The sequence below is a fragment of the Bubalus bubalis genome, chromosome 5 (assembly GCF_019923935.1).
Source record: "Bubalus bubalis isolate 160015118507 breed Murrah chromosome 5, NDDB_SH_1, whole genome shotgun sequence".
Taxonomy (NCBI): Eukaryota; Metazoa; Chordata; class Mammalia; order Artiodactyla; family Bovidae; genus Bubalus; species Bubalus bubalis.
The window spans coordinates 94,238,657-94,382,835 of NC_059161.1; the positions used below are offsets into that span (position 1 = coordinate 94,238,657).

The 144,179-nt window shown below is 37.8% G+C and overlaps 1 long non-coding RNA gene across 3 annotated transcripts; it reads right to left on the minus strand.

The window, feature by feature from the left end:
• Window positions 1–5,565: 5,565 nt before the first annotated feature.
• LOC123333768 lies at window positions 5,566–119,500 on the minus strand. 3 transcript variants are annotated; one of them, XR_006551312.2, is made up of 3 exons: window positions 119,302–119,500; window positions 116,676–116,774; window positions 5,566–5,680 (listed from the first exon to the last, which is right to left on the minus strand). It is a non-coding gene; the product is annotated as an uncharacterized LOC123333768 (long non-coding RNA). The 3 variants fall into 3 exon arrangements; XR_006551313.2 differs by lacking the exon at window positions 5,566–5,680 and adding an exon at window positions 97,417–97,465; XR_006551311.2 differs by lacking the exon at window positions 5,566–5,680 and adding an exon at window positions 97,483–98,826.
• Between the last annotated feature and the right edge of the window lie 24,679 nt (window positions 119,501–144,179).

A 144,179-nucleotide genomic window follows, 5' to 3' on the forward strand; every position in this document is an offset into this window, starting at 1 on the left:
GTGTGATCACTCACCTAGAGCCAGACATCCTGGAATGTGAAGTCAAGTGGGCCTTAGGGAGCATCACTACGAACAAAGCTAGTAGAGGTGAAGGAATTCCAGTTGAGCTATTTCAAATCCTGAAAGATGATGCTGTGAAAGTGCTGCACTCAATATACCAGCAAATCTGGAACACTCAGCAGTGGCCACAGGACTGGAAAAGGTCAGTTTTCATTCCAATCCCAAAGAAAGGCAATGCCAAAGAATGCTCAAACTACCACACAATTGCACTCATCTCACACGCTAATAAAGTAATGCTCAAAATTCTCCAACCAGGCTTCAGCAATATGTGAACTGTGAATTTCCAGATGTTCAAGCTGGTTTTAGAAAAGGCAGAGGAACCAGAGATCAAATTGCCAACATCTGCTGGATCATTGAAAAAGCAAGAGAGTTCCAGAAAAACATCTATTTCTGCTTTATTGACTATGCCAAAGCCTTTGACTGTGTGGATCACAATCAACTGTGGAAAATTCTGAAAGAGATGGGAATACCAGACCACCTGATCTGCCTCTTTAGAAATCTGTATGCAGGTCAGGAAGCAACAGTTAGAACTGGACATGGAACAACAGACTGGTTCCAAATAGGAAAAGGAGTACATCAAGGCTGTATATTGTCACCCTGCTTATTTAACTTCTATGCAGAGTACATCATGAGAAATCCTGGGCTGGATGAAGCACAAACTGGAATCAAGATTGCCGGGAGAAATATCAATAACCTCAGATATGCAGATAACACCACCCTTATGGCAGAAAGTGAAGAAGAACTAAAGAGCCTCTTGATGAAAGTGAAAGAGGAGAGTGAAAAAGTTGGCTTAAAGCTCAACATTCAGAAAACTAAGATCATGGCATTCAGTCCCATCACTTCATGGCAAATAAATGTAGAAACATTGGAAACAGGCTGACTTTATTTTGGGGGGCTCCAAAATCACTGCAGATGGTGATTGCAGCCATGAAATTAAAAGACACTTACTCCTTGGAAGGAAAGTTATGACAGACCTAGACAGCATATTGAAAAGCAGAGACATTACTTTGTCAACAAAGGTCCATCTAGTCAAGGCTATGGTTTTTCCAGTAGTCATATATGGATTTGAGAGTTGGACTATAAAGAAAGGTGAGCACTGAGTAATTGATGCTTTTGAACTGTGGTGTTGGAGAAGACCCTTGAGAGTCTGCAAGGAGATCCAACCAGAGCATTCTAAAGGAAATCAGTCCTGGGTGTTCATTGGAAGGACTGATGCTTAAGCTGAAACTCCAGTACTTTGGCCACCTGATGAGAAGAGCTGACTCTTGAAAATACCCTGATGTTGGGAAAGATTGAGGGTGGGAGGAGTAATGGACGACAGAGGATTAGATGGTTGGATGGCAGCACCAACTCATTGGACATGAGTTTGGGTTAACTCCCAGAGTTGGTGATGGACACGGAGGCCTGGCATGCTGCAGTTCAGGTGGTCGCAAAAAGTTGGATATGACTGAGTGACTAAACTGAAATGAACTGATCCCATCCAACCATCTTATCCTCAGTCATCCCCTTCTCCTCCTGCCTTCAATCTTTCCCAGCATCAGGGTCTTTTCAAATGAGTCAGTTCTTCACATCAGGTGGCCAAAGTATTGGAGTTTCAGCTTCAACATCAGTCCTTCCAATGAACACTCCTTCCAATGAATCTTAAGCATATGTAATAAAAGGTTGTCTTAAGCAGCTAAATGCTCTATAATTCCAGGTATATGACAAAATGGAACAGATAAAAGTCCAGAGATGGTAAATAGATGAATGAATCCTAGGAGATTGAGGTTGGGTGGGGGAGTGGAGGAGGAAGTACTGAAGCACAGGGGATTTTTTGGGGGGTTGCAAATTTTGATCCTGTAATGATGGATGTGAGACTTTATAAATTTCTCAAAACACACAGAACTTACTGTACAAAAGTGTAGATCTTAATATTTGCAAAGCAAAAAAAAAAAAAATTAGAAGACTGAGAGATCACAAAATGTGCTACAGAGGGTGACAGAACAATCTAAATGGATTATAAATGCATGAAGAACTTAAGTGGATGGAGGAAAGATGTTGTCCAATTACATTTGGCAATGAAAGGAATCTGTAAAACTAAAAGCAAAAGGAACTGTACATCAGGACTGTACTCTAGTTACTAAAATTTACCCCAGAGGGGTACATGTTAACAATTTGGGACTATTATACTGAAAATAAAAAATTAAGTAAGAATATGGTGGATTCTGGCAGTGAAAGTTCTCATTTTGAGAGTAACAATGTTTATAGATAAGGAAGGGGAGAAGGCTAGAGTGAACTCCGCCATAATGGATTAGAGATGGAAGTGTCAGTGTGATCTTATATTTTAGCTCAATACAGATGCAGTTAGTCACACAAATATTTATAGATGTGTGAATCTAAGGATACACATGTATGCTGCTGCTAAGTCGCTTCAGTCATGTCCAACTCTGTGCAACCCCATAGATGGCAGCCCACCAGGCTCCCCCATCCCTGGGATTCTCCAGGCAAGAACACTGGAGTGGGTTGCCATTTCCTTCTCCAATGCATGAAAGTGAAAAGTGAAAGTGAAGTCGCTCAGTCGTGTCCAACTCTTCACGACCCCATGGACTGCAGCCTACCAGGCTCCTCCGTCCATGGGATTTTCCAGGCGAGAGTACTGGAGTGGGGTGCCATCGCCTTCTCCTAATACACATGTATAAATATACACAAATATTTACTTATCCTTTCAAATTGCGGTGCCTAGAGGTAATGGTGCTCCAGGCTCAGTTAAAGACATATAATGGTACGATCTTAGTTCCTGACATCATTCTCCAGTAAAAACAGACAGGGATCCTTGGAGAAGTGGCTGACTCTAAGGCTGGGGAAAGGAATATATGGGATGAATCTAAAGCAAAATAAGGAACTGTTCAACACACAAACACACACACAACGATGAAATATTCCAAAGGAACTCAGAAACTAGTTAAGAGTAAAATGTCCTAATATAACAGTTCCTAATGACCAGATGGTGACTGCAGCCATGAAATTAAAAGACACTTACTACTTGGAAGGAAAGTTATGACCAACCTAGATAGCATATTCAAAAGCAGAGGCATTACTTTGCCAACAAAGGTCCGTCTAGTCAAGGCTATGGTTTTTCCAGTGGTCATGTATGTATGTGAGACCTGGACTGTGAAGAAGGCTGAGCACTGAAGAATTGATGCTTTTGAACTGTGGTGTTGGAGAAGACTCTTGAGAGTCCCTTGGACTGCAAGGAGATCCAACCAGTCCATTCTGAAGGAGATCAGCCCTGGGATTTCTTTGGAAGGAATGATGCTAAAGCTGAAACTCCAGTACTTTGGCCACCTCATGCGAAGAGTTGACTCATTGGAAAAGAGTCTGATGCTGGGAGGGATTGGGGGCAGGAGGAGAAGGGGATGACAGAGGATGAGATGGCTGGATGGCATCACAGACTCGATGGACGTGAGTCTGAGTGAAGTCTGGGAGTTGGTGATGGACAGGGAGGCCTGGCGTACTGCGATTCATGGGGTCAAAAGAGTCAGACACGACTGAGCGACTGAACATTACTGAATGACCAGAGAGGAGAAACTTTAAGCAGCAATAGAAAGTAGCATAGGATATAACTCAAAGTGTAAGATAAACATCCATTAGTCCATACTAATATAAACAAATGATTGAATAAATAAATAAAAGTGGGAGAATGAGACACAACTTTTCAGAAAAGTCCTATTAATTTAACTCTGTTTTTCAGGAAGTGGACTATAACTCACTACTCCTACCTGTATGCTGTACAAGAGGACTTCTTTTCAGAGTGTACAATACAGAGAGAGGAAAAAAGGTACCATAAATGGGTGAAATCTGAAAAACGCTACCTCAGCCAGGTGATCCAGACTAACATCAATGGTCATAAGTCATGCTGACAGTATATACCCTTGATGTATATGATAAGAATAACACTTATTTCTGTGACCTTTACCCTACACCCATAACTCCACTCTAATCATGACATGACATTGGACAAATCTCAATTGAGAGACAGTTTATAAATTCCTGACTGGTATCTTCAAAACTGTCAAGGTTATCAAAGACAAGGAAGGTCCGTGAAACTGTCACAGCCTACAGAATCTTCCCTGGTGGCTTGGCTGGTAAAGAATCCAGCTGCAGTGCAGGAGACCTGGGTTCGATCCCTAGGTTGGGAAGATCCCCTGGAGAGGGAATGGGTACCTACTCCGGTATTCTGGCCTGGAGAATTCCATGGACCGTATAGTCCATGGGGTTGCAAAGAGTCGGAAATTGCCTCACTAGTTGTGATAAATGCACCACAATAATGACACCTACTAATAATCTGGGAATCTGCATTTGAGTATGTAAAACCTGTACTATCTTCACAATTACTCAGTCATTATAAAACTATTTTAAAATTAAAGCTATATTTTTGTTAAAAACATACATGTAAGTTTGTTTTTATTACTCCATAGCCTTTGTGCAATATGTGTTATTCTTGAAAGTGAAAGTGGAAAGATAAAAGCACCCATTTCACCATTCACCACTTTTAAAATTTTAACAATCTAAGTAGAAAAAATTACATCTTTGTCTAATTTTATTGCATTTGCCTACTTGCCAGAGAGATTGTAAAATATTAAAATCCACTTTTATACCCCTTAATGTCTGATCATGTGTTTTTGCCAGTTTTTCTATTGTATATGTAATATTTCCTTATATACTAGTGTTATTAGATTATAACATGTGATACATATTAGAAATATATCCTAGATGTTAATTGTGTTTTAATTTTGTTTTTAACCACACAAGTTTTTATTTTTAAATTTTTACTGTGTCAAATGTATCAATATTTAATTGTATTGCATCTGAATTTTGAATGTTAGTTTAAAAGCCTTTACCTGCATTTAGGAAAATGGTGTTTTTTTAAATTAATTTCTAATGTGTTCTGAAACATTGATAACATTTGTTATATCAATCTTTGAAAATATTTTAGTATTTATTATGTAGATGGGGGTCACATGGACATCAGAGAAAGCTTTACTTATTTCTTTCCAGTCCTCCTGTACTATATTACTTTTTCTTGCTAGGAGCTCCAGTACAATGCTGAACAAAGGTTTAAGAAGTAGACATCTTGGCTTTATCCCTAATTGTAGGAGGAAGGATTCAGTCTTTGTCCATTAAGTATGATGTAAGCTGTCGGACTTTTGCAGATGTTCTTAAATCGGGTTGAGAAGCTTGTGGACCATGTGAGAGAAGGAACACAGAGACTGGCCGTGTGCTGAGCCTGTGCACCGGAGGGGGACCTTCTCACTCCTCTGGCCCCACTTGCAGACTGCCATTCTGTCTGGGACTCTAGGGATTCTGAACCGGCACACTAAGCCAGCAATGGTACTTCAGGAATTTGTTTAAATTTCAATGTTCTTCTTACTCCTTTTATGACTGCCATCTTTTCAAGTTCCACTGAAGACAACATCAGTTTGTGGGTCTTTTCTGTCATCAAAGAGAACTGTCATATTTTAGAACCCTGGCTGTCTTATAATCTCAGATCTCTGATGACTTAAAACAATGATTTTGTACATTGTATGCTTTTTCATCATTCCTCCTTTGGGAGGAATATTCTTTTCTACTTGCCCATATCCTAAATGGGAAGAGAAGTGGCATCAATTATTTATGCTACAAAGATTTTTGAGCCCCCACCATGTGCCAAGTCTTATGCTAACTGGAATTTTGTGATCTGAATAAAATTATTATATCTCTCCACTTGGAGTAAGGAGCCTGAGGCCTGATTATAACTCTACCTCTCACTTGCTGTAAACTGATTCAGTTATAGAGCCATTCTCTGCTTCCATTTTCTTCTCTACAAAATGATGGTTACTGTGTTGTGAATATCAAATATAAAGTGGTTTAAAACCTCTTAATTTGGAAATATAAAAAAATTATATTTGTAAAGCTATCTTTCAGATTAATTTAAGGCTCCATGACCTTACTATTGTCACAAATTTACCAAGAATAACAATTTTTAAAAGGGTATTAAAATATTAAAGAATTAGAAATTATTTTAAAATGTCCAGTTGGTAACATGCTTCACATTTTGGATTCCTATGAACACTTTCAGAAACAGTGAAATTGGGTTGAAATTGCCCTGTCATTGTATATTATTTATACATAGAAAGAGAACCCCATGTATGAAACAAAGGTAATGGAATTTTCTTCCTGACACAAATCCTCTTGAAAAAAAATCAAAACATGTAGTATAAAGGTTTATTGAACTGAGTTGTTAGATTAGAAACATAATTTAAAAACAAGAGAAAGCTTTTATTACAAAACTCATATTTTTGCAGGTGAGAAATCAAAAGCCCAGAGAGGTTAAGTGATATTCTCAAGGATTCACAGAGAAATTACCACATGACAGGGATAATTCCACAAGTCTCCTCACTTCTAGTCCAGGGATCTTACCACTAAATTACTCTACATTGCATTTCTATAATACAACAGGCTTCATTGCTTTGTTGCTAAATAACCTTTTAGTTTTAGAACTGTTTTAGATTTAAAAATAAATTTAAATAGTATAGAGTATACACTATGTTCAGCTTTCCTTATTATTCACATCTTACATTAGTCTATTTATTAAAATTAATTACCAATATTGAAACATTATTATTAACTGAAATACATAGTTTATTAAGGTTTACTTTTTCTGATCCTGTTTAAGTTATCACATTATATTATATTTAATTGCTATGTCTTAGGATCCTCTTAGCTGTGAAAATTTGTCAGACTTTGCTTTTAATGACCTTGACAGTTTTAGGGAATCCTGGTCAGATATTTTGCAGAATACCCCTCAACTAAGGTTTGTCTGATGTCTTTCCTATGATCAGAGTGGAATTCTGGTTTTCAGGAAGATCAGAAAGGTAATCTGTTTTTGTCACATCCTATCAAGAGTACATACTATCAACCTGACTTATCACTGTTGATGTTGACCAAAATGCCCAGTAGAGTTAGTGCTTGTCAAACTCTAATCATCTGATGCCTTTTCTATGATACCTAAATTACTCCAACTTTGGCCAGAGTTCTTCAATTGCTTTGTACCCCTTTGACATACCCCCATTACTCTGTGTGTGTGTGTGTGTGTGTGTGTGTGCACGTGCACTTCTTAGCTTTTTGCCACTACAAGATGTTTTAGACCCCTTTTGTCTATTTTCTGCTACAGTCCTAGAACCAGTCATGACCCCCAATAATCCCTCCTATTACATATTGTTAATGTGAGCACTGTGTATACTCATTACTACTGGATGTCACTATTTCTAGGCCCCGCTGATGGAACAAGGGAAGCAAGGGGACTGTATGTGTGTATGTTAACTGGTGTACCTTCACATACCTACACATATTTCTATATGTAGCTCTCTGTATCAGTACTGATTCAGTGTATCACACTGAAACCTCCAGGTCATTACTATGTCGTTCATTCTAGCCTCCACTCTTTTCTTATCTATAACCTTGCACTTCAATAATGAAAATCCAGGCTCCTACCATCTGCTATAACATTATTTAAGTCCAATTCCAGTATACTTGTCTAATGATGTAAGAATTATAAATCAGGGACTTCCCTGGTGGTTCAGTGGTTAAGAATCTATTTGCAAATGCAGGGGACATAGGTTCGAATCCTGGTCCAGGAAAATCACACACCATAGGGTAACCTCACCCCTGTGCCACAACTACTGAGCTTGCTTCCTGCAACTACTAAAGCCCACACCACATGCCTAGGGTCCATGCTCTGCAATAAGAGAAGCCACGCCAAGGAGAAGCCTGCACACTGTAACTAAAGAGTAGTCCCCACTTGCCACAACTAGAAAAATCCCACACATAGCAACTAAGACACAACGTATCAAAAAAAATAAATAAATTAAAATTCTTAAAAAGAATTATTAATCAATATTTGCTTGGAAAATAACTTTATCCACTAGAGTACTTTGTTTGTCTTTAGTTGTACAGATTCTTTCCCAAAGGTAGTCGGAACAGCAATTTTTACTTCATCCCCTTCAGTGAGGTTGTTTCACAATTTAAAAAAAACTCACTTAGATATTTTTCACATTGTTAATTTTATCCTGGGATATCTGGACCTCCTAAATGACTTTTTAAAAATTTGCCTAAGTTAAGCCCTTTCCTTTATGCTGTATAGTTCATAGGTATTAAAAAGGAATGGTGGTATGAATTCAACTTCGTGGTAAGCAGCCTTTTCAGACTGGCTTCTTTCACTTAGCAATATAGATTTAAGTTTCCTCCATGTCTTTTTATGGCTTCTTAGTCATTTATTTTAATCACTGAATAGATCCCATTGAATAGATATGCCATTGTTCGTTTACCTGTTCACCTGTGAAGTACATTTTTTTTTTTTTTTTGCCTCCAGTTTCCAGTGTATGAGTAAAGCTATAATAAACATTGTGTGAATATAGTTTTCAATGTGTTTGGGTAAATACCCAGAAACATGATTTCTGAATTGTATGGTAAGACTATATTAAGCTTTGTAAACAACTGCCAAATTATCTTCCAAATGAAAGTGAAAGTCGCTCAGTTGTGTCCGACTCTGCAACCCCATGGACTATACAGTTCATGGAACTCTCCAGACCAGTATACTAGAATGGGTAGCTGTTCCCTTCTCCAGGGGATCTTCCCAACCCAGGGATCTAACCCAGGTCTCGGGCATTGCAGGGTAGTTCAGCTGGTAAAGAATCTGCCTGCAACTCAGAAGAACCCCTGCTAGATTCCTGAGTTTGGATGATCTCCTGGAGAAGGGAATGGCTACCCACTCCAGTGTTCTTGCCTGGAGAATTCCATGTACAGAGGAGTTGGTCAGGCTACAGTCCATGGATTTGCAAAGAGGTGGACATGACCAAGCGACTAATACATGCCAGAGTCCAGCTCCAGCAGCCAGGGATTCAACCTGAAGGGGTGAGCGGTGTCGGCGAGAGAGAAACTGAGGCAGCCTCTCAGTTTTCTTGGACTGCTTGTTTATTTCAAGCTTATGATTCTCTTTTATACTTTTACAAAAGCATTAGGTCAGAGGTTTGATATTTTTAGTTCCCATGGACCCAGATTTATTTTTCTCCAAAAATCATTGTTGCTCCTCAAAAGGAGTTCCTTCCTCAGCGATTCTCTTATCTACTTTTTCTCACGTGTCCTTGTGAATACACTGTAACTCATGCTCATGTCTGGGCTGCATACCACATTCCTCAGTTTAATTCTTATCTTTCTAAGTCCTGTTTGCCCCTAGTATCCTAAGCAGCTCACTATTTCTTAGAGAGCGCTTCTACCTAATAATATCTCTAAAGTCTCTAATTTCTATAAGCTATAGTAGAATATGCTAACATTACAACAATCCTTAAATCTTTAGCTTCTAACTATTTTAATTATTCCTAAACCCTAAATTCAGCAAACTCCTTTGCCATAAACTTTTCTCACAAATGGGCTTCAGATAGCAATCCCTCCCATGGCCTCAAGCTGTGGCCTGTGTGCTCACCCCGGAATACTTTTTTGTAAAAGTCCTTGAACAAATGTCATTGATTAACTTTATGAATTATTCTTTGAGCACAGCTGCAGAAGGCTTTATGCCTTCTCATGCTCCTCTCAAAAACAATAAGCACCTTAATATTCTCTTCGGTCAACTCAGCCCGAGGAAAGGGAAAAACAAGTCAGAATCACAAAGCCTAACTCCATTCCGGATCTGTGCCTGCGGAACAAAGGGAGAGGGTTTAGGGCCGTGCCTCTATTTTGTCAGTAATGCCTAACACGGCTCCCGACAAATACACACACACACACACACACACACACACACATATACACACACACAAATGCATTGGCCTCATAGAATGAAAAAGAAAGTCTTCTCTTGCTGTAATTTTTAGAAGAGCTTGTGTGGAATTGACATCATTTTTTCCCTAAATATTTGGTAGAATTCACCAACAGAACTATCTAGTCCTAGTGCTTTCTTTTTTAGATTATTAATTATTGATTCATTTTATACTTTAGATTTTAAAAGAAACTAAAAATAGAGCTACCAGATGATCCTGCGTTCCCACCCTGGGCATATATCCAGAGAAAACTATAATTAGAAAAGATACAGGCACTCCAATGTACAGAGCAACTCTATTTACAATTGCTAATACATGGAAGCAACCTAAATGTCTATCAACAGAGAAACGGATAAAGGAGATGTGCTATATATACACAATGGAATACTACTCGCCATAAGAAAGAAAGAAATAATGCCATTTGCAGCAACATGGATAGACCTAGAGATTATCATATCTCTGAAGTATCTCTGAAGTAAGTCAGAGAGAGAAAGACAAATATCATATGATATTGGTTATATGTGGAATCTAAAAAAATGAAACAAATTAACTTATTTATAAAACAGAAATAGACCTGTAGACATAGAAAACAAACTTATGGTTGCTAAAGGGAATAGCAAGGAGGGCTGGTAAATTAGGAGTTTTGGATTAACATACACACAGTATATAAAATATACACTGTATATAACATATACACTACTTGATATAAAATAGGTTAGCAACAAGGACCTACTGTATAGCACACAACTATACTATCTCGTTATAACTGATAATGGAAAAGAATCTGAAAAAGGATAAATACATATGTAAAAGAGTATTGATTCTTTTTTTTAATAGATATAGACCTATTTCAATTCAGTTCAGTTGCTCAGTCGTGTCCGACTCTTTGCGACCCCATGAATTGCAGCACACCAGGCCTCCCTGTCCATCACCAACACCCGGAGTTCACTCAAACTCACATCCATCAAGTCGGTGATGCCATCCAGCCATCTCATCTTCTGTCGTCCCCTTCTCCTCCTGTCCCCAATCCCTCCCAGCATCAGAGTCTTTTCCAGTGAGTCAACTCTTCACATCAGGTGGCCAAAGTATTGGAGTTTCAGCTTCAGCATCAGTCCTTCCAATGAATACCCAGGACTGATCTCCTTTAGGATGGACTGGTTGGATCTCCTTGCAGTCCAAGGGACTCTCAAGAGTCTTCTCCAACACCACAGTTCAAAAGCATCAGTTCTTCGGTGCTCAGCCTTCTTCACAGTCCAACTCTCACATTCATACATTACCACTGGAAAAATCATAGCCTTGACCAGGCAGACCTTTGTTGGCAAAGTAATGTCTCTGCTTTTTAATATGTTGTCTAGGTTGGTCATAACTTTCCTGCCAAGGAGTAAGAGTCTTTTAATTTCATGGCTGCAGTCACCATCTGCAGTGATTTTGGAGCACAAAAAAAATAAAGTCTGACACTGTTTCCCCATCTATTTCCCATGAAGTGATGGGACCAGATGCCATGATCTTAGTTTTCTGAATGTTGAGCTTTAAGCCAACTTTTTCACTCTCCTCTTTCACTTTCATCAAGAGGCTTATGTATTTGTGTGACATGTGGTTATTTGTGTCTTTCAATGCTTTGGTACATTTAAGTTATAAATTTATGAGTATAACATTATATATAGTATTTCTTAATTATCCTTTTAAGATCCACATGATCAATAATCATGACCCTGATTCGTGATATTGATAACATTTCTTTTTTCTCTTTTTTCTTTATTAGTTGGGTGAGATATTTACAAAATTGATAGTTTTCCAAAGATGCAGCTACTGATTTGTGAATTTTACTATTTTCTATTTTTTAAATTATTGCTACCTGCTAAAATTTTTACTATTTCTTTTCATCTACTTCAAGCTTAACTTATTTTTCTTTCTGTGGTTTATTATGGTGGAAGTTTATCTCACTGACTTTTGATCTTTACTTTTATTGAAGATGTACATTTCAAACTATAAATTTCCATCCAAATATTGTTTAGGTTGCATTCCTCAAATTTTCATAAGCTGTTTTTAGTGTTCATTTATTTAAAGTTTTTAAGTTCTCTTGTTACATCTTGTCATGTGTTACTTAGAAGTGTGTTGTTTAATCACCAGATTAGCTGGAGATTTTCAGCTAATTTTATTGGTTTCTAGTTTAATTTCATTGTTGTCTGAGAATATAATTTGCCTAATTTCTATTTTTATGAACTTAGGTTTTTAAGACTCAGAATGTGGCCTATCTTGATGAACATTTCATAGGATCTTACAAAGAATATATATTCTGCTCTTGCAGATAGATCTGTAAATTAAAATTAGTCAAACTGATTAAGTTGTTGAACCATCCTCAGTGGTTTTAGCTGATTTGATCTATCAGTTAATGACAAAGGAGTGTTGAGGTTTTGACAATGATAGTGGATTTGTCTATTTCTCCTTCCAGCTCTTTGAGTTCTAGTTGCACATACTTTTATGTTCTATTCTTAGGTCCACAAACATTTAGGCTGATTATTATGCCTTTGTGGAAAACGGAACTGTTTATCATTAAGTAATGCATTTCCCCCCTGATTTTCCTTGGTTTGAAGCTTGCAGTATCTAAATTTAATAGAGCTACTGCAGCTTTCTATCATTGTTAACATGGTATATCTGTCTCCATCATCTTACTTTTAACCTATGAGATTTTATATTTAAGGTGAGTTTCTTATAGTGAACCTATAATGAGGCTTTGTTCTTTCTCATCCACTTTGACAAATTTCTTTTAACTTGTGTTTATATCAGTCACATTAAATTGATTGTGGATGTAGCTGGATTAACACTGTCATATTCTTAAGTATGTTCTATTCATTGCATTTTTTCTTTCTTTATTCCTTCTCTAGTTTTAAGTGAACATTTTATATAATTATATTTTATCTACTCTTTTAGCATATTAGTTATACTTATTTTGAATGATTTTTGTGGTTGTCCTAAAGTTTATAATAAAATTTTTTTATAAACCTGTGTCCACTACCTATAATACAATTTATGTAGGGTAGTGGAGGTAATGGGGGTGCTTCATGACAGACCATCTTCAGCTCCTCCATCTGTCCCTGTGAAATCTGTGATTCATTTATCTATCTGCTATTACCACCAAATATGTTGTGCCAGTTATTACTTTAACATCAATTATCTATAGATCAATTATGAATAAGAGAAGAAATTGTGTCTTCTCGCATGTTAATGCTTTGAATTCCTATAATTTTCTTATGATTCTCTACTGTACTTCCATCTCTCTGATTATGTTACCCATCTGACAAGTATTTTGCTTATAGCTTTTATCAATATATTTCTTAACATTTAAGTCTTAGTTATTTTAAGCTCTCTGTGTTATAGCTGAGTCTGGGATATTTGCTTTGCCTCTTCAGAGAGTGATGTTTTTTCTCCTTTTAGCATGCTTTGCAACTTTTTTGTTGAAAGTCATGCATGGTGTATTGAATAATAAAAACTGAGCTAATAGGTCTCTAGTTGTCAGGTTATACATTAATCTGGCTATGCTTTGAGCTTTATTTTATATTTCCTGTAACTCTATGTGCCAGAGGCTTCAAATTCCTGTAATGTCAGTTTTTATCTTTGCTGTTGTCTTTGGATTTCCCTAAGAACTACTCTTGAAATAGACTGCATCTTGCAGCTCTTTTAGCTGTAATCTACTGCTATTGTATGGTGGTGTCAAAATATGGGAGAGGGAAACTGTTGTATAATCTTATGATTTAATCTCTTTGTGCTGTGGAGCAGGACTGTGATCTTAACAGGCATTTCTCAATTATCCTTATCCTCTCCTTAGGTGACCCAGACTTGCTAGAATGACTGGAATAAAATAAATGCCCTTCTTCTATGGCTTTAGGAAAAGCCTATGATAAATATTTTTCTCTCAAAAATGAACCTATTTTTTTTTTCAATGGAGACTGGTTTGGAGGTAATCTGTTAGGATTCTTTCCTTCTCCCTCACAAGGTGTTTCTTACTATCTGGTGAGTTACCTGCAAATAAAAGCCATGAAAATGTAAGGTCCCTTTAAGACTAAAGCCTCCAAGAGTTTCTCATGTAGTCCATACCCAGATAATATCTATTTGCCATTTAAGAACTCCTCTGTCTCCAGTGACTTCTCCAGATTTTCCTGTGACAGTTTTCCCTGCAATGTCAGTTTTTTGATAGGTTCACAAAAAGTCACTGATCTTCAGTTTCTTCAGCTTTTAACTGTTGCAAGAATGTAATGTTGACTCTCAAGCCCTTTACATGGTAGGGGTGAAACTAGAGATCTCATTGCCTTTTCACTTTAAAAACAAGCATTTTATCAATGTTTTCCATTAATAGTATTTCCACAGTAGCATTTGCACTATTTGTACACTTTTGTCCATTCCATGGCATCAGGTTAATGTGTATTCTCCTTGGTGATTTCCAGCTTCACAATTTAAGGGCCTTGTATTGTGGTAATGCCTTCTGCATGACTCAGATAAATAGATCTATCTGTACTCATTTATAATGCTAATCCTACATTTTGCCCTTTCTTGCATTCTCAGTCAAGTAGATCTTTTTGTTTCCTTTAACCAGGTAAACCTAAAGAATCCTTCTTCCCCACTGTCATAGAGAAAGAAAAATTCTGCTTCCTCTGTACTGACACAAACTTGAGGAAGAGATTGACGAGATGTGGAAAATTTAAAAGACTTATAGTTTAATTAAAAGACTGAGTCATACCAAAGATTTAAGCCAAGACTAAGTAGATGAAATTCAAAGTGACAAAATATTTTAACTAAAAGGGATAGTGATTAAACTGGAAATAAATATTTTAATTTGGCAAGTATAAGTTGTCTATGCTACTGAGTGGGTTGCAAGCCTTTGAAACAAGATGTAGAGAATAAAAAAAAAAAACCTATTCAAGTACAGAATGATAAAATATGTTATTCTGTCTTTTAAGCTAAATGTTACATATATACATTTGTCTCAAATAACATTTTTTTAGGAGATTACTATACTTTTTTATAGATTATATTTTCATATTTCTAAATCTAAGGCAATATTTATTAAAATGAAAAGTGAAATAGCTTTCTAGGGAAATAAATAATAGCATTGATAGCTTTTAAGCTAGTTTAATTATATTTAGTACAAGAAAGATCCATAATATCACTGAGAGATCATGATCATAAACAATTTATTACTAGTTATTTTGGGTTTAAAGCAGCAGTCTTTGAAAAATGCAAATGCATCCTCTATTCATAGAGGAAACATGATTTTCAAAGACAATCCCTTCCTGGTTGCTTGAAGATTTTCCTATATGTACACTGGTTGGCTTAGTGGGAAGGGAGGAGTTAAAACCCAGGTTTATGGTGCTGTAATTTCTCTATAGTTATGAATGCTCAGGAAGGGAAATGGATTTTGCATACAAAGGCGAAAGGCTTGGAGGAAGAACAGAAAACAAAACAAGAACAGGATCTTTAGGTAAGTCAGATTTAAGAAAAAGAATACTGAGTTAGAATTTGAATATCTGGGTATTGAAATAAGCTCTTAGGGACACACCCTGTGACCAGGAGCAGGTTATATACTCTTTGGGCTTCATGTCCTGCAATAAAATAGATCTGAACTATATAAAAGTTTATGATCATCACAAGGTTCCAGTTTAAAATACTAAGTCTCAGGAGTACATAGCTTGATTTTTAACAAGAAAATGGCAAATAGCCTACAAAATGGTATCTTTTAGAGTCCGTCAGAAGCCTGAGGCGGAAAGGCAGTAAGACGCATCCAGAGTTTTGAGGCCCTCCAATGGAGAGTGGTACACACGAACTGACCCCTCTTTTACAGAACAGTGGTAGCTAGCATAAAAGTGGATAAGAAAAAAAGCAGCCCAAACTACAGCAAATTACTAAAGACCATGTATGGCTGGTGTGACAATTTGAAATTCTTTTGATTCCCCAAACACAGTAAAAATCTATTACAACCTGGCATAAGAAAAAGTGTCATATTAGACATGCAAGACCCCATCTTTGAACAAGCATGGCAGTGCTTCCAAACTTTGAGGGTGAAGCAGGAAGATCAATAGAAACTTGTAGGGCACTGCATACATACAAACTATTGACCATCTCCATTTGGGAAAACACAAGAAAAGTATTCCTCGTCTGGACCCTGCACTGACAAGCAGTCAGAGGGAGCTTGCTTTTGGAAAAGGAGCAGAACAACTGCCCACTCCCTGAATGCTCCACCTGAGTATAAGCAGGGATCATCTGCTACTGGAGCACAGGCAGGGACTTTGAAAGATCCTGACCCCTGAGGTAAAGGCACATAGAATCCAACTCAATAAAAGACAAGAACAGGAAATTAAGAAAAAACCCTCTCTAAATCTCTGATACTTAAGACTTCATATCCTTGCATCAAGTACCAGGCAAGAGATGACTCCCAGTGGGAAAAAGGGTGTCAGCATCAAGAGATGCTTTACAGATAGGGAGAGCCTCTTGATTTTTTAAGATAAAGCGGGACCATGAGAAACTCTTCAGTACCGCAGGCCTTATACTAAGTAGTCTATCACAGGAGCAATTTAAAGCACTGTGGCGGATTCATTTTGATATTTGGCAAAACTAATACAATTATGTAAAGTTTAAAAATAAAATAAAATTAAAAAAAAAAAAATAAAGCACTGAATGTAACCAAAACAATAACAAAGATGGAACCTAGGTTAAGCGTAAAATAACTGGACTAAACTCCTATTCCCCATGGGCTCACAAAAGAAAAGGGGTGGAAGCATGCATGTTTGAGGACTTCAATATTAACTGCCACAGTCTCCTACTCATGGCTGGCGTTATTAACCAAACAACAACAACAACGGAAAAAACAAAACAAAACAAAACAAAACTATACACAAAGAGTTAGATCTGTTCTACCATCACGAAATAGAGTAGTCAAGAAAGAGCCAGGAAAGAAAATGAACTGTTGGTGTAACAAGGTTTCAGAAAGATAACTCCAGGCCCAAATGACTTTGCTGATTAATTCCATCAAGCATGTAAGGAGAATACAATGCCAGCTGAGAAAACAATATACCTCAACTCGTTTTATTGAGTCACTTATCCTGATGCCAAAAGCAAATAAAAATATTATAATAGAAGAAAATGATAAAACCTAATATTTTTCATGATGTATAATATTATCAAATCAAATCCAACAGTGAATAAAAAGAATAATCACTGATCTCGTGGGTTTTACTCCAGGAATTCAAGGTTGGCTTATATAAGAAATAATATCCATCTTATTTTCCACATTAAGAGATAAAAGGGGAAAACACACACACACTTTTGAAATTTGCAGAGAAAGCATTTGGCAAGAAACACGGCACATTCTTGGATTAAAACTTCCAGTAAACCTTAATGGAAAGACACTTTTTCAATCTGATAAGTAATGGAAAAACCTAAAGTTGATATCATAGACTATCATAAAAAGTTAAATTTCTTCCTCGATTGTGGGCAAAATCAAAACAAGATCTAAAAATATTGTAAGTTATAGAACATACCACTGATTAGAACACTCAGTGTGATGAAAGGTCAAATTTCCTCAAATTCATCTATATTTGGTACAATCTCAATAAAAATATCAGCAAGTAACGTGGACATTTACAAGCTCACTGGAAAATTCATTTGGAGAGGCAAAGAACTTAGACTAGCTAAAATATCTTTAAAAAGAAAGAAACATCATTTCTTCAAAATCTAGCATAACATTAAGAGTTACAGTAACTAATTACATCAAGATTTATTTTAAAGCTATAGCAATACTTTGTCATATTGGTAAAAGCATGGGGAAAAAATCAGTAAAACATAATAAAAAGTCTATAATTTATCTGCACAAATATGGTTGGTATTTTTGACAAGATTCCCAAAGTAATGCAAAAAACAGAACTTCCAACAACTGGTGGCACCAAAGCTGGATATTTATGTGGACTAAAGGAAAGCTGACCGGTAACTAACTGTTCATGTCATCATTCTAAGACAGATCATAGATGTAAGTGTGAAAAATCAAACAATGTCAGTAGAAGAAATTTTAGTAGGGTCTATCACTATGTTAGGGTAGACAAATATTTCTTAGAGAAAAGAGAAGATACATTATTGAAGATGGAAAATTAATAAATTGGAACTCTTACATCTTCAGTTCAATCGTTCAGTCATGTCCAACTATTTGTGACCGCATGGACCGCAGCACACAAGGCTTCCCTGTCCATCACCAACTCCCAGAACTTGCTCAAATTCATGTCCATTGAGTCAGTGATGCCATCCAACTACCTCATCCTCTGTCATCCCCATCTCCTGCCCTCAATCCTTCCCAGCATCAGGGTCTTTACCAATGAGTCATCTCTTCACATCAGGTGACCAAAGTATTGGAGCACCAGCTTCAGCATCAGTCCTTCCAATGAATATTCAGGACTGATTTCCTTTAGGATTGACTGATTTGATCTCCTTACAGTCCAAGGGACTCTCAAGGATATTCTCCAACACCACAGTTCAAAAGCATCATTTCTTCAGTGCTCAGCTTTCTTTATGGTCCAACTCTCATGTACATAAAAGACTACTGGAAATACCATAGATTTGACTAGATGGACCTTTGCTGGCAAAGTAATGTCTCTGTTTTTTTAATATACTGTCTAGGTTGGTCATGACTTTTCTTCTAAGGAGAAACTATCTTTTAATTTCATGGCTGTAGTCACCATCTGCAGTAATTTTGAAGCCCCCCAAAATAAAGTATGTCACTGTTTCCATTGTTTCCCCAGGTATTTGCCATCAACTTATGGGACTGTATATCATGATCTTCATATTTTGAATGTTGAGTTTTAAGCCAGCTTTTTCACTCTCTTTCACCTTCATCAAGAGGCTCTTTAGTTCCTCTTTCTGCCATCAGGGTGGTGTCATCTGCGTATCTGAGATTATTGATATTTCTCCCAGCAATCTTGATTCCAGCTTGTGCTTCATCCAGTCCAGGATTTCTCATGATGTACTCTGCATATAAGGTAAATAAGCAAGGTGATAATATACAGCTTTGACATACTCCTTTCCTGATTTGGAACCAGTCTGTTGTTCCATGTCCAGTTCTAACTGTTGCTTATTGACTTGCATTCAGATTTCTTAGGAGACAGGTCAGGTAGTCTGGTTATTTCCATCTCTTTCAGAATTTTCCAGAGTTTATTGTGATCCACACAATCAAAGGCTTTGGCATAGCCAATAAAGCAGAAGTAGATGTTTTTCTGGAATTCTCTTGCTTTTTCTATAATCCAATGAATGTTTGCAATTTGATCTCTGGTTTCTCTGCCTTTTTGAAATCCAGCTTGAACATCTGGAAATTCATGGTTTACGTACTGTTGAGGCCTGGCTTGGAGAATTTTGAGCATTACTTTGCTAGTGTGTGAGATGAGTGAAATTGTGTGGTAGTTTGAGCATTCTTTGGCATTGCCCTTCTTTGGGATTGGAATGAAAACTGACTTTTTCCAGTCCTGTGGCCACTGCTGAGTGTTCCAGATTTGCTGGCATATTGAGTGCAGCACTTTCGTAGCATCATCTTTTAGGATTTGTAATAGCTTCACTGGAATTCCATCACCTCCACTAGCTTTGTTCATAGTGACGCTTCCACAGGCCCCTTGACTTCACATTCTAGGATGTCTGGCTCTAGGTGAGTGATCACACCATCATGGTATCTCAGTCACTAAGACCTTTTATGTATAGTTCTTCTGTGTATTCTTGCCACCTCTTCTTAATAGCTTCTGCTTCTGTTAGGTCCTTACGGTTTCTGTCCTTTATTGTGACCATCTTCACATGAAATGTTCCCTCAGTAGCTCTTATTTTTTTGAAGAGATCTCTAGTCTTTCCCATTCTGTTGTTTTCCTCTATTTCTTTGCATTGATCACTGAGGAAGCCTTGCTTATATCTCCTTGCTGATCTTTGGAACTCTGCATTCAAAAGGGTATATCTTTCCTTTTCTCCTTTGCCTTTATATTCTCTTTTTTCCTCAATTATTTGTAATGCCTCCTCAGACAACCATTTTGCCTTTTTGCATTCCTTTTTCTTGGAGATGGTCTTGATCTCTGCCTCCTGTGCAATGTCATGAACCTCCATCCATAGTTCTTTAGGCACTCTATCAGATCTAATCCCTTGAATCTATTTGTCACTCCACTATATAATTGTAAGAGATTTGATTTAGGTCCTACCTGAATGGTCTAGTGGTTTTCCCTACTTTCTTCAATTTAAGTTTGAATTTTACAGTAAGGAGTTCATGATCTGAGCCACACTCAGCTCCTGGTCTTGTTTTTGCTGACTGTATAGAGCTCTCCATCTTTGGCTGCAAAGAATATAATCAGTCTGATTTCGGTGTTGACCATCTGGTGATGTCCATGTGTAAAGTTGTCTCTTGTCTTGGAAGAGGCTGTTTGCTATGACCAGTGTGTTCTCTTGGCAAAATTCTGTTAGCCTTTGCCTTGCTTCATTTTGTACTCTAAGGCCAAATTTGCCTGTTACTCTAGGTAGCTCTTGACTTCCTACTTTTGAATTCTAGTCCCCTAGAATGAAAAGGATATCTTTTATGGATGTTAGTTCTAGAAGATCTTGAAGTTCTTTATAGAACCGTTCAACTTCAGCTTCTTCATCATTACTGGTTGGTGCCTAGACTTGGATACTGTGATATTGTATGGTTTGTCCTGGAAATGAACCGAGATCATTCTGTCTTTTTTGAGATTTCATCCAAGTATTGCATTTTGTACTCTTGTTGACTGTGAGAGCTACTCCATTTCTTCTAAGGGATTCTTGCCCACAGTAGTATATATAATGGTCATCTGAATTAAAATCACCCATTCCTGTCCATTTTAGTTCACTGACTCCTAAAATGTTGATGTTCACTTTTGCCATCTCCTGTTTGACCACTTCCAATTTACCTTGATTCATGGACCTAACATTCCAGGTTCCTATGCAATATTGCTCTTTACAGCATTGGACCTTGCTTCTATCACCAGTCACATCCACATCTGGGTTTTGTTTTTGCTTTGGCTCTGTCTCTTCATTCTTTCTGGAGTTATTTCTCCACTGATCTCCAGTAGCATATTGGGCACCTACCGACCTGGGGAGTTTATCTTTCAGTGTCCTATCTTTTTGCCTTTTCATACTGTTCATGGGGTTCTCAAGGCAAGACTACTGAAGTGGTTTGCCATTCCCTTCTCCAGTGGACCACGTTCTGTCAGAACTCTCCACCATGACCCGCCCATCTTGGATGGCCCTACAAGGCACTGCTCACAGTTTCATTGAGTTAGACAAGGCTGTGTCCATCTGATCAGTTTGCTTAGTTTTCTGTGATTGTGCTTTTCATTCTGTCTGCCCTCTGACCGATAAGGATAAGAGGCTTATGGAAGCTTATCCTGGTTGAGTGTTCACAAAAGGCCATATTTTACCCATTTCTTTTCAAAACCAAACTTCACTTAGACTTTTTTCTTCCTTTTATTTTCCTGAACTCTGATGGTCCCGAGTCTGAGAAAATATTAAAAAGAGAATGTAGCCCCTTATTATTAAGAGCTTATCCCAAGGATTGGCTGATCACAGCAAAGACACATTCCCCATCAGGTACTGCTGATCATTTTCTCTCCTTTGTCTCATTTCCCCTCTCTCACTTCTTATCCTCACTGTATAAAGAAAAAGCCATTTTTCTTCTTGATGTTGAGTTCTTTGCAGATTTCCAGTGTTTTCCCTATTGCAATAGGGAAATAATGCTTGTCTTACTTTAAATCCAGATTTGTTTTAAAGTGCCACTACTCTTCTAAAGATTCTGTTGTAAAAATGAAAGATAACTCACAGACTGGGAAAAACTTTTGGAAAGCATATCTGATAAAGAACGTGAACCACAGTATTTACAAAACTTTGTTGTTGTTTAGTTGCTAAGTAATGTCTAACTCTTTGTGATCTCATGGACTGTAGCCCACCTGGCTCCTTTGTCCATTGGATTTCCCAGGCAATAGTGGAGGGAGTTGCCATTTCCTTCTCCAAAGGATCTTCCTGACCCAGAGATCCAACCTGTGTCTCTTGCATTGGCAGGCAGATTCTTTGCCACTGAGCCACCAGGGAAGCCCTTATAGAACTTTACCTCAATTAAAAAAAAAAAAAAGAATCATGCAGTAAAGACAAGCAACACTTTTGAGCACATCTCACAAAAAAGACAAATGCCACTGAAACATGTATAATGTCATATGTGAAATGAATCAGCAGTCCAGGTTCAATGCATGATACAGGATGCTCGGGGCTGGTGCACTGGGATGACCCAGAGGGATGGTACGGGGAGGGAGGTGGGAGGGTCGTTCAGGATGGGGAACATGTGTACACCCATGGCAGATTCATGTTGATGTATGGCAAAACCAATACAATATTGTAAAGTAATTACCCTCCAATTAAAATAAATAAATTTATATTTAAAAAAAGACAAATGCCAAATAAGCACATGAAAATATTATCAAAATTATTAGACACAAGGAAAATGCAAATTAAAGTCAAATGAGATGCCGGTATAAATTCATTAGAATAGTTAAAAGAAATAGACACTACCAAACGTTGGATCAAATCTGTAGTAACTGGACTTCTTATGTATTACTGGTGGGATTTTGAAAGCTGTCTAATATTTTTCTATTTTTTTCTGTAACAAATTACTTTACATTTGGGGCTTAAAATAACACAAATTTATTATCTCACATTTTTGTAGGTCAGAAGTCTGATATGGTTAGCAGGGCTCTGTTACTTTCAGGGGGATCTAAGTGAGAATCCATTTCACTTCTTATTTAGGTTGTTGGAAAAACTCAGTTTCTTGTGGTTTATGACTGAGGTCACCATTTCCTTGCTGTGAACTGAGAGCTATTCTCAGCTTCTAGAAGCAGCTCGTAGTTTTTGCCTTGTGAACCTCTTCATCTCAAATCCCGCAAAAGTAGATCAAGTTCCTCTCATACTTTTAATCTTTCCTGCCTCTATTTCCAATGCCACATTTCTGACCCACTCTCTGCCTTCCTCTTTCATTTTCAAGGTTTTATATGACTATGTTTGAACCACTAAGATAACACTGAGAAATCTCTCCATCTCAATATATTTAACCTAATCACATTGACAAAGTTGTATTTGCCATATAAGGTTACTTATTCACAAGTTCTCAGGGTTAGGTCCTAGAATTGAACTGGCTCTTTTCTATCCTAACACAAAAGGTACAATCAATTCAGAGATTTTGTTTTCTTAAAAAGTTAAATACATATATGCCTTATTACCTAGAAATCCTATTTCTATGTACATAATCAAAGAAAGAGAAACACACGTTCACCAAAAAAAAAAAAAAAAAAAAAAAAAAAACCTACATACAAAAAAGGTCACAAAATGTTGTTCATACTAGCTCAAAACTTGAAAGATCCTAAATGTCTACAAGAATGAGAATAAAGAAAAGAAGTGATGTATATGAATTTATGAAAGGGAACATACTTCTGATTAATGACAAAATGTGAATGAAACTTCAAAATATTATACTGAGCAAAAGAGAACACAAAAATATGCATGCTATATTTTCCCATTAACATCAAATTGAAGAATAGGCAAAATTGGTTTATGGGGAAAGAAATCATATTACTAGTCTTTCTAGAAGGAGGATTGTCTGGGAAGAGGCATGTGAAATGTTATGTATCTTCATATTATTCATCAAAATGAAATTGATGTGTCTTCCCATCATTCATCGAACCTGATTAAAGAATATATTTAGGATCTGAGCTATCAGTGAATGTAAAAGATACCTAAGAAAAATAAGATCTTTCAAATTCTCAGATTCTCAAATTCTGCAAAGAATCCAGTTTCCCTTTACTTGTTGTTCCTAAAAATGAAGTGGAAATTTATAAATGAAATAAATTTTCTTGGATGTTTAGAAAGCATTATCTTTTTCAAGCACGATGACCAAGTTTTAATGTCCGAACACCATTAGCAATCGGTGAGCATTTCTTTAGTTCCATCCTTTTAGTAGCCAAAATGGAAATTAGTGAATGTTTGGGGGGACCAAAAAATATCCTTTTTCTCAAATGTGAGATTTAGTATTAAAAGCAGTTCAGATCAAGAAATTAGATTTCGGGGGAGGAGTCAATATGGCATAATACAAGGATTACCAAAATGGTCTTTCCTCACAAGTACATCAGGAATACATCTACAGACAGAACGATTCTCACAGATCACCTGCTGAACTCTAGTGGAAGGCTTTGGATAGCTGAAAGGGTAAGAAAGATCCCCTTGCAACCACCTGGATGAAGAAAAGAGGAAAAGAGAAATCAAAAAAAGAAACCAGCAATTCTGGTGAAAAGCTGAAGGGGAGGAGGGATTCCTACCATCAGGGGGAAAAAAAAAAATCCAAAAAAGCTTATAGTGGGGATGTCTGCTGGCACAGTAAGAGACTTTTAGGGGATCAAAGGCGAACACAGTGGACAGCCTATGCAAGGCAGGACAAAGCAAGAAACGTGCACGTGGTCTGTGTCACAGTTCTGTGCTGCCCCAGCCTGAGTCTTGTGTCTTCTGCTGTGGAGGGGGTCTGGGTGCTGGAAGGTGGAGTTTGGAGCATGGACCTAGGGAGGGGACAGCTGTTGGCTGCTGAAAGACAGCCTGAGGGAAAAGAGTAAGGAGCTCCACAACCAGGAAGCTTTGTGGGAAAAGCCCAGGACACCATAGAAGGAAGACATCATCGCTGAGTGGCATGCAAAGGGTGGAGACAACCATTGTAACCCCCTTCCCCACCAACCAGCTTCGGCTTCCTCAGGCCCTGGGAAGGGCACTCATCAGGCTTGCCCACTCCTCAAGCTCAGGCCTCATCTGCCTGCATAAACTCTGAGGTCCTGACTGGCATCCATCCCAAAGCCTCCTCAAGAATCAGCCCTGAGCACCCCTGCCTGAGACAGGAATTCACCAGTGCTGGCAGGGGCTGAGCACTAAGGCATGGGGCTAAGCAGACCCAGGGAAAGGACTGCTGTTGGCTGTGCAGGCTACAGCAGTGGGGACGGGTGAGGGACTCTGTGGCCAGGAATGCCCCAGAGGAAGTGCAGTTTACCTGGCAAATGAGGGGCCAGTGTTGAGTGGTGTGCAAAGGTGGGGCCGCCACCACCCCCACACACCAGCTCCTACCTCTGAGGGCACTGGGAGGGACTCGCACCAGAATGAGCTTGTCCCAGCCTGTGGCAAGTGCCTGCTAGTCTCTGCAGCTATAGCCATTTCCACCACACCCAAGCTGGGTCTGGATACCCCTACCCAGTCTGAGTGTGCCCCAGGCAGCCACAGCTTTCACTCCCTTTCACCTGGCTAGCAACTGACACCTGAGGAGGTGCACATGCAGAAACAGAGCCCAAACCAAAGCCAAGGCCCAGGGGTGGTGGGACAAAGGGAGAGGAACAGAAATCTCTCCCTGCAGCTGCATAAGCCACAGATTAAATACTTGGAACTGGCATAGTAAATCCAGCATCTGTGGAGTTGAGGCTTACTACAACTGAGAGAAGTTTAGTTTTACCAACAGTGGACTTTTGGGGACAAGTCCATGTGGGAGATTGGCCAGACTCTGAGCTGGTCCCACAGTAGGTCATGAGACCTATCTAGAGGTATGGGGGACCCTCCTGGAGAGGCGGGTTTGGCTGTGGCTCACTGTGGGACACTGAGAGAATGTTTTTGTTCAGTCATTGAGTTACGTCTGACTTTTTTTGACCCTATAGACTGCAGCATGCCTCCACAGTCCTTTACTATCTACCCAAGTTTGCTCTAATTCATGTCCATTGACTTGGTGATGCTATCTAACAATCTCATTCTCTGCCACTCCTTTTTTCTTCAATTTTCCCCAGCATCAGGGTCTTCCCCAGGGAGTAAGCAATTCACATGAGGTGGCCAAAGTATCGCAGCTTAAGCATCAGTCTTTACAATGAATATTCAAGGTCAATTTCCTTTAGGATCGAGTTGTTTGATCTCCTTGCCATCCAAGAAACAAGCATCTTCTCCAGCACCACAATATGAAGACATTAATTCTTTGGGGCTCAGGTTTCTTTATGGTCCAACTCTCAAATCCTTAACCTGACTAGTGGAAAAACCATACCCTGACTATATGGACCTTTGTCAGAAAAATGATGTCTCTGCTTTTTATATAGTCTCTAGATTTGAAATAACTTTCCTTCCAAGGAGCAAGCATCTTCTAATTTCATGGCTGTAGTCACTGTCTGCAGTGATTTGGGAGCCCAAGAAAATAAAACCTGTCACTGCTTCTACTTTTCCTCCTTCTGTTTGCCATGCAGTGATGGGAGCATATGCCATGGTCTTAGTTTTCTTTAATGTTGAGTTTCAAGCCAACTTTTGCACTGTCCTCTTTCACCTTCATCAAGAGGCTCTTTAGTTCCTCTTCACTTTCTGCTGTAAGGGTGGTATTATTTGCATATCTGAGGTTATTGATATTTCTCCTGGCAATCTTGATGCCAACTTGTGCTTCATCCAATCCAGCATTTCTCATGATGTATTCTGCATATAATTTAAATAAGCAGGGTAACAATATACAGTCTTGACATACTCCTTGCCCGATTTGGAACCAGTCTATGATCCAGCAAATGTTGGCAATTTGATTGCTGGTTCCCCTGCCTTTTCTAAACCCAGATTGTAAAGCTGGAAGTTCTAGGTTCATGTACTGCTGAAGCCTAGCTTGAAGGATTTTGAGCATATCCTTGCTAGCATGTGAAATGAGCACAATTATATGGTAGTTTGAACATTCTCTGCCACTGCCCTTCTTTGGGATTTGAAGGAAAACTGACCTTTTCCAACCTGTGGTCACTGCTGAATTTTCCAAATTTTCTGAAATATTCAGGGAAGCACTTTAACAGTATCATTTTTAGGATTTTAAATAGCTCAGCTGGAATTCCATCACCTCGACTAGCTTTGCTCATAATAACGCTTCCTAAAGACCACTTGACTATACTTCAGGATGCCTGGCTTTAGGTGAGTGACCACACTATCAAGGTCTGGCTCATAAAGGCCTTTTTTGTATAGTTCTATATACCTCTTGCCACCTCCAGCTTACTACCTCTTCTTAATCTCTTGTTGCTTCTGTTAGGTCCTTACCATTTCTGTCCTTTCTTGTGCCCATCCTTACATGAAAATTTCCCTTGGTAGCTCCAATTTTCCTGAAGAGATCTCTAGATTTTCCCATTCTATTGTTTTCCTCTCCTTATTTTCACTGACCACTGAAGGAGGCCTTCTTATCATTCTGCTATTCTTTGGAACTCTGCATCCAGTTGGATATATCTTTCCCTTTCTCCTTTGCTTTTCACTTCTCTTCTTTCCTCAGCTATTTGTAAAGTCTCGCCAGACAAACACTTCTCCTTTTTGCATTTCTTAATCTTTAGGATGGTTTCGGTCACTGACTCCTGTACAATATTATGAACCTCCATCTATTGTTCTTCAGGCATTTGTTTTACCATATCTAATCCTTTTAATCTATTCATTACCTCCCATGTATAATCAGAGGGATTTGATTTAGGTCATACCTGAATGGCATAGTGACTTCCACTATTTCCTTCAACTTAAAACTGAATTTTACAATAAGGAGCTCATGATTTGAGCCACAGTCAACTTCGGGTCTCATTTTTGCTGACTGCATTGAGCTTCTTCTCCACAATCTGCTGCAAAGAACATCATCAATCTGATTTCGGTATTGACCATTTGGTGTTGTTATCCATGTGTAGAGTCGTCTCTTGGGTTTTGGGAAAGTATATTTGCAAATATACTCCTGGCAAAGCTCTGCCTTTGCCCTGCCTTTTTTTTTTTTTTTTAATACTCCAAAGCCAAACTTGCCTGTTACTCTGGGTATCTCTTGACTTCTTCCTTTTGCATTCTAATCCCCTATGATGAAAACAACTTTTTTTTTTTTTTTTTTTGGTGTGAGTTCTAAAAGGTCTTGTAGGTCTTCATAGAACTGGTCAACTTCAGATTCTTCGGCATCAGTGGTTGGGGCATAGACTAGATTACTGTGATGTTGAATTGTTTGCCTTGGAAATGAACCACAATCTTCCTGTCATTTTTGAGATTGCACCCAAATACTGCATTTCAGACTCTTCTCGACTCTGAGTGCTACTCCATTTCTTCTAAAGGATTCTTGCCCACAGTAGTGTAGTTATAATGGTCATTTGAATTAAATGTACCCATTCCCATCCATTTCAGTTCACTAATCTCTAAGATATAGATGTCCATTCTTTTCATCTCCTGCTCGACCATGTATAATTTACCTTGATTCATGGACCTAACATTCCAGGTGCCTATGCAATATCGTTAATTACAGCATCAGACTTTACTTTCTTCACAAGGCACATACACAATTGAATGTCATTTCTGCCTTGGTCCAGTCTCTTCATTCTTTCTGGATTTATTAGCAATTCTCCTCCACTCTTACTCCAGTAGCATATTAGACACCTTCCGACTTGCTCATCTAGTAGTGTCATATCTTTTTGCCTTTTCATATTGTTCATATGTTCTCCAGGCAAGAATACTGGAGTATGTGGCCATTTCCTCCTCGAGGGAACCACGTTTTGTCAGAACTCTTCACTATGACCTGGCAATCTTTGGTGGTCCTGCATGGTATGGTTCATAGATTCATTGTTGCAAGCCCCTTTGCCATGACAAGACTGTGATCCATGAAGGGGACTGAAAATGGTGGCCCAGTAAATATTCTTATTACTATTGTTCTTTTTGGTTTGTTAAATTTGTTTAGTTGTTGATGGTGCTATTATTATTTTTTGTATTTTTTAATATATGTTTTAAAGTGTGTCTATTTTTACTTTTTCTTGTTTTATGTGTTTGTTTTTGTTACTTTTAAAATCATTTTTTATGTTTATGTTTTCTTTTTTTGTTGAAGCTTGCCTTCTGTTTCTGTTTCATTTCTCATTGTTTTCTGTTAGTGTAGTCCTTATTGTTTTCTATTTTAAGTTCTTTTATTGTTCTCTTTCTTTTGTTTGCTTTTTTTTTTTTATTTATCATCCATCTTGGCTTTGGTTTGTCTATTTATTTACTTTATTCTTATTTTTTGTATGTGTGTATTTGTTGTTGGTGGTGCTGTTTATTTTGTTTTTGCTATTTGTCTTGGGTTTTGTGGTTTCTTTTTTCTTCTTTTCCCTTTCTTTCTTTTTTGTCTGATCACACTGTGTGGCTTACAGGATCTTGTCTCCCAGACCAAATCAGACTTGGGTCTTCGAGGTGGGAGCACTGAGTCCAGGACACTCGACCACCAGAGAATTCCCAGGACCAGAGACTATTAATCAGCATGTGCTTTCCTGGAGGTATCTTTCTCAACACCTAGACCAGGCTCCACCCAACTGCCTGCAGCCCCAGTGCTGGACATCTCATGCCAAACAACCGGCAAGATAGGAACACAGCCCTATTCATCAGCAGACAGGCAACCTAAAGTCTTCCTACCACATAATGCAGTCCAGATCATCACAGGGAAAAGGATTCAGCTCCACCAACTACAGCACAGACATCATTCTTTCTCACCAAGAAGCCTACATAAGCCTCTGGGCCAACCTCATTTGCCAGGAGGCAGACAACAAAAGTAAAAGGAGCTATCATCCTGCAGTCTGTGGAAAGGAGACCATAAACACAGTAAATTAGACAAACTGAGAAAAGAGAGAAATATGTTGCTGAAGAAGGAGGAAGGTAAAATCCCACAATACCAAATAAATGAAGAGGAAATAGGCAATCTACCTGAGAAAGAACTCAGAGTAATGACAGTAAAGATGATCCAAAATCATGAAAATAGAATGGAGGCAAATATTGAGAAACAGATGAAAATGAAAACACAATGGCCTCAAACCTAAGTTATGCAACAAAAGCAGGTCTAAGACACATGTACCCCAATGTTCACTGAAGTACTACTTGTAAGAGCCAAGACATGGAAGCAACCTAGATGTCCACTGACAGATGAATGAATAAAGAAGTCATGGTACATATATACCACAGTAATGGAATATTACTCAGACATAAAAGGAACAAATTTGAGTCAGTTCTAGTGAGGTGGATAAACCTAGAGCCTATTATACAAAGTGAAGAAATCAGAAAGAGAAGCATGGATTGTGTATTAATGCATATATAAGGAATCTAGAAAAATGGGACTGATTAACCTATTTGCAAGGCATGAATAGAGAAGCAGACATAGAGAACATACTTGTGGACACAGCAGGGGAAGGTGAGGGTGGGACGAGTTGAGAGAGTAGCACTGAAGCATATACATTACCAGGTGTAAAACAGACAGCTAGTGGGAAATTTCTGTATAACACAGGGTTTCAACCTAGTGCTCTGTGACAACCTAGATGGTAGGATAGCATGGGGGTTGTGAAGGAGGTTCAAGAGGGAGGGAATATATATACTTATGGCTGATTCATGTTGTTGTATGAAAGAAAGAAACAAAACATTGAAAAGCAATTATCCTCCAATTATAAATAAAGAAAGCTAGACAGGTCTAAGAGGGAAGTACATAACAACAAAATCCTGCCTCAAGAAACAAGAAAAATTTCAAATTAACATCCTAACCTTATACCTAAAGCAAATAGAGAATTAAGAACCACAACAAAAACAACCAAAGTTAGTAGAAGGAAATAAATCATGAAGACCAGTGAAGAAATAAATGAAATAGAAATGAAGAAAATATAGCAAAGATCAATGAAACTAAAAGCTAGTTTTTTGAGAAGATAAACAAAACTGATAAACCTTTAACAAGACTCAATAAGGAAAAAAGGGAGAGGACTCAAATCAATAAAATTAGAAATGAAAGAGAAATTACAACTGATGCCATGAGATACAAAGGATGGTAATTAATTACTATGAGCAATTATATGCCAGTAAAAAAGACAAACTGGAAGAAACAAACTTTTTTAAAAAGCATAACCTTCCAAGACTTAATCAGGAAGAAACAGAATATATGAACAGACCAATCACAAGTAATAAAATTGAAATTTTAATTAAAAATCTTCCAACAAACAGAAGTGCAGATGGCTTCAGAGGTGAATTCTATCATACATTTAGAAAAGAGTTAATACCTATTATTCTCAAACTCTTCAAAAAAAAAAAAAAATGGAGCGAGAGAGACACTCCCAAACTCATTCTACAAGGCTACCATCACCCTGATATGAAAACCAGACAAAAATATTGCCAAAAGGAAAATTGCAGGCCAATATCACTGATGAACATAGATGCAAAAATCCTTAACAGAATACTAGCAAACTGAATCCAGCAACACATTGAAAGGACCACACACCACGATCAAGTGGGATTTATCCCAGGGATGCAAGGATTCTTTAATATATGCAAGTCAATCAATGTGATATACCTTTAAAAAAAATTGAACAATAAAAACTATTATCATCCCAATAGATGCAGAAAAATCTTTTGACAAAATTCAACACCCTTTTATGATAATAATAATAGTAAACAACTCTCCCCAAAAAAAAGGCATAGAAGAAACCTACCTCATCATTAACAAAAGCCATATATGATAAACCCAGAGCAAACATCATTCTCAATGGTGAAAAACTAAAAGCATTTCCTCTAAGATCAGGAACAACACAAGGGTGTTCACCCTTGCCACTATTATTCAATACAGTTTTGGAAGTTCTGGCCATGACAGCGAAGAAAAAGAAATAAAAGTAATCAAAATTGGAAAAGAATAAGTAAAGCTGTCATTGTTTGCAGAAGACATGATGTACATAGAAAATCCTAATGATGTCCAGGAAACTACTAGAGTTAATCAATGAATTTAGTAAAGTCACAGGATACAAACTTAATACACAGAAATCTCTTGAATTCCTATTTACTGTTAATGAAAGATCAGGAAGAAAAATTAAAGAAACAATCCCATTTATCATTGTCACTAAAAGAATAAAATACCAAGGAAAAACCTACCTATAAAAGGAAAGACTTGTTTGCAGAAAACTGTAAGATACTGATAAAAGAAATCAAAGATAAAAACAGAGAGAGATATACCATAATCTTGGATTGGAAAAATAAACACTACCCAAAGCAGTCTGCAGATTCAGTGCAATTCCTATTAAATTACCAATGGCAGCTTTCATGGAATTAGAACAAAAAATTTAGTGTATGGAAACCAAAACCCCAAATAGCCAAAGCAATCTTGAGAAAGAAACACAAGGTGGGAGGAGTCAGGCTCCCAGACTTCAGGCTATACTGCAGACCTCCAGTAATCAAGACAGGTTGGTATTAGCACAAAAACCAAAATACAGATCCATGGAGCGGGACAGAAAGTTCACAGATAAATCCATGCACCTACGGTTGTCTAATCCATGATAAAGGAGGCAAAAATATACAATGGAGAAAAGAAGATCTTGTCAATAAGCAGGTACAGGGAAAGCTGGACAGATATGTGTAAAAAAATGAAATTAGAGCACTCAACACCATATACATAAACAAATACAAAATGGATTACAGACCTAAACATAAGGCTAGACACTATAAAGCTCTTAGAAAAAAACATAGGCAGAAAACTCTTTGACATAAATTATAGCACATTCTTTTTTGACCTATCTCCTTACAGTAATGAAAATAAAAACAAAAATAAACAAATGGGACCTACTTAAACTTAAAAGCTTTTGCACAGCAAAGGAAACCATAGAGAAGACAAAAAGACAACCTTCATAATAGAATAAAATATTTGTAAATGAAAAAACTGACAAAGGATTAATCTCTAAAACATAAAAACGGTTCATGTAGCTCAATTTAAAAAAAAAAAAATCAAAAAATGGGTGGAAGACCTAAATAGACACTTCTCCAAAGAAGACATACAGACAGATAGCCAACAAACATATGAAAGGATGATCAATATAGCTAATTATTAGAGAAATGCAAATCACAACTACAATGAGGTGTCACCTCACGTCAGTCAAAATGCCCAGCATCAATGGATCTACAAACACTAAATGCTGGAGAGGTTATAGAGAAAAGGTCACCCTCTTATCCTACTGGTGGGAGTGTAAATTGATAAACTACTATGGAGAAACATATGGAGTTTCCTTAAAAAATTAAAAATAAGCCTATAGTATTAACCAGCACTCCTACTACTGGGCACGTACGCAGCAAAAACCAAAATTCGAAAAGGTACATGCGCCCCAGGGTTTGCTGCAGTACTATCTACAATAGACATGGAAGCAATCTCAGTGTCCATCAACAAAAGAATGGGTAAAGAAGATGTAGCACATACCTGTGATGGAGTATTAACTCAGCCATAAAAAGGAACAAAATAGTGTCATTTGCAGAGATGTGGATTGATCTAGAGACTGTCATACAGAGTGAAGTAAGTCAGAAAGAGGAAAAATAATACATATATATAAATGCATATATGTGGAATCTATAAAAATGGTAAAGATGGTCATATGTGCAAAGCAGAAACAGAGACACAGACGTAGAGAATAGATACACGGAAACCAAGGGGATAAATTAAGAGACTGAGATTGACATATATATATACACACACACACACACACAATTATGTATAAAATAGATAACTAATGAGAAACTACTGTATACCATAGGGAACTCGACTCAGTGCTCTGTGGTGACCCAAATGGGGAGGATATCCTAAAAAGTACAGATTTATTTATAGGTATGGCTGATTCACTTTGCTATACAGTGAAAACTGACAGAGTAGTGTATAAAGCAACTAAAGTACACACACACACACACACACACACACACACACACATATAAGATAAAAGGAATTCAATTTTATGCTATGGATGACAATTCACCAACAGCTTTCAAGATTGCTAACCCATCTCAATACTATTATGAGTCAGAGCAATGTTTTTGATTTTGAGGTTATTTCTTATACTTTCACTCTAAAATTGTTGAAAACAACACAGTAAACTGTGGTGCCCAGTTGGGGGACATGGGGAAGGGGAGTTAGGAGTAGACACGCGACCTTCCTTTTGCCAACATTTTCCACCATGCCATATGACTTGGAGAAAAACAATTCATAGGTTAGAAATCTTCTTCACATAAAAAATAAATCTGGAGCTAACAAGAAGGGAATAAGTCTTTCCTGAGGCAGAGTGAGTCTGGGCAACCATTTCCTCAAATAAAGATGATTTAATAACATGGAAGACCTTCTATTCACTATAATAAGGCACAGTACTTGGCCCATTAATTGAAGAACTGAATAAATTAGGAATCACATTCTATGATACAGAATACAAAAAATTTTACCTTAAAACATATGAATGTATGGCAAAAACCACCACAATATTGTAATTAGCCTCCAATTAAAAAAATATATATATATATATAAATGCACTTTGATTCACACTTTTTGATTACTATGAGGCTAAGGACTCTTTCCAGTGTTCTTGCCTGGAGAATCCCAGGGACGGGGGAGCCTGGTGGGCTGCCGCCTATGGGGTCACACAGAGTCAGACACGACTGAAGTGACTTAGCAGCTTAGCAGCAAGAACTTTTTATTAAATATGAGTCATATAATTGGAGCTCAGTCTATTTTTTTGCCTGTGCATCTTGTCTAGTTTCATTTCAATTCTTTAAAATGATATTACAGTGTAAGGTGACTAAAGTGAGAGCATGCATGGTGTATAATAAATCTAAATTCAGAATAAAGATTTTTAATAAATATCTCAACATATTCCCCAGCATTTTAGTTGCTTAAATTTCATCAAAATCATCCATTGATATACAGATAATATTTCTATTTCTGCACCTATATTTCAATGTGTTACTTAATAGTGAGTATAAGCGGCAACATGAAGTTGGAAACAAAAATAACTTACTCTCACCTGAAACTGCTTGACTTTCATGTTGGGAGAAATACAGGGGCGAACTGGAGAGTAACCTGCTGTTACACACATTCAGGGGGTTTGGGTATTTGTTAAATTCTTTATGGAGAGAACAATTATTCTGACGGATGTATTAAAAGGACATGTGACTAAGAGAACTTCTTTTGAAGTAATAATTGACATAATTACATGTGGTAATTAGAAAAGCTCTAAGTCTAGACTGTCATTTTCCATAAACCTACTTTCTTTCCTGACTCATTTTACTGTATTTAGTTGTGCATTATGGTTTCAGAAACACATGTGACTTTCATATTTTATTTCTATAATCAGTCACAATGATCTATCAGTTAGAATTGGTAGCCTCTACATTTCTATCTCAACTAGTGCCTAATATTCTTCCTGTAAAATAACACATAAGGACATATATACAACCATGCACAGAGTGTATAGTTCATCAGATCAGATCAGATCAGTCACTCAGTCGTGTCCGACTCTTTGCGACCCCATGAATCACAGCACGCCAGGCCTCCCTGTCCATCACCAACTCCCGGAGTTCACTCAGACTCACATCCATCGAGTCAGTGATGCCATCCAGCCATCTTATCCTCTGTCTTCCCCTTCTCTCTTGCCCCCAATCTCTCCCAGCATCAGAGTCTTTTGCAATGAGTCAACTCTTCGCATGAGGTGGCCAAAGTACTGGAGTTTCAGCTTTAGCATCAGTCCTTCCAAAGAAATCCCAGGGCTGATCTCCTTCAGAATGGACTAGTTGGATCTCCTTGCAGTCCGAGGGACTCTCAAGAGTCTTCTCCAACACCACAGTTCAAAGGCATCAATTCTTCAGCGCTCAGCCTTCACAGTCCAACTCTCACATCCATACATGACCACAGGAAAAACCATAGCCTTGACTAGACGAACCTTTGTTGGCAAAGTAATGTCTCTGCTTTTCAATATGCTATTTAGGTTGGTCATAACTTTCTTTCCAAGGAGTAAGCGTCTTTTAATTTCATGGCTGCAGTCACCATCTGTAGTGATTTTGGAGCCCAGAAAAATAAAGTCTGACACTGTTTCCACTGTTTCCCCATCTATTTCCCATGAAGTAGTGGGACTGGATGCCATGATCTTCGTTTTCTGAATGTTGAGCTTTTAGCCAACTTTTTCACTCTCCACTTTCACTTTCATCAAGAGGCTTTTGAGTTCCTCTTCATGTACAGTTCATAGATCATTGCTATTCAGTATTACTGCTAAAAGAATAATTCACAAGTCAAAACCACACTAGTTGTTATTGTTCAGTCTCTCAGTCGCATCCAACTCTTTGTGACCCCATGGACTGCAGCATGCCAGGCTTCCCTGTCACTTGGAGGAATTTACCTTATACTAGAGGATAAGTATATACTAGTGAAAGTGAAAGTGAAGTCGCTCAGTCGTGTCTGACTCTTTGCAACCCCATGGATTGTAGCCTCAGAGGCTCCTCCAGCCATAGGATTCTCCAGGCAAGAATACTTGAGTGGGTTGCCATTTCCTTTTCCAGGGGATCTTCCCGTCACAGGGATTGAACCTGGGTCTCCCACACTGCAGGCAGACTCTTTACCATCTGAGCCATATACTAGAGGATAAGGTAAATCCCTCCAAGCATCTTGGAATTCATGAGCAATTAAGAAACACACTCACACCATTAGTATCTCCTGTAAGTTAGTATATTATATTTGGCTTTCCTTTGACAGCACTGTTAACAAGTGCTTATGCTCTTGACTCTCTTTATTGTTATTTGACTGCCAGGATTAAAACCTGAATGGTCATTAGGAAAGGATCTTCGACATTTAAATAACAAAGCTCCCTTCATCTCTAGCATTATGCCTTTCCCAATATATCCACTTATTTCTCCTGCTATTCACTCATTGGCTCCTGCTATTCACTCATCTATTCTTTTAGGAAATAATCTATTCCTTACCCCATAAGTTTACTTAAAATAGGAAAGCATTCTAGCATTTGAGATGTTTCATATACTTGGTCCAGGTGGCATAGTGCTAAAGAATCTGCCTGTCAATGCAGGAGACACAGGAGACGTGGGTTCAATCCCTGAGTCAGGAAGATCCCCTGGAGAAGGAAACGACAACCCACTCCAGGATTCTTGCCTGGAGAATCCCATGGACACAGGAGCGTGGCCGGTGATAGCACATAACAGTGTCACAAAGAGTCATACATGACTGAGCACATGTGTAAACCTGGCCCTGATTGATGGTGTATCCTTCTCCACAAAACGTATCTAGTAAAGGAACACTCTTTGGCTATAATATGCCAGGAAGATGCTGCTTTCCATGATCAGCAATTATATTTGAATTAGGGTTACATTTGGGAGTACAGTAGCAGGAAAGGATTATCTAGAGGAAAGTTGCTATAGTGGGAAATGCTTCAAAGAAGAACAGAGACAAGGAATCAGTAGCAGCTAGTAATAGGAGAAAATAATGACACTGTCATTCATGTACAGGAGCTTAAAATAGTGATAACTTTTAATATTCCCTGTTTCCTACTCCTATTAGATACTAGTAAATACCTACAATGGCAGAGATCGAGGAAGGAAAAATGTTAAGAACACTAGAAGCTATTAATCCCTTATTAGATATAGGGATTGCAAATATTTTTCCCATTCTGCGCATTATCTTTTCAATTCATCACATCAACTTAGTTGAATTTTTTGATTGAACTACAGCTCAATAGCAAAAAAATAACCATATTGAAAAATGGGCAAAGAACACGGATTAGCCATCTTTCCAAAGAAAACATATGAGCGGCCAATAGGTATAGGAAAAGCCTCTCAACTAATCATTAGGAAAATGCAAATCCAAACAATGTGATATAACTTCAAACTTGTTAGGATACTATTACCAAAAAAAAAGGGGGGGGGAGGAAACAAAGAGAGTAACTATCAGAGAGGATATGGAAAAAATTGTGCCCATGCACACTGTTGGTAGAAGTGTAAAATAACGCAGCAACTGTGGAGAACATCATGGAGATCTTTCAGAAAAAAAAAAAACAAACTACCATATTTTCGAGCATTTCCATCCCTGAGTATATATCCAAAATAACTGAAATCAGCATCTCAAAGAAATATTTGCATTACTGTGTTCACTGCAGCATCATTCACATTAAGCAAGATAAGGAAGCGATTCAAGTGTCCATCAACAGATGAATGGATAAGGAGATGTTGCATATACATACATTAAAATATTGTCATTTGTGACAACAAAGTAGACTTGAAGGATCCTAATCAAAATGAAATAAGCCAGTAACAGGAGTTATTGCTTGGGTCCACCTATATGAGCTATCTAAAAAGGTCAAATTCATAGCATCAAGAGTGTAGAATTACAGTGCCACAGACTGGTGGCTGAGGAAAAGAATGGATATAAAGTTACAGCCAAATGAATAAATTCTACAGATATGCTATACAACATAGTCCCTTAAACAATGCAGTGTTGTGTACTTAAAATTTTGTTTAAAAGGTAGATATCATTGTATTTTTTTTAATTTTATTTTTAATTGGAGGATAATTACAATGTTGTGTTGGTTTCTGCCATTTAGTGTTCTCATGAAAGAATTTTTTACTGTAGTGTGTGAAAAATGGTAATAGAGCAGTTTCTAGTGACTTCTGGAAAAAAATGTGGTTTCTAAAAAATTCTATCTAAGACTAAAATTCTTTCATATGTAACACTAAAAGCTACTTTCTTTTTTTTTTTTTAAAGCTACTTTCAAATATGTGAAATTTCCAAAAATGTTCTACCAGTGTACACTTCTGAAAAACAAAAACACACTGAATACATAGTTGAGCCAATATATACATAAATAATATAGGCTAATAATATAAATCAAAATTAATAAAAAAAAGCCACAGCCTAGCTATATCTCTGTATGAAAGATCATCATAAATTATAAAGCCTCCTAAGAAACCGTCATGCAGGTCAAGAAGCAACAGTTAGAACTGGACATGGAACAACAGACTGGTTCAAAATTTGAAAGGAGTACATCAAGTCTCTATATTGTCACCCTGCTTCTTTAACTTATATGCAGAGTACATCATGTGAAATGCCAGGCTGAATGAATCGGAAGCTAGAATCAAGATTCCACCTCAGATATGCAGATGACGTCACTCTAATGGCAGAAAGCAAAGAGGAGCTAAAGAGTCTCTTGATGAAGGTGAAAGAGGAGAGTGAAAAAGCTGGCTTAAAGCTCAACATTCAAAAACTAATATGGCATTCAGTCACAGAACTTCACGGTAAATGCAATGGGAAAAAGTGGAAACAGTGACAGACTTTATTTTCTTGGGCTCCAAAATCGTTGAGGATGATGACTGCAGCTATTAACAGATGCTTGCTCCTTGGAAGGAAAGTTATGATGAACCTAGACCTATATTTAAACCTGAATTAAAAAGCAGAGACAAAGCTTCTTATAGTCAAAGCTATGGTTTTTCCAGTGGTCATGTATGTATGTGAGTTGGACCATCAACAAGGCTGAGCGCCCAAGAATTGATGCTTTTGAACTGTGGTGCTGGAGAAGACACGAGGGTCCCCTGGACAGCAAGGCGATCAAACCAGTCAATCCTAAAGGAAATCAACCCTGAATACTCATTGGAAGGACTGATGCTAAAGCTGAAGCTCCAACACTTTGGCCACCTGATGCAGAGACGACTCACTGGAAAAGACCCTGATGCTGGGAAAGAGTGAGGGCAGGAAGAGAAGGGGACGACAGAGAGGATGAGATGGCTAAATAGCATCGGTGACCCAATGGACATGAATTTGAGCAAACTCTGGGAGAGAGTGGAGGACAGAGGAGCCTGGCATGCTGTGGCAGTCCATGGGGTGGCAAAGAGCCAGACACAACTTAGTGACTGAACAACAAAGGGGAAATCATAAAGTTGAATATAAATGTAGCAAACAACATATGATACAATATTGACACTGTAGGGAAGTAATATTTGCCATCCCCAAATGCCTCATGAAGATTAATTTAGGCTGAATATTTTTAATAAACAGAAAATTCAAGAAGTTTTTCTTGTCCTTCTCCTTAAGTGCCTAAAAGAATTTACGTAACGAGACTCTTCTCACAATATAGCTATCAGACATAATCTGTGAAGAATATGAGCTTGGTGTGGTGGGGTCAACTCTAGAGATCATCTAAGTCCCATAGTCTCTGCATGACCCAGTAAACATTTGTATACCAAACATTGGCTCCTCCATCTCCATGTGAATCCTCTTCTTTAAAATCCCAAACCACTGCTTCCAAATATCATCTGTTCCTTTAGTACTGAAGATAGTACTGAAAGTGAGAACTTCAGCCATTCTGGTTACTCAGTTTTCCTGAGTCTTTCCCATATATACCTGTTATCAAACCTTACGTTTCTCCTGTTAATCTGTCTCACATAAATTTAATTCTTAGATGACCAAAAGAATTTAAAACAACATAGGAAAATCTCTTCCTCCCTTCCAATGCTAACAAGAAAGAATATTCTATAAACAGGAATTAATTTTGCAAAAGGTTGGACTTATAGCTTTTTAAGTGTGATGTTAGCCTTGATTTTTATGTTACAAAATAAGTCAAATGTTATTTTGAAAAGTATAAAAACCCATCAATGAAATTAAAAATGATAATTACCTTTCATATCACTATGGAAGGTAAAAAGCAAATATAGATTCTACATGACAAATTACAAGAAGCAAAGACAAAAAAAATATTAAAAAAACAAAACTGAGAACATAAAACAGACTGACAGAATTAAGGCTGCGTTTAACAGTGAAGACAGTAAAGGAAATTGCCTTAAACTATCTTGCTATTAGGAAGGAAATGTTTTCAGGAAGAATAACAAAGCTAAATCAAATTTTAAAACCTACAGAAAATGACATACAAAGATTTCAAGTAAAAGGATGCATAAAGTTTATCATGCATGGACAAAAGAAAGCAATTGAGCATGGAAATGCTGGCAGCAAACAAAGAAATATTTAAGGCAAAGAGCATTAGCTAAGATAAATAGGATCATTTTATAATTCTAAAATTGGCCCTCAATAGTGCAAACTAAATGGCATTAAATCCTTGTACATTAAATATGTAATATCAAAGTATACAAAATAAAAGCTAAGAAATAAAGCAATAAATTCATAGGGGAAAATTATACCAATAAACACATGCTGTGTGCTTATTGCTCAATAGTGTCCTACTCTTTGCTACCACATGGACTGCAGCCTGCCAGGCTCTTCTGTCCATGGGGATTCTCCAGGCAAGAATCCTGCTGTGGGTTACTATGCCCTCCTCCAGGGGGGTCTTCCCAACCCAGGGATTGAACCCAGATCTCCCACATTGCAGGTAGATTCTTTACCATCTGAGTCACCGGGGAAGCCCAAAATAAACATATAGATATTTATAATATTATATAAGTACATTAATATTTAAATTAACATGCATTAATTGGCTTCCTTGAAGATGCAGCCATTAAAGAATCTGCCTGCAATACAGGAGACACATGAGACATGGATTCGATCCCTAGGTCAAGAAGATCCCCTGGAGGTGGAAATGGCAACCCACTCCAATATTCTTGCCTGAAAAACCCCATTGACACAGGAAACTGGCAGGCTACAGTCCATATGATTTCAGAGTCTGATACAACTGAGTGACTAAGCACATTCATGCACACACACAGGAAAAATATGAATGAGTCAAGGTTTTTACAGGGGTTGTCACCTCATTTTAAATAGGCATGCACTATTTGGGGGAAATATTATCCCTAATTGGGCTTTCCTGGTGGTGCAGATGGTAAAGAATCTGACTGCAAAGCAGGAGACCTGAGTTAGATCCTGGGTCAGGAAGATCCCTGGAGAAGGGAATGGCTTCCCACTCTAGTATTCTTACCTGGAGAAATTCACAGATGGAGGAAGCTGGAGGGCTACATTCCATGGAGTCACAAAGAGTCAGGACTAAGCAACTAACACTTTCATTTTTATCCCTAATTAGCCAAAAGGACCCACAAATTCTAAAATGTGAAAACTATATTTGACTATAAAACTAGGAATTATTAGCAGTGTTTATACTAAAATATATCTACATTAAAATTTAAAACAACACACAAAATTACTATAAAGAAACTAGTATTAAAAATTAACAATATATTGTAACAGATTATGCCAATTATTTGATAAGAGGTTTTTATTTTTTATTGAAAAATAAAGAAGTAAACTAATGCTCAAAACAATTTTCTTTAAAACAAAGGTGCCCTAGAGACAATTTAAAGTATTAGGTAATTCAGTAAAAGTTGTGAAAGGCAAAGGAGAAAAGGAAAATATACCCATCCAAATGCAGTTCCAAAGCATACCAAGAAGAGATAAGAAAGCATTGTTAAGTGAACAATGCACAGAAATAGAGGAAAATAACAGAATGGGAAATGCTAGTGATCTCTTGAAGAAAATTAGAGATAATGAGGGAACATTCCATGCAAAGATAGGCACAATAAAGGACAGAAATGGTATGGACCTAACAGAAGCAGATGATGTTAAGAAGAGGTGGCATGAATACACAGAACTGTACAAAAAGTCTTAATGATCTGGAAAAACACAATGTCATGATCACTCCCCTGGAGCAAGACATTCTGGAGTGTGAAGTCAGGTGGCCCTTAGGAAGCATTATGAACAAAGCTAGTGGAGGTGATGGAATTCCTCAAATGCCAAGTTGAATCAGTCATGTCCAACTCATTGAGACCCTATGAATTGTAGCCTACCAGCCTCTTCTGTCCATGGAATTTCCCAGGCAACCATACTAGAGTAGGTTGCCATGCCTTTATTCAGGGGAACTTCCCAACCCAGGGATGAACCCACCTCTCTTGTCTCCTGCATTGGCAGGTGGGTTCTTTACCACTAGCGCCACCTGGGAAGCCCAGGTGGAATTACAGCTGAGCTAGTTCAAATCCTAAAAGATGATGCTGTTCAAGTGCTGTATTTAATATGCCAGGAAATCTGGAAAACTCAGCAGTGGCCACAGGACTGGAAAAGGTTAGTTTTCATCCCAATCCCAAAGAATGGAAATGCCAAAGAATGTTCAAACTACCTTGCCTTTGCACTCATTTCACATGCTAGGAAGGTAATATTCAAAGTCCTTCAACACAGGCTTCAACAGTACGTTAACCAAGAAATTCCAGATGTACAAGCTGGGTTTAGAAAAGGCAAAGGAACCAGAAATCAAATTGCCAACATCTGTTGGATCATACAAAAAGCACAAGAATTCCAGAAAGACACCTGCTTCTTCTTCATTGACTACACTAAAGCCTTTGAGGGTGTGGATCACAACAAACTGTGGAAAATTCTTAAGGAGATGGGATTACCAGACCACTTGACCTGCCTCCTGAGAAACCTGTATGCAGGTCAAGAAGCAATAGTTAGACCTGGACATGGAACAATGGACTGGCTCCAAATTGGGAAAGGAGTATGATTAGGCTATATATTGTTATCCTGCTTATTTAACTCATATGCAGAGTACATCAGACAAAATGCTAGGCTGGATGAAGCTCAAGCTGGAATAAAGATTGCCAGGAGAAATATCAATAATCTGAGATACTAAGATGACATCACTCTAATGGCAGAAAGCAAAAAGGAACTAAAGAGCCTCCTGATGAAGGTGAAAGAGGAGAATGAAAAAGCTGGCTTAAAACTCAACATTCAAAAAATGAAGATCATGGCATTCAGTCCCATCTCTACATGGCAAATATATGAGGAAACAATGAAAACAGTGACAGACTTCATTTTCTTGGGCTCCATAATCACTGCAGGTGGTGACTGCAGCCATGAAATTAAAAGATGTTTGATCCTTGGAAGAAAAGGTATAACAAACCTATACAGCATATTAAAAAGCAGAGACATCATTTTGCCAACAAAGGTCCATATAGTCAAAGCTACAGTTTTTTCAATTGTCATGTGCAAATGTGAGAGTTGGACCATAATGAAGACTGAGTGCTGAAACATTGATGGTTTTGAACTGCAGTGCTGGAGAAGACTCTTGAGAGACCCTTGGACTGCAAAAAAATCAAACCAGTCAATCCTAAAGGAAATCAATGCTGAATATTCATTGGAAGGACTAATGCTGAAGCTGAAGCTCCAATAGTTTGGCCACCTGATGCAAAGAGCCAACCCTGGAAAAGACCCTGATGCTGTGAAAAATTGAGGGCAAGAGGAGAAGAGGGTGACAGAGGATGAAATGTTTGGATGGCATCACCGACTCAATGGACATGAGTTTGAGCAATTTCTGGGAGACAGTGAAGGACAGGGAAGCCTTTCATCCTGCAGTCCATGGGGTCACAAAGAGTTGGACAAGACTGAGTGACTGAGCAACAAGAAGAAAAAGGTAAAAGAAAATTTGTCAAAGGAAAAATAGTATGAACATTATAAAGATCTTAATATTGACTCTAAAAATTATCAATGAAACAGAAACAAAAGAGAAACAGATGCATTTAATGTCTTTGCTACCTTTCAACCCAATCTCAAATTATTTGCTTCCATTTGTAAAGGTGTTCTTTGCAGCCATAGGCAGATATACAGTGTATGTGTACATAAAATGAGGCTTTGTTGGGGTCTTGGTAAAAACAAATGATCCAGGACCAGGCAAGAGATAGAAAATTAGCACCATGGCAATAAATACGGAAATAAAACTGTACTTTAAAAATTTCTGAAAGCTTCCAGGATTAAAATTCATCAAACTTGCCTGACTATGCCAGTTTGTCCTGACTCTCAAAAGAAAAGAAACTGCTGAATGAGCACACTGAGTCTCTGTGGCTTTGAGGGAAAGAGGATGCAAGGAGCCCAGAGAACAAAGGGGAGCAGCTGCAGCACAAGCCTGGTGCCTTTACTGCACCTGCACAGCAATCACAGGGCCCTGGACACTGTTCCACTTCCATTTGTGAGACATCCCAGTCTGTCATGGAAGAGGACATTCACATATGTTGAGGAAATACCTCATTTTGCAGATTGTAACCACTGGCCTATTTCTAGAAAGGAAAAAGGAATAGAAATATACATTTAGTGTATCTGTAGACTATCCCTGAACTCATGCAAAAGGGACTAAGTTATCTACAAAGTGTGGGGGGTTTCTACTCGCATTGTTCAATAAAATAAGAAACACATTGTAAAAAGTCGAGAAAAATAAGATAACTACTCTAAAGCTTGGTTCAAAGAGAATGTTATGTGTCATATAAAAACAAAACAAAAATTAGAGTGCTCAATATAAAAACCCTCAGGATGCAGAAAGAGCTATTCTGAGAAGAAAATGTTTAGCCCCAAACACCTCCATTAATAAAAAAGTAAGTATTAAAAAAAACCCTAAGTATACACTGTAAGAAATTAGTAAAAGAACCATAAGGAAAAAAGTAAAGCAAAACCGAATAACAAATAGGAAGTTAGAGCAAATAGAAATACAGACTAGAATTACTTGGTTGGGGTCAAGGTAGCAGAATATGAGGACCTGGAGCTCACCTCTCCCCACAGGTACATCAAGAATATGTCTACATATGGAACAATTTGCACAGAGCACCTACGAAACACTAGCAGAGGACCTCAGACACCTACCAGAACAAGTAATTACACAACTCCTTGTGTAATTAGGTATGACAAGTAAGAGAAAGGGAAGAAAAAGAAAAGAGGAAATGGGATAGGACTCTCACCCCTGCTGGGGGACTGAAAAAGAGAAGAGGTTATAGCATCTGGGAGGCCCCCTCACTGGCAGGGAGATCAGCTGAGATAGAAGGGGAGCTTCGGGGGCTATCAGAGGAAAGTGCAGCAGTCAGGACAGGCAGGACAGAGTGAGACTTACGCAGACAGTCCATGACATAGCCCTGCGTGCCCAAGCCTGAGGGGGGGTCCATCAGTGCTGGCAGGGCTGGGTACCGGAAGAGGGCGTTAGGAGAGTGGGCCTAGGGAGAGGACAGCTGTTGGCTGTGCAGAAATGGCCTGAGGGTATGGGAGTGAGGAATGCTCCTCAAAGGAGCCTGGATGGCCATAGCAGTAAGTCAGCATTGTTGAGTGATGCTCAAAGGGTGAGGTCACAGTCACAAGCTCTCTCCACGCTCCAGCCCCTGCCTCTGCAGGCTCGAGGAGGGGCTCTTCCCAGAGCAAGCACTCCTGCCCCAGTCCCTGCCACCTTCCTGCCCTCCCCCCAGAGCGAGCAAGTGTGCCCCAGTCAGTTGAGAAGTTACAAGAAATGTTTAACAAGGACCTAGAAGAGTTAATGAATGAACAATGATGAGCAACAAATTAAAAATACACCAGAAGGAATTAATAGCAGAATAACTGAGGCAGAAGAATGGATAAGTGAGTGGAAGATATGATGGTGGAAAACACTGCTGCAGAACAGAATAAAGAAAAAAGAATGAAGAGAAACGATGGCAGTTTCAGAGGCCTCTGGAACATTTAAACTCCAACATTCAAAATTATAGGGGTTTCAGAAGAAGAAGAAAAAGAGAAAGTGTCTAAGAAAATATTTGGAGAGATTATAGTCAAAAACTTCCCTAACATGGGAAAGTAAATAGTGACCCAGGTCGAGGAAGCACATAGAGTTCCATACAGGATAAACCCAAAGAGAAACATGCCAAGACACACACTAATCAAGCTAACAGAAATTAAATACAAAGAAAAAATATTGAAAGCAACAAGGGAAAAGCAACAAATAATACACAGGGAATACCCATAAGGTTATCCACTGAGTTTTCAGCAGAAACTCTGCAAGCCAGAAGGGAGGGGCGCAATACATTTCAAGTGATGAAAGGGAAAAAACACGACAACCAAGAATACTCAACAGAGCAAGGCTCTCATTCAGATGCAACAGAGAAATGAAAAGTTTTACAGACAAGCTAAAGCTAAGAGAATTCAGCACCACCAAACCAGTTTTATGACAAATGATATAGGAGCTTCTCTATATCATTTGGGACTCATATCAGGCGGGAAGCACAAGAAAAGACAACAGAAGAGGAAGGGAAGAAAAAAGACCTACAAAAAACAAACCCCAAACAATTAAGAAACCAGCAACAGGAACATGCATAATAATAATAACTTTAAATGTAAATGGGTAAATGCTCCAGCCAATCAACATCAAATATCTTCAATCAAAATCACTGAATATAGTTCAGCTCTAAGCTGAAAGATTAATAGGGGAAAAGAGCTTATCCCAGCAAAGAATGAATGGTAAATTTCAGACTATCTATTAACACAACAGTTTATATTAATACATCAAAAATAAACTATGAGCTGGTATTACCATTATTATACTTTAATCCCTGGTAGCAGAATAATTTTTAGGGAGAAGGAGAACCAGACATGGAACAACTGATTTGTTCACAGTTGGGAAAGGACTACGACAAGGCTATATATTGTCACCTTGTTTATTCAACTTCTATGCAGAGTACATCATGTGAAATGCCAGGCTGGATGAAGCACAAGCTGGCATCAAGATTGCTGGGAGAAATATCAATAACCTCAGATACGCAGATGAGAGACAGGAAGGCCTTCTTCAATGAATAGTGTATAAAACTAGAAGAAAACAACAGAAGGGGAAAGACTAGAGAGCTCTTCAGGAAAATTGGAAACATCAAGAAAAAATTTTGCCCAAAGATGGGCACAATAAAGGACAGAAATGGTAGAGACCTAATAGATGCTGAAGAGATCAAAAAGAGATAGGAAGAATACACAGAACTGTACTAAAAAGATCTAAATGAATGAACCAGATTACTATGATGGTGTGGTCAGCCACCCAGAGCCAGATATTCTGGAAAGCAAAGTCAAGTGGGCCTTAGGAAGCACTCGGTTAATAAAGCTAGTTAGTGAATGTGACAGAATTCCAGTACGGAATTCCAACTATTCAAAACCCTAAAGGATGATGCGATCAAAGTGTTGCATTATATGTCAGCAAATTGGAAGACCCAGCAGTGGCCACAGGACTGGAAAATGTCAATACTCATCCCAATTCGGAAGAAGGGTAGTACCAAAGATTGTGCTGAACATTGGACAATTGCACTATATCCCATGCTAGTAAGGTCATGCTTAAAATCTTGCATGCTAGGCTTCAGCAGTATGTGCACCAAGAACTTCCAGATGTCCAAGCTTGGTTTAAAAAAAGAAAAGAATCAAATTGGAAACATTCCCTGGATGATAGAGAAAGCAAGGAAATTTCAGAAAAACATCTACTTCTGTTTCATTGACTACGCCAAAGCCCTGGACTGTGTGGATCATAATAAACTGTGGAAAGCTCTTAAAGAGATGGGAATACCAGGCCATCTTACCTGTCTCCTGAGAAACCTGTATGTGGGTCAAGAAGCAATAGTTAAAACCCTGTATGGAACAACTGATTGGTTCAAGATTGAGAAAGGGGTACAACAGGGCAGTCTGCTGTCACCCTGTTTGTTTAATCTATACGCTGAGCACGTCATGAGAAATGCTGGGCTGGATGAGTTACAAGCTGGAATCAAGATAAGCAGGAGAAACATCAACAATCTCAGATATGCGCTTGATACCATTCTAATGGCAGAAATCGAAGATCAACTAAAGAGCCTCTTGATGACGGTGAAGGAGGAGAGTGAAAGAGCCAGCTTAAAACTAAATATTAAAAAACACTGAGATCATGGAATCTGGCCGCATTTCTTCATGGCAAATGGAGGAGGGGAAAGTGAAAGTAGTGACAGATTTCCTTTTCTTGGGCTCTAAAATCCCTGCGGATGGTGACTGTAGCCAAGAAATCAGAAGACATGTGCTTCTTGGCAGGAAAGCTATGACAAACCTAGACAGTGTGTTGAAAGCAGAGACATTACTCTGCGGACAAAGGTCCGTATGGTCAAGGCTGCGGTCTTTCCAGTGGTCATGTACGGCTGTGAGAGCCGGACTGTAAAGAAGGTAGAGTGCAGAAAAATTGATGCCTTTGAACTGTGGTGCTGGAGAAGACTTCTGAGAGCTCCTTGGATAGCAAGCAGATCAAACCAGTCAATCTTAAGGGAAATCAAGCCTGAATACTTATTGGAAGGACTGATGCTGAAGCTGAAACTCCAGTATTTTGGTCATCTTATGCAAACAGCTGACTCATTGGAAAAGTCCCTGATGCTGGGAAAGATTGAGGGCAGAAGGAAAAGAGGGCATCAGAGGATGAGACGGCAGGACGGCATCACTGATACAATGGACAGGATCTTGGGCAAAATTTGGGAGATAGTGAGGGACAGGGAGGCCTGGCATGCTGCAGACCATGGGTCACAAAGAGTCAGACGTGACTGGGTGACTGAACAACAATGCAGATGATACCACTCTAATGGCAGAAAGTGGAGAGGAACTAAAGAGCCTTTTGATGAGGGTGAAAGAAGAGAATGAAAAAGCTGGCTTAAAACTCAACATTCAAAAACTAAAATCATGGCATCCAGTCCCATCACTTCATGGCAAATAGATGGAGAAAAAGTGGAAGCACTGACAGATTTTCTTTTCTTGGGCTCTAAAATCACTGCAGATGGTGGCTGTAGCCATAAAATTAAAAGACTCTTGTTTCTTGGTAGGAAGGTTATAACAAACCTAAATCAGTTCAGTTCAGTCGCTCAGTCAGGTCTGACTCCCGGCAACCCCGTGAACCACAGCACGCCAGGCCTCCCTATCCATCACCAACTAAAACCTAACAAACCAAAATAATGCTTAAAAAAAAAACAGGACATCACTTTGCTGACAAAGGTCCTTCTAGTCAAAGCTATGATTTTTCCAGTAGTCATGTACAGATGTGAGAGTTGGATCATAAAGAATGCTGAATGCCAAAGAATGAATGCTTTCAAATTGTGCTGGAGAAGATTCTTGAGAGACCCTTGGACAGAAAGGAGATAAACCCGTTCTATTTTAAAGGAAATCAACCTTGACTACTCATTGGAAGGACTGATGCTGAAGCTCGAATACTTTGCCTGCCTGCTATGAAGGGCTAACTCATTGGAAAAGACCCTGATGATGGAAGAGATTGAAGGTAGAAGAAGATAGGGGTGGTAGAGGATGAGATGCTTAGCTAGCCTCACTGACTCAATGGACATAAATTTGAGCAAACTCTGTGAGATAGTGGAGGACAGAGAAGCCTGGCTTGTTGCAGTCCTTGAGGTCACAATGAGCCAGATATGACTTAGCAACTGAACAATAGCAACGACAACTGCTTTTGTTAAAAGAAGCTTTGACTGGGAAGTGATTCCTCTGGTGCCTGGAAAGATATTCATGCCAAGGTTTCCAAAGAAGAAAGACGCAATCTTTATTCATGGAGGAGATTTTTATTTGTGTAGTCCCTAGGACCAACTAGGGCAGAACAGAATAAGAAATAAATCAAAAGGAACATAAGGAAAGCACAAAAGGTGGTAGATGTGTTAGAAAATCTGTTTCATTTCTCTGTAGCCTTTACTCTTTAATTACTAAGTAATAGTAAAATTTCTTACTATAAAGCAAATGTACTGAATTTTGCATTTGGTTTGCCACAGATCCAAATTAAGATACTGTGAGAAAAAAACTGAAGCAAGGAGGGAAACAGAAATAAAGAGAAGTAAACCCTGAAAGCACAGAGTTGGGTCACTGGTCAATTTTAACCACATTTCCCCAAATCAAGGAAACCTACCTAACATCTGAGTTACATGTGGAAACCTTTTTCATCATTTCTACAGAAGTTAAGAAAAGTATTCCATTGAATTCAATAAAAAGTTTTGAAACTGTATCAGCCAGGGCTCCTCAAAGAAATAGAACCAGACTTCCACACGAGGTGGGGAGGCTCCTCTCACTCGCAAAAAGAGACTGCAAAAATCAGAGGATCAGTGTCCCCAGGTTCATTAGGGTCTTTTCACACATCTCATTACAACTTTCAGGATCCCGTTACCTCCTCGGCAACGGCCTCACTTTACAGTAGACACCCTGAAAGGCTGGGAGTTCTAGCTGCATTGATATTCAGCCAGTGACAGGATGAGATTCTCAGCTTGATTTTCAGCAATCTTGGCTCTTTGGCTACAGGAGACAGGTTCTCCTACATACAGAAGACTGTAGGTCACTAGCGCAGTGTTTGAGCTGGGAAGTCAAATCCCTGATTTCATCCTTTTCTTTTCCCACACTGTCCAGCGATTTTACCAGCCACATCCAATCTCATTATATTCATCAGTTTGACAAAACGTTCAAAAATATATTTACAATTACTTGGCTATTTGCATCTTGTAAGTGGTTGATTAGGAGTAAATGACGGTGATATTTTTCACAGCTCTACTGCCAGATCACTCTCTGGACTACCCGTGCTCTCTTTACTACTGGAAATAGAATCACTGGCATCTTTAAATCAAGTCACATCTGAGATTCAATTCCATAGCCCCTAGAACAAATTCAGGAGACTCATGCTAAAAGTCTGTTTCTCAAGAGCCATTCCTGATACCTAATCTATACAAAAACCCTTATTATAGGCACATAATAAGTACATAGTAAATATTAACTTTCATTATTAAAGCCACCACTGAGCTATTTAACTTCAAGTTCCTCTACTCCACCCATTCTTGCCCTTAAAAAAAGAGGCATATTTAACACTATTGAACTGAGAAATTCACTTATAAATAAAACAATCACTCATTTTTTATTAGGAAAACAGTAATTTCACAAACTTTCGTATCACATTTACATAGATTATTTTGCTACCTATTTTTTTTTTAAATCAGGATGACCAGATGTGATAAATTTTCCTCTAAAATATCTAATCTCATCTAATTTGGCAAATTCTTCAAATGTAGAAGAATATAGAAAGGAAATACATTTACTTAGATTTACCAATGAGCATAATTCTACACTTCCACATGTGTTATCTCTGTTTCCCCATTCATCCTTTCCGTATTCATTCTGTCTTCCCTCCCCTCTCCTCTCTAATTTTTTGCTCTAAACCATTCAGAATTTCAAATTTCATAACACTTCATCACTAAATACTTCAAAACACATATTATAACAATAAAAGCATTCTCCTACATAGCCACACTATCATAACCAGACCTAAGAAAATTAACAATTTGATAGTACTATCTAAACGAAATCCATCTTTGAAAGCTTATTTTGCCATTCTCTCAAAGATATCTTTCACAGCCCTTTAAAAAAAATCTAGAAATAATCAGTGTGTACCCATTTGCATTTAGTTATTATGTCTCTAAGTTCTAATAAACTCAGCTTTTTAAATCAATCATATTGCTAATCTTGGTTCATGTCATATTACTGTAGTTATCTTGGCAAATTCTGGATCCGTCCGTTGTTTCCTTCTGAACAGACTCATGATAAACATTTTGGCAAGAATGCGACATAGATGATTGTTTGTGCTTATTACATTATACTAGGACATACTTGGAGAAGGCAATGGCACCCCACTCCAGTACTCTTGCCTGGAAAATCCCATGGACGGAGGAGCCTGGTAGGCTGCAGTCCATGGGGTCGCTGAGTTGGACACGACTAAGCGACTTCACTTTTTTCACTTTCTTGCATTGGAGAAGGAAATGGCAACCCACTCCAGTGTTCTTGCCTGGAGAATCCCAGGGATGGGGGAGCCTGATGGGCTGCTGTCTATGGGGTCACTCAGAGTCGGACACGACTGAAGTGACTTAGCAGCAGCAGCAGCAGGACGCACTACTGAACGACACTGTGACTATGATGTGAGCTAAATTCTGTACTATGGATTAACATTTTACAGTGCCACATTTTATATCCATGTTATGCCAAGATTCTTCCATGAAGGTTTATATCATACTTCATTTTTACACCTGAGAAAGCATATCATTTCAGGTAGAAGTCTGTGGCATTCTCTTACTCTGGCCTGGGGAAGGACATTTGTTTTCCTCATCACGTCTTTACTAAAACTCTAACTGCTTTTAATTGTCACTTTCAATAGGGAAGTCAATTTCATGCACCCTTAGAAATAATAGCAGATTATTTTGCTACCTTTTTTTGTTTATCATCTGGTCATCATGACCAGATATCATAAATTTTCCTCTAAAATTTCTAATCCCATCTATAGTATCCATGACCTTAAGATATATTTTGCTTTCTCAAATACTTCGTCATTCTTTTTCCATTATTATCAATATTGAAAACTGCAGAATATTTCTAACCCAGTAGGACAAAGCTGGTTTATCAAGTTGAAGCAAAATTATTAAATTATAATATTTATTCTACAATGATTAATAGGTCTTGTATTTTCTTTCTCAATATCTATTATAAAATGATAACAATTCTTCTGTTTCCAATTTGTTTTGTTTTTTACCACCTTGAAATTAAAAAGATACATATTTGTATAAGCTCATAGGTAAACAAACACAATACATGTTTGGTAATAAATGTAACAAATGTGGTAAATAGTATAGCTCATATTTTATGCCTGTTTTATGACTTAGCACTAACTTGTTATTTCATTTTCCACTTAAATCAACTTGTTATTTTTCTTTTTCCTTCTCTACCTTGAGCTAAATTCTTTGTTTCACATAAACTTAAGAAGCTCTGATCAACTGCTGATGAAGACCATCTCTCTTTTCTGTCTCTTTAAAAACTGCATGAATACAAATGTAGGCATTCAGTGTTTTTAAATTTCAAGTTTATTTATTCTAGTATAATTTTATCTACTTCATGTAATCAATGTTTTCTAAGGCATTTTTTAGAGAAAAATATACCTACTTAAGGAAAAAAATCTAAATCACTTTTCTATGCAATAGAAAACCATTGAGTGACTTGTTTTCAAAAGTCATCTCAACTCTGTAAGACTCAGCAAGGCTAAAAAATGTTTGGAACAACTAGATACTGTGTGCTAGGCAAATAAAGTAAAACTCCTAATTCTTTCTAAATGGCTTGAAATTTTATTTAAGCACCAAAAGGTATGATCTGACTGAAACAGCAGTTATATATGCCTGGGTATGGTATAAGGCATAATATCTACTAGAGATTAGAAGAATAGAAAATTATTATTGGCTGGCTTTGTTGTTTAGTTTTTAAGTCATGTCTGACTCTTGTGAACCCATGGAATATAGCCCGCCAGCCTCGGTGGAATTCTCCAGGCAAAAATACTAGAATGGGTTGCCATTTCCTTCTCCAGGGGATCTTCCAGACCTAGGGATCAAACCCAGGTCTCCTGCATTGGCAGGCATCCTTTACCACTGAACCACCAGGGACCTGGTTGGATAAAACTCAAAAAAGAAAGTATCTTCAATTAGGTCTCATACAGAGCTGGGATTTCAACACATAGAAGAGATAAGGGTCAATACACACTCTCTTCATGTATCCTCCTTTTCCTAGAGGTTTTGCCCTCCAGGTAGCTGATCCCATCTGTTTACATAAGTGTTATCTATGGACACCAAATTAATTCGATATCTTTCCTTTCCCTTTATCATCTTGAAGTTGGTTGAGAGCAGCTGTCTGAGATTCATAAATCTCCATCAGTTCTGGTGCTATGCTAGCTGTTCAGCTCTAAGTAGGCAGCTTATGAGTTGTGATGATTTATAGTTTTAATCTTTTCTATAAATGAGTATGGAGGCTATGCAACAGGCCCATATTTACAAAGAAAACAGCAGATAAATAAGTAAATAAATAGATAAATAGGTAGGTAGATAATCACAACAACCTTGAGATTAAGGCATAATGTTAAAAGGCATTAAGGTTGAAGAAATACATTTTTAATCCCCTTTTCTGAAGTGATTCCTAGAATGTTATTTGCTGTATCTATAAATTTCTATGGATGAATAATTGGAAATATATCAGATTATTTTATTGCATCCACAATAGTAATACATTAGAGTATGGCCATTATCTTACATAGATTCTTAATTTATCTAACAAGCTTTAAATAAAGCTGCCTATCTCTATGCATTTTCTAAAAGTACAATAGAAATATAAAGTATCAGAGACAGAAGATGTTTTAAAGTGAGTTTAATCTATGCCCACGATTACTAAAGTATTTATGGCTAAAGTTATAGTAATAGTTGGGGCTTCGCGGGTAGCACAGTGGTAAAGAATCTGAGGGCCAATGCAGGAGATGGGGGTTCAATCCCTGAGTTGGGAAGATCCCCTGGAGTAGGAAATGGCAAACCACTACAGTATTCTTGCCTGAAAAATTCCATCAACAGATGAGCCTGGTGGGCTATAGCCCAAAGGGTCACAAAAGACCCTTTGACTGAGCAACTGAGCACAAACCCTGAGCACATAGCAATGAGTGAGTGACGTCACTCAGTTGTGTCCGACTCTTTCTGACCCCATGGACTGTAGCCTACCACGCTCCTCTGTTCATGGGATTTTCCAGGCAAGAATACTGGAGTGGGTTGCCATTAAACTGTAGACTGAGACTCAATTTTTCCCTCTTTGCCCAATATAGCATGCTATGTGTGTTAAAACTGTGTTAAGATTTAATGTTAATATAATTAGCCAATGGAAAGATAAATCTTTGAGTGTTTTATGTGAGTTGTATTCTTTAAAAATGTGTTCAAATTTTAGAATGTGTACATATTTTAGACTATTCTGAGAGGTCTCACCTTGGACACTATGCATGTTCATTGTTTTATTGTGATGACCTCACCAATGGCTGAATTAATCGAAGGTATTTGCTTATACATTGTGATGCATTATAAATTTTGGCAACTGTATTTTATTTCCTTTCTGGGAGATTGCCATTTTCTTTTTCTATTGACATTACTGTAACCGCATCAATGTTGTTTACTAGCTAAGTTGTGTCTGACTCTGCAACCCCATCGACTGTAGCCAGCCAGGCTCCTCTGTCCGTGGGATTTTCCAGGCAAAAATAATGGAGTGGGTTCCCTCATCCCAGGGATTGAACCTGTGTGCCTGTGTTGGCAGGCAAATTCTTCACCACTGGGTCACCAGGGAAGCCATGTATTTCTCCAATACAAACTAATAATTTAATCCATTATGTGTATAGAGAAATGTTATACTTCAGTTTGTTAGAATAATATGCAGTAAATAAGCATTGAATGCAGTTTGACAAAAGTATTTAAAAGTTATGGCATGGATTTTGTTACTTTTAAAAATTAATATCTCAACTATTAATTCCATACTGGATGGGTGTAATTGTTAGGTTCTTGACTTTAAGGTCAGGAATTGAAGCAGGAAAATTCTGTCATCAGTAAAAAACTTGAAGAATGTTCATCCTCATCTTCATTATCATCATCATTCTCATCACCTCAGAGACCTTTCATTAATAAAATACAGGTGAATTTATATAGAGGTTTAACCCTGACTCTAACATTTATTATCTGCAGAACATCGAGGAATTACCTAGTCAGGTCTTGAATAATAAAATGAGAATAACAATGGAACTTATGCATTGAGTTTTTTATAAAGACTAAATGATTGAAATTGTTATAAAAGTGCGTGTCACAATGCCTAGCACATAGTAAGTGGTTGTTGTAGTAGTTACAGTTATAGTAAAAAGTCGTAGTCGTTGCTGTGAGTCACTAAGTCATAAAGGAGTATTATTAAAGGATATAGGTAGACTGGTGGTAATAATATTGGTGCTAATACCTCATGTTTCCCTAATGTCGACCTTGTAGAAATGATCGATAAAGGTCCCTAAATTTAATGGAATTAATTTTAAATTGTCTGTTTTCCAACAGCAAAATGGAAATAAGAAAAATACTCTGAGGACAAAATAAAATCTCATACAGTTTTTATGAAAACTGGGCCAAGGGCAGCCACTTCAAAATATGCTTCAATACATATTGATTATTTTGAATTAAAATTACTTAAGAAGTGACTGATGAAAGAAGGACATTTGACCCTGATCTCTCTCTCTCTGAAAGCAAAAAATATATCTCCCTCATGAAAGGTGCCCTTCCTGTATTGGGAGGTAGAAAGGCATCATCAGAGAGACAGAAAGCAGAGCTGAGAGACCTATATAAACAAACCTCATTATATAAACAAACCTCTCTACTAATTTTCAACCCAAGTGCGAACTTTGCTTAAATTCCTTACTAACTGAGCACCCAAAATTGTTTGTCTTTTCGATTTCTCTCAAATTTATTGTTTCTTTGTCTAAGAAATATAAAAGTTGCCTCCTTTGGCCACTTAGGTCTTATTTCCATGAGAACTTTGGGTACACTAATTAAACTTTTTTTTCTCCTGTTAATCTGTCTTGTATCAATTTCATTATCAGTCTAACCACAAGATGGGTAGAGGTGGAGAATTTCCCTCTCCCTGACAAAATAAAATACAATGGTATACGTAAACACCAAGGACAGAGCCTTAGAGGCTCTCCTGGTGACTCAATGTTAAAGAGTCTGCCTGCCAATTGAGGAGACACAGGATCAATCCCTGAATCAGGAAGGTCCCACATGCCGTGGAACAAGTAAGCCCATGTGCTACGACTGTTGAGCCTGTGCTCAAGAGCCCAGTGGCCACAACTGCTGCGGCCCGCATGCCCCAGAGCCCTTTTCCACAACAAGAGAAGCCCCCACAAAGAGAAGCCCACACACTGCAACTGGAGAGTAGCCCCCACTCGCCACAACTAGAAAAAAATTGTGAAACAATGAAGACCCAGTGCAGTCAAAAGATAAACAAAATTAAAATTAGTAAATAAAAAAGAACAGTGCCTTACTCAAGAAAGATTATTATTTTCTATAATGTTTTGATGTTTTTGTTGTACCACATCACTGGGCTCAGAAGTGATATTACTGACGTTTAAATCTATTGTCTATAACCAAAAATTATACTTTACCCAACACTATATTGCCTCCACAGTTAACATACTGATTGATGAAGTTGAGTTTACTTTTCTATCACAGTAGTGAGAAGGCCATAATCCAGGCTAAGTGAATAAGCTTCCTATCACAGGGAATAGTTGACTAACTTGTTAAGCATTTTTACTGTATTAATATAACCTGGCTTCTCTTGAGACCTGACTTCAGGAAAGCACCGTCAGCACTATATGTTGACTCAGATGCTTTGTGGCATCCAAGGAGATCCACCCAGTGCGTTCTGAAGGAGATCCGCCCTGGGATGTCTTTGGAAGGAATGATGCTAAAGCTGAAACTCCAGTACTTTGGCCACCTCATGAAAAGAGTTGACTCATTGGAAAAGACTCTGATGCTGGGAGGGATTGGGGGCAGGAGGAGAAGGGGACGACAGAGGATGGGATGGCTGGATGGCATCACTGACTCCATGGATGTGAGTCTGAGTGAATTCCGGGAGTTGGTGATGGACAGGGAGGCCTGGCGTGCTGCGATTCATGGGGTCGCAAAGAGTCGGACACGACTGAGCGAGTGATCTGATCTGATGCCTCCAAGCCTTGAGGTGATTTTAAGGGCCTAATTCCCTATTTTAACATATCTTTCTTCTTAAATTAGTGTTTTAATATGTCCTTTTCTCTCTCCTCTCTTTTTGAAACATTTATTTAACACTCTACCACTGAACTCACGTTGGCTTTACGTTAGGTCAATAATAGACTTTTAAATACCATTCTATTGTCTTACAGTTCTATAATGACCTCATCTAGATATCAGTAACAATAGCCAACTGAAACCATTGGAGAAGGTGATAGCAACTCACTCCAGTATGGTATTCTTGCCTGGAGAATTTCACAGACAGAGGAGCCTCATAGACTACAGTCTACAGGGTTGCAAAGAGTCAGACACGACTGAGCGACTTCCACTATTGAAATCATAATTTGTATATAATGTGCCTGAGTGTGTGTATGTGTGTTTCTTTCTTTCTTCTTCTTAGCTATCATCTAGGTTTTTGTATCTGGAAATTGATTCCCTTCTCAAAATTCAAAAAATATAGGGCTTTTATTTTTTCTATTTTTTTCTTCTCTCTGAGACTATGATTTATGTTAATTTACATGATATCATGCCCCATGTTTGAGACTCTGCTCATTGTCTACTATTTTCCTATTTGTTTTGCTCAGATTTATAATTTTCTATGGGCCTATTTTCAACAGGTCACACTAGTGGTAAAGAACCCGCCTGACAATGCAGGAGACTTAAGAGATACAGGTTTGATCTCTGCTTTGGTAAAATCCCCTGAAGGAGGTCATGGCAGCCCACACCAGTATTCTTGCCCAGAAAATCCCACTGACAGGGGAGCCTGACAGGCTACGGTCTGGTCCACAGTGCTGCAAAGAGTCAGAAACGACTGAAGCGACTTAGCACCCAAGCACACATTTTCAAGTATACTTTCTTCTGTCTTCCATTAACCCTTATCAAGTGGTTTATTTTTCAGTTGTTGTACCCTCCAAGTTCTAGATTTTCCATTTTCCTTCTCTCTATGGTTTCTATGGTAAAATTACCTATACATTAACTCATTCTGTTTAATTAAGTTTATAACTATATTTATAATTGATGTTGCTTAGTCACTAAGTCATAGTCCAACTCTTTGTGATCCCATGGACTCTAGTCTGCCAGGCTCTTCTGTTGGATTTCCCAGGCAAGGATACTGGAGTGGGTTGCCATTTCTTTCTCCAGAGGATCTTCCAAATACAGGGATCAAACCTATGTCTCCTGTATTGGCATGCATATTCTTTACTACTGAGACATCAAAGATACCTGTTTTTAAATCATGTCTATCGTTGTAATATCAAGGTCATCTTGGGTTTGAGTACTATCAACTGTTGTGTTTTGTTTTCTAAGTATACGTGGCATTTTCCTGTTTATCACAATGACATCAGTAGGAATCTGGCTGCAGTCTTTTATATCTTACTTTTAGCAAGAGAGAAACTATGTAAACAACTAATTATTATCCAATTTGAATGTGGCCACAAAGTAAAGCAAAGATTTTGGAGGAAGACAACAGAGGAAATGTCCATGTTTTTGAGACAGGAAATATTTTACAATCTTTTAAAAATAAGAATGTTCAGGATAACAGAGAATACATTGCATCTTTAGAAATATAATTCAGATCAAATTTTTTTTTAAACTCAAAAGCTATATAAACATATAGTATAAGGAAATGATAATTCAGAGTTGCAGAACTTGTCTGCATCTTGGTTTGTCAGACAACCAATACGAGCTCTTTCCTCACCTGAAAAATATCTATTCCTGCCAGATCTAAGAACATTTATAAATAAATGACATTCCTGAGAACAATGAAAAATGCCCCTCAATCCTTTGAAAAGTGTAAAGCTTTTTGCAAATTTCATGTATCATGATCGTTATTTCCTACAATTAAAAATACACATTTAGAATAAATTATTCTGTATCAGAAAGAATAAAATGTCTAAGAAGAAACCTTACCTTAAGAGACAAAAGACCTAAATTTGGAAAACTATAAGACACTGATGAAAGAAATTGAAGAGCATACAAACGGATGAAAATATATACAGTGTTCTTGGATTGGAAGAATCACTATTGTTCAGATGAACACACTACCCAAGGCAATCAAAAGAGTCAATGCAACCCCTCTTAAGTTGCCAATGTCATTTTTCATAGAACTAGACAAAAAAATTTAAAATCTGTAGCAAAACAAAAACCCCGAAATAGCCAAAGCAATTCTGAGAAAGAAATCAGGAGCAGGAGAAATCAGGCTCCCTGACTTCAGACAATACTACAAATCTACAGTAATCAAAACAGTATGGAATTACTAAAACAGACACAGATCAAGGGAACAGGACAGAAAACTCAGAAATAAATCCATGCACTTATGGCTTACTAATGTACAACAAAGAAGTTAGGAACATACAACAGAGAAAAGATGCTTTTAAATAAATGATGCTTGGAAAACTGTACAGCTACATGTAAAAGAATGAAACTAAAATATTCTCTAACACCATATACAAAAATAAACTCAAAATGTATTAAAGACCAAAATGTAAGACTTAATACCATAAAATGCTTGGAAATATAGGGAGAACATTCTTTGATGTAAATCATAGCAATATTATTTATGATTTGTCTTCTACAGTAATGAAAATAAAACAAAATTAAAAAAATGGACCTAAATAAAAATTTTCACAACAAAGTGAAAGTAAAGTCACTCAGTCGTGTCCAAGTCTTTGCGACCCCATGGACTGTAGCCCACCAGGCTCCTCCATCCATGAAATTTTCTAGGCAAGAGTACTGGAGTGGGTTGCCATTTCCTTCTCCAGGGGATCTTCCTGACCCAGGGATCGAACCAGGGTCTCCTGCATTGCAGGCAGATGCTTTACCGTCTGAGCCACCAGGGAATGGAAACCATAAACAAAAAGACAACCCTCAGTCAGTTCAGTTCAGTCGCTCAGTTGTGTCTGACTCTGCGACCTGATGAACTACAGCACACCAGGCTTCCTTGTCCATGAACAAATCCCAGAACTTACTCAGACTCATGTCCATCAAGTCAGTGATGCCATCCAACCATCTCATCCTCTGTCATCCCCTTCTCCTGCCTTCGATCTTTCCCAGCATCAGGGTCTTTCCCAATGAGTCAGTTCTTTGCATCAGGTGGTCAAAGTATTGGAGCGTCAGCATCAGTCTTTCCAATGAATATTCAGGACTGACTTCCTTTACGATTGACTGGTTTGGTCTCCTTGCAGTCCAAGGGACTCTGAAGAGTCTTCTCCAACACCACAGTTCAAAAGCATCAATACTTTGGTGCTCTCCTTTCTTTATGGTCCAACTATCACATCCATACATGATTACTGGAAAAACCATAGCTTTGACTAGATGGACCTTTGTCAGCAAAACAATGTCTCTACTTTTTAATATGCTGTCTAGGTTGGTCATAGCTTTTCTTCCAAGGAACAAGCATCTTTTTAATTTCATGGCTGCAGTCACCATTTGCAGTGATTTTGGAGCCCCCCAAAACAAATTCTTTATTTCCATTGTTTCCTCATCTATTTCCCATGAAGTGATGGGACTGGATGCCATGATCTTGGTCTTCTAAATGTTGAATTTTAAGCCAACTTTTCCACTCTCCTCTTTCATCAAGAGGCTCTTTAGTTCCTCTTCACTTTCTGCTATAAAGGTGGTGTCATCTGATTATCTGAGGTTACTGCTATTTCTCCCACAAACTTGATTCCAGTTTGTGCTTCACTTAGCCTGGCATTTAGCATCAGGTGTTCTGCATAGAATTTAAATAAACAGGGTGACAATATAAAGACTTGATGAACTCCTTTCCCATATGGAACCAGTCCCTTGTTCCATGCCTAGTTCTAATTGTTGCTTCTTGACCTGCATACAGATTTCTCAGAAGGCAGGTAAGGTGATTGGTATTTCAAAGTCTCTAAGAATTTTCCACAGTTTGTTGTGATCTATACAGTCAAAGGCTTTGACATAGTCAATAAAGCAGAAGTAGATTTTTGGGGGAGCTCTCTTGCTTTTTCTATGATTCAGTGGATGTTGGCAATTTAATCTCTGGTTCCTTTACCTTTTCTAAATCCAGCTTGAACATCTGGAATTCTCAGTTCACGTACTGTTTTGAGCATTACTTTGCTTGAGTGTGAGATGAATGCAATGGTGTGGCAGTTTGAACATTCTTTGGCATTGTCTTTCTTTCAAATTGGAATGAAAACTGACCTTTCAAGTACTGTGGCCACTGCTGAGTTTTCCAAATTTGCTGGCATATTGAGTGCAGCACTTTCACAGCATAATCTTTCAGGATTTGACATAGCTCACCTGGAATTCCATCGCCTCCATTAGCTTTGTTCATAGTGATGCTTCCTAATGCCCACTTGACTTTGGACTCCAGGATGTATGGCTCTAGGTGAATGATCACATCATTGTGATTATCTGGGTCATTAAGAGCTTTTCTGTATAGTTCTTCTGTGTATTCTTTCCACCTCTTAATATCTTCTGCTTCTGTTAGGTCCATACCATTTCTGTCCTTTACTGTACCCATCTTTGCATGAAATGTTCCCTTGGTATCTGTAATTTTCTTGAAGAGATCTCTAGTCTTTCCCATTCTATTGTTTTCCTCTACTTCTTTGCATTGATCACTGAGGAAGGCTCGCTTATCTCTCCTTACTATTCTTTGGACTCTGCATTCAGATGGGTATATCTTTCCTTTTCTCCTTTTCCTTTAGTGCTTTGTCTTTTTTCAGCTATTGGTAAGGCCTCCTCAGACAACCACTTTCCCTTTTTGCATTTCTTTTTTTGGAGGGATAGTCTTGATCTCTGCCTCCTGTACAGTGTCACAAATCTCAGTCCATAGTTCTTCAGGCACTGTTTATCAGATCTAATCCCTTGAATCTATTTGTCATTTCCACTGTATAATCTTAAGGGATTTGATTTAGGTCATAACTGAATGATCTAATGGTTTTCCCTACTTTCTTCAATTTTAGTCTGAATTTTACAACAAGGAGTTCATGTTGTGAGCCACAGACAGCTCCTGGCATTCTTTTTGATGACTGTATATAGCTTCTCCATCTTCCGCTGCAAAGAATATAATCAATCGAATTTCAATACTGACCATCTGGTGATACCCATGTGTAAAGTCATCCCTACACATTGTATTGTTGGAAAAGGATGTTTGCTATGACCAGTGTGTTCTCTTGGCAAAACTCTGTTCACATTTGCATGATATATTCTAAGCGATGAAAGGGAAGAAGCTACAGCCAAGAATACTCCACCCAGCAAGACTCTCATTCAGATGTGATAGTGAAATCAAAAGCTTTCCAGACAAGCAAAAGTTAAGAGAATCCAGCACCACCAAACCAGCTTTACAACAAATACTGAAGGAAGTTCTCTAGGCAGGAAATACAAGAGAAGGAAAAGATCTGACAAAAAATAAACTCAAAACAATTAACAAAATGATAATAGGATCAGACATATTGATAATTACCTTAAATGTAAATGGATTAAATGCACCAACCAAAACACATAGGCTGGCTGCATTGATACAAAAATAAGACCCATATATATGTTGTCTACAGGAGACCCACTTCATATCTACCAACACTTACAGACTGAAAGTAAGGGGATGGGAGAAGGTATTTCATGCAAATGGAAATCACAAGAAAGCTGGAGCATAAATACTCATAACAGACAAAGTAGACTTTAAAACAAAGACTGTTATAGAGACAAAGAAGGGCACTACTCCATTTCATCAATAGACCATCCAGACAGAAAACCAATTAAGGAAACGTGGGCCTTAAATGACAATTTAGATGAGTTGGACTTAATTGATATTTATAGAGTATTCCATCTTAAAGCAGCAGACTACATATTTTTCTCACGTGCACATGGAATATTCTCCAGGACTGACTGCATGGTGGTGACAAGACGAGCCTTGGTAAATTTTAGAAAATCAAAATAATAGCAAATATCTTTTCTAATAACAATGATATGAGTATAGAAATAAACTCAAAAAAAAAAAAAAAAAGAAGAAACACAAACATGTGGTGAAAACAATATGCTACTAAACAACCATTGGATCACTGAAGAAATCAAAGATGAAATTTAAAAAATACCTTGAGACAAATGAAAATGAAAGCACAATGGTCCAAAACTTTTAGGATGCAGCAAAGCAGTTCTAACAGGGAAGTTTATAGCAATACAATCTTATGTCAAGAAACAAGAAAAATCCCAAACAACCTAAACTTACACTGAAAACAACTAGAGAAAGAAGAACAAACAACACCTAAAGTTAGTAGAAGGAAGGAAATCATAAAGATCAGAGCAGAAAGAAATGAAATAGAGACAAAGAAAACAATAGCAAAGATCAATTAAACTAAAAGCTGGTTCTTGGAAAAGATAAACAAGACTGATAAACCATTCAGCAGACTCATCAAGAAAAAAAGTGAGAGGACTCAAATCAGTCAAATTGGAAATGAAAAAGGAGACAACTGACTGCACAGAAGTACCAAGAATTATAAGACTACTGTGAACAACTGTATGCCAATAAAATGGACAATCTGGAAGAAATGGACAACTTCTTAGAAAGGTATAGTCTCCCTAGACTGAATAAGGGAGACATAGAAAATATGAACAGACCAATCACAAGCACTGAAAATGAAACCGGGATTAAAAACCTCCCCACAAACAAAAGTCTGGGACCTGAAGGCTTCAAAGGTGAATTTTATCAAACATTTACAGAAAGTTAACACCTATCTTTCTGAAACTGTTCTAAAAAGTCGCAGAGGAAGAAAAACTTCCAACTCATTTTATGAGACCACTATCACCCTGATACCAAAACCAGATAAATATACCACAAAAAAAGAAAATTACAGTCCAATATCACTGATGACACATAGATGCAAAAATCCTCCACAAAATATGAGCAATTTGTAACCAACAATATGTTAGAAAGATCATACACCATGATCAAGTGGGATTTATCCCAGGGATGCAAGGATTTTTCAGCATTCACAAACCAATCAATGTGACATACCATATCAATAAACTGAAGAATAAAAACCATCTGATCATCTTAATAGGTGAAGAAAAGGCTTGTGACGAAATTCAGCTCCCATTTATGATAAAAACTCTCCAGAAAGTGGTCATAGAGGACACATACCTCAATATAATAAAGGCCATATATGACAACCTCCAGCTAGCATCATACTCAATAAAATATAAGAGCATTCCCTCTAAGGTCAGGAACAAGACAAGGATGTCCACTCTCACCACTTTTATTCAAAGTAGGTTTGGAAGTCCTAGCTACTGCAATCAGAGAAGAAAAAGAAGTAAAGGAAATCCAAATTGGAAAAGAAGAATCAACCTGCCTGACTTCAGTCTCTACTACAAAGCCACAGTCATCAAGACAGTATGGTACTGACACAAAGACAGAATATAGATCAATGGAACAAAATAGAAAGCCCAGAGATAAATCCACACACCTACGGACACCTTATCTTTGACAAAGGAGGCAAAAATATACAATGGATTAAAGACAATCTCTTTAACAAGTGGTGCTGGGAAAACTGGTCAACCACTTGTAAAAGAATGAAACTAGAACACTTTCTAACACCATACACAAAAATAAACTCAAAATGGATTAAAGATCTCAACGTAAGACCAGAAACTATAAAATTCCTAGAGGAGAACATAGGCAAAACACTCTCTGACATAAACCACAGCAGGATCCTCTATGACCCACCTCCCAGAATATTGGAAGTAAAAGCAAAAATAAACAAATGGGACCTAATTAAAATTTAAAGCACTGCACAACAAAGGAAACTATAAGCAAGGTGAAAAGACAGCCTTCAGAATGGGAGAAAATATAGCAAATGAAGCAAAGAACAAGAATTAACCTCAAAAATATATGAGCAACTGCTGCAGCTCAATTCCAGAAAAATAAACGACGCAATCAAAAAGTGAGCCAAAGAACTAAATAGAAATTTCTCCAAAGAAGACATACAGATGGCTAACAAACACATGAAAAGATGCTCAACATCACTCATTATTAGAGAAATGCAAATCAAAACCACAATGAGGGACCATTTCATGACAGTCAGAATGGCTGCGATCCAAAAGTCTACAAGCAATAAGTGCTGGAGACGGTGTAGAGAAAAGGGAACCCTCTTACACTGTTGGTGGGAATGCAAACTAGTACAGCCACTATAGAGAACAGTGTGGAGATTCCTTAAAAAACTGGAATAGAACTGCCATACGACCCAGCAATCCCACTGCTGGGCATACACAACGAGGAAACCAGAATTGAAAGAGATACGTGTACCCCAATGTTCATCGCAGCACTGTTTATAATAGCAGGACATGGAAGCAACCTAGATGTCCATCAGCAGAAGAATGGATAAGAAAGCTATGGTACATATACACAATGGAATATTACTCGGCCGTTAAAAAGAATACATTTGAATCAATTCTAATGAGGTGGATGAAACTGGAGCCTAGTATACAGAGTGAAGTAAGCCAGAAAGGAAAACACCAATACAGTATGCTAATGCATATATATGGAATTTAGAAAGATGGTAACAATAACGCTGTATGTGAGACAGCCAAAGAGACACAGATGTATAGAACAGTCTTTTGGACTCTGTGAGAGAGGGTGAGGGTGGGATGATTTGGGAGAATCGCATTGAAACATGTAAATTATCACACGTGAAACGAATCACCAGTCCAGGTTCGACGCATGATACAGGGTGCTTGGGGCTGGTGCACTGGGATGACCCAGAGGGATGGTACAGGGAGGGAGATGGGAGGGGGGTTCAGGATGGGGAACACATGTACACCCATGGTGGATTCATGTCAATGTATGGCAAAGCCAATACAATATTATAAAGTAAAATAAATAAATAAATAAATAAAACTGAGATAAAAAAAAAAGAAGTTAAACTGTCACTGTTTCCAGATGACATGATACTATAAACAAAAAATCCTAAAGATGCTACCAGAAAACTACTAGATCTCAATCAATTTGGTAAAGTTGCAGGTTGCAAAGTTAATACAGAGAAATCGGTTGCGTTTCTATATACTAACAATGAAAGATCAGAAAGACAATTCAAGAAGCAATTACACTTACCACTGCATCAAAAATAAACCTACTAGGAATAAACCTATTGAAGGAGACAAAAGACCTATATTCTGAAAACTATAAGATGCTGATGAAAGAAACCAAAGAAGATTTAAATAGTTTGAAAAACATACCATGTTTGTGGATTGGAAGACTCAATATTGTCAAAATGGCATGCTGCCCAAGCCAAGGCAGTCTACAAATTCAATGCAATCCCTATAAAATTACCAATGATATTTTCTACAGAGCTACAACAAAAAAATCTCAAAATTTGGATGGTGACACGAAAGACCTGAAGACCCAAAGGAATCTTGAGGAAGAAAAATGGACCTGGAGGAGTCAGGCTTCCTGACTTAAGATTACATGAAAAAGCTATAGTCATCAAAGCAGTATGGTACTGGCACAAAAATAGAAATATAAATAAATGGAACAGGACAGAAAACCTGGAAATAAGTGCATTTACCTATAGTCAATTAATCTATGACAAAGGAGGCAAGACTACACAATGTTGGAAACACAGTCTATTCAACAAATGGTGCTGGGAAAACTGTAAATCCATATGTAAAAAAATGAAATTAGATCATTTAACTCCATACACAAAAATAAGTTCAACATGGATTAAATACCTAAACATTAGATTGGACACTGTAAAACTATTAGAGGAAAACATAGCGAGAACACTCTGACAAAAATTACAGCAAAATCTTTTTCAACCCATTTTCCAGGATAATGGAAATAAAAGAAGAAATAACCAAATGGGACCTACTTAAACTGAAATGATTTTGCACAGCAAAGGAAACAATAAACAAAACAAAGAGACATATGTACACCAATGTTCATTGAAGCACTATTTATAGCAGCTAGGACATTGAAGCAACCTAGATGTCCATTGGCAGATGAATGAATAAGGAAGTTGTGATACATATACACAATGGGATATTACTCAGCTATAAAAAGAAACACATTTGAGTCAGTTCTAATCAGGTGGATGAAACTGGAGCCTATTATAAAGAGTGAAGCAATTCAGAAAGAGAAAGACAAATACTGTATATTACCACATGTATATGGAATTTAGAAAGATGGTAATGATGATCCTACATGCAGGGATGCAAAGGAGACACAGATGAAAAGAACAGACTTTTCGACTCAGTGGGAGAAGACAAAGGTAGGATGATTTGAGAGAATAGCATGGAAATCTGTACATTACCATTTGTAGAATAGATGGCCAGTGCAAGTTTGATGCACGAAGCAGGGCACCCAAAGCCAGTGCTCTGGGACGACCCAGAGGGACAGGGTGGTAAAGGAGGTGGTAGGGGGTCAGGATGAGGGACACATGTTTACCTGTGGCCAATTCATACTGATGTATGAAAAAACCATCACAATACTGTAAAGTAATTTATCCTCCAATTAAAATAAATTAATCTTAAAAAGAAAATTAAGTAAAAAATAAATAAACAAAATGAAACAACAACCCACAGATTGGGAGAAAATATATTCAAATGATGTGACTGACAAGGGATGTCTCTGAAATTTACCAACAGCTTATGACAATTAATAGAATCAAAACAAAAAACCCACTCCATAAATGGGCAGAGTACCTAAACAGACATCTCTCTAAAGAGGACATACAGGTGGCCAATAGGCACATGAAAAGATGTTCTACATAACTAGTTATTCAGTTCAGTTCAGTTTCTCAGTCATGTCCGACTCTTTGCGACACCATGAATCACAGCATGCCAGGCCTCCCTGTCCATCACCAACTCCCAAAGTTCACCCAAACCCATGTCCATCGAGTCGGTGATGCCATCCAGCCATCTCATCCTCTGTCGTCCCCTTCTCCTCCTGCCCCCAATCCCTCCCAGCATCAGGGTCTTTTCCAATGAGTCAACTCTTCACATGAGGTGGCCAAAGTACTGGAGTTTCAGCTTCAGCACCATTCCTTCCAAAGAACACCCAGGGCTGATCTCCTTTAGGATGGACTGGTTGGATCTCCTTGCTGCAAACCAAAACTACAATGAGATAATCACCTCAAGCCAGTCAGAACGCCTATCACCAAAAAATCCACAAATAACAAATGCTGCAGAGAAGGGAACTCTGCTGAACTGTCAGTGAGAATGTAAATGGGTATACCAATTATGGAGAACAGTATGTAGGTCCTTTATAAAAACTAAAAATAAAGCTAACATATGACCCTGCAATTATACTCCTGGGTGTATATCCAAGAAAAAAACATGTCCTGGAAGACACATGTGTGCCAACATTCTTTGCAGCACTGTTTACAACAGCCAAGACATGGAAGCCTTCACCATGGCTATGAAAAACGTTCTTAAACAGCCTGAGAAAAATACCCAGAGGGGCCCAGGTGGAAAGGGATGGGCTTGCTGCTACTGTGGAAAGGAGGGGCACCTCAAGCGGGATTGCCCTCAGGCATCTAAGCTGCCCCCGGCTCCATGTCCGGTCTGCAAAGGACCACACTGAAAGAGAGACTGCCTCCAGAGGCATAGGTCTCCTGGGTCGGACTCTCAAGACAATCAGGACTGAAGGTGCCCCGGGGGTCCCCACACAAGCTCCCTAATTACACCTGTCCTAATTACACCTGAGGAACCCTGGGTATTAATAATTGTGGGGGGCCAATCCGTTGATTTCCTTTTAGATACTGGGGCAACTTATTCTGTGCTTACTGAAGCCCCTGGTCCACTTTCTTCCCGATCCGCTTCCGTAATGGGACTGTCTGGATGAGCCAAAAGGTATTATTTCAGTTATTCTTTATCTTGCAACTGGGATTCTGTGCTGTTTTCACACGAGTTTCTGATCGTGCCAGAATCTCCCTCACCCCTTTTGGGAAGGGATATACTGAGCAAGGTCCATGCCTCTGTTTTCATGAATATGGAGCCCTCCCTTTCTCTCCCTTTAGTTGAACAAAATGTAAATCCTCGAGTATGGGCGGATGGAAAATCTGTGGGTCGAGCACAAAATGCTATTCCTGTAGTTGTTAAGCTCAAAGACCCACACGTATTTCCACATAAGAAGCAGTATCCACTGAAACCTGAAGTTAAGGGTTAAAACCCATCATCGAAAATTTAAAGGAGCAGAGACTATTAATTCCCTGTAACAGTCCTTGCAACACTCCTATTTTGGGTATAAAGAAATCGAATGGTAAATGGAGACTAGTTCAAGATTTATGAATAATAAATGAGGCTGTAGTTCCTTTACACCCCGTGGTGCCTAATCCTTATACTCTATTGTCTGAAATTCCTGAACGGGCCAAATATTTCTCAGTAATTGATTTAAAGGATGCCTTCTATTCAGTGCCTTTGGCGGAAGAAAGCCAATTTCTATTTGCCTTTGAAGACCCTATGCAGCCAGCTTCTCAGTTAGCCTGGACAGTTTTGCCCCAGGGATTTCATAACAGTCCTCACTTATTTGGACAAAGTTTGTCACGGGATCTACAAAACTTTAATAGCTCTGAAGTGGTGGTGTTACATATGTAGATGATATTTTGCTCTGTGCTGAGACAGAGGAAGCTTGTTCGCGAGCCTCAGAAGATTTCTGAAACTTTCTGGCAGACTGTGGTTACAAGGCATCAAGAGAAAAGGCTCAGCTTTGTCAACAATCGGTTAGATATCTAGGCCTAATCATATCAGAAGGGACTAGGGCCCTAGGCCCTGAGAGAATTAAACCTATACTAAATCATGCCCTACCTATGACTTTAAGACAATTGAGAGGATTTTGGGGAATCACAGGTTACTGTCGCATTTGGATTCCGGTTACGGGGAACTTGCCCAGCCTTTATATAAACTTATAGCTGAAACTCAGCAGGCCCAAACCGACCAACTGGTTTGGTCTCCAGAAACTCAAAAGGCTTTTAAGGTTCTTCAGACTGCTCTCCTGCAAGCTCCAGCTCTGAGCTTGCCCACAGGGTCAGAATTTAATTTGTTTGTCACTGAAAGAAAAGGTGTGGCATTGGGAGTTTTGACACCCTGAGGGCCTCACCAGCAACCTATTGCTTATCTAAGCAGAGAATTAGATGTAGTTTCACGTGGGTGGCCCACTGCCTAAGAGTAATTGGGGCAGCGGCTTTATTAGCACCTGAAGCTTTAAAAATAATTAATGGACGAAACCTTACTGTACTGACTTCTCATGATGTGAGTAGAATCTTAAATTCTAAGGTTAATATTTGGATGACAGACAGTAGGCTTCTTAAGTATCAGTCGTTGTTAGAAGGACCAGTAACTAAGCTTAAAGTCTGTGGAAATTTAAATCCTGCCACTTTCCTTCCTGAGAAGGAAAATGAAACACCTGATCACGATTGTTCTCAATTCCTAACTTTAAACTATGCAGCTTGGGAGGATTAGACAATCCTGACATGGAAATATTTACAGATGGCAGTTCTTTTGTTCAGGATGGAAAGCGTAAAGCAGGTTACGCTGTGGTGACTGCTGAACAGGTTTTGGAAGCAAAATCTCTCCCCCAGGGAACCAGTGCTCAGTTAGTGGAGCTTGTGGCCCCGACTCGAGCTCTAGAGTTAAGCAAAGGCCAGCGGATGGGCCTGATAATCTATGTGAGTCTACTTCTGCTGACTCCAAATATCCTGAGTCTGCCATTGGATCCTCAAGACAATGTCTTCCTGTCCTGGGCTCACCCCTATGCTGCATTCCACAATCGGTCTAACTGCTGGGTCTGCGGAGCGCTTCCCTCTTCGTCAGTGGAAGGCTTCCCGTGGTGGACATCCCCACTTCAAGGAAAAGACTTTCTCCAAGTCTGTGAATACCTTCGACAACAATCACATGAGATGCCTCTTCTTCATCTGATGACATTTACCAACCCTAAAATGGACTGGTGCAACACTTTGTACTTTAACTATGGACATAATGTGACTCTTAATTTCGATTTTAACTTGTTTTAATGACTATGTTGCCTACATCTGTAATTGTATAACTGGATTTGTTTCTAGCCGCATGAAAGCTTTTAAGTTACAAATGGTTGCTCAAACTCCTGCTACTGCTGTAGCTTCCTCCAGCTACTATCTGGGGCCCCTGGATCAGATATCCTCAATATGAGGATTAGGAGAATATGTTGCCTCACCAATTTAGGGACAACACCCCTTGTCAGCTCAGAAGTAGTTATGGAATGAGAACGACGCCCCTTTTCCCTAGGCAACATAATTCTCCTAAAGAAAAGGGGGGAATGAGAGAGTCAGTTCCTAGGCAGGTTGATAGGGAGTCTAGGGGTCCCCAAGGAGAGAGGGGTCTGGAATTCTCAAGGAGGAAGAAAGGACAAACTTTTTTTCTTTCTCCACATTCCTTTAGATTATATAACAATAATGTATCCTGCCTAAGGACAGTCTTTGGATTCAACCTTTTGTTATCTTAAAATGTTAATTATGGGAGTAGACCTGGTCTTTACAAGGATGTATCTTGCCTGAGGACAGTGTTATCTTAAAATGTAAATTACGGGAATAGGACTGATGAGGTCTTTACAACCTCCAGATATTCTTCGGATTATATAACTTCATTGTTAACACTAGCAAGCGGGTACTCTTTCTGCCCCCTTCTGATGCCTATGTCAGAAGCTTTCTCTATCTCCTTTACACTTTAATAAAACTTTATTACACACACACACACACACACACACACACACACACACAAAAGACATGGAAACAACCTAAATGTCCATCGACAGAGGAGTGGATAAAGAAGATGTGGCACATATATACAATGGAATATTACTCAGCCATTAAACAGAATGAAATAAGGCCATTTGCAGCAACATGGGTGGATCAAGAGAGTGTCATACTGAGAGAAGGAAGTCAGAGAAGCAGAAATGTCATAGGATGTCCCTTATATCTGGAATCTAAAAAGAAATGATACAAATGAACTTGCTTACAAAACAGAAAGAGACTCAGACTTAGAAAATGAACTCATGGTTACTGGGGGGAAGGGACAGTTAAAAGACTTTCAGAAGGTCATGTACACACTGCTATATTTAAAATGAATAACCAACAAAAACCTATAGTATAGCACGTGGAACTCTGCTTAGTGTTATGTGCCGGCCTGGATGGGACAGGGGTTAAAACAATATACATGTACCTCAATATTCACAGTGGAACTATTTAAAATACTCAAGATGTGGAAGTAACCTAAATTTCCATCAACAGATGAATGGATAAAGGAGATGTGGTATGTATATATATAAGCAATGAAATATTACTTGACCATAAAAAATACCACTTGCAGCAACATGGATGGGCCTAGAGATTATTATACTAAGTGAAGTAGATCACCCATAGAAAGACAAGTGTCATATATCACTTTTACATGGAATCAAAAAAAATGATACAAATGAACTTATTTACAAAACAGAAACAGACTCACAGACATAGAAAACAAACTTATGGTTACCAAGGGGAAAGGGAAGGGAGAGATAAATTAGGAATTTGGGATTAACATATACATACTCCTATATACAAAATAGTTAAACAACAAGGACCGACTATATAGCACTAGAAACTATAGTCAGAATTTTGTAATAATCTATAAGGGAAAAGAATCTGAAAAGAATACATTTTTATCAATATTAAAAGTATGTATATATATGTGTATATAAAACTTATTTGCTCTGCTACACACTTGACTAACACAACATAAATCAAATATACTTCAATTAAAAAATAAGTTTATCTTGAAACATCAATGTTCAAATACTAAAAGTTTTACTATAATTTTTTAGAATTACAGAGCTCTTTGAAATCTAATATAATTTTAACATTGGAATATCCTGCACTGTCCTCTTTAAATCTTTTCTTTTTTGGTAAAAATCCAACTCCAAAAAGTTATCTTCAATTTAAGTAAATATACTTACAAACCAGAACTTTAGTAAAGAACAAAATTTAACACAGTATGAATTAAGACATAAAATATTAATTTTCTCAGAATTTTAAAGAAGACTTTTTGTTATATCATATAATTATTATGATTGGGAATGACAACATGATTTATTGATCTAATTTTTTAATGGGATCAGAGAGAGTCACATAGTATCTGGAGGCTTTAAATGAACTCTTCTGTCATAAAATGGTATCTCCTTCACACAAGTATACATTTTTATTACTTTCAAGTTAATTATAAATGTGGTATTAACCATGGGATAGATATTTAGGTCTGCAAAGAAATAAGAATATATATCAGTTTAGGTAAAATAACTTTTACTTTTTAGATTGCAGTCAGCATTTGGAAAATTATTGCTGAGTTTTCCATGCCTAGAAAGAAGTCAGTTGTTTTCCAATAATGGTGCTTCAGAAACTATCACCATCTCCTTTATTTTCTTTAGGATGTTATTGTTACCATTTTTAACATTACATCTCAGGAGATTTTGCTTCAAACATATGAAGCCTATAAATGAATCCATGAATACTGAATAAAAAACATTTTGAAAAGACAACAGTATAGGAAATCTAATTAGTATTATTCATTTCATATAGTTTTAGAATGGTATCAATAAGATATTTAATTTATTGTGATTTTGGTTAGCTATACTCTATAACTGCTTTTACAAAAGGCTTAAAATTCTGAGCTCACTCTAAATTTCCCATGTCTCTTTTAAGGTATGGGTCTTTCTTTATCTCTTTCCTCATGTCTGAGTAATTCTTTGGTTGAGGCTCTCTCTCTCTTTCCTACATTCCTTCTTTGTGTTGTTCCATTATTTTGATGCAAGAGTCTTTCCTCAAATATGTGCTGCATTTTCAAGATGATCTAGTGTGTGCTGGTCTCCAGAGTCTTCAGCAGACTGACGTATGGAAAATATAAAAGTACATAAAAAGATCACTATAGTAATTTTTCCTTGTGTTCTGAGTACCAAGATACTTGTCTACGATAGGAAACTGGCTAGAATTTGGTTGGCAGGCTGAAATAGTACCACAAAGATTTTCATACAGGGCAAGTTATTAATTTTCTCATATATTTATGGGATGTTTCTCATACAACATCTATCATAAAAGGAGACACTTTATTCACTGAACAGAGAGAATTAGTTAACAAGTCCTCTAGTCCAATACTGCTTTGCTTTCAAATCTTTTGTTTTGATTAGACAGCAGAATGTCATGAAAAAATTCAATGATAGTTAAAAATTCTACAACCCTAGTATTCAAACAACACCATTGAAAGAGCAGCAACTGTGTAGAAATAACATTCTTAGTAATGTGTGAGACAGACAGTGAATTTACAGTCTGGTCTAGAGCTCGACTGAAAAATATAGGGATAAAATAGAGAGTAAAAGATATCTGTCACAAATGATGAATTGAGGGTCCTGAAAATCAGTGGAATAACTTGTCAAATTTCAAGCAAAATTTAGCACTGCTTTAGTACAATATCTTCACAAAGAACAGGCCTGCTGTTCCTTGCTTCATGGACGTGGAAACAACACAGATTTCCTACAAGCAGGTTTCAGAAGTTATCTGCACGGGCCTTTCCATTTGGGGATAGGACTCGTAATGAGATGCTTTGACGATAATGAATTTGCTAAGTCACACATTGCCTGCTAAAAAACACCACTGATGGCCTTCTAACTCTTCCTCAATTGCCTCCATTCGTTCCCTCATATAACCTTTTTAACACCTAACACAGAGATCCATGTTCTTAATGCAAAGTTGTGTCAAGCGGTCTGCTACACAGAAATCATCAAGGATATTATTAGTGCATCCAGGGGACTACATCTTACGTCAATTCCCTGAGTGCAAGGCCAACATTTCCTTCTCTTGATTCCACTACCATCACACAATTCTACTCAGTTATCTCACTACTCCTTTAGTCTCAGCATTTCTCAATTAGAATTCATGATCTCTATTTCACAAACCTTGCAGTTGACAATCTTTGTTTTGTCTGTCTAGCACTTACTCCCTCTGGACCACAGGCCCCTCAACCCCACTAGAGGTGGGCCATTCAACCCATACTGCTGCTGCTGCTAAGTCGCTTCAGTCGTGTCCGACTCTGTGTGACTCCAGAGACGGCAGCCCACCAGGCTCCCCCATCCCTGGGATTCTCCAGGCAAGAACACTGGAGTGGGTTGCCATTTCCTTCTCCATCAACCCATACAGCACTCACTAGTCATAATTATCTTTAGTTTCAGAAATGTGTTCAAAGAGCAGGCATATGAGCAAGGCTGGTTCACCTACAAACTGGGAGAGGAAAATTCCTTGCCCCATTGAATCATGGAAGGAAGTATATCTGGACCTGAAATTCCAGGACCTATGCTTTTAATCATATTTTTTTTAAAAATTTCAATAGGAGCAAATAAAGAAGGAATTAAGTTGAGATGACAGTGTCTGAATCTCCAGTTCTAATCTTTGAAGTATCTCGAGATACCATGTTTCCCATAGCTTTTCCTTTGGTTTTGTGAAAGACTCCAGTACATTTCCAATGAATTATCTTATTTTTGTATGTCTATAAGCTAGTTTAAAGGGAGGTTTCTGCACATGTAACTACATATTTTGAATAATTGATTCTCCCTCTCCTATTTTGCCTTCTTTTATAATACCATCCACACCCCACTCTGGTACTCTTGTCTGGAAAATCCCATGGGCAGAAGAGCCTGGTGGGCTGCAGTCCGTGGGGTCGTTAAGAGTCGGATACGACTGAGCGACTTCACTTTCACTTTTCACTTGCATGCATTGGAGAAGGAAATGGCAACCCAGTCCAGTGTTCTTGCCTGGAGAATCCCAGGGATGGGGGAGCCTGGTGGGCTGCCGTCTATGGGGTCGCACAGAGTCGGACACGACTGAAGTGACTTAGCAGCAGCATAATACCATCCCTGCCCAGCCTTCTAAAGTAGCAATTTGCAGACAGGCCATTCCTGTCCCTTTTGTTTACCTTTGTTACTGAAACAGTGACTGTAACGTCCTCATCTATAACACTTTATCTTAATATTCAACGACATCTTAATAACTCCCCAGGTTTTTCTGCATCTCCGTCACCACCACCACACTGAAGCCACTTGCTCAGTCATCTGGAGGATGCCAACCATCTCTGCCACCTGAATTCTGCTGCCAGTTTAGTCTCTCCCAAGTGCCCAGGAATTAAAATGCAAATCTGATCATGACTTCCCTGTGTTCAGTTTTAGTGCTCACAAGTTTTGCTGCACTGATAATTTTAAGTTTTCCATTTTATATGTCACCCAAATGTCCCAAGCTCTTCAATACAAAACACTTCCAAATTAATTCCCACCCCGCTTCTGTTTTACTTTTCACTTTCTGGCTTGGTTAACAGTAACTTACTGTGGTGATCATTTTGCAACATATACAAATATCAAATCATTATACAGTATACCTAAAACAATGTTATAGGTTTGCTGTAACCTATAACAAAAAAAAAGAGAGAGAGAGAGAGAATGGTGATTCTGGGGCACAAATTCATATTATCTCTGTCTAGAATCCTTTTTTTTTTTCCCCCATTTATTACATATAGGACTCTAGTCATTAAACTATACTTTGTTTTCTTAAGAAATCCAGGGAAAATACATATTACAGGTTTGGTGGTGGGAGCTGGTGGGAGAAACAACAATAAAATTATTAACATAGTGCCCCTTAGGGTTGTTTATGTAGATCACTTAATTACATGTATTTGAGTGACTTTCATATTAAAAACATTAACCAAATAGTATTTTTAAAATAAGATGATTCTTTCAAGAACATCAGATATGTTTTTCATACCTGATTTGTCTTTATCCTATATATAATAAATTTACAGCTTCTCTTTTCATTCTATGTCACCGAACCCTTTTGAAAAGCTCATTGTATTCAAAATACTCCTTTTTAATTGCTTGTTATGAGGCAATTTAAAATCATTTCTTGTCAGTCAACTGCATAATGCAAGCTCCCTCTCTTTGAGAGAATGGAGTTATATATCCAAAATAATCTCCAAAAACATAATCAAGGAGAAGAATCACTTTGAAAATGCTGCATGCTGTATTCATCAAAGCATAAGCCAGAGATATCCTCAGTTGATTTTAAGACCATTGAATTAATGGCAGTTTCACTGGATTGGGATATTTGAAAGTTGAAAAATCTTATCAACAAGACAAGCTTAGACAGCAGCAGTAAGCTGCACCAGGCTTAGGTATTTAGGAGAAAACTCTAACTGGCAATGTATCATGAGGAACATTATTCAGTGTCTTAGGGTCCCCTTTTCTTCTTGGGCTATATGAAGGACACTATACCTGACTATCCATTTCCTAGTTTCCTTTGAACTGCAAGTTTCCCTGATGTATGAGAGAGTTAGAGTATGTGGCTAACGTCATTATTTATAAAAATTACAGAGGAAAGAACAGCCTATTTTGGATCATGCAAAAGCCTATCTGATCATGCAAAATCAGATGTTGATGTAACTTCTTCCTTTCTTGTTTTTTATATGCATAACTCTTCATCTTTTTATCATTTTTAAAACTACTGAATGAGGCAGTTTCGTCATAATGTCGTTTCTCTTACTGCATTACTATATTTAAACTATTAGCACTAACAATCATTTTGAGCACTTAATAAGCACAAGACATTGTATTACTCACTTTATGCTACTTTATAAAAATTTTATTGGAGTATAGTTTATTTACAATGTTGTGTTTGTTTCAGATGTACATTAAAGTGAAAGCTATGTTTGTGCTCAGTCATGTTTGACTCTTTGTGACCCTAAGGACTCCTTTGGTTCTGCCAGGCTCCTCTGTCCATAGGATACTCCAGGCAAGAATACTGGAGTGGGTTGCCATTTCCTCCTCCAGGAGAGCTTCCTGACCCAAGGATCAAATCCACGTCTCTTGTGTCTCCTTGCATTGAATCAATTATACATATTAATATATCCACTCTTTCTTTCTGTTTTTTTTTTAAGATTCTTTTCCCATATAGCCCATTAAAGAATATTGAGTAGAGTTCTCTGGGCTTTACAGCAGGTTCTTATTGGTTATCTATTTTATACATGCTGCTGCTGCTGCTAAGTCGCTTCAGTCATGTCTGACTCTGTGCGACCCCACAGACAGCAGCCCACCAGGCTCGCCCGTCCCTGGGATTCTCCAGGCAAGAACACTGGAGTGGGTTGCCATTTCCTTCTCCAATGCATGAAAGTGAAAAGTGAAAGTGAAGTCGCTCAGTCATATCTGACTCTTAACGACCCCACGGACTGCAGCCCACCAGGCTCCTCCATCCATGTATTTTCAAGGCAAGAGTACTGCAGTGGGGTGCCATTGCCTTCTCTGTGATTTTATACATAATAGTGTGTATATATCAATACCAATCACCCAACTTATCCCTCCCCCTCATCTGCTGGTAATCATATGTTTGTTTTCTACTTCTGTGACTCTATGTTTGTTCCATAAATAAGTTCATTTATACCTCTTCTAATATTCCACATATAAACAATATCATATGATATTTATCTTTCTGTGTCTGACTTACTTAACTCAGTATGACAATCTTTAGGTTCATCCACATTGCTGCAAATGGAATTATTTCATTCCTTTTGTGGCCAAGTAATATTCCAACATTCAAAAAACTAAGATCATGGCATCTGGTATACTATCACTTCATGGCAAATAGATGGGGGAAAAGTGGAAACAGTAACATTTTATTTTCTCGGGCTACAAAATCACTATGGATGGTGACTGCAACCATGAAATTAAAAGATGTTTGCTTCTTGGAAGAAAAGTTATGACAAACGTAGACAGCATATTAAAAAGCAGAGACATCATTTTACCAACAAAGGTCTGTATAGTCAAGACTATGGTTTTTCCAGTAGTCATGTATGGATGTGAAGAGCTGAACCATAAACAAGGCTGAATGCCAAAGAATTGATGCTTTCAAACTGTGATGCTGGAGAAGACCCTTGAGAGTCCCTTGGACTGCAAGGAGATCAAACCAGTCAATCCTAAAAGGTATCAACCCTGAATATTCAATGATAGGACTGATCCTGAAGCTGAAGCTCCAATACTTTGGCCACCAGATGTGAAGAGCCGATACACTGGAAAAGACTCTGAAGCTGGAAAAGACTGAGGGCAAGAGGAGAAGGGCGCTACGGATAAGATGGCAGGATGGCATCACTGACTCAATGCACATGATTTTGAGAAAACTCAGAGATATAGTTAAGGGCAGGAAAACCTGATGTGCTGCAGTTCATGGGGTTGCAGAGAGTTGGACAAGACTTGGCAACTGAACAACAATATTCCATTGTATAAGTCTACTACCTCTTCTTTATCCATTCCTTTGTTGATGGATATTTAGGCTGTTTCCATGTCCTGACTGTTGTAAATAGTGCTGCAGTGAACACTGAGGTGCATGTGTCTTTTTGAATTACAGTTTTCTGTGGGTTTATGCCCAGGAGTGGGATTGCTGGGTAACTTGGTAGTCTTATTTTTAGTATTTTAAGGAACCTCCATATTGTTCTCCATAGTGGTTGTACCAATTTACATTCCAACCAAGAGTGTAGGAGGGTTCCCTTTTTTCTACTGGAGGGTTCTCCAGTATTTATTATTTGCAGATTTTTTGATGATGGCCATTTTGACCAGTGTGAGGTGATTTCTCACTGTAATTTTTTTTAATTTAAATTTATTTAATTAGAGGCTAATTACTTTACCATATTGTATTGGTTTTGCCATACATCAACATGAATTCACCACGGGTGTACACGTGTTCCCAATCCTGAACCCCCCTCCCACCTCCCTCCCCATATCATCCCCCTGGGTCATCCCAGAGCACCAGCTCCAAGCTACCTGCATCCTGCATAGAACCTGGATGGGTGATTCATTTCTTATATGATATTTTGATTTGCATTTCTCTAATAATTAGAGATGTTGAGCATCTTTTGATGTGCTTTTTGTCTTTTTTGGAGAAATGACTATTTAAATTTGAAGTTCATTTTTGATTGTTTTTTTTTTTTTTTTTTTTAATATTGAGCTGCATGAGCTGTTTGTACATTTTGGGGATTAATCTCTTACCACTTGCTTCATCTGCAAATACTTTATTCTGAGGGCTGTCTTTTTGTTTTGTTTATGGTTTCTTTTGCTGTGCAAAAGATTTTACATTAAATTTGATCCATTTTGGCTATCATATAGAGATCATGACAGATACCATGCCCAACATGTGGTACATGTCTGTGGTACATCCATTTCTGAATGGATACTTTCATAAGTGATTTCATGAAACCATTCAAAAATATTTATCAAGTATGTATTACATGTTGGGCACAGTATCTGCCATGATCTCCATTTGATAGATGACATAAAAGGAATTTGCCATAGTTCACATACCACATAGAACTTTAGTATTCTGATTCCAGTGATCATGGACAGCAATGGTAGAAGGAAAATTCATAAAACATGGTGAAAGAGCAGCTTACAACTGTCAACGGAGTAGATAAAGCATTTTTTTTTTTTAATTCTGCATGAGCTATCTGGAGACCATGCTACAGCTCTGGCTTAGGAGACAGAAGCAGAAGTCAGATATCTATGGATGAATGAAAGTTTAAGATATCTGTCTTCCACTTGTCAGATTCGATCTGATTCTGCAGAGATGACACATGAATCCTTTCCCATTTGGTCTCCAGGGTTACTATTTTTAATGCTATGGTCTATGATTGTTTTTCTCATTTGATGGTTTACTCCTTCTGTAAACAATCTGAAGGCTTCTCTTGCATATTCTTGGCTCTTCAAACTTTTCAAGACCCAGGCTGTCTTTATAACACAAGTAACCTGTTTTACCATTCATCAGGCTGGTTTTTTTCATGCCTAATGACTTCAGAGTTCAAACCTGAGACCCAAGGCCAGATTTGAGAGCCACGATCTCCTCACTGGACACTTAACATCTCTATGCTTCTTCTGGATGTCTAAAAGTGTTAAACAAATCACTTGGTTTCAGGATAGTGCTCTAGTGATTTCTAAAACAATGAAATCTTTTCTCAAAAAAAAAAAATAAAAAGGATTTCAAATGCTGTAAGAAGTGACATCATTATTATATATTTGGGCCAGGGACGATTTCTTTCTACAAAACAGTCTATAATCTTTCGGAAATGTTTTAACATCCTTTCTTTAGTGGTATAACTAGGCCCTCAAAAGGTGTCTAGAGGACTTCTGATCACTCAGTGCATTGACCTCTTTCTTAGTTCCCACCTTTATCTCTCAGCGGCAACTGGACTGTCAACATTTGCAGAAATGATCATGGACTTTGGAAGAAATACACATAATTGATTCTAATTTAAGTTACTTGCAAGCTGTGTATCCTAGGGTATGCTACCAAACTGTCTAAGATTTATTTTCTAGTAGATAAAAATGGTTTTTAAAACCATCTTGTGGTGTAGAGAATTAAGTGAATGTTAGATATGTTTTCCAGGGTGGGATTGTGCAGGGTAACAGCATCTCTCAATCGGTCCTGGTCTGTTAATAAGTTAAACACCATGCCTTACTTTTATTCAGATATCTGTTCTTTTATTCAAATATCTTTACTTTTATTCAAATATCAAATATCTGGTGTGAACATCATAGTGACTCGTACAAAGCAATAAATATATTTTTTCCTTTTCAAAATGCTCTTATCATCTGGATTCAGTCATTAAAGCTCAGGAAGTATTTACTATAACTGGATATTAAGTTCTTTCTCCTTTGGGAGAAGTTCTTATTATACCACTGGGGAAACTATGACAGTAAGTTTATGTCAGGCACTATGTGGAACATTTTAGATCAAATGCAGCTCAAACTAGTAAGAAAACAGAGCCCTTTAAAAATACTCCATAGTCAGATAAACTGTGTCTACCTAAATTGCCAACAAACATTGCTACTCACAGCTCCAAGTGTTAGCACATAGTCTGTTTTCCCAGTTTCAGGACATTAGTTCTTTCCATGGTTACTTTCCTGAAAGCCGTCCCTAATTCAGCCCTTTGAGACAAGACCTCCTAAATATATCTATTTCCTATTGTCACTGGAATCACATTGGGTGTTCAGATACTGACCCTTTCTGGCCACAAAGTGCTTGATGTCACTCACTTTCTATAGTTCAACCCAATATTAACTGCCTTGATTTTATCCTGAGCTTCTTTAGCACTACAGGTTAAGTGGTATGATCAAAGTTTAACCATATATATATATATATCTCCATTCATTCATTCCAATCCCCAAGTATTTATTGCTTAATATCATTCCTATATACTGTCCTGGCCATTGGAGAATAAACTCACAGAGCAGGAAACATACAAACAGAATAGAAGTAGAATTTATTTATGTAAAATACAATGCAAATAAGCAAAGGGAATGTGGAAACTCGCTACCTGAGAGGATATTGAGGGTTTATATCTGTAGGATGGGTCAGAATACTCAGATAAATATGTAAGAACAATCCCAAATGTCCAAGGACAAATGAGTGCATGAAGCACTCTGGTAAAGGGAAAGCTAGTAAAAAAATAAATAAGACTGGAAATGGTTCAAAGGGAACAAAGAACTTAATATGGAAGACAACATTGGTCTTTTTCAACATTAAAATTAATATTTTCTTAGAAGTCATGTTAAAAGTCATACAAAACTTAAAAGATGTACATAGTTTTATGACAGTTTGAAGACTATTATCACAACGTGTCCTTTTGGAAATAAGCATTGGTAACTGACATATATTTTGATAGAGATTTGTTGTCATTTAATAAAAATTAAACAAAAACACAAAAAAGATTTGTTCACTCTGGGGAAAACGATAAACAAACTTTATGTCCCCATTTCACCTAGCACATATATTTAGTTGTATATGCGACACTGAATAGCCTCCACACTTTCCTGTAGTCTGAATGTCCCTTGAGTGATCACTTTGAACTATATACCTCCAATTCTCATCTATGTGCTTATTACTCTCAAAATTAGAGCTTCAGACTGATTTTTATTTTGTTATGCCTGCTAGATAAGATAGCTTAAATATTCCATGCCTTCATTATCATCCACATGACTAAAACTGAACTAATGGGATATCTTCTGGAAATATGTCATTAAAAATATTCTAGGTATCTATCTCCCCTAATTTAGTATAATTTGATCCTAAGTAAATGACAAAAAAATCTCCCCCCAAAACTCTAAAATCATTTATTTTTGATGAACAAAATAAGAAATAGCCCAAGTGTTCCCTCCAAAAGGAATCTTAACAAAATGAGAGCAGTGAATAGTACATGATATAGTAAGTATCACCTGTGGAGAACTGCAATCATTGACCTGAACTAATCAGATATGGAATTCAAACATTCACAGCCTGTGAAGTCTGGGAAATCTCCAACATATTCATTATATTAAAATAGTTCCAGCCATGTAGCATCTGCTGGCAAAGCAAATAAATGCAGAATTCACAGGAGGAAAGGATCTACAACTCTGGCTCCTCAGGACCCCACAGATAAAACAAGTTAACTCTAACAATACAAAATAATAATAATTACTTCATTTATGATGAAATAAACTATTCTGAATAGGAGTGAGCAGTAATAGCAAACAGCTGTTTTAGATTACCAAAGATTACAGGCATTAAATGATCAGACATAGAATATAAAATAACAAAGTTTAAAATATTTAAAAAATTAAAAATATATAAAATTCAAAATATGTGTGAGAACCTAGAAACAGACTAAGTTCCATTTGTAGTCATTGCAATCACTCAGCTGCACACCTCTCCTATTTGGACTGAACTGAATAGGAGGTGCACAGGGATTTTTAGGGCAGTGAAAATATTACATATGATATAGTGGTGGATATATCACACTACATATTTTAAAAAATTCACAAAACTTACTGAAGTGTGAACCCTTAGTTATGCAATTTTATAAGGATCATTTAGGAGGTTAGTGGATACAAGCATGGAGAGCAGACTATGACAAATAATCAAATTGTATTACAAATATATTTAGCATCTCACAGAAGGGGCTGGGAAGAAATGCTGATCTAAGCAGACTGGGCAATGTGTGAAGTCCATGAAAGCAGAATAAGAAATTGTACACAGATAAAACTGTTATGAGGTTGGAGGTGTGAATTAACTATTTTAATATTACTATTCATGTATCCTTGGCTTGGACAATTAGGTAAGTGGATAATTCACGACTGAGTCAGAATTCTCATTGTTGGAGTACGATGTTAAAATAAACAAAGGAACAGGATACAGTGATCAACGTGGTAGTGGATTAGAAACACTGGTATAAACTCACATTTCGCTTAATAGTTATATATAGAAATATAGATTTGTTCCCGAAGTCAGGTCCAACACTTTTGCAACCCTATGGACTATTATCTACCAGGCTCTTCTGTCCTTGGGATTTCCCAGGCAAGAATACTGGAGTGGGTTGCCATTTCCTCCTCCAAGGGATCTTCCTGACCCAGGGATCAAACCCACATCTCCTGCACTGGCAGGCAGATTCTTTACCACTGAGCTACCTGGGAAGCAGAAATATGTATAGGCATGTATATATTCACTGGTTAGTACAAACATGGAGTCCCTTGCTCTGTCAGTTCAGAGGACTAGAGCAGAGACACTAAGAAGTAAGGATCCTGACATGTAATATCATTATTCAATAAAAAGAAAGAGGGATGCTTGGGAAAAAGTCTGATATTAGGACTGGGGCAAAAAAATATATATGAACCAGGGACATTTTCAAATGCAATAAAGTAGGGAAGCATTCAAAAATAAATTTAATCAAACAAAAATATCCACAATGATACAAGTATGTCAAAAGACACAGGAGATAACTGAAAGAGCTTCCAAAAGTCAAATTTGAAAAGAAAATTGAGCAAATATTTCTAGTAAATCAGTGTTGAATTATATCCCAAAGTATAAAATAAATATCCAGAGATCATACTAATATAAACATATGAGTAATTAAAGAAATGAGAGAGTAGGCACAAATCTGTTTATCTTCCAAATAATATATGTAGATACTTTTCCCTTCAAAAGGTGGAGCGTATCTCCTCTGGATGCACAAAACGATTTCCTTTCAAAGAGGACACTATGCAAAGGGCTGGATGATGCACAGATTAGAATTGAGATTGCTGGGAGAAATATCAATAACCTCAGATATGCAGATGACACCACTTTTACGACAGAAAGTAAGGAGGAACTAAAGAGCTTCTTGATGAAGGTGAAAGAGAAGAGTGAAAAAGCTGGCTAAAAACTCAATATTCAATAAACTAAGATCATGACACCTGGTCCCATCACTTCATGGCAAATAGATGGGAAAACAATGGAAACAGTGACAGACTTTCTTTTCTTGGGCTGCAAAATCACTACAGATGGTGACTGCAGCCATGAAATTAATAGATGCTTGCTTCTTGGAAGAAAAGCCATGACCAACCTGGACAGTATATTAGAAAGCAGAGATATTACTTTGCAGACAAATGTCCATTTAGTCAAAGCTATGGTTTTTCCAGTAGTCATGTATGGATGTGACAGTTGAACCATAAAGGAGGCAGAGTGCAGAAGAATTGATACTTTTGAACTGTGGTGTTGGAGAAGACTCTTGATAGTCCCTTTGGCTGCAAGGAGATCAAAGTGGTCAATCCTAAAGGAAATCAACCCTGAATATTCAGTGGAAGGGCTGATGCTGAAGCTGAAACACCAATACTTTGTCCACCTGATGTGAAGAGCTGACTCATTGGAAAAGACCCTGAGGCTGGGAAAGATAGAGGCAGGAGGAGAAGGGGTCAACAGGAGATGAGACTGTTGGATGGCATCACCGACTCAATGGACATGAGTTTGAGCAAGATCCAGGAGATGGTAAAGGACAGGGCAGCCTGGTATGCTGCAGTCCATGGGGTTGCAAAGAGTTAGACATGACTGAGTGACTCAGCAACAGATGCAAAGTGCAGAGGAAAGCACCTTTAAAATGGAGAAAACTGATAAATACTACCTCATCCAGGTAACCAAGGTCAACAGTGATATGCTGTTTTGATAGTATGTACCCATGATAACTCTCTTGTTTTTTTGATGATTCATCAGATGTTGGCAATTTGATCTCTGGTTCCTCTGCCTTTTCTAAAACCGACTTGAACATCTGGAAGTTCACAGTTCACATATTGCTGAGGCCTGGCTTGGAGAATTTTAAGCATTACTTTACTAGCATGTGAGATGAGTACAATTGTGTGGTAGTTTAAGTATTCTTTGGCATTGCCTTTCTTTGGGATTGGAATGAAAACTGACCTTTTCCAGTTCTGTGGCCTGGATGGTTGGATGGCATCACCGACTCAATGGACATGGGTTTGGGTGGGCTTCAGGAGTTGGTGATGGACAGGGAGGCCTGGCGTGCTGCGGTTCATGGGGTCGCAAAGAATTGGACATGACTGAGCGACTAACTGAACTGAAAGCAAATGAACCCATGATAACAATATGATGAAAATAGCATTTCTCTTTCTGGTCTTCATCCCAGTCACTCATAACCCTAGTCTATTCATTTTATGGGAAAGCATCAACATATTCCAATAGGCCCAAAATATCTGATAAGAATTCCTCAAATCTGTCAAGGTCATCACAAACAAGGAAAACTGAATGTCATAGCTAAGAGTAGCCTAATATGGTATATTGGATGGGATCCTGGAACAGGGGAAAAAAGACATTAGGCAAACTCCAAGGAACTCTGAATAAAGAATGAAATTCAGATAATAATATTGTATAAATGCTGGATCATTAATTACAAATATATACCATACTAATACAAAATTTTAATAATAAGAGAAACTAGCTATAGAATATAGGAACTCATATCAGCTTCACAATTTTTCTGGATATCTAAAATTGTTGTAAAATAATACTTGTTTAGAAGAAACATCACTAGGAACTAATAAATTTATATGAAAAAATAGCAAATTCAATTGCCAGGATGAATAAACAAGTATTCCCTTTTATGAACCTAATAAAATAGGCTCATATAAGTAAATTTATTTACATATTTAAAAATACTATTTCTAGTATATATAAAATGCATATGCCTAATGCACTTATAATGCATATTTTATAGATATATGCATATATAAACTAATATGTATATATTGGAGACAAACCATATCCAATGTAATAGTTATTGATAAAACAGATGAAACACTAGTGAAGTCATAAAAAAATTAACAACACAATTAGCATACTTGATTTAAAGGAAATATATGGAATGATAAATAACAAATTAGAGAAAATGCATTCTTAGTAAACATGATAAAATATATACAAAATACTTTGTGTTCCCAGTCATAAAATCGTAACAAAGCAAGACATTTTGAACACATATTCAACTTTTTAAAGAAACACAAACTAACATGTTTCTGATGGATGTCCCAGCATCAAGAAAAGAAATTAGTTTGTACAGATGAGAGCAACCTCTCAGATGAACTACCTACTTTTTTCTTACACATTTTTTTTAGGGAGAATGAGACACTGGATATGTACCTGCTATCAAGAAATGGCCTAACCTCTCCAACCAGTGTGGAGTGGCAAGTCACCACTTCACAGTGTGTTTTCTCCTCTGAGAAGTATTCAGAAGGGATTGCAACTAACCAGACTCCTATTTAATCAAAATTGAAATATTGCTCAGTTGTGTTTCTCTTCTTTCCTTCCTCAATACTTTGAGATTATTAAAGTAAAATAAACGAAAGCAAACAAAAGAGGCAGCTTTCAGGCTATTCAATTCATGATGAAGCAGATAATCATGACATTTACTATAAATTTATATTTGTTTTATATATGTTTGTTAATGTAACTGGAATATTTAACCTAGACAAGTGTCAATTAACATTCTCATATTTATATAGTGATATTAAAATAAGTACAATCATCTTTGATTTTGATGTTAAGAGAAATGTTTTACTTTTTAGTTATTAAAACCCATATTGGCTTAAAAAAATAAAAATAAAGAAACAATATGCTGTTAAATCAGAAATCAGCAAGTATGGGATACTTTTACCCTCCAAGCAATCTGAACATTATCATAGACACTTCTAATTATCTGTAGCTCATAAGAGCTTGTGCTCAGTCATGTCTGACTCTTTGTACCCCATGGACTGCAGCCCATTAGGCTCCTCTGTCCATGGGATTTCCCAGGCAAGAATACAGGAGTGGGTAGCCATTCTCTAGTCCAGGAGATCTTCCTGACCCAGGGATTGAACCCATGTCTCCTGCGCTTGCAGGCAAATTCTTACCACTAGTGACACCTGGGAAGCTCTGTTCATAAAAGAAATCATAATAAAAATGTAAATGCTTAGAAGAGAATTGATTACTATTTTAAAAATTTTAGCATGAAGATGAGACAAACAATATTAAAGATAAATGTATAGCCTTAAATGTTATATTAAGGAAATAAACTACTAAAAATCAATGAGCCAATATCCAACTTCAGATTAAAAAAAGTAGGGAACAACAGTGGCAAGAACAGAAATGAAAGTAAAAATAAAAAAAAAAAATGGAAAAATTTCTTTAAAAGAGAGTTAAATATGCTACTTTTGGGCAAGACAAAGTGAATAAAATACAGAAATGCTCAAATAAAAGTACATTAGAAAATGAAAATGACAAATTAAAAAAAATAAGAGCATACCTTTAAGAAACATGTGCCAATACTTTGTATATTTAAATACTGCTGCTGCTGCTACTGCTGCTAAGTCGCTTCAGTCGTGTCTGACTCTGTGCGACCCCAGAGATGGCAGCCCACCAGGCTCCCCGTCCCTGGGATTCTCCAGGCAAGAACACTGGAGTGGGTTGCCATTTCCTTCTCCAATGTATGAAAGTGAAAAGTGAAAGGGAAGTCATTCAGTCCTGTCCGACTCTTAGCGACCCCATGGACTACAGCTCACCAGGCTCCTCTGTCCATAGGATTTTCCAGGCAAGAGTACTGGAGTGGGGTGCCATACTACATACTAAATATATCAGTATATGTGTACATACACACATATGAAACATATATACACACACATACATGTCATATGTGTGTATATGTGTGTACATATATACACACACACAGACACACAACAAATTTCTAGAAATTCTCTTTAAAGAGGAGAAAACCAAAATTCCATCAGGGAAATTAAGTTTCTTATAGAGGTTCAAAATATTCTCCAAAGACAAACACCAAGCTTTATGATTTAAAGGACTATATGACAAAGCATTAATAAAACAGATCATTGCAATTTTAAACAAATGTCCTAAGGCATGGGAAAAAAGGACTCTCTTCAATTAAATCTATGAAGCCAATATAATCTTGATAAACAAACTTTGTCATGGTAGTATAAAAGAGGAATGCTACAAGTAAATCACCTCATGAATAAATTTGTAAAACCTTCAGTAAAATATGAGCCAGCTAAATTCAGCAATATATAAAAGAGATCATAACTCATAAACAAGTAAAGCTTATCTGTGACAAGCAAGGTGGGTTCAATACTGAAAACTCTAATGATGAAGATTGTCACATTAACTGATTGAAAGAGGGGAAAAAAGATTTTTTTCCATAATGCAGAGAAAAGTAACTGATATTAGTAAGCATTCATTCAAGATGCTTAGTTATTAACAATAAAAATAGAAAGGATTTCCTCAGTCTTCTAGATATTATTTAACAAAATCCTACAGCAAAGTTGGTTACTAAAATAAAGAAGATGCTCATGAATGGTTTCTGTTGGACTGAGATTCTTGTCATTGGAGTACGCATAAGGGAAAAACTTAGTTAAACGTTTACAGATCATGAAACAAGAAACACAAGCATATCTGTAGATAAAATTATCTAGAATAAACACTTCAAAGAATCTGCAAGTTATTAGAATGAAGAAGAATGTTTGCCAATGTAACCAGACACATAACCAATATATAAAAATCAATGGGAATTTTACACAGCAGCCACAAATGCAAATTGTAGTTTGTAAAATGATACAATTTACTAAATCATAACAAAATGTGAGATTCATAGCAACATATATAATGAAGGAAGTACAAGATTGAACCTCAAAATTGAAAAACAAATATTGAAGGGTATTTATGAAGAGACCAAAAGAGGTGTGGAAATATACTTTGCTCTTGGATAAAACAACTCAATATTCTGGACATATTTTTTCTTTACATCCAGAATCATTAGTTTCAATAAAATTCTAATAACACTCTCAAAGTTTTTATTTAAAAGAAACTTGAGGGCTATTTAAGGATTATATAATAAGAATGATGTTAGAAACACCAAACACTTCTGAAGGAAGTGAAGAAGAAAGTGGAAGATAATATCCAGCATGGTATCAAAAATAAAAAAAATTACAGTAACTAAAATATTACTTAAGAATTAGAAATAATTGGCATGGGAAGAGAAAAGAGGCACATAAAATAGTGCAGAACACAAGAATATTTTCAGCATTATATAAAAGCTTGATATATAAAAAAGTTTTGTTTTGCCAATCACTAGGGAAAGATAGGCTTATAAATTAATTATGCTTGGACAATTAATTATCATGTACACGATTCAATTCTAGGTGGATTAAAGAAAATAATAACTTATGTGAAGAGGAAAGTAAACTTTTTTGAAGAGAATATATATAACTATTTATATGACCTCAGGCTAATGAAGAACTTCTCATTACAAGATTTCAAATGTGCAACCTATGAAGGGATGCAATAAATGTAAAATTCTGTTTATTAACTCAACAAATTCTCCTTGAGTACTCTGTGTTCCAGTCATTGTGCTAGATGCTATGGACATATCAGTGAACAAAACTTTTTGTTTCCCCCTTGTAGAATTTACTTTCTAGTTAGATGTTTGCAATATATGTGTCTCAGGCCATTTGTGCTGCTATAACAAAATACCATAGACTAAATGACTTAAAACAATAAAAATGTATCCCTCACAGTTCAAGAGGCTGAAAAATCCAAGATGAAAGCCCTGATGGATTCAGTGGTGTGGCTGTTGCCAGCATGTTTCCTGTTTCACAGATGACTATCTTTTCACTATGGCAGAAAGGAGGAGCAATCCCTCTGGGTCTGCTTTATAAGGGCACTAATCTCATTCAGGAGGGCTCCACCCATGCTATCCAATTAGCTCCCAAAGGCCCATCACCAATCAACGTCACATTGGATATAAGGTTTCAAATATGAACATTAAGGGGGACACAAATTTTCAGCCTATAGAAATAGAACTGTCAAAGGATTTGTATTTAGATACATACCTATCTTCGAAATGTAAGTTTTCAGAAAGGGGCAAAATAACCTCATAGAAAAATAGCCAAAGGTCATACACAGTGTTTTTCACAGAAGGAGAAGCCTTGATATTCAATAAATAAAATACTTTTATGTAACAGTGATGAATAAAATAAAAATGAAAATCAAAGGTAATAGCACTTTATACCCTCCTGATTGGCCAAAATTAAAAAGACAAAAACCAGACACTTGTGAAACTAAGAAACAAATACAAACTTTAGACACTAATGACAGAAATACAAATCATTAAACCACTTTGAAATCAATTAAGCATTATCTTGTGAAGTCAAAGATATGCATTTCCAATGACCACGCAGTTCCCCTCTTAGCAAAACACTAGGATATGTGCACCAGAAGTTCATGTTCAGAGCACCAATATTCGCTATAGCAAAAAGCTGGAAACAACCCAAGTGGACTAGATCAATAATCTGAATTTTATTTATACAATGAAATATGTACTTTTCCACATAATTTTAGAATCAACAAATCTGAATAAAATGACATTTCCTATTTTGCAAACTTTTATCTCTGCCCAATATTCCTCTGTAAATAGCTTTTTTTTTTTTTTTTACCAATTATTGAAAATGACAATGCTATGACCTCTGTTATACATTTCTCACAATTTAACCTATTTACTACTTTGTTTGACAAGTATTATCTCCTGTTTTGCAAGGTAAAGAAACAACATCACAGGGATCAAGTGTTGTACCCAAATCTCACAACCCAAAAAAGGCTGGTGTTATATTCAAACCCAAAGCTGTTTATCTACAAGGGCTATACCCTTCTCTATTATTTCTCTGTTACAATTTTGTGTGTCATATTTTTTAAGGACTACTTTTACAGTTTCTCTCCCATGAAACCTTTGAAAAATGATCCCCAGATGGAAAACCTGTAATATCCATCTGGGAAATGTATCTGTATCTATATGTAGGTATGTATATAGATATACACATTAATACATACACAGATATATATATATACCTGAATTTCATTCAAAATAAACCATCAAAAGTTTTTATGGATGAGAAATCATATATATTTCTATAATACAATAGAAATAAATTATTATATTTACTTGGCTATACAATTTTACATTGTAGCATAGTTTTATTTGTTCCTCTATACCTGATTCCTTCTGCTGGAAGCGGGTAGAGAGCAATTATTAAATTTTGGCTTCCTGTTGCAACATTTTTTAGAGGATCTTTCATGGCAAGTACTGAAATAAGTGTATTTCCATTGAATTATATGTCTTTTTTTCTTGATAGACAGGTAGATAAATTAAAAGGTACACACAATACATTTAAAAGCAATACACAATAAGGTTACTGTCTAAGAAGTAATTTAAAATTTTGTGTGTACTAGATTTTGAGCCATGTGCCAACACAAACAGGATGACTAATGATGACAGATAAACTGGGAAACTCAGGTGACAGCTAACATTTGGCAATAGATCAGTTCCCCATCACAGAGAACTAAATAGTTTCACTATATCAAACAAATTGCAAAATTATGACTACCTGGAAAACTATAATAATTTACTGTAAATCAGAGTACAACAGGACAAACATTTTCAACTGTGTATCTCTCTAGCACTGATATTTCAGCTTCTGAGGAAAGATGTGAATTTACTGTAGTCATAAAGAACAATTTGCAATGCATATTTTGATGTCATGAGATTAATAAAACTGCATCCTCTGGGCAATGATTTGTCCCAGGATTGGCACAGCCTCTAAAGGGCTGTAAATATTATTGTACATAAATAGTGCACAAATTCTCAACACGTCAGTATACTTATGAAATGAGGAAAATTACTGTTTTAATCATAGTCAAAATGTTATGGCAGGTAGAGTTGGAGCATTTATAGGGCAGAGATTCTATTAGACATTATCATTTTTAGAACAGCCTCTATTATTTCCACCATACAGTTAGGTCAAACAAATTTAAAACAATAAAACAAAAGCATGTCTCCTGAAATTCACAAAGGCATGGAAGAAGACCATTTCACCACTGTCCTTCATAGGTACAACCATCATCTCCCAGCCTAAAGGAGACAGGACATTTCCATTTTCTTTGAAGTGGTTTTAGCTGAGTGACTCATCTGAGGTTAATTTCACAGTCTATGTTCCTCAGGGTCTTTATGTCTGGATTTATTTTGTCTCCTAAGAATATGCATCTTATTTAGACTTTATTAAAGATACATTTATTGAGTACTAACTACTAGACATTATTCTAGAGATTGCATATACAGAGATGGAGAAAACAGATCAGGTCATGCAGCCTACATTCCAGAGAGGACAGAAACAGTGCCACTTCTATGACTGATTATCCCTGAGGTGGTGTAGAAAAATATTTTTAGGTAGTAGGATTGAGAAATAGTTTTTTTTTTTCCTGAAAAATATTTATTACTATATAGCAGATTTAGCTGGAATATGTATGGAAATGTTCTTTGGCTTCAGACAATGGAACAACAAAACTACAGTGCTTAAATAGTGGCTTATTTCTCATATAACAAAATGATGTGAGTAGCTAAGTCTCAGCTCTGGTTCAGGGTCTGCATCTATGTGACTTATTATCTTTCTTCATGAATACGAGATGGTGGATGCAGTTCCAGCCTTGACCTACTGACAAAGCAGGAGAAAAAAAGGGGAGGGGGCAGTGTGGATTAGGTTTATCCCATTGGCCAAAACTGTAGCATATTGTCTTCCTCATTTCTTTAGTTGAATCGGAGGTTGGAAAGTAAATATTTGCTTCTATGGCCTTTAAAACAGAGCTAGACAGGATAGAAAGGAAATGGAATTTTGAGTTGAATTAGACTACCTATACAACATGCCATAACTGAGGAAGCAGATTTGGGTATCTTCTGCATATGATATTTAAATAGGAGTGAATGAGATTGATGTGTCTAGATCAGTGCTTTTGAATAAACCTCTGTAATGCTTAAATTGTTTTGTCTCTCTGCTGTTTAATACAGTAGTTACTGGTTACATGTGGCTGTTGAGTCCATAAAATATATCTAATGTGGCTGAGGAACTTTACTTTTAACTTTCTTTAATTAAAAGTTAACTTCATGTAGCTACTGATGACCATACTAAACAGAAAATCTAGATAGTGTGGGAATGAAAAGAGAGATTAGCACTTAGAAGCTCAATATTTTGAAGGTTTGTACAAAGAGAATGACAAAGACTACACACACACACACACACACACACACACACACACACATGCATACATATATGAAAGTGAAAGTCTTAGTCACCCAGTCATGTCTCTTTGTGACCCCATGGACTGTAGTCCACCAGGCTCCTCTGTCCATGGGGTTTCCCAGGCAAGAATACTGGAGTGGGTTGCCATTCCCTTCTTCAGAAGATCTTCATGACCCAGGGATTGAATCCGGGTCTCCTGCATTGTAGGCAGAATCTTCATTGTCTGAGCCACCAGGGAAGCCCATGCATACATATATATACACACATTTATGTTTTGTTTATTTTTCTATATAAATAATGATATATGATATCTGAAGATGAGAAAGGTGGGAAGAAAACTGAAAGATAAGGTATGAAATACTTAAATAAGGTAACAATATAGAAATGGATCAGCTAGTGATGTCAGTAAGATAGTGGGATAGGATATTCCAGGCCTCATTGCCCTTAAGAAACCAATTTGACAACCATTCATGGAGCAAATACCTTCACTAGAGCACCGAAATCCACATGAGAGATTGTGGCATTTGAAAATAGCACAGAAATGAGAAAAGACATGTTAGAGAGAGGAGGAAGCCCAGTTTTACTTAATCTGCATCGCTCTTCCTCCAAGCCTGTGCAGTACAGGACCAAGAGAGAGAGCCCTCAGCCCAGAAGTTCTCTTATGAAGGTAAGAGAGCCCAGTGACTGTCGGACTTCACTGCAGACCTTCTCTCCAGGCCTGCCAGGGTCTGTGAACCTAGACCTGCTAGCTTGCAGACCCTAAAGCTGAGCCCACCTGTGGACCCTGGTACAAGGTCACTCACCTGCAGTATAGGGGAGCAGAAAAAATTTAAATGAAAGAAACTATAAATAAGACACTTATTAGAGAGTTAAGGGAAGAAATCATATACATAAACCATTACCATGGTACCAACACCAAGGTATTAATCATAAAGGAACAACAGGAAACCAAAAAAAAGCATGGTTTGAAATAAAAAATGAAAGTGGTGAAAGTTAAAGATGAAATCATAGAAACACTGGAGAATGAAGTTGAGAAAAATCTATGAAAGTAGAACCTCCCCAACTTTTAAAAAAAAACAAAAACAAAAACAAAAATTGGACAGAAAGAAACTTAGGTGACTCACCATTATATTAACAGAAGTTTCAGAAAGGTAAGCACAAGTGAAAAATAATGCCTATGACCAGTCCTCCAAGCTGATCTGGGACAACACAATGCTGCAGCTGGTTGGGCATGTAAACACTGCAGACTGTACTCTGCCAAGACGATCAGCAACAGACACATTGTGCAATAGCTGTCACACAACTCCTGGCATTGCTGCCATGCGCACAACTGGATTGAACTAACTGGTTCCTCTTTATTTGGGTCAAAGCTTCTGATTCAAGGTCCAGAAGAGGTGGATCTGATTCAGGAAACCAGGTGGAGTAATCATATCCTTGTTGCAAAGGAGGCTCAAGACTTCTTTATCCACCAATTTCAACTTCTATAATGAGAGTCTGGCTCAAAAAGTGTATGACTTCACCTACATAGGAAAGGTTTAGATACTAGCACCCAAAAGAATCACAAATGTTCACTACACATGGAGATTAATATTAGGAAGCAGAGAAGAGGAGTCTCAGGGTGAAGTTAAAGAGAAAATCAGAAGAATGGCTGTCTATACAGCAGGAAGTCTACACTGAAGCAGGAGGAGAGAGAATTTGGGGAGAATTATAGGCAACCAGTCCATTCTAAAGGAGATCAGTCCTGGGTGTTCTTTGGAAGGACTGATGCTGAGGCTGAAACTCCAGTACTTTGGCCACCTCATGTGAAGAGTTGACTCATTGGAAAAGACTCTGATGCTGGGAGGGATTGGGGGCAGGAGGAGAAGGGGACGCCAGAGGATGAGATGGCTGGATGGCATCACTGATTCGATGGACGTGAGTCTCAGTGAACTCCGGGAGTTGGCGATGGACAGGGAGGCCTGGCGTGCTGCAATTCATGGGGTGGGAAAGAGTCGGACATGACTGAGAGACTGAACTGAACTGATAAACAAACAGACAAACTCAACTCAACAAACACAACAATAACAACAAAAATCTGGTAGTGTATCTGAGGAATTAGAATATTTAGAAAATAATGTCAACAAATGTTTTACAGTTCTTAAGGGACATTTCAAAGAATTTTATAACTTGATAAGTGTAAAACAAACTAAAGAAGTGCAAAATCCAGACAAGCATTTTCAATGAAAAATTAACCCCAAAAAAGAAAACAAAAGAAATGCAATTTCATCAGTTTTCAATTGGATTCTTCAGTATCTTTCAGACATTTAGAGTCATAAAAATGTGTTTTACCTATATAAAATAAAATAGGTGTACAAACAGAAATCTTTCAATTTGTAATACTGAAAATTTTTTTTAAAAAAGCACACTCACACAGTAGTATTTAGAATAATAAACTTAGGAACAGAGGAAACTGTTGAAAAGTTTGAAAGTCCCTAGAAATAGAATTTCAAAGTAGGGATGATAACGAAAGGACTTGTTAAAAGTAAAAATATTTTTTAAAGAGGATCTAAAATATTACCTCTTCTCATGAGTTCTATCATGGCAGAGTGAGTCCTTTTCTTTATGTGTTCCCTCAGCATTTTATATACATTTTTATCATAGTACTGGTCATACTGGATCATAATTATTTACATTTCTGTTGCCCTCAGTAACTACATTCTCTATGCCTAACACAGAGGATTATGCCAGGTGTGATATAAATGCCAAGTAAATTTTTCTTGAACTGATCTATACTCAGCCTTCTCCACTCTAGTTTTTATGTTCTTTATTTCATCTTTTCCCCATTTTTACACACAGCATTTCAATGTTTTTGCTCCTAATTAGAAAAGAAAATCTTCCATATCCTCATGGAAGGAAAGCCAGAAATTTTAGAGTGAGTTCCTCCAGTTATTATCACTTTTCTTTGGGTCTATCTTCACATTTTACTCTGAAATATTCACTGGGTAAAACCAAGTTTACACTTACTACCTAAAATTACATGGGTGAATTGCTGATGACTTTTTATAAAAGTATATTTAAAATATTCCACATATGAAAACTTTCTATAAAAGTCTATTTAAATATTTCACATACTAAAACCTAGATAAGGAAGGTTCAATTCATCCATTGATTAGATGTACCCATTGTAGAAAAAACGTGAACAATCCATGAAGATTCTTAGCCCTTCAGATGTCTATAGATTCTTGACAGTTCTGTTCAAGGATTTTGATTACAATCACGAGACAGCAGAATTCAAACTCCAGATTATCACTTCTTTCCAACTTGCAACTTTTTAAGATCGCTCTTGAGCTAGGAAACAGAATTCTTTTGTGAATCTGAATCAGTGATTTGCAGAACAAGTCTCCAAAGTTAGATTCCTTATTCTATGTTAAAATATTCACAGGTATTAAATGCTACACAAAGAAACTGAGTCAGTTTATCTTAAATAATTTGGTCTTTAAGTAATTGTCTAATTTTTTTGCTTTATATTATTTCCTTAAAAAAATCAAATATTTATTTGGGAAAAATACTATAGGTCATCTTGTTTGAGAACATGGGGTTTGGCTTGACGGGGTTGTTAAGAAGATTTAATGGAATCACTAAGGTTTATTTTAAACTTGTTTAGAAACATTTTTACACTCCATCTGCCTACCAATATTAATTTTTAAAAAACAGATTGAGAATTTATTGGTATCCTAGGAGGAGGGCAAATAAAGACCATAGGGATTTCCAGTTTTGAGCTAGTTGCACAGAAGGTGAAGGTCTTATAAAGGCAGAAGGGGAGAAGAATAAAGTACCTTCTCAAATCAAAATGAGCAAAAACAAGAAAGCAGTTGTATAATAAAGAGCCTTAGAATGGCAATTGTGATGAATGTGCTTTCCATCGATGGATGAATCAAATTCATGGTGTGCTCAGAAGTCTGACACACAGGGGTATCTGGAGGCTGTGTGGTGGTTAAGGATCCAGTGGTCATTCCCTTTGATATAATTTATTTTCTTGGTTTGCAGATAATGCCACTAAATTTGATCCAGGTTGAAATCAGCACCACTCAAAAGCAATGAACTTGGCAGTTGAGATATAGCACTGAATGCATTTTTGAGGATAAATATACAGACAAAACAAGATTGAAAATGTTGTATCCTCTGTTCTGGACTTATGACTTTTGCTGAATTTTATGCATTAAAACAAGGGGCATGATTGAGGGTAGCAGCTGGGTATCATATAATGGAAGCAGTGCATTCTGGGTGTCTGGAGGCCAGAATTGGGGCCATTGTTCTGCCTCCACGTTGTAACTTGGAGAAAACCACATTTGTCGGTGTCTCACTTGCTGCACGTGTACAATAAAAAAGTAAGATTGCTTGGGGCTGGTGCACTGGGACGACCCAGAGGGATGGAATGGGGAGGGAGGAGGGAGGGGGGTTCGGGATGGGGAACACATGTATACCTGTGGCGGATTCATTTTGATATTTGGCAAAACTAATACAGTTATGTAAAGTTTAAAAATACAATAAAATTAAAAAAAAAAAAAGTAAGACTGGGTGTTCTCTGGGCTTTTTCCAGTTTGAAAATTAAATGCTTCTGTGTAACTAGAGATAATCAACCATGGATCATTGGGCATTAAACTAGGGAATGAGGGCCACTGGTTGAGTAACTCCTATATTCTAAGGTTTATATGGACTAAGAAGCAGCATGTAAGCCTTGTGGTCAGACCACCTGGGTTACTACCTTGTTTTCACTATTTTACTAGATGTGTAACTCTGGGTAAGTTATCTAAGCTCTCTGCTTTTCTCACCTACAAAATGGGGCTAGTTATAATAATCGTAATTCTATAAAGTAGGGATAAATAGTACCCCATCTCATAATCTTTAGGAGGATTCATGTGTTAGTTTTTAAGGTGCTTAGAAGAGTACTTTTCATAGGTGCACACAATAATATTAGTCATTGTATGTGTTTATTTGAATATTTATAATGATACATGCTCTTTTACAACTGAAAAAAATTATGTTTCTTAGTTTCCTATTTAATTTGTTAAAGAATGACAATTATAATTTGAATATTTTTATCAATCTCCTTTTAACAAGTCCAGCTAAGAGTCTGCAAAATAGTAGATTCTGGCAAGAGTGAATAAATGAATAAGATCAAAGACTTTGTTAGATATTGGAGCCCATGTAACTACGTGTGACAAGTATGAAAATGGTTATATTTCAAGCAGGAAAATCATGCCTTTTATGCCTCTTAATATTTTTTAGATAGCAACATTCTTTTTCCCATGCTGATTAAAAGACCTCATAGATTTTTCAGTTACCTTTGACCCTGCTGCCCTGATATTTACATTTATAGAAATTGCTACCTGTCCCCAGAGCTCAGCACTCTTAACGTGACACAGAATATTCAGGTGTTTCTGGAAAGGGGCTGTTGAGCACTAGCAATATAGACATAGAGAATAGCTACTTTTACTAAAACAAAATCAGGGGGAGTAGAGGATTATAAACAATAGAGCAATTCATTATGGCTAAAAAGCAGTATTATCTTAATTCTAACCACCATTTTGATCTAGTTAGCAGAAATCTTGAAATATTGCTGAGTGAATGGATTATTACTGAGTGAAAATGTAAATGTAGCAGCATCATGATGGCACAACAGGTATTCTCATCTCTTTTTCTTGTTGCTAGGCTATGGTTACTATGACATTAGTCACTAACCCTACCAATCTGATTCGCACTAATAGAAAGCCATTTTCCACAAACTTGTGAAGAGTTTTATTATTAAAATAAAGCTTTATCAAATTTTTACCACTTTATTAAATTTTTAACTTGTTGAATATCAAAAGAAGATCTAACTAAAACTGAAGGCATTATATTTGATGAGAATATCTGTGCCAGATATTTTATATATATTTTACTTAATCCTTAATGGTAATCCAAAGACTTCGATTTTACTACTCAGTTTCACGGATGAATAAAGGAGGACACATGGAGGTTACATCGTTCAAACTTACACATCCAGCAAAATGAGAGAGCTTGGATATAAATCCATGGCTAACTGACTAATCCATATTTTTTTCATGATGCTATTGGATTAATCCTTAGAAAATTAGAGAAAGTTAAGTAAAATAAGAATCATCATTCCATCCAAATGAATTTGGAATGCTTGGCTCTGCAACAGTTTGTGATATTTGAGTTAATTTTATCAGTAGCATCAGCAACCTGGGTCTAATCATGTTCATAGCAACTGAGTGCTTAGCTGTATGTCAAGTACTGATTTTAACACTTCACATTTATATTTTCACTTAATTTTCACAAGAATAATGTGAAAAACGTATTATTATATCTCCATTTTATGGACAAAGAAATTATCACAGATATTTTAATTTTCCCAGAGTTAATAATGACCAAGTGCTTGAGTCAGTATTTAAACCTAAGTGGTCTGACTTCAGAGCCTATGGTGTTAATCTCTACCCTACACTGACCAGTTCACATTGAGGGTTGGACTCTGGTCAGAGACTATAGACTAATGATGAGCCAAGAGACGATAGACTAAATATGAGCCCAAACTGGAGTTTTGTCTGATAGGTGGAATAAAAAGGAATCGAGAGTTCTCCTGAAAGAGTGCTTCAGATCATCCTTTTGACTAATTTACTTTCTTCCAATGTCCTCAACTACAGAATAGACAATGAATCCAACTAATGCATCACTAATCCAACTAATGCACACCAGGACCCAGAGGCCTCACAGAGACTGAGCCAGACCTGCCTTTGAGTGTCTCCTGCAGAGGCACAGGTCAGCAGTGGCATGCTGACCTGGGTCACAAGCCCTCGGGGAAGAGGTTGCCATTAGCCCCACCGAGCAGATGACCCACAAACTGCAGAACAATTATACCAAAGAAATTCTCACACTGTTAAGACAGTTATAGGACCCACAACAGATTTTTCAAGGGGCTTGGCAAAGGGACTGAGAACCCCAGGTAATTTGAATTTGGAGGCCAGTGGGAGACTGAGCCAGACTTGCCTGTAAGTGTTCAAGAGTCTCCTATGGAGGCATGGGTTGACAGTTTGGCCTCAGGCCAAAAACAGGGACAGAACACAACCCTGCCCATCAATAGAAAATTGGACTGAAGATTTACTGGGCATGGCCCATAAAGAAAATTGAGTGCTGAAGAATTGATGCTTTTGAACTGTGGTGTTGGAGAAGACTCTTTAGAGTTCCTTGGACTGCAAGGAGATACAACCAGCCAATCCTAAAAGAAATCAGTTCTGAATATTGATTGGAAGGACTGATGCTGAAGCTCCAAAAATTTGGCCATCTGATGTGAAGACCTGACTCATTGGAAAAGACCCTGATGCTGGGAAAGACTGAAGGCAGGAGGAGAAGAAGACGGAAGATGAGATGGTTGGATGACATCACCAACTCGATAGACATGAATTTGAGCCCCTGGGTATTAGCGATGGACAGGGAAGCCTGGCATGCTGTGGTCCATGGGATCACAAGAGTCGGACATGACTGAGTGACTGAACAGAACTAAACTGATCATGGCCCTGTCTATCAGAACAAGATCCAGTTTCTTCACAGTCTCTCCCATCAGGAAGCTTCAGTAAGCCTCTTATCCTTATTCATCAGAGGGCAGATAGAATGAAAACCACTATCACAGAAAACTAACCAAACTGATCACATGGAACACAGCCTTGTCTAACTCAATGAAACTATGAGCTATGCCATGTAGGGTCATCCAAGATGGACAGGTCATGGTGGAGAGTTCTGACAAAACGTGGTCCACTGGAGAAGGGAATGGCAAATCACTTCTGTATTCTTTCCTTGAAAACCCCATGAACAGAATAAAAAGGCAAAAAGAAAGGACACTGAAAGATGAACTTCCCAGATCGGTAGGTGTCCCATATGCTACTGGAGAAGAATGGAGAAATAACTCCAGAAAGAATGAAGAGACAGAACCAAAGTGAAAACAATGCCCAGTTGTAGATGTGACTGGTGACGGAAGTAAAGTCAGATGCTGTAAAAAGCAATATTGCATAGGAACCTGGAACATAAATCAAGGTAAACTGGAAGCGGTCAAATGGGATAGCAAGAGTGAACACTGACATTTTAGGAATCAGTGAACTAAAATGGGCTAGAATGGGCAACTTAATTCAGATGACCATTATATCTAATACTGTGGGCAAGAATCTCTTAGAATAAATGGAGCAGCCCTCATAGTCAACAAAAGAGTCTGAAATTAGGTACTTGGGTACAAACTCAAAAATGACAGAATGATCTCTACTCATTTCCAAGGCAAACCATTCAAAATCACAGTAATCCAAGTCTATGTCCCAACCAATAATGCTGAAGAAGCTGAAGTTGAATGGTTCCATGAGAACCTACAAGACCTTCTAGAACTAACACCAAACAAAGATGTTCTTTTTATTATAGGGGACTCAAATGGAAAAATAGAAAGTCAAGAGATATCTGGAATAACAGGCAAGTCTCGCCTTGGGTAGAAAATGAAGCAGGGCAAAGGCTAACAGAGTTTTGCCAAGAGAATGCACTGGTCATAGCAAACACCCTCTTCCAACAACACAAGAAATGACTCTACACATAGACATCACCAGATGGTCAATACCCGAATCAGATTGATTATATTCTTTGCAGCCAAAGATGGAGCTCTAAGCAGTCAGCACAAACAAGAGTGGGAGCTGACTGTGGCTCAGATCATGAACTCCTTATTGCCAAATTCAGACTTAAACTGAAGAAAGTAGGGAAAACCACTAGACCATTCAGGTATGACCTAAATCAAATCCCTTACGATTATACACTGGAAGTGATAAATAGATTCAAGAGATTAGATCTGATAGACAACGCCTGAAGAACTATGGACAGAGGTTCGTGACAAAGTACAGGAGGCAATGATCAAGGCCATCCCAAAGAAATAGAAATGCAAATGGTAAAATGGTTGTCTGAGGAGGCCTTACAAATAGCTGAGAAAAAAAGAGAAGTTAAAGTCAAAGGAGAAAAAGAGAGAAATACCCATCTTAATGTAAAGTTCCAAAGAATAGCACGGAATGATAAAAAAGCTTTCCTCAGTGATCAATGCAAAGAAATGAAGGAAAAATTAGAATGGGAAAGACTAGATATCTCTTCAAGAAAATTAGAGATACCAAGGGAACATTTCATGCAAAGACAGGCACAATAAAGGACAGAAATGGTATGGACCTAAAAGAAACAAGATATTAAGAAAAGGGGGTAAGGAAAAACAGAAGAACTATACAAAAAAAGATCTTTATGACCCAGATAATCACAATGATGTGATCACTCACCTAGAGTCAGACATCCTGGAGCATGAAGTCAAGTGGGCCTTAGGAGGCATCACTATGAACAAAGCTAGTGGAGATGATGGAATTCCAGTTGAGCTATTACAAATCCTAAAAGATGATACTGCGAAAGTGCTGCACTAAATATGCCAGTAAATTTGGAAAACTCAGGAGTGGCCACAGGACTGGAAAAGGTCAGTTTTCATTCCAATCCCAAAGAAAACCATTGCCAAAGAATGCTTGAACTACTGCACAATTGCACTCATCTCACACACTAGCAAAGTAGTACCCCAAATTCTCCAAGCCAGGTTTCAACAGTCCATGAACAAAGAAATTCCAGTTGTTCAAGCTGGTTTTAGAAAAGGCAGAGGAACCAGCGATCAAATTGCCAACATCCACTGGATCATCAAAAAAGCAAGAGAGTTCCAGAAAAATATCTATTTCTGCTTTATTGACTATGCCAAAGCCTTTGACTGTGTGGATCACAATGAACTGTGGAAAATTCTTAAAGAGGTGGAAATACCAGACCATCTTACCTGCCTCTTGAGAAATCTGTATGCAAGCCAAGAAGCAGCAGTTAGAATCAAACATGGAACAATGGACTGGTTCCAAATTGGAAAGGGAGTACTTCACAGCTGTATATTGTCACCCTGCTTATTTAACTTCTATGCAGATTACATCATGCCAAAAGCTGGGCTGGATGAAGCACAAGCTGGAATGAAGATTGCCAGAAGAAATTTCAATAACCTCAGATATGCAGATGGCACCACCATTATGGCAGAAAGTGAAGAGGAGCTAAACAGTCTTTTGATGAAAGTGAAAGAGGAGAGTGAAAAAGCTGGCTTAAAACTCAACATTCAGAAAGCTAAGTTCATGGCATCCAGTCCCATCACTTCATGGCAACTAGATGGGCAAACAATGGAAACATTGAAACACTTTATTTTGGGGGACTCCAAAATCACTGCAGATGGTGACTGCAGCCACAAAATTAAAAGATGCTTGCTCCTTGGAAGGAAAGCTATGACCAACCTAGACAGCATATTAAACAGCAGAGAGAGTAGTTTACCAACAGAGCTTTGTCTAGTCAAAGCTATGGTTTTTCCAGTAGTCATGTATGGATGTGAGAGTTGGATTATAAAGAAAACTGAGTGCCAAAGAATTGATGCTTTTGAACTGTGGTGTTGAAGGGGACTCTTGAGAGTCCCTTTCACTGCAAGGAGATCCAACCAGCCCATCCTAAAAGAAATCAGTCCTGAATGTTCATTGGAAGGACTGATGTTGAAGCTGAAACTCCAATACTTTGGCCACCTGATGCGAAGAGCTGACTCATTTGAAAAGACCCTGATGCTGTGAAAGATTGAAGGCTGGAGAAGGGGACAACAGAGAATGAGATGGTTGGATGGCATCACCGATGCGACGGGCATGAGTTTGAGTAAGTTCTGGGAGTTGGAAATTGACAGGGAAGCCTGGCATGCTGCAGTCTGTAGGGTCTCAAAGAGTCGGACACGACTGAGTGGCAGAACTGAAAAGAGGATTCTTTACTATTTGAGCCACAAGCCCAGGTTTCTTTTATATCAGATGCAAACTATGCAACTTATAATCACTGTCTGACTGAGCATTCACAGCAGCACTAGGGGATAGTTATTAATATAATGTATTAAGGAAATCTCCAGGGAGGTGATGACTCACTTGATCTTAGGCAGACATAAGTCTCACATCCTTAAGCACAATGCTAGGCTACTGATGGTATTTCATGCTGCTTATCAAGTTTTGAGAAAAAAGACATTAGTCTGAGGTTGAAAGTGATTCAGAATATATTAACTAGCCTGCCCAAACATAAATAATTGTTAAAAGTCATCATTAAAAGCAGAATTACTTTGCCAACAAAGGTCCGCCTAGTCAAGGCTATGGTTTTTCCAGTCGTCATGTATGGATGTGAGGGTTGGACTGTGAAGAAAGCTGAGCACCGAAGAATTGATGCTTTTGGACTGTGGTGTTGGAGAAGACTCTTGAGAGTCCCTTGGACTGCAAGGAGATCCAACCAGTCCATCCTGAAGGAGATCAGCCCTGGGATTTCTTTGGAAGGAATGATGCTAAAGCTGAAACTCCAGTACTTTGGCCCCCTCATGCGAAGAGTTGACTTGTTGGAAAAGACTCTGATGCTGGGAGGGATTGGGGGCAGGAGGAAAAGGGGACAACAGAGGATGAGATGGTTGGATGGTATCACCGACTTGATGGATGTGAGTCTGAGTGAACTCTGGGATATGGTGATGGACAGGGAGGCCTGGCATGCTGTGATTCATGGGGTGGGAAAGAGTCATGACTGAGTGACTGAACTGAACTGAACTGAAGTAAGTAGCAGCAACTTTTCTAAGAGATAACCTGTGATTTGAGTTACCCCATAGTAACCATGCAAATAAGTTGATAGAGCAAAACTACTGACTTTTGAGACATGTTGGACAAACCTCCCAAAACAAACATATATTTTCACATAACACATAAACAAAGAGCAATTTATATAGCTGTATGAGTACATATTATTTGAAGTCAAAAGCTTTGACGTGAGAGGCAAAGAAACACCATACAATAGCAAAATCAACAATTAAGGGCGCTGTAGCAAGGTTTAGAGCAACATAGCACAGTCTAGTTTTCTGGGACAATGAAAGTAGACGAGGGCTGGAATCAACAGATTTTTATTCTTTAAAAATTCTAAGAAGAATGTTAGAAGGAGGAGACCAGTGACCCACTTAGCCTGTGCTTCAAACTTGAGAGGGCTTCAAAATGTAGCACCCTTTAGAGGCAAATATATATGGGGTTGTAAGTAGAGACATTTCATATTAGTTCGCTTTTGACATTTAACAAACAGTCTTCAATTTAGTGGCTGAAACAACTACCACTTAAATCATGATCTGTGGGGCATGTGGCAGTTCTGGTCTGACTTAGCAGATCTCTTTTGGACTTACTCATCTATTTCAAATCAACTGGCAGTTGGCTGGTGGCTAGATAATCAAGGATGACCTGACTTCAGTCTGGTACTCAGACGCTCAGGATGAAAGAGCCTCCTGGGATAATTCACAGGCAAGTATCCTTCATACTGTGGTAGTGGCAGAGTTCCCACAGCAGTAAGCCTCACATATGAGTGCTTTGTAAGTCTGTTTGCTCACTCTAGTAATGTCCTGCTGGACAAAACAGGTGACAAGGCCACCCCAGTATCAATGTGAGAGGGTACTTTCAAAGGCCATGGAAGATAAGGGATAATCTGTGGCTATTTCTGCAGTCTTACTATAACCTCTATCACAAATTGATCAAACTATGTTGATCATAATTTAAATATGCCAGCTACTGATATTAGCTAAGTTTAAGTGGCAAGAATGATTCCAATGATGAAAGGAATCCAAAGGGGGTATATTCCAGGTTTTATGAAACTTATAGAGAGCTCAGAAATTAATAGTGGTGCATTAGTCAATTGATTGCTTTAAAAGAGGCAAAATGTTTTAGCAGAAAGAACATGGATAGAGTCAGATCAAGCCAGTAGGTGTCTTGCTTAGTTGTCTATTGGCTGAGTGACTAAATTCTGTAAGTACCCAATATCACTTTGTTAACAGTAAGGGTTAGATATATTAGAAGGTACTTTTCCTTTCTAATGCTTCACTTTCAACCATTAAAAAAATATTCTTTTATAGAATTTCTTTTGTAAGGATGAATAAAATCACCGAGAAGGGTAGTTTTGATAATTTGTAATGTATTACATAAATGTTGGTTATTTCAATTAAGAAGAATTTTTATTCTGAATTATCTATTATAGTCTTCCCTGTCAGTTCCTGAATTCAGCTTTGATATTGTTTTGAACTTTTGAAGCAACTGGAAATCTAAAGCTTGGGAGAATGAAGGGACATGAAAAACCTTAAATGGAACTGCTTGGATACTAAATTGATTTAAAAAAAAGTCAAGTTGTTAGGCTGTTAAAGACATTATGATGATCATGTCTAGAAAGATAATTTAAATATAGACGAACTTCATGCTAACATTTGTCCTTCACTGTGTTTAACAATGCACATATTAATAAATATGTATTTGGCAATGAATATATATTTACATTGTCATTCATGAGATGAAAATTCAATTATTTCTACTTTCATGTGGTCTGTGCCTTTCAGTGAGTCATGGAAGTTTTCTAAAACTCCAGTCGCCAACCTTTTTGACATCAGGGACTGATTTCATGGAAGACATTTTCTCCACAGATGGCTTTGAGATGATTTAAGCACATACAACTCTTGTGTATTTTATTTCTATTATTATTACATAAGCTGTACCTCAGATCATCAGTCATTAAACCCCCGAGTTTGGGGACTCCTGCTCTAAAACTCAGTTTCCTTATCTGAGGAATAGGAATAATGGTATCTCAAAGGACTGTTTGATGATTAAGGGATATTGTAATTGTTAAGTCTCCAAACCAGTCTTAATTCAGACAAGACCCTTTCACTTTTCCCTTCCACGATTCCTTCCTCTTATATTTAGCCACACAGACATCAGCATCTCTTCTTTCCCTGTAACAGCACTTGAGATAGTGGTAATGAGATGTCAGAGAACAAGTTTGAAGGGGAAGATATATGCTTTCTTTAGGCTGTGCAGAGCTGAAGATGCTTATGTAATTCCAGCTAGTGAGAGGCCCCAGGGGGTTATGCAGATTCTAACTCCAGGAGAAGGGAGACCAAGGCCTGCTCTTGTATAGCTTTGACTCTGGATCCCTGTAGGAAGCGGAGTCATTGTTCTCCCCCTCGTGAGTGCCCCAGCAGGTTGCATCAGCTTGTGACAAAAGTTCAACTCTATTTTGACAATTTATCCAGGCCAATCAGGGATCTGTTCATTTCCTGGTGAAATGATGTTGTTAAAAGTGTAGAGCCTGGCTGGGCTGCTGGGAAACGATGGCTCTCAACTTGATTTCTATTGACAAAAGGTAGCTCAGGCAAAGACACAAAAAGTTACAATGACAGGAAAAACTTGGGGCTTCCAGTTGGACCTCATTACTCTGAGCAGTCAGACTGGCAAAGAGCAGCAGGGGAGACAGAATCGGCTTCTCAAGGCAAGTAACAATAATGAAATAGCCTAGGAATAGTAAACAGCTTTCCTGAAGAATCAAGACGGTTGAACTCTTGGAGAGCAAAGGAGGTTTCTACTAATTATATTGGGTTGGCCAAAAAGTTCATTTGGGTTTTTCTGTAACATCTGATGGGAAAAACCTCAACAAAGTTTTTGGCCAACCCAATACACAATTCATGGCAGAAAGAATAATGGTTTGAGAGCCACAGAAATTTCCAGGCAGGCTTGAATTATCCAATTCCTTTTTTGGGGCTTTGTGCACTGTAGCATTTTATCATCATGGAAATACGAGTTTTGAAACCAAATTATTTTTAAGGTAACTTTAAACTCTAACATTATTAAATGTATAACTCTACTTTTACACAAAAGAGAACACTAGTGTTATATTTTCTTGGAAAGACTCAATGGAGAGACTCTCCTTTAAAAAGAGGAAGATAAGTTATGATACTTAGAATTAAGAGCCAGAAACATTAGTAGGCATTATCTGTATTTAATCCCTATATTGTCTTTAAGAGAATAGCTGGACTTTCCCCATGTCCTTTATTTTCCCCCACATTAGGAAACTGAGGCTCAAGGAGATAAAGAATCTTCAAGGGACATAATATCTAGGTGTAAACCATATATCATCCTCACAGATACCTATAAATATTCTTCTTTTTCAGATGAGGTTAATTGAGAATAAGTGACTTGCTTCAAAATCACACAGATGGGAAGAGACAAAGCAGGGGTTTGAGTTCACTGCCATCTAAATCCCAAAGCCTGTGCTTATTCCTTTAGGCCTTGTGAGCTCTGGGAACAATCACCTGTAGCAGCAATAGGAAGGAATCAAATGAAATCTTCTCAACTTTTTCAGAGGCTACAGAATGAAGAAAAAGAAGCTTCAGTGGAGGATGAAGGATCAAAAAGAAGAAAGGAGGGAGGAGGCCTAGAGGGAGAAGAATAGGAAAATAAATATTCAGACATGAAATTACCGTTTGTGTTGTCTTCTTTATGTACAGAAAGGCATATACTTTTAACAGCTTGTTGAGGTATAATTGATAAAGTAGGTTGTGTATAACTGATAAATCTGACACTGAGAAAATGATCATGATAACTAGTGTGAACATACCATCACTGCCAAAATTTCCTTGAAAATATGTTGCACATGTAAGTGAGAGTATTTATGGACTCTTGTTTTGACTGTAGTGTTCTTTTGACTTATTTAGGTCTTCTGCATCTTTTTGTGAATCTTAAAATTAGTTTAAAAATTTCTAAAAAAGTACTAGAGTTTTGATTCATCTTGCATAGACTCTTTAGATCAATTTAGGGGAAGCTGACATCTTAACAATACTGTCTTTAAGCCCATGAAAATGATATAGCTCTGCTTCAACTTGTATCTTATTCAGCTTCTCTTAGCAAAGTTTTATAGAATTCACTTGAAAAGGTTTTTCATCTTTCATCATGTTTATCCATAAGTATTCCAAATTTTCAATACTGTTGGCAAATTGTATTTTAAAAATTCAGCTACTAGTCCTGACCCAGAGGGATGGTATGGGGAGGGAGGTGGGAGGGGTGTTCAGGATTGGGAACACATGTACACCCGTGGCAGATTCATGTTGATGTATGGTAAAACCAATACAATATTGTAAAGTAATTAGCCTGTAATTAAAATAAATAAATTTAAATTAAAAAAATTCAGCTAATTATTTTTGCTACTGTACAGAAATATACCTGTGTTTTTAATATTGATCTTATATCCTGCAACCTTGCTAAACTGATTTTTTAGGTCTACTAAATTTTTTTTGGCTTATATTGGATTCCTTACATAACACTGATGTCATCTGTGAATAAAGAGTTTTTACTTATACTTCAATTTGTACACCTTTTAAAGTATATTTATTAAATGGCTAGAACTTTCAGAAGTTTTTTTTTTATATTAATACTTTATAAAGATTTGCTCCACTCTATCACTTTCATTATTTCTGATAAGAAAATATGCTGTAATTCTATATCCTTATGTTGGTTCCTCTATACTTAAATATATTCTTTAAGTTCTTTTTATTTTTTTTAAGTTCTTTTTAAAGGTTTTTATCACTGGTTTTGATTAATTTGATTATGATATATATTGGTAAACTTTTTCCTAATATTCTTTTTTTAATATTCTGTGTTTGAGGTCATTAAGTTTTTCGCATTTATGGGTGTATAATTTTGGGCCATTATATTTTCAAATATCTTTTGGCATTCCTATAAGAGATTCTAATTGTATATGTATTAGGCTACCTCACATTATTCTGCAGCTAAATGATGGTCTGCTCATTTGCTTTTATTATTCCTTTTTCTCTAATTTATTTTGGGTAGTTTATTTTTATGTCTCTAAGTTCACGAATCTCTTCTTCAACATTAACCTGCCATTAATCTCATATGTAAGATTTCCATCTCAGACATTGCAGTTTTCATAACCAGAATTCAATCTTGGTCATATTTATCTTTCAAGTCTCTTAAGTTTTCAAATTTCAGTTTGTAATGTAATTATAAACATCTTTGAATTTCCTTCTCTCTTAATTCTAATAGCTATGTCAGTTATGGTTGACTTAGTTATCCATGAAAGCTTCTATTTTTCTGCTTCTTTTGAGCAACTGATAATTTTTAATTGGATGCAATTTTACCTTTTTGGTCCTGGATAATTTATATAGTCACATAAATATTCTGAGCTTTGTTCTGGAACACATCTAATTAGGTTGTAGGTAGTTTTATCCTTTCACATCTTGCTGTTGCGCTTTAGGTAGGACTGAAACACTGCCAATCCTACAGCTGATTTCTCCCTGCTACGCAGCCAAGTCTCATTTGCGTACTCCGCCCCAAACCAAATGAGTCTGATGGGAACTGGCGCTATTCCTGGTTCTCTGTCAATGCCAGGCACTAAGATTGTGGATAATTTTTCCCAGTTTTGTATATTTTTTTCACAACGTATGCCCTAATCAGTACTCAATTGATTTCTTGTGAGTTACCCCGTAAGAAATCTATATTTCTCACTCTGAAGTTTTCTCCTCTTTCACACTTTATCCTGTGAATTCACACTCTTATTCCAATCTCCTCAACTCACAGAGTCTCCTGGGCTGTGCCTCAGTATCCTTTCACTACTCAGAAGCTTAACAATTATCTCACGACTTTAAGCTGAGCTCCTATCATTTGTTTCCATTTCTCAGATATCACTATCCTTCTTTGTTTTATTTCCAGAGTTCTGAAAATGTGCTGATTGTTCTGAGAAGAAAGATAAATCTAATTTTGTTACCTCTATTTTAACTGGAAGGAGAAATCTCCCCAAGTAGGTATTAATATAATGGCAGTGACCACTGATGCCAAGAGCACGGAGTCTGACTACTGCAACACAGAAAGGAAAAATGGCTCATGTCGTATCCCCTCCAACTTATTGTCAAAATGCTGTGTATAAAGAATATCTATGCTTTCCAACCCTGATGCTGAGAAAGATTTGAAGGCAAAAGGACAAGGGGGCAACAGAGGATGAGATGGTTAGATAACATCACTGACTCAATGGACATGAATTGGAGCAAATCCTGGGAAATAGTGGAAGACAGGGGAGCCTGGCATGCTCCAGGCCATGGGATCACAAAGAGTTGGACACAACTTAGCGACTGAACAACTACAAATTCTTTCTGATATTAATTCTATCTTTTATTGGCATTTTTTTTGTGTGTGACAGGGTAAGTTACTGTCTTTTACTTAAAACTATTTGAAATACAGGAAATGGCATTGGGAGTGGTTTAGAGACTGACTTCTAGATTCAACGTTACTATTTTCTGAATGCACGAACTTGGATGTTATTTGTCATCTCTCTATAAGCCCCAATGTCATCCCCTGCAAAATGTTGATAATACTACCTGCTTTGCTTATCTAACAGGACTAATATAAGAATATATTGATTTTATAAGTGTAAACAAACTACAAAATAGTATATCAATATAGGAGTTATTAAAATCATGACAATGCTTTGGGGGAACTTAACATATCATAGAAAATTATGACTTCCATTGTCCTTAGGATAATCTCCTCAATATATTCACTCAGACCTGCAGGGAAACACTTACCTGCAAAATGCTACACTTTATTCTTTGAGATGCACAATGGAGTATTAGAAAGAATATTAAGTTCTAACATAAAGTAATCCTAAACTACAGTCAGAATTTGTTACTGCATGTTCTTGAGAAAGTTATTACACCACTCACCCTTCTAATACCTAAAGTGAGAAGAGCAATATCAACTTTGTCAGGTTTTTATAAGGCTAAAATGTTATAATGTGTATGAAATGGTTCTTTGTAAGCATCCAATAAAAATTATTCTAGAATATTTTCATTATTCCACTAAAGAGGCTACGTGGACCTAGTTTCATTAGGAAGGAAGATGTTCTTTTCCTAATCAAAGCTCAGTACTCAGATAACAAACCTTAATCACCTTTGCCTCCTTTTTATCCCTTGTGCTTCATTTCCAATCTGTTCACCAAGTTCCAGCACCTCATGCAGACTTTCTACTCCCAACTACCCATTTTCATTTCAAATTCATGGATGACCATTCTCTCTCCTGTATGTCATTGGAGCAGGAGCCTAACCAACTTCTCTCCATGAGTTTTCTCTGCACCAATTTATGCATTATATTTGAGTCCACATTTTGATAGGAGTAGCTCTAATCATGACATATCACTTTTACAACCTTCTCAGTTGTTCAGTTTTACGTACAAAGTGTACATTCTCTGACTTGGCGTACAGGTTCCTTCAAAAAAATTCACCATTTTTCTTTCCACATGTCTCCTCCCACAGACCCCAATGCACTCTAAGCTCCATTCATTCTGGGCAATCCTTCTCAAACATGTGTGGTAGCCTTTACTTGAATCGTGTTGTTCAAGCTATATAGTATTCTGGAATTTTCTCACTACCATCTATCAAAGTTATAATATTCCAGAATTTTAGTACTATCAAATGTACCCCATCACTTGTTAGCTTTCTCAAACAAGTTACTATTTACGTAATTCTCATAACAAATCAACCATTAGTCTCAAAATGTTGTTTTATTTGATATTGTTGGGCTACATCCCACAGGCCTGCAAGGCTTGTACACATTCAGCTTCAGGACCAAAGAGAGAGCCCAGAGTCAGCAACAGAGACATCAGTCATTTAATGAAGGAGCTTACACCTGAAACAAGGTCCTGACGTGACCACCCAACACATGTGGCGAATCAGGAGCAGGACAGGGAAGCAGCCTTCACCCCCAGGGGAACGAGGGAAGTTATCAGTCATGGGGAACTGACATCAGGTTGGCTCACTGGTTACCAGGGAAACCAGCAGAGGGGTATGGCCCTCACCTCCTCTTTGGTAAACTCTCATGGTGGAGACGTTCTGATCCAAAGATTAGAGCAAACACCAGCTGGAGCCGGAGTCAAGTATGTAGGGAGTTCAGTAAGGTGAGTATAGGTGAAGCAGGAGCTGGTGGAGCAGGGGATGTGTGAGCAAAAGAACAGCCATGTTGGGTGGCCTGATGATACACCCCACCCCTATAAAACCTGCGCAACCCTTTACAATCCTGGTCTCCATGATATCCCTGGGGTCAGGTATGCAGAAAGGCACTGCAATCAGATATCACAAGTACAATACAGATAACAACAGCCAAAAAGCATGAAAAATAAGATACCTAGCATGCTTACAACAGTCACATGCCAGGACATGGGCACATTCTGGAGCCAAGTGCTTACCTGTCAATGGAGAGGAGTCCACGGCAGCAGCAACCTGCACAGTTATAAGGAAAGTCTGGCCACCCCTGGTTTTCACAATTCAAGAGCTACCTCCAAAAGGAAGTGAAGGTCCTGCTCTAAAAGAAACATTCTGATGGCCTAGCCAGGAGTCAGCAGTCACAGCACAGGTCTACCACCTCATGTCATACTGAGTGCCACTAGGGTGGACCCATTCTCTCTAAATGAAAACCAGTTAATCCCACTAGGTGGACTTGTGTGTCCACAAGCCAGCTTATTCCATTCCACACAGCATAGCCAAGGCTTATGGGCAGTCACCCTGGCCAAGTGTATGATGTATTGTATAGTAATGTTTATCTAAGGGATCCTTCTGCTATATTGGCATTCTGGACAGAGAGAAGGTAAGGGTCTTCCCCTCTCCCCAGCCCCCACATTATCAATTGTCCCCACATGGTCACATTAGCGAGGTCTATTATTTTTCACTGAAGTCCAGAGGAAGACGACAATGGCATCTCACTGTAGACCCCAGCAATTAGACTTATTTCACTGTGAAGCCATTCCTCAAATGGATTTCCATCACTCAAGCTAGGGATAAAATGTAAGACATTTAACAGGCACAACACAGGGGAGATCATTTCAAGCAAAATACAAGCAGTAACACATTCAGGGATGATACCACACCTGCCTATGGGTTTTGTCCTGGTTTGCAATACAGTTCAGAAACTCAGGTTTTCAATAATACAGGAATTTGTACAAAAATCACATCTGTAATGACCACCTAGGTTTACCTTGGATGTCTGAACCACAGTACAACATTTTGACTTTCAAATGTATTCCTTTCCACAATGGCCAAAGCAGATATACAATGTGTGTTCCATATGGCACAAAACAGGTCACTGTAAAGTTTAAGCTAAATCATTTATAGACCAGAATGACTTGCTCAATACCTCCACATATGAACATTTTTTTCCATTATTTTCCCATTTTTATTGCAAATCTTTCAGTAGACCAAGTGTACATACCTTGAAGCCAGAGTGAATGCTGCATACCCTGGATCCAGATCATGATCCTTGGTACTAGGCTTCCTTCATATTTTCCTAGTTATCCATGTTGGAGGAAAACTGATCAGAAATTGTAAACAAGTTCAGAGGTATGTTAAGGGGAAACATTTTATAGGCTTACACCAAATTGTTACAAACATTGTACATGTGCTTTTAGGGGCAGACTTAGAGCGAGTAGTGATACATCATAAGTAGTTATACTGCGACAACTCCAATAGATAAGCTTTTTCTTCTGAATATCAGGGCACAAGTGTGGCTAACACAATAGATTTCATACATATAGACTTCAGTGAACATGTGTAGAAGTTAATATCCACCAAAACATAATATTTTTCTCCCTAAAGTATCCTCTTCACTACCCAACATACCAAATCAAGGCTAATTTGTATGCAAAATAAGTCTGCTCAATTGACCACACAGGCTTCTCCAACCTAGTTGTGGTGAAATTCAGCCTCAGACTGAATTCCCAAAAGGCTTCTCAAAAGCATGAAAGCCATTCCAGAGGTCTGCCATCAGACTCTACCTCAGCGGACCTCTTCTAGAGGTCCCTAAAATAAAGATTACCACACATACCAAGAGACAGTCTTTCCCACTAGCCTAATAAAGCTGCTCAGAAGCCAAGAGCAATTCCTGGAGGGACCAGAGAGAAAGAAAAATGTTTTACTTCTAGTTGTAATTTACGAAACTGCTGAAGTCATAACTAAACTTAACGGGGGAAGGACTTCCCTGTATCTTGAAAACACAGATCAAACCATTAATATTCCAGACCAAAACCATACAAATCCTAACCGTATTCACCATTTCACTTGGTAACCAATTCTTTCTACTTCTTATTTTATGAAGCCATCAGGTTTTCTATTAGAATTCTTTAATTTCTTATCTAGTATGATCTGAAATTGATCAGAGACCTGTACTTTTCAGAAGGAACTTCCTAGGAATCTTCTTGAAGATGAAGCACTTTCACAAATGTATTAGCATATAATAACCATCTACATATGACAAACGACTTTAAAAGCCATGGTTAAACACCTGATCACAATGTAACTATGTCATACCTTATTTTTTTTATTGGAGAACTTATGTTTTAGTCTTCCTATCTGAAGAAGGCAAATGTAGGTAAATTCAGACCTGCCCAGCAATTAATGTTCCAATGTTCCTTATTATTCATATTTAAAATGACTCGTTAATGAATTCCATTCAACTTATGTTAGTTTCAGGTTGCTAAAATCTCAAGAGACTTTTTTTTTAGATAGAAATTTCTAAAACATTTATTCCTATAGAGTTTACCTAAAACTCTCAATTACATTTACTTAAAGTTTCATCAAGCTCTTCTCCTTGATGACAAATTTGCAGCAGATATAATAAGAAGTGTTGTATTTAACACTGATGACTCTAAAGTCATGTCTATATTAATCAAATCAACAAAGTTAAGATATTTTCAACACCAGATTATTCAGTACTGAATATTTCCCAGATTATATAACCATGAAAATCATTTGAGCCAGTTTCTTTAATAAGAATCACATAGCTTAATTTCTTTTAAGTCAATTAAACATATCTCCTCCATGAACAAATCTTGGCAATGACATTTTGAAGTTGAGACACTTCATATTTATAAAGTACACATAGACAACATATATCCTATGTAGAACCAGAGATCTCACAGCTTTCCTGATAGATATTTAAAAAGCCTCATTTTTTCCTGAGAGTGAACTCAGAAGAAAGTAATTCCCTGAGAGCCCAAGTAGATTATTTACATCTCCAAGGCACAAGAAGAGAAGTACCAGATCCTTCTAGAAAGCTAACTTTTAATGGCAAATGCAAAAAACAATTTTAGAATGTCAAGGTTCTCATGTTGGCCATTTTCAGGGATTTTTTTTTTTTTTCAGTTTATAAATAGTTAACTCACAGATGGAAAGATATACCAAAAAATAATTAACTACAAAGCCAATTCAGTTTGAGCAAATAACAAGGATAGTAATACATATGAATCACTCACATTCACGTGCCTCAATTTCATAGGAACATGAATCAGTTTTCAAATTAACCTTTGCCTTGCCTTTTAGCTCAGCCTCTGTGGCCTTTAGAACAAAACGCACTGGCCAGTCCACAGCTGTGGCTACTGCCTTATTGTCTAACTGCTTTCCCATTGTAATGTCAGCCGACATCTCCCCAGCAGCCTTAGGGTGTCTGTGAGTTCTCCATACTCACTTGACAGCCCCCATTCATCAAGGAAATCCACCACAAAGCCCCACATTCTAGTAGTTAGCGCCCCCTGGGATTTCCTCTGCAACTTTCAGGATCACCCCACAACTTTCTGGCCCCACATTACACAACAGCTACCCTGAGGTTACACCCGTAACTTTCAGCCCCACACGTCAGTGGACGACCCTGCAACTTTCCATTCCGACCTCATTTCCCAACATCTTGCGCTCACGAGAGTTTCCTCAGTCCCCCAGCTCCTTGGCCGCTTGCCCGGCTGCACCCTGCAGGCCTGTAAACCCTCTGCAGGCCCAGCTCTAAGACCAAAGAAAGAGCCTGGAGTCAGAGACGGAGACGCCAATGATTAATGGATGAGGGAGCTTACCTGTCTGAAGTACGGTCCTGGAGCGACATCTCACCGAGTAGGACCCACAGCGGACAGGACATGGTGGCCACCTTAGCTCCTAGGGTTGCGGGGGAGGTTACTAATTAGAGGCGGAATGGACATCAGGTTGGCTCGTTTGTTACCAGGGAAACCAGCAGAGGGGCACACCCCTCACGGCTTCTTTGATAAACTCTTCAGGTGAAAATGCTCTGACCTAAATAGGTTAGAACAATCACCGACTGAAGCAGGGCCAAGTGTGTAGGAAGGTCAGTCATGTGAACAGGTGAAGCAGGCAGTAACATCAGGGAATGTCCAGCCATCTTGAGTGGCCTGATCATACAGACATACTCTAATCCTCATCACACAGTGTAGGAAATATGTCATCAATATACGTTTTTAGAAAAAGTAAGACATGGTTAAGTGCTAGTTTTAAGGCAGTTAGCAAGTACCGGCTAAATAAGGTTGTGACAAAGCATGTGCTAGAAAATTTACACTCAACTGCTTCTGCTCAGATGCTAGACTTCCCCAGATTTTCCCCATGTAATCAATTATTCACTTCTCCTGGTTTCAGCTGTTATTTTGAGACTAGTATATCGATGTTATAATCAGCCTTGCACTGTACCATGCATGTCTATCATCTCCTCTATTGAAACTCAACTTTTCAAAGGAGTATGTCATATTTGCAATTAATAACTCAGGTTCTGTCACAAAAATTGACAAATTCAAATCTGACCTAAATGCAAGTCCCAGCCTTTTCATTTACCAGTTGATCCATGCTGAACAATTTGTTTACTCTAAAATTCAATTTTCTCATATGTAAAATGGGATTAATAGTAATACCCACTTCATTGTATTGTAAGGATTAAAAGTGATCATGTGTGTAAAGCACTAATCATATTGTCAGGCGTATGATAGGAATCAATGCCTTCACCAATTATTGTTATTATTATTATTGATGGGCTTCCCAGGTGGTGCAGAGGTAAAGAATCCACCTGCCGACACAGGAGATGCAGGTTCGATCCCTGGATTGGGAAGATCCCCTGGAGTATGAAATGGCAACCCGCTCCAGTGCTCTTGCCTGGAGAATTCTCCATGGACAGAGGAGCCTGGCGGGCTACAGTTGCAAAGAGTCGGACATGACTGAGCCCGCACATTATCACTGACAGCATTTACGCCCGTTTAGTTTTCCAGTATTGAAATACTTTGCTCCCTTCTTCTAACCATATTCCTCTTCTAATAGTGCTGCAAGGGAACAGAGTAATGATCTAAATATAAGGGGGCTGAAATGAGCCCTGACATCTCTGACCTTACCAATGTTCCTCCAGATGTTATATTTCGTTCCCATAAGTGGTGATTTACAATAAATGACACATTTATGAATAGCCCTCAAGAAAGAAATTCCTTTTGATGGGAGGCAAATGATGCCCCTATTGAAATACAAAATGACTCTGCCAAGATTAATGTTCTTCCCAGAAATGCCAGGGTAATTAATAACAATTAGCAATTTAATATAAAATGATGCCAACAGCTTGAAAGCTGTGCATAGCGTTGTGGCTTGCTGTCCTTTAGAAAAGGTAATTTCATTAAGAGTCAAGTTTATTTATAAAAACATCTATATTATAAGGAAAACAAATATGATAACTGAAGGTCAAAGAATATAAGAGCATTAATAAGAATGCTACGGGCGAGCCTGTTGTAGTTGAGAGGTTCATATAAGCAATTTAGTGTCTGGTGGTCCCTTTAAGCTGTGAGCTCTAACAAAGGTGCAAGGAAGCTGGACTCGGGGCCTAAGTTGAAGTCGAAGATTTGGGTACTGAGTCATCATGGCCTGGACTGGTCATAGGAGGAAAACCACTCCAAGAGGCATTTCCCTGTACAGAGTCTGTGAAAATAGAGTAAATATATGATCTACTTCAATAGTCATAATTTTATATCAGCGATTTTCAAAGTGCAGCCCACTGAATGGCAGCAGCATAGTCTAGCAGATTGTTATAAATGTGAAATTTTCTCTCCACCCTCAGACCTACTTAACTAGAAACTGGGAAATGGGTCAAGCAATCTGCATTTTTACCAGTCCTCCTGATGATTCTGAGGCCCTACAAGTAAAAAAATCACAATCATTATTATCAGCTGAAGAAAATCAGTGTGCAGACAGACTTAGTCACTGCCTGATCACACACAACCAAGGATGAAAATGGGTTCCAGACTCATGCCTGCCTGATTCCACAACTCACAATTTTTCCTTTCTGACAAACTGCCTCCAGAGACAAAGTCCAAAAATAGGCCACTTGGTTCAGGCCCAGTTCAGGCCAGGAGTGGAGTACAAAACAGAATTTGAGGTCCTATTTCCTGCAAGGCATTTCCCAGGTGGTACAGTGGTAAAGAATCTGCCTGAAATGAAGTAAATGCAGGTTCAATCCCTGGGTTGGGAAGACCCCTGGGGAAGGAAATGACAATTCACACCAATATTCTTGCCTGGTAAATCCCATAAACAGGGGAGCCTGATGGGCTACAGTCCATGGAGTCACAAAGAGCCGGACATAACTCAGCAAGCATGCAACAATTCTCTGCAATTGGTGGTCTTAACAGGAAGGTACTCTGGCTCTAGTCCTGCGAGGGTTCCCAGAGCTAATGCTGAGGCACTAGGAAGACAGTACATGTTGCTCAGAGCCAAGATGAGTGACTAAGACAAGATAACAATGTGCTGATGGTTAAGGCTTGTCATACAGGGCCTATGATGAATCTAGGCCTTGATGAAAGGAGCAAAAATAGCCTTTCATTCTTAGATGCCTTTTTGAAGTATTGAAGTGTTCCTATTCTTAGAAAGAAGACTATTCAAGTGTATCAGATGAAAAGACCTTCATTCTGGAACATTTACATAATGTACTTGTGACTGTTCTTTTACTTCCCCTGTCCTCTGTTTGAATGTGAAGTATAATATGCCTTGCCTGATACACCTCATCATAACAAATCTAATAAAATGCAAATAAACCTTAATAAACAGCCCCCTCCACCTTTAAACCTGCTCACTTTCTTTCCTGCTTTATTTTTCTCCCAACATATATGCCCATTTAATATAGCCCATATTTGTTTATTTATTAATTTGCTAGTCTCCATCATATACTGCTCTTATAATGTTGTCTTCTCAGCCACTTATACACACAATGCTCTTGATTAGACCACCCCATAATTGACAACATATTAGCCTTATCGATAAATATTAAGTCTTTGAGACTTGAAATTTCATTCAATAATATATGGTTTGGCACAGGGAACTCTGCTCAAAGTTATGTGGCAGCCTGGATGGAAGGGGAGTTTGAGGAAGAATGGATACATGTATAGGTATGGCTGAGTCCCTTTGCTATTCACCTGAAACCATCACATTGCTAATCAGCTATGCTTTTGAATCATGGTGTTGGAGAAGACTCTTGAGAGTCCCTTGGACTGCAAGGAGATCCAACAAGTCCATCCTAAAGGAGATCAGTCCTGGGTGCTAACTGGAAGGACTGATGTTGAAGCTGAAACTCCAATACTTTGGCCACCTGATGCGAAGAACTGACTCATTTGAGAAGACCCTGATGCTGGGAAAGATTGAGGGCAGGAGGAGAAGGGGACAACAGAGGATGAGATGGTTGGATGGCATCACTGACTCAATGGACATGGGTTTGGGTAGACTCCAGCAGTTGGTGATGGATAGAGAGGCCTGGCGTGCTGCGGTTCATAGGATTGCAAAGAGTTGGACACGACTGAGCGATTGAACTGAACTGAACTGAATACCCCAATACAAAATAATTTTTTTTAAAAAATGAATTTATGTTTAGAGAATTTCCTGGTAGTCTACTGGCTAAGACTCCAAGCTCCCAATGCGGGGGATCCCCTGTCCGAGAACTAGATCCCAAATACTGCAACTAAAGATCCTGCATGCAGCAATGAAGATTAAATATGGGTGCTGTAACTCAGACCTGATGCAGCCAAATAAATAAATATTAAAAAAGAAAAATAATATATGTTTAAACAAGTTTAAAAAAAGTAGAGAGCACTTAGAAGAGAGTCTGGCTAAATATTTACTCAAATATATATTATGCCCTTTCAAGGCAGTTCTGGTTTCTAGACAGCATCTTTCTTTAATGATAAGACTGATTCTTGGGAGAACAAATAACAGTTCAACTACTACACATCTCATCAGTTCAGTTCAGTTCAGTCGCTCAGTTGTGTCCAACTCTTTGCGACCCCATGAATCACAGCACGCCAGGCCTCCCTGTCCATCACCAACTCCCGGAGTTCACTCAGACTCACGTCCATCGAGTCAGTGATGCCATCCAGCCATCTCATCCTCTGTTGTCCCCTTCTCCTCCTGCCCCCAATCCCTCCCAGCCTCAGAGTCTTTTCCAATGAGTCAACTCTTCGCATGAGGTGGCCAAAGTACTGGAGTTTCAGCTTTAGCATCATTCCTTCCAAAGAAATCCCAGGGCTGATCTTCAGAATGGACTGGTTGGATCTCCTTGCAGTCCAAGGGACTCTCAAGAGTCTTGTCCAACATCACAGTTCAAAAGCATCAATTCTTCGGCGCTCAGCCTTCTTCACAGTCCAACTCTTACATCCATACATGACCACAGGAATCTTATATAAATTAAGTACATAAAGATAAATAAGACAATACATCATAACTTTATACTCAAAGCCATAATCATCTCATATAAAAAAAAGTAAATGATGAACAAGACAATGCCATATGTTCTGAGGTAAAGGGAGACACAGTGTGGCCTGTGAGCCCAGGACATCACCTTAATCAACAAAGAGGTAGGTTAGCCAGAAGAGTTTAGAGAAAAGGTATGGCTTAAGCTAGTTCTGAACTCACATAGCCTATACTAATAGGTCTTACAGAATACTAACTGACCAGATGTGAGTTCCAGAGCTAAATTCAGCCAGATGGAAGTTTTTCAAGTCATATTAAACTATTTCCTCTGAGGGTAGCTAGAGATAACCCTGAAGCCAGCTCCATCCTTTTTTCATGTCCCATTGCTTGTTCTCTTCTGTATAACGCTGCTGATAAAAGTCTGATGGTAGAACTGCTGCAAGTTGCTTACCAGTATCTCATGAAGTTGTCAGTTTGAGATGGATCTGAATCATGGTGATCACTGAGATCATTATGAAAATATGCATTTGGCCTTTTAGTGGAAATACTCAGAGTGTTATCTGTATGAAAATTTATAATAACATATGTGTTCTTCTGGTTATTAAAATATTTGTCAGTTATTTTGAAAAATAAACATATGAAAAATTAAAATCAATAATATCACTAACCTAAGATCACACTCATTATTTTCCAAATATAACAACAGAGTAGTTCCATTTTTGTTGTTTCATTTTTATCCTGCCTGTATTCCACTTACTTTCATGATAGATAAAAATAAAATGGTATTTATTTGGTACTAATGAAACTGAACTTTTTCAGAACTTTTTGATCATTTCTGTTTCTTTTCTTCCTTTGTCCACTTTTTGCTGCTGCTTTTATTGAGGCATTTATTTTACCAGATATTGAATTTTGTTCTATAGTTAGAATTGTGAGCATGTGTTTATATTGTTCTTTATCTTTAAATTTTATTTACAGTATATTTTTGGCTCAGAAACTTTATATTTTTTTCCAATTTTTCTTCATGATTTACATTCTTTTGCTTTAAAGCTAGCAAATGCTTCCCTCTACAGCATACCAGCACACATTTACTTTTATTGTCTTCTTTATTGTTTTATTAAATGATTTAATTTTTAAAATTTTATTTTATTTTTAAATTTTACATAATTGTATTAGTTTTGCCAAATATCAAAATGAATCTGCCACAGGTATACATGTTAAATGATTTAATTCTTAAGTTCACTTGGAATTTATGGTTTTGTAGAATGAGGTAGGCCTCAAGTATTTTTGTTGAATAATGATTAACTGACTGTCATAGCATCATTTAGTAAATAAACCACATTTTACAAGTGAATTCAGTTGTTTTTGGTACTTAGAATTCTTTGAATTTTTACATGGGAATCAGGGAGGAGGCAGGTCAGTTGGAAGAGAGGATCTATATGTTATCACACTCAAACAATCTGGATGAATTTTTAGACAGATTCACATAAAACTGTGTTTTCACTAATTTCCCAAACATCTGCTGGCAAGGCTTGCTCATTAAACTGTTCAGCTGAGTGACTGCATTAAAAAAAAAAATCTGTTTCCAAAGCTTAATGAAATTGAATAAAAAGGTAATTTAAAAACTGATTTTTTTGAGCTTTTCTCTTTTCTTTAAGAATAAAAGGTAGTATCTGAAAGGTTAAATTACATCTTTGATGTCCCAGTTGAGCCGAAGCTTTGATTTAGAAATCAGGCAGGAAAGCAGAAACTATGTCACCTGTGTTTGCAGGTAATTATATCCATAAAAATTCAACTGGAAGTGACCCTGATGTATTACCATATCAAAAGATTTGGAGAGAAGAAATTGCTTAGATATCTTAACTAGAAAACAAAGATGCGGCCTGCTAATTATTGGAAGTTCCCTATCCATGCTGAAGGCTGAGGGGCCTTCATGTGATCTGTGAGCCCTCTGAGTGAACCCACAAGATGCTCTTTTCTGAAGGAGCACTATGCTGCACTTTGAAGCCATGTCTGCATGCAATTCCTGAAAGCTTAGAAACTAGGAGGGATGAAATGACATTCCACCAACAGTCACGAGATCTGGTAGTTAAGAGTTGTCACCTTGTAGAAGTTGTTTAGTCTCTTTGTTGTGCCTCAGTTTCCACGTATGAAAAATGAAATACTTTATAGGGCTGTTAGGATTAAATGAAGTCATACCTGTTAACCTTGCCATGAAAAGGACAGATCATTCTCCAAAGGCAAGACAAACTGCTTACCCTTAGTAAGAATCATCATTTATACCACATATATTACATGCTAGGCAGTGTGATAAGTAATTCACATAAATGGATGCATTTGATATTAAAATATTTGTCAGGTAGGTAGAGTTATTGCCCACCCCTTACATATGGAGAAGAGAAAATGAGGCACAGAGAGTTTGAGTACCTTGACTAAGTTACTATAATCAGTGAATGGCCAAGCCTATGGCTCCAGACCTTGCACACAAAAGATAATCAATTATGCCCAAAATTATAAGATGTGTAAATGGCATTCAAATAAAAAAAAAAAAGCCATATTTCTTTCAAAAGTATGAGAATATTTCTGTGAGTAAATGCCAACAATATAAAGACTGTGCAACCTCCAGTCTGGACTGCTGCTCTTTCAGATTTGTGTCATTTATCAATCCTGCTTATAGAAAACCCTCAATTTACAAAGATAGAGCTTTTTTTTCTTCCAGTGATAGCTCAATGATAGACACTGTATGAGAATGGAGAAAAGTCCAGTACTGACCAATATAGGCTTCCAGGTTAAATTAGACTTCAGGGACAATTCTGAATCCATTACTTACAGATGTAGGAACTGCTACATGTTATTAATCTTCTAGAAGTCTCATTTGTTCACATATAAAATGGAGCTGGTGATCACTATTCTACATAACTCTGGATGTGATATGTACAGTGCAAAGAAGTAGAGGGAAAAAATAGAATGGAAAGACTAGAGACCTATTCAAGAAAACTGGAGATGTTAAGGGAAAATTTCATGCAAAGATGGACATAATAAAGGACAGAAACGGTAAGAACCTAAGAGAAGTAGAAGAGATTAAGAAGAGGTGACAAGACTACACAGAAGAACTATGCAAAAAAGGTCTTAATGACTTGGATAACCATGATGGTATGGTTACTCATCTAGAGCCAAACATCCTGGAGTGTGAAGTCAAGAGGGTCTTAGGAAGCATTACTACAAACAAAGCTAGTGGAGGTGATAGAATTCCAACTGAGCTATCTAAAATTGCAAAAGATAATGCTGTTAAAATGTTGCACTCAATATGTCAGTAAATTTCAAAAACACAGCAGTGGCCAAAGGACTGGAAAAGATCAGTTATCATTCCAACTGCACAGAAGGGCAGTACCAAAGAATGTTCAAAGTACCATACACTTGCACTCAGTTCTCATGCTAGCAAGGTTGTGCTCAAAATCCTTCAAGCTAAGCTTCAGCAGTATGTGAATTGAGAACTTCCAGATGTGTAACCTGGCTTTAGAAAAGGCAGAGAAACCAGAGATCAAATTGGATCATAGAGAAAGAATGTCTACTTCTGCTTCATTGACCATGCTAAAGGCTTTGACTATGTGGATCACAACAAATTGTGGAAAATTCTTAAAGAGATAGGAATACCAGACCACCTTACTTGTCTCCTGAGAAACCTGTTTGTGGCTCAAGAAGCAACAGTTAGAACCTTACATGGAAAACTGACTGGTTCAAATTGGGAAAGGAGTACAATGAAGCTATATATTGTCACCCTGCTTATTTAATATATATACAGAGTACATTATGCAAAATGCTGAGCTAGATTTAAGATTGCTGGGAGAAATATTAACAACTTCACATATACAGAAGATACCACTCTAATGGCAGGAAGTGTAGAGGAAATAAAGAGCCTCTGGATGAGGGTAAGAGAGGAGAGTGAAAAAGCTGGCTTAAAACTCAACGTTCAAAAAATTAAAATCAAGGCATCTGATCCCATTGCTTCATGGCAAAAAGAAGGAGAAAAAGTGGAAGCAGTGACAGATTTTCTTTTCTTGGGCTCCAAAATTACTGCGGACAGTGATTGCAGCCATGAAATTAAGACACTTGCTTCTTGGAAGGAAAGCTATGATAAATCTAGACAGTGTATTGAAAAGCAGAGACATCACTTTGCTGACAAGGGTCCATATAGTCAAACCTATGGTTTTTCCAGTAGTTATGTACAGATGTGAGAGTTGGACCATAAAGAAGGCTGGGTGCTGAAGAATGGATGGTTTTGGTTGTAGAGCTGGAGCAGATTCTTTAGTGTTCCCTGGACAGCAAGGAGATCAAATCAGTCAATTCTAAAGGAAATCAACCCTAAATATTTGTTGGAAGAACTGACACTGAAGCTGAAGTTCCAATACTTTGGCCACATGATGCATTGGAAAAGTCCGTGATTCTTAGAAAGACTGAAGGTAGAAGGTAAAGAGGGTGACAAAGAGGATGAGATATTTAGATAGTATCACTGACTCAAGAGACATGAATTTGTGCAAACCCTGGGAGATAGTGAAGGATGGAGAAACCTGGTATGCTGCAGTCCATGGGGTTGCAAAAGTTGGACATGACTTAGTGACTAAACAAGAACAATTACATGTGACATGAGCAACACTACAGGGAAATTCCCTAGCATACATTATGATGACTTACTGAAATTATAATGGAGTAATCACAATCCATGCATACAAAATTGTAATTAGGCAGCCATTGAAGGGCTGGTGATGGACAGGGAATCCTGGTGTGCTGTGGCCCATGGGGTCACGAAGAGTTGGACAGGACTGAGTGACTGAACTGAACTGAAGGTCTGGTCCCAGACATGACTCTGTCCTACTGATAATTTGAACTTTCTTTCTTTCCCAGACCCAAGGACACCATCAGCTGCTTTCAAAATAACACTTGCCAAATGCAATAATGGTCTCAACATTTCCGCATGTAACTATGCAACCATTTCAAATCCCAACAATTCCTCACTTAACAAACACCCTGAGTTTTTGCAATCTCCTATTATAATTCTTGACAGACAATCCATGTAACTACTGAAATCTTACATTATTTGCCTTTATAGGTCTCCTCCATTTTGCAGTCAGGTATAACACAATTCCTAAAATCAGTATCTCCTGGGCTGTAGTCCAAATAAACTCCAAATAAACACCTTTTTATTTCAACTAGGTCTGCATTTCTGAAATTTTGATTAACAATCATGTGCTTGAGAGTCCCTTGGACAACAAGGAGATCAAACCCGTCAATCCTAAAGGAAATCAACCCTGAATATTCATTGGAAGGAATGAATATTGAATGCTGAAGCTGAAGCTTTACTTTGGCTACCTGATATGAAAAACCAGCTCATTGGAAAATACCCTGATGCTGGAAAAGACTGAAGGCAAGAGAAAAGGGGGCAACAGAGGGTGAAATGGTTGGATGGCATCACTGACTGACTCAATGGACATGAGTTTAAGCAAATTCCAGTAGATAGTGAGGGCAGGGAAGCTTGGCATGCTGCAGTTCATGGGGTCACAAGAGTTGGACACAACTTAGGGACTGAACAACAATAAGGTATCTAGAAAAGATGATACTGGATCAGTCAAAAAAAGAAGAAAGATCCAGGTGCATTGCTCACATGGTTAAGCATGGTTGAATAGTTTACTATTGGTAATAACGTTTTGGATAACTTAATGAGCACAAAGACTGCTGAGTCATTAACTCTTTCCTACCTTATAGTCTACAAAAGGCAATTAATTTTAGCTCTAAAACATTTTGTGGTTGATAACTAGATTTCATTTTCTAAATTTAAATTATTAATTTAGTACTTTAGGCTGGTTAACCCAAGTGAAATATGATAAAAATAGTACTTATGCAAGATTTTTTTTGTTTTGTTTTTTTGAAGATTCAGAGAATGAATGATTTGGCATGGTGCAGTGCACAAAATAAATTCTCTATGAGTAGTCATTGATAGCAATATTATTTTTTATTGTTTTATCTCTCCTTACTTTCTTTGTTGAAAGAGCTGATAAGTTTAGATGCCTTTGATTAAAATGAATTAGCCTTATAATCATATAATGAAAGAATCAGAGATTAGGGTTACAACAGTCTTCAAGATTATATAGTATTTGGGTTTGCGGATGGAAAACCTGAGGTTCAGAGATGCATTGCAACTTACCAATGCCACCCAAATAGGGGCAGCATTGGGATGTCACCCCAAACCATTGACACCGAGAGGCCTTTCAACAATGCATTTAACAGTATTTTCTACTTAAGGATGTTTTGCTTCCATTTCTTAAAATCTTGGACTTAGTGACTTTACAGGTCTTAGTGCCTAAGGGAGAATGAATCCTATTGTCCGAGGGAAAGTTGATTGTCCTTCAATGGAGAAATGAAATTTTTACCTGGAATTCCTAGGCTCATTGGTACACATCACTACTTCTTAACCAAAAATAATGGTACATCAATAACTGCAATCTAATAAAGAAAACATCACTGAGGACTTTGAGCTACAAGCAATGAAGGTTATCCCATCAGGTTAAAAAACCTCTATAGGCTATGATCTAGCAAAATATAAGAGGAACAGAGAAAAATAAGTTAGAGTAAGGTTCTATGATTATCAGTCTAACTCCTGTAGCCAGTTTAAAAAGCAGAGACCACACCTGGTTTATTGTCCCCAAGCCCGCCCCATTCCCATACAGTCTCTTCTGCTTCCCTACATGTACAGCACAGACTATATCTAGTTTTACAATGGAAATTCCAGTAATAGTAGGACTAACTGATCACCCTACAATGAAAGAGTAGCCGACAGGACTCTGATTCCCTTGGTGGTAACACAGGGCTTTTTGCTTGTTTTTTTTTTTTTTTTTTTTTTTTTTAATCTAAAAGAATGACAAGAATGGATAATGAGTGGGAAAAATGGATTTGTTGGTCCAGATGGCATTTTTCATGATTCATTTTCCCTCAGTTTTATTGAGATGTAATTGATATATAACACTGTGTAAGTTTAAGGTGTACAATCTAATGGTTTGATACATGTATTCATTGCAAAATGATTACCAAAATAAGTTTGGTTAATGTCCATCAGCTCATATAGTTATAAACTATTTTTTCCTGTGATGAGGAAGTTTAAGATGTACTCTCTTGCATGCATGTGTGCTAATATGTCTCTGCAGTTGTGTCCAACTCTTTGCAACTCTACAGACTATAGCCCGCCAAGCTCCTCTGTCCATGGGATTCTCCAAGCAAGAATACTGGAGTGGGTTTCCTGCCCTCCTCCAGGGGATCTTACTGACCCAGGGATCAAAACTGCATCTCCTGCATTGGCAGCCAAGTTTTTTACCACTAGTACCACCTGGGAAGCCCATGCACTCTCTTAGCAGCTTTCAAATACACAATACAGTCACTGTCAACTTTAGTTATCATGTTCATTACATCCCTAGAAGTTACTTACCTTTTAACTGCAAGTTTGTGTTTCTTATGACTGCTGCTGCTGCTGCTAAGTCGCTTCAGTCGTTTCCGACTCTGTGCGACCCCATAGACAGCAGCCCACCAAGCTCTGCCGTCCCTGGGATTCTCCAGGCAAGAACACCGGAGTGGGTTTTACCCGATTATTCCACCTCCCTCTCCATCTCTGACAAAAACCGATCTCATCTCTCTTTCCATGAATGTTTTTTTTTTTTTAGATTCCACATGTAAGTGAGATCATGCAGTGTTTATCTTTCTCTTTCTGAGTTATTTCACTTAGAAAAATGTCCTCGAAGTCCATGTACATTTTTATAAATGACACAATTTTATTTTTTAAGGCCTAATTATACATATGCTAGATATAAAACATTTCCTTTCATATTCTTTTATCTGTCATCTATCAATGACCATGTAAGTTTATTCCAAGTCTTGGCTATTGTATTAATAAACAAAGCTGCAATGAGCATAGGGGTGCAGCTACCTTGCTTGACCACGTGAGAGAAGTGACTTCACACAGACAGTGGTTGTGTTCCTCTCGGTGACCACAGTTCAGCTCAGTCGTGTCCGACTCTGCAACACCATGAATCGTAGCATGCCAGGCTTCCCTGTCCATCACCAACTCCCGGAGTTCACCCAGACTCACGTCCATCGAGTCAGTGATGCCATCCAGCCATCTCATCGTCTGTTGTCCCCTTCTCCTCCTGCCCCCAGTCTCTCCCAGCATCAGAGTCTTTTCCAATGAGTCAACTCTTCGAATGAGGTGGCCAGAGTACTGGAGTTTCAGCTTTAGCATCATTCCTTCTAAAGAAATCCCAGGGCTGATCTCCTTCAGAATGGACTGGTTGGATCTCCTTGCAGTCCAAGGGACTCTCAAGAGTCTTCTCCAACACCACAGTTCAAAAGCATCAATTCTTCAGCGCTCAGCCCTCTTCACAGTCCAACTCTCACATCCATACGTGACCACAGGAAAAACCATAGCCTTGACTAGATGAACTTTGTTGGCAAAGTAATGTCTCGGCTTTTGAATATGCTATCTAGTTTGGGTCATAACTTTCCTTCCAAGGAGTAAGCGTCTTTTAATTTCATGGCTGCAGTCACCATCTGCAGTGATTTTGGAGCCCCCAAAAATAAAGTCTGACACTGTTCCCACTGTTTCCCCATCTATTTCCCACGAAGTGATGGGACCAGATGCCATGGTCTTCGTTTTCTGAATGTTGAGCTTTAAGCCAACTTTTTCACTCTCCACTTTCACTTTCATCAAGAGGCTTTTGAGTTCCTCTTCACTTTCTGCCATAAGGGTGGTGTCATCTGCATATCTGAGGTTATTGATATTTCTCCCGGCAATCTTGATTCCAGCTTGTGCTTCTTCCAGCCCAGCGTTTCTCATGATGTACTCTGCATAGAAGTTAAATAAGCAGGGTGACAATATACCACAGTTCCTAGCAAATGCTTACTCTCCAGTGGCCACAGCTGCCATCATACTGGACAAACTCTGTTCCCTTTTCCTGTCTTTTCGGTCATCCACTTGGGTGACTATGCACCTTAATGTAGCTAGTTCTTGAATGCCTAACCAGCCCTTGTGGATCTTCTTATCTCTCTCTGTGTCTTTATAAACAATTCCATCTTTGTGTGTGTGTGTGTGTGCGTGCTCAGTCATGTCTGACTCTTTGTGACCTCAGGGAATGTAGCCCACCAGTCTCCTCTGTCCATGGGACTCTCCAGGCAAGAATACTGGAGTGGGTTACCATATCCTCCTCTGGGGGATCTTCCCCACTCAGGGATTGAACCCAGGTCTCTTGCATCTCCTGCACTGGCATGCGGATTCTTTACCACTGAGCCACCTGGGAAGCCTCCATCTTTAAACAATTGCAATTAATTTGTTGAGTGGGACATATTTTTTTTTTTTTTTTCAGAATTCTGATTCAACAGGGATCAATTTTTAAAGAAGAACTGACAACAAATAATATAATCAGAACTGGCAGCAGAGAAGGCAAACATGATGTAGTGGGGGAAAGACCAATACTAAGATTGTAGTTCATGATACTTAGTCCTTCTTAACCATTTAGACGACACGTCAAGTGAATAGAGTTCTACACATGTACCTATCCTCTGGCAGGACTGACATAAAGTATCCACTTCCCTCTCCTTGCTGAAATCCAGTATTTGCCCACATTCAGTTCCTTCTAGCCTATTTTTTTTTAATCTTTTGGCTGTGCCACATGTGAAATCTTAGTTCCCCAACTGGGGATAGAACTGCACCCCCTGCATTGGAAGTGCAGAGTCATAACCACTGAACCACCAGGGAAGTCCCTCTTCTAGCCTCTGGATGGGGCTTATGTCTGAGAGTCTCCAATGATGCAATGAGCATCCTGAACATAGTTTGATGACCACAAGGAAAATACAAGAGGAGTGATGTTTTAGGAAGATTCAGAGCTCTCCCATCTAACATAATTTTCCCCAGAGTACTCAGCAACAAAACTATTCACGATAAAAATTACTAAATAATTTTTGGATGTTTAAAGGTGATATTTAGAAGTTTGTAACTTATCAACTAAGAGTATCTACAATTCACTGCTCATAAAAATGGCACAGTTCACATGAGAAATACAGAACCTTTAAAATGAATCCTCTTTACTGGGCAGGTTTCTCTCAATTTCTCTTAAAAATATGCTTTCAGGAAAGTTTAATGAGCACCAATAAGCAAGATGAAATTAACACTTCATGATTCTGCCTTCTTTTAATACAAAAGTACATCTTTATCATTTTTATGCCAAAAGCAACTAATTAAAATCTGTATTTTTTTCTCCATAATAAAATATGATGATATTAGGACAAATATTTCACGAATAAATTAACCTGCCATAGTATATTGTAAAATGTTTTTCAAAGTTTATGTGGATGTGCTTTTATATTGTCCTTTTGAGCCTGAAACACATTTTAAGTGTCTCATCCATTTCCCTCTTACACCCTCCAGAAAAGGTAAAATGAGGGTAGAAACACATGCAATACAAAAGATTATGTTTTAAATCTGACCACTGCAGGCTCGTCATATTTATTTAACTTAACATTTTTTACATAATAAAGAGTAACCTGGATCTGAGGTCCAGTCCTTCACTTATACCGTGGCCATCATTAGCGCATTTTAACTTACATGTGTTCATGATAGTCAGTCCTTTTCTTCCTCCTTCAAAGCGCTGAGGTTTTAAATTACTGCTCAAGAGCTGGGAAGCAAGATGGGGCTATTAGGTTTAGCATCATATATTTTCCCAAGCGGTATACACAGCACTTTTTAAATATGTATGCAGCCCGTTTTAGACTGTAATCTCTTTTCAGTTATTTATACCACTGACGGGCTTTAGATTCTTATTTCTGACACTATAATTTAATGCCACGACACAAGCCCCAGATTTACAGCTTCCAGTGTTGGCCAGAGAATTCCGCTCCACTTCTCTGATATGGTGAATTCAGGGGAGTTGCAGAAGGGAATTTCATCAGCCTTTTTGTCTTTCTTAACAGTAATTTTTGTGGACTCAGTGTTGATTCCTTTGCCTTTAGAAAAGTGCTCTAACCCTGGATTTTGAAGGCCATTTTGTAATCCCTGATTATCCAAAACTGACATTCCACTGTATTTATCTATACAAGTTCACTTGTCATTCACTGAAGGTTTATAAGACCATGGATACATCACTGCACCTCTGTAAGCATCCATTTTCTCATATGTAAAATACCTACTACATGGGGCTGTTGTTAGAAATAAATGAGTTTTTACATGTGAAGTACTTAGAACATCTGGTGCATAGCAAAGGGCATTGTAAAAATAGCATTCAAAGTGTGGATTGGGAAGTTGGAAACTATGCTATGTACCTAATTTCAGGGTCATCCTTCCCACAAATCATGAGAATGTTTCTTCTGAAATCATTCAATGTGCTAGCCCTGACTTTGCCCTGAATTTCCAGACCTTATCCGAGAGGAGAAAAGTGCAAACAGACCAGATATGTAAAGGGAGTTGTATGTGTAAATAAAATTTGAATACATTAATAGAAATAATTTAAATATTTACTAAAAGAGACATGGTTAAATAAAGTATGTAGCATACAAGAAATGAAATATATACTCTGTAGCTATTACAAAAGAAGGCAGAAAGTATTCTCAATATTGTATTGTACTGTACTGACATTCTTAATACTCTATAATATGTTAAATGACAAAAGGAAATTGCAGAAATGTATGTGCATCAAGATTTAATATGTTTATTATATATTAAGTACTTTGGCCACCTCATGCGAAGAGTTGACTCATTGGAAAAGACTCTGATGCTGGGAGGGATTGGGGGCAGGAGGAGAAGGGGACAACAGAGGATGAGATGGCTGGATGGCATCACTGACTCGATGGACGTGAGTCTGAGTGAAGTCCGGGAGATGGTGATGGACAGGGAGGCCTGGGATGCTGCGATTCACGGGGTCACAAAGAGTCGGACACGACTGAGCGACTGATCTGATCTGATCTGATATAGGGAAATGTTGAATACTGATACTAAACTATTAATCAGTGATTATAATAAAGAGTGGGATTACAGAGCATTTGTCTTTATAAGTATCAGATTACTGCAATTTTTTTAACAAAAATAAGCAAAAATGTCAATAAATACATATCTGATAATATATATTATTTCTGTTTGTCTTAGTCTATACAAGCTCCTAAAAAATTACATACATTGGTGGTTTATAAACAACATAAATTTATTCTTCATAGTTCTAAAGGCAAGGAAGTCCAAGATCAAGGCACTACTGGATTCAGTGTCCTTCCTGGTTCATAGATGAATGTTTTTTTGTTATGTTCTCACATGGTGGAAGAGAAGAGGAATCTCTCTGGGGTCTCTTTTATAAGGGCACTAATCCTTTTCATGAGATCTCCACCTTCGTGAATTAATCACCTCCAAAAGACAATCCACCCAAATAACAACATGTTGAATGTTAGGATTAAACATAGGAATTTTGGCAGGGGTGAAGGGGGGCAAAACATGTAGCTAATAGAACTGCTGCTGCTGCTAAGTCGCTTCAGCTGTACTAGTGACAACCTTTTAGGAAATATCCAGTACTTACAGGGTGAAGACCAAGACTTCATAAACTGTACACTTGCCTACCTCTCCAGTGTCTTCTACCATTATCCATATTGCCACAAATTCACAAGTTACAGAAAATAATTGTAGTTTCCATTACTCATATCACCAGATTGATGTTTCTGTTCATGCTGATTGATCTGCCTATAATGCACACCTCAGTAGTAGACTTTACTACAATTGCCTACTTTTATATACAGCTCTCTTTCTAAATTTTGACCAGTTGAAAAAGACAACTAATATTAGGACTGATAAATAATAATCCCTCAATAAATGCCCATTAAATCAATTGAACTATACTGATATTTTAGGAGAGCTGACAGGCCAAGATGAGCTCGCACACAGGCAGAGAAAATACAGAAATATATGTTAAAAACTAAATAATAACCAATATATTAGTAGGGTTGGAAGAAACTATTTGAAAACCATGTTCAATCAGGCAATATATGATTTCTGCTAAATACATGTAACTATAATAATTCAGCACTTTTGGGTGATTAGTAGTTTGCCAGATATCTGCAAGGATATAAATAAAGAACACAGATTGTTGCATTAATACAAGATTGAGCAGTAAGTTTCTTGACTAGAGTTACAGACCACTTACAGATAAAACTGGGCATAAGAAAGGTATCAAGAGATGAAAGATTGGACAGAGATAATATAGGGAAATAATTAGAAAGAAATAATGTCACTTTAAAAGAAGAAAATGCAAGTTAGGAGATTGAATTTGAGAATATTGATGTAAAACAAGAGAAGAGAGATGTCTTATAGACTGCTCCTGAGGATCATTTAATTAAAGTATCAGAAGAAATTTGTATGTTAGTGCTTCATCTCTTTAAATGGATGCCATATTATTTGGGCTTATTTTGATTGTAATAAAACCAATTCTAGCTTTGTTTGATAATGTATCTATCTTCTTTCTTTGTTATTGTTTTTAAACAACTGAGGATGAGATCTCTGAATTTCAGATCCAAGTTTATTTGGAAGAGCTAATTTAGCTAACATAAACCAGATGTCCACTTACATTTATTTGGCTGGACCAATGAGGTTCAGTCATGTTTTTAGAACATTGCTTTCAAGAGTTCATGGCTGTCACCATGAAGTTTGAAGTAGATGCTATTCCCAGAAAAATGTGGGCAGAAAAATTCAATTGATGTTCATGGCTGGGCCCAGAAAGAGCTATGAAAAACCCTAGATAATTTCTCTTGGATTGCTTTTTTGTCAACATTCATGTATCCATTCATTCATTCTTTCATTCACTCAAAACATTAAATCATCTATTCATCCATTTATTCACTCTCAAACTATGTTTGATGGCTAGAACTGTCATGAATGTTATCTAAAATCATTGAGACACAACCGTGGTCATTTAAAAGCATATAGACTGGCAGAGGATATAGACATTTTGGTACAAATTAGAAAGTACTATAATGATTCCGTAGTATATACCTTGGAGCTGTCAGAGCACAAAGGACAGCTTATTAACTTTGACCAATAAAACCTGTAAGGGGTGATATTTATAGCTGAGCCTTAAAGAATAAATAGGCATTTCAAGAGGAGAAAGGAAGTAAAAATAAAATTTGCAAAACCTTAAAAGAAATAAAGGGCTTTATGAGTTTAGAAAATGGAGAAAAACTAAGGATGAGTCTGAAGACAAATACAGGAAGGTGTGTTGATCACAGATTATACGGGCCTTAATGAAACACATTAAGGAGTTGGGGTTTGTCAAGGATTAAAAATGTCTTTAAGAAGGGAAGAACTGAATTAAGCCAACATTTAACAAGAAGACTCTGATGATGGTATGGGTGATTGGTAGTGAGATGGTATGAAGCAGGGAAACCAAATAAGTGGCTTTTATAAAACCTTAGTTAACAGATTTAAGAGTCTAGCCTGAAGAAAATGTACTATATGATTTCTTTTAGTGATTAGGTTTTTTACCTAAAAAAAAAAAAGCTAATATGGAAAAAAAAAAAAAAAAACAGAGTTCTGTGACTGACGAGGTGTTTCCCTACATCTGTGGCCTAATTAATTAATTGTTCTCTGATAGATATTTAATTAAATATTGTAAGGATCGTTGTAAAGGATGTGGAACAACCAATTAAAATTTTCATTGTGGCCTTTCAAAATTAATTACCTGTTAAAAGCCACAGACCAACCTATAACACAGATATTTAGATATTAGGGAAAAATAATGTTTGGATTTGGGTGAATCACAGTATCTAGCCTATATTCATACCTCACAGGGGAAACAAAAGGCAATCAGAGATATACCACAGATCAGTGTATTTCAATAAAACTTTTGATGGTGATGAAAATTGTTGGGGGCCAGAGTGAGGCACTCCGCCCGTGGCAAAGGTCATGAGGAAGGAGGCTCGACACACGCAAAGGCGGGATCGAGCCTCAGGAGTCCCCCTGGAAATCCTCGAGCATCTACCCCCATAACCAGAGCCTCCCTACTTTACTACTTTGTGCTCTCACCTACACTTCTGACTTTACGGGGGGCTGTCCCCCACCACCTCTTTTGGAGAAGACATTAACTTAGAGCTCCAGTTAATAAAAACTCCTGGGCGTGATAGGAGTGTTTCAACCTACAAACTCCTCTGAAGGTTCTCTAGCCTGCCTGACAGGCTTGTCCGGCCACATGTGATTGCTCACAGCCTCCCAACCGTGAGAGGCACGAGATGCTTTAAACCTTCTAAACACAGGTTCCTTAGAAAAGTTAGAAAACCATTAGTGTAAGTATAGTGGGCTGATTAGAAACTGTATTGGTGAAGGGTTTTTCATTTGTTGAGCCAATGTTTACTTGTAAGTCTCCACATCCCCTGCCCTTATACACATTAATGAATATATAGAAGAAATAAGTATTAACCTTTGATATAAATCACGTTAGACCTTAGGCTAAGTAAATTCTTTCCTTAACTAAAACCCACTATACCCTCACCCTATAGGAATGTAACTTTATTTGGGTGGCGTCTGTTTTAAGAATAATCACCCCTGGAGAAATAAGTGTCCTGGTTGACTGACCGCTGTCACAAGGAGAGGGTCATAAATTGTCAGCAGGCCCCCTGGCCAGAAGATGATGTAACACCCCTAAGACCTCTGTATACATTTGTGTGAAGCACCTGACTTTAATAAAAGTCAGGACTGCTGTCCCTGTGTGACTTTTGTATAACATCTCAGTGTATAAAAACAGACTCTGGAAAATAAAGAATTGGGATCAGTTCCTCAAAATACTGGTCTCCCCATGTCTTTCTCCCTCTCAAACTCTGGTTGAGTCTCCATCTGGAGCGCAGAACCCGCCACACTTACTAGTTATGCCTGGGCTTCTAAGATCCGACCGGGGAGGCCTCAGTGTCTCCCCTCCTTCGGGAGAACGGAAGGACGCCTGCGGCCTACGTAAGTGGTGCAAGCTTCTTATCTTGAAGTTTTATTGCTCTCCCGCGTAATCCAAGCTACTCAGCCTCTTTTCTCCACTGAATTTTCCTACTGAGCTATCCTCATTCTATTACTCTTTACATCGCTAATTAATATCTAATTGAAGCTATTGTATCCTGATCCTTGCCGACGCCGTCCCCGCTTCAAACACCCTGGATCAGCCGGGGCTGGACCCCGGCAGAAAATTTTCTATATGGCTGATAATATACTTACTTTTAGTTGTGCGTAGCTAATGAGCATTTGAAATGGATCTGGTACAACTAAGACATTGAGTTTTTAATATTATATGTTTTAATTTGAAAGTGAAAGTGTTCGTCGCTCAGTCGTGTCCAACTCTTTGTGACCCCATGGACTGTATAGCCTGCCAGACTCCTCTGTCCATGTAATTCTTCAGGCAAAATACCGGAGTGGGTTGCCATTCTCTTCTCCAGGGGATCTTCCAGACCCAGGGATCAAATCTGGTCTCGAATTACAGGCAAATTTTTTTGTTGTCTGAGCCACCAGGGAAGCTGCTTCCAGAGAGAGGCAGGCTACAGTTCATGGAGTTGCAAAGAGTCAGACATGACTGAGTGACTAACAATTTAATTACAAATTTAAATAATCACTTGAAGCTAGTGACTACCATATTGGAAAACACAGCTAAAGACCATGAGAAATGCACAGGTTTGGTTGAACTGTACTATAATATCTAGCCACAGAGAAGACAGCAAGAGGAGGCAGAGGAAGGAGAGGGTGGAGACTAAGGATGAAATTTATTCTCAATACAGCTTGTTAATAAGCTGTGACACCTTGGGGAAACCAGTTCACACGTAGACTTCAGTATCTTCGCATGTACTAGGAAATGATTATCCATTTAAGCACCGTGTTTCTATAGAAATAAAAGCAATTTGTCACAATTCAACTAAATAAGACAGAATTCAAGAAAAATGGTTTATTTTCTTCTTTCACTAATTTTATTATGAAATTGCTCTATTCTTATAAAATTGCTCTAAGTGTGACTTTGAGATATGAAAGTCTAGCATGTATATCTTGGGTAGGTTGAGAAAGGAAAGGCAAATGTGTCTATTTGGTGAAAGCTGTTTATTTTCAAACTATATTTAATGTGTACCTGACTCTGTAATTGTCTTTTATGGCTTTCTCTTTATCGCCTGTTACTTTCTGTGATAGCAACCTCCAAAATGACTTCCAGTGATACCCAATTCCTTCAATTCACACCCTCCTTTCCTCTCCTTCCACAAGAGTAGTAGGTTTGGTTTGTGTGAATATGGCAGAAGTAATGGAAAGTCACTTCAGAGATTAGGGTATAAAAGCTTGAGATTTCTGAGCTTCCACCTTGGGTTTTCTCTCTTTCATTCTTACTTCTTTGAAAATGATCACATGGTAAAAAACAAACAAACAAAAAACCTTAGGTATACGGCCTACAGGCAGTAAGGAAGTGACCTCCAGATAATAGCCATGTGCGTGAACTTCCTTGGAAGGGAATCCTCCAACCACAGTCCAAGTTTAAATGATGCAGCTTCATTGCAGTCTTATGAGAGACCTTGAGCCAGAATCACCAGCTAAGCTGCTCCCAAATTTCTGATCCTCAGAAACTATTAATACAAAATAATAAAGGTCTGTTGTTTTAAACTACTAAGTTTAGGGTAATTTCTTATGCAGTAATAAATAGCTATTACACCTTCTCAACTCTTCTCATTCTTTACTAATCTTTCAAAAATGTTAATCATCATACTAAACTATCTGTAATCACCCAAATATGTCCTATTCTTGTAGGTAACCATAATTTCTTAAATATTATTCTTTTGGCATAAATCATCCATCTTTAAAATATCTTAATACTTTCTTATTTGAACTTGTTCTTTTTTTAATAATTCCATGTTCCCACAAATCTGAATGAAATACCCATAATCATTCATGCTTGCACAGATCCAGGAGTCTATATCTAACTTAGCACTACTCACAATGTTAGCACCAGTAGTCTACAAAAGAGATATTTCATATCTTTAGTCTGTACATGTAACACTTCAAGCTTCACCCCTCCAGAAATACTGTCTTAAGAAAACATTTTAACAAAGATGCTTTGCTCTCGAAAGAAGTATAAAAACAAGCTAACTCAGAAACAGAGTGGTTGCCAAGGGTAAGGGGTGGAGCATAATAAAGATCCTGACAGGTCATAGAATTGAATGTAAAATGTGGTGACTGTATGGCATAATAGAAATTTTCTTTTTTTTTTTTTTTTAATTTTTAAACTTTACATAACTGTATTAGTTTTGCCAAATATCAAAATGAATCCGCCACAGGTATACATGTGTTCCCCATCCTGAACCCTCCTCCCTCCTCCCTCCCCATTCCATCCCTCTGGGTCGTCCCAGTGCACCAGCCCCAAGCATCCAGTATCGTGCATCGAACCTGGACTGGCAACTCATTTCATACATGATATTTTACATGTTTCAATGCCATTCTCCCAAATCTTCCCACCTCTCCCTCTCCCACAGAGTCCATAAGACTGTTCTATACATCAGTGTCTCTTTTGCTGTCTCGTACACAGGGTTATTGTTACCATCTTTCTAAATTCCATATATATGCGCTAGTATACTGTATTGGTGTTTTTCTTTCTGGCTTACTTCACTCTGTATAATAGGCTCCAGTTTCATCCACCTCATTAGAACTGATTCAAATGTATTCTTTTTAATGGCTGAATAATACTCCATTGTGTATATGTACCACTGCTTTCTTATCCATTCATCTGCTGATGGACATCTAGGTTGCTTCCATGTCCTGGCTATTATAAACAGTGCTGCGATGAACATTGGGGTACTCGTGTCTCTTTCCCTTCTGGTTTTCTCAGTGTGTATGCCCAGCAGTGGGATTGCTGGATCATAAGGCATGTCTATTTCCAGTTTTTTAAGGAATCTCCACACTGTTCTCCATAGTGGCTGTACAAGTTTGCATTCCCACCAACAGTGTAAGAGGGTTCCCTTTTCTCCACACCCTCTCCAGCATTTATTACTTGTAGACTTTTGGATCGCAGCCATTCTGACTGGTGTGAAATGGTACCTCATAGTGGTTTTGATTTGCATTTCTCTGATAATGAGTGATGTTGAGCATCTTTTCATGTGTTTGTTAGCCATCTGTATGTCTTCTTTGGAGAAATGTCTATTTAGTTCTTTGGCCCATTTTTTGATTGGGTCATTGATTTTTCTGGAGTTGAGCTGTAGGAGTTGCTTGTATATTCTCGAGATTAGTTGTTTGTCAGTTGCTTCATTTGCTATTATCTTCTCCCATTCTGAAGGCTGTCTTTTCACCTTGCTAATAGTTTCCTTTGATGTGCAGAAGCTTTTAAGGTTAATTAGGTCCCATTTGTTTATTTTTGCTTTTATTTCCAATATTCTGGGAGGTGGGTCATAGAGGATCCTGCTGTGATGTATGTCAGACAGTGTTTTGCCTATGTTCTCCTCTAGGAGTTTTATAGTTTCTGGTCTTACGTTTAGATCTTTAATCCATTTTGAGTTTATTTTTGTGTATGGTGTTAGAAAGTGTTCTAGTTTCATTCTTTTACAAGTGGTTGACCAGATTTCCCAGCACCACTTGTTAAAGAGATTGTCTTTAATCCATTGTATATTCTTGCCTGAAATTTTCTAAGAGAATAGAAGTTAAATGGTCTCACCAAAAAATAAATAAATAAGTAAATATGTGAGGTAACAGGATTTGAAAATTAAGCAGATGGGGAAAATGCCTTCACGATGTAAACATATATCAAATCACTGCAATGTATACATTAAATATCTTACAATTTTAAATATCAATTATACCTCAATAAAGCTGAGGAAAAAAAGAACTTTTGGTCTGACTTGATTTTCAAATACAGATTTAGAGAAACTCAAAGCTCTCCATTGTCAGCTCAGAAAATCCTTATAGAGTTTTTCTTACACTGTTGCCCATAACATTTCTGGCTTTTATTGATACCTGTCATTTTAACAACCATTGGTAAACTGTTTCTTTTCATTTTCAGTTTCTGTGAGAGTATCATTTTATTGTTTAGCACCAAATATTTTCAAAATGTGTTCCAATAGAGTCTAACAGTCTTTAATGTCAAAAATTCTACTTATTTCCAGTCTAACGAAATGTTTTCTTGGGTCCCTGACCTTTTTGAGACTTTAGAAATATAGATCTTTTCACACAAAATTCAAGATCATAGGGAAG